This window comes from Pygocentrus nattereri, chromosome 24, assembly GCF_015220715.1.
Source record: "Pygocentrus nattereri isolate fPygNat1 chromosome 24, fPygNat1.pri, whole genome shotgun sequence".
NCBI classification, from domain to species: domain Eukaryota; kingdom Metazoa; phylum Chordata; class Actinopteri; order Characiformes; family Serrasalmidae; genus Pygocentrus; species Pygocentrus nattereri.
In genome coordinates, this window is record NC_051234.1 from 835,917 (window position 1) to 969,548 (window position 133,632).

A 133,632-nucleotide genomic window follows, 5' to 3' on the forward strand; every position below is an offset into this window, starting at 1 on the left:
CAAGTTCATATGAGTGTGAAGCCAGACGACCAAATACTTTTGGAAATATAGTGTGTGTCCATTTTTGATGTTTTTCACTTTTTGGAGTCTTACAAATGTAAAAAGTATGTAAATTTCATTTGAACAAGAAAAAGAAATTGAACAAAATTACTTGGAAAAAAATTTTGGTTCCACTGACTTACATTAAAAGTAAAGTACATTATTTCCTTATCTTGTAAAGTTCCCATTTTAGAGATGAGATTTTCTTCTGACAACGATATTTTATGTTTCATTCACCAATTATAAATGCAAGAGAAGTTATTTATCTTTATACGTCTTTATGTATTAAAAAGCGTCTTTGTCAGTGTGTTAGCCATCAGAATATGCCCAATTGGCCAAACCAATGAAAACAGCTGCTGAATGACCAGCGTGACGGTTTCATTTAATTGGCTGCTGTCAGTGAAAGATTCGGCTTTGGCTTTGACCCACTTTAGTTTAAACCATCCTGCTTGATTACAGCAGTGAATCCCCCCCCCCCATGATTATATGTCAGACTTACGTTTCCCCACAGGAAGCTCTGCAAATGTCAAGCTAAAAAGAACAATTATTTCAACAATGCAGTCGAGCCATTTTAACACCGGCGGATTAGCATTTTCCGTCAATTTGATATTCACGCCAGGTTTGGGATGTTTAGTAAAACTGCTATATTATTTCCTCTGAATTGGTGACATGGAACACGTTAGGAACATGAAATGATAATTGTTCTTGTTTTTTTTTCCTCTCCACATTAATAACTAATTTGATGTTTCCTCTAGGATTTTCTTTTCAGCAGCGGTGGCAGGCCCATGCTTTAGGCACCTCACCCCCAAGACCCCCAACCCCCCACCCCCACAAAACACAGTTCTCTGTGAACCCCCCCCAACCCATGATTCACTAAAGCCTAGTTCACTAATGTGAATGTTAGGTTAGCTGGATCATAATGCCACTATATATCTAACGTCATCTAGTTTAATCTGCCTTTCTCTCTTCACTCTTCCTTACTTCTCCCTCCCTCGTCAGATGCACAGACATAGGAAGACCAAGCTGAGTGCTGCCAAAGTCCTAATAAGAAAGTCTGTTCACTTGGTGGTCATTTTTTAACGCCACCGGGCAGTTATTTCCAGGCATTCGAGTCCAGACTCCTATCTCACTGAACAGGGACACACCTAAATACTTCAAACTGAAGGTGAAATTACTGTTTAAAAACATACAGAAATAGTTTGCAGCTTTTGGCTCGATAATGCACAAAATTCTTCACACACAATTCTTTTTTTCCAAATTGTTCTGGCTACTGCTCTCGAGGGCAGGGCACTCGTGGCATGCCCAGCAAGCTGATTGGCTCTTTTCTTGAGGGGTGGGACTTACTCTATAAACAGACACCATGTTAAGCATTAAACGTTTTCCCCTTCATATTTGAACCAGTGACCTGTCTCCTCATTTGTAATGTCTCTGGTGCCGTCACGTCTCCTTGTTTCTACATCTATCATTTCAAAATAAAAGCCGTCTGCAGAGTTTTGTAATTATGGTTTCATAACATCATAAAATTATGAAGCAGCAGCAGTAATTTAGCTGATCATTATAAGCTGATGCTATGCTCTGGTTCTGTCTGGCTCTGGTTCAACTTAGTGTACAAATAATGATAATTCAACAATTCTTATTATTATGGTACATAATAATCACTATGTGGGAACCACTGGCGCTTCCTGAGCAGCACCTGAAAAAATTCTAAGTCGTGTATCCTTTCAGACTTAACCGTTTTTAAAGATTGAGTGGAAGGTTTAGTGGCATCTAGTGGTGAGTTTGCAGATTGCAACCAACTGAATCCCCCTCCCTCACCGCTCCCTTTCCAAGCATGCAGTAGCACCTATGGCAGCTGTCCTGTTTTTTTGCCATCGCCTGTCCTGATTTTGTTCTGCTTCTTCATGTTTTTGCTTCTGTGATGATGAGGATTCACCCTCCATTGCTTTTCTTGTACTGAATAATAAGTCTGAACCTCCACTTGTCAGAATTTGGGTTTGTAGAATTGTTAGCCAGCACTGGCAGCAACTGCTGTTTCTTCTTCTTTCTGCATTTAAGAAGTTGCTTCAACATAAAGATGTGAATGGCACTCTGTAGAGCCAGTGTTCGGTTCGTCCATCCTGGGCTACAGTAGAAGCGGCCTTCGTTCCCAATGTACATATGAAGACCTCATGCTAAGCTAACGAATGCATTCTGATCCGTAGTTCCAGGTAATTAAACACTAAAGAAATCATAGACTTGATTTCTGCTAATGGATCCCTTTACATTTTACACACTGCACCTTTAAAGTGCAAGAATTCCTGAAAAAACTTCCTTCGTTTTTACAAAAAGGATAAAGGAAAATTCCAATATTTTTCTCTTTTTCCAGTTTGACTGTTAAAGTTCTCAGAGCAGCAGAAACACATCACTACCCTAATCATTCAAACAAGCTGTAAAATAGTCCCTGGTGGAAATATGAGATTACATGTGTTTTAATTTTTCGTTAAGTCTTACCATACACGGGGAATAATCACGCAACCATTGCAGGATGTTGCGTCACTGCAGTAATGTTGTACTGAAGATTCCAAAAGCAGTTTTCCAGTGTTTTTCTTTGCCCTGTGGAAGCCCATGTGATCTTACCTTGAAAGCACATCTCAAAATAAGACAAAAAAGCCCACCGGGGTCTCATTTATAAAACATACTCGATTGTCTGACTGAATTTTCTTATGAAAAGCTCCCTCCATTTGCATATGAATGATAAAAACAAGCATGCAGCTTAGTCGGGTAACTTGATTAATTCATTTTCAGTTTTTTTTACCTTTATTTATTACATCCCATTGTATCGAGAACAGACATTTTTTGGCTGTTTAAAATCTGTAAATGTAAAAACATTGATTATTTTAAGCTGTATTTCAAAGTGAAATTCTATGGAGCCCTCGAAGGAACTTTTAGGTAAAAATCAGGTGCGCACCTAACACTATGTGGTGAGAACTAGATACTATTAGATGCGCACTAGACAATATCAGCTGCGCACCAGATATTATGAGATGAGCATCTAATGCTATCAAATGAACACCAGATACATATAGCGTCTAGTGCACAGCAAACGCTGTCTGGTGCATGCCTGATAGTAGAGGGTGCTCACCACATAATATCTGGTGTGCACCTGATTTTTTACTTTTTAAAAAAAAAAAAAAAAAAAAAAAAAAAAAAAAAAGAAAAAACCTTCAGGGTCTCTGTATATTTAGGACATGATTTTGAACAAAATATATATTAATAAATATATAAATATAAATGAAAGGTACCCAGATGCCTTACTAAATATGGTGAAAATCAGAAGTCTAACATTAAAGGCTGGTCACATTTCAGAGCATAAAGCAGTTCATTTACATCACTTAAAAATGAGAGTGGGAGTAAAGTGTGCAGTTTCCCAGAGCTTTTGTCTTCTGAGAATTTCGGTCAATGACATTACAGTATGCACTTACCAAGACAGTCAATAAGCTAATCTGCCACCTACACTGTATTGCCAAAAGTATTCAGTCACCCATCCAGATCACTGAGTTCAGGTGTTCCAGTCACTTCCATGGCCACAGGTGTATAAAGCCGAGCCCCTAGGCCTGCAGACTGCTTCTACAGACATTAGTGAAAGAATGGGTCGCTCTCAGGAAAAGCAGGTCCATAAAGACACGGATGAGCCAGTTTGGTGTGGAAGAACTTGACTGGCCTGCACAGAGTCCTGACCTCAACCCCATAGAACACCTTTGGGATGAATTAGAGCGGAGACTGTGAGCCAGGCCTTCTCGCCCAACATCAGTGTCTGACCTCACAAATGTGCTTCTGGAAGAACGGTCAAAAATTCCCATAAACACTCCTAACACTTATGGAAAGCCTTCCCAGAAGAGTGGAAGCTGTTATAGCTGCAAAGGGTGGGCCGACATCATATTAAACCCTATGGATTAAGAATGGGACGTCACTCAAGTTCATGCGTGTGAAGCCAGATGACCGAATACTTTTGGCACTATAGTGTATGTAATGTATCTGATATAAAAGCATTAAGACACCGCCAACGCAAAAGGCTTCTGCTTTCCTTTTGATATGTCACAACAATTTCATACCATTTTAACACTTGCGGCTCTGTATCCTCAGGTGTTTACTATGGTAAGCATCAACAAAAACTAAATTTGACATCTGTAATATTTTTAGATTTTTAGAGCGTGAAACAAAAATCATTCCTTTTTTGTTTTCAAATCAAATGAATAAGCAACTGTCAAATAAGTGGGGGCCCGGTCTCATTGAGAACGGTCGCTTCTAGCAGATATTTAACCGTCCGGACCACTCCCAACCGGATACTCAGTCTGCACCTGACGCTAAGAACCAAGTAGAAACAAACAAACAAACAAACCAACAAACACACAAACCAACCAAACTCACACAAATCAGCATAATTTAAGGTGGAACAGAAAAAAAAAAAAAAAAAAAATCCAACAAAAGTCACGTGTTATTTCATGTGTTATATTTGCGGCAGCGATGTTTCTAGGGGTTAGGTGGGTGATGGGGAAGTGAACAGCAAGTTTGAAGTCCTTCCATTGTATTCGCCGTGCACTGTGGGCAAGACCATGTTGTACGTCACAAATGCCTCATGTTATTTCCAGGAATTTGCACAGAACCTTAATTGATTGCAAAAACTGATTAATTTGGATTTTCTTTTACCGACTTTCTGGAAATCCAGTTAAAATTGAGATGCGCTTGAACAAAAACCCAGCTTGCGTTTAAATATCGACCCAACACACCGTTAAAGGTGCAGTATACAACAATCCAATACACTCTCTGTCAAATGCCTCTCCTCAAGTCTGCCAGCTCTCGGTTCTGTGTGCGGACTGGATAAAAATCCGATGTTGGAGCAGCAGTGGGCGTTTGTGCACAGGATTGAGGGAAGGGGAGGGGCTATGGGCTGAATTCCACACATCAAGAAGGAGAGATGGCTGAGAAACAGCCAAAGAGGAGAAGATCTGAAGAACCAAGAGAAATAAGTTCTTAGATCAGGGCTTTGGTGAAGAGCTGTGTACAGTGGACAGACCTCTGACTGAGAGTCGGCTTCCTATTCACATTTTCCTGTTCCACCTTAAATGGTGCTGCAGATTGATTGTGTCACTGGAGCCACCTGATTGTAAGAACTTGGTGCTGGAATGGTGCTTATTGCATTACTTAAGGTGGAAAGGGAAAATTAGAACAAGCAGCTGAGGCGCTGGAATGTAACTGTTTTACCATTTAAGGTGGAACTGGAAAATCTGAACAAGAAGCTGAGGTGTCGGAATGTAACTGCTGCACAATTTAAGGTGGATCAGGAAAATGTGGTGGAAAAGAAGCTGACCTCAGCCTCATGGAAAATTGAAAAGGTATGAAAGAGCTCCGTTTCTGCGAGACAGGTGGGTAACCTTAAGTTATTTTTGCTGTTTCACAGAACCTAAAGCCTGCCAGAACCTAAGAACCTCTTTTGCCCTGCTAATGTTTGTCATAGCAACCGGTTAGCTTTACAACAGCAACTGTAGCAGGTTTTCTAACCCACAGTCTAGATGTTAGTTACGTCACTTATCACTGTTTTTCACTCTAGTGTCAGATCATGGTATTCGGATTTGTCTTGTTTGCTATTAAATTAGTCTTCACTGACTTTAAAAGGACAAGTAAACCAAAAGTGAAAAGATTTTGCGAAAGATTTTATGACAAAGATCTGAAATCTCAAGCCATCCTAGTGTCATTCATGCATGTCCATGAATTTGGAGGCGGAGCTTCTAAAACAGCAATGAAAAAAGGGGGCATTTGTTTTACTGTTGAGCTCAAATATCAACAGCAGTTCAGAATCATATGCTCTACCCTTAAGGCGCACCATATGGACACTGCAGATAAAAATACTGATGTATTGCTTTTGTTTGGTGCCTTTATGGCTACACAGTGTGAAATACTGCATCAGTAATTTTGGGAAACCCAGTGAAATTAATAAATGCCTCATTTACATGAAACTGCTTGGCTAGCATTTGCCAATTTGATTAATTTGGGGTAAAAATAAATGCTTTCAGACACTGTTGGTATTATGTGGCAAAAAAAGGGTTGCAAAGCTCTCGGCCTGTCACTTTCTTTGAAATGTACCCCAAAGTAGAGAGCACCTGCACAGGTACAGGAATAGCACCGTTGCAGCGTGTTCCTCTCTCCAGACTTGAAGTTAGCTGTTGGCACAGGTTTCTGGGAAGGGACTGCGAAGAATGCTGTCCAGTCTGAATCTCCGATCTTCCCCGGACTTCCAGACACATGGACTTGATATGCATGTTGAGTAGAAAGCCCACAGGGCTGACTGTCTAATTCTGACGTGAATCTAGGCTGTGAGGAAGATGTTGGAGGCTTTAGCAGATTTTGTGGAATTCACCCAGAATTTGTAGTGAAACGCATGTGACAATCAGAAACACTCAAACAAATGACTGTCTTCCCACTGTAAATAAAAACACCACTGATGTGCAAATGTGCACATTTAGTTGTCAGTGTGAACCGGAGTGGAAGTGAGTTCTCTTCTTTCTTTCTCTGCTTTTCTAGGCTTGCATCCTTACAGCCTTGTCAGTGATGCTGAGCACAGGTTGTAGATCCGAAGTCCATGAGATCAGAGTTCGAGAGACATTTGTCAAGCTAAATTTATCAAAAGTTATTTTTCAAATCATTACTTAAATGAGAATTCTTTCACTTTTCACATCTTTTCATCATCTTAACTTCAGAGAGAATGTTGCTTATTTTTTATAACTGAGGGAAAAAGTAAGGGTGGCAGGGTGGCACGGTGGGTAGTGCCGTCTCCTCACAGCGAGGAGGGCCTGGGTTCGATTCCCCGGCCGGGTGACCTGTGTGGAGTCTGCATGTTCTCCCCATGTCTGCGTCGGGTTCTCTGGTTTCTGCCCACAGTCTAAAGACAGGCAGTCAGGTTAATTGGACATGCTAAATTGTGAGTTAATGTGTCTGTCTGGCCTGCGATGGACTGGCGACCTGTCCAGGGTGTATCCTGCCTTCTGCCCAATGACAGCTGGGATAGGCTCCAGCCACCCCCCCTAACAACCAACATAACTTACCTGTCGCGCAATGAAAAGCCAGTTCAGCATCATTCCTGAGTCCCTTCAGGTCATGGAGCTGTCGCCACCTCTCATAAGTCAAGGCCGTGTTGATTCTGGTCTTCGCTCAAGCGCTGTCACTCTCCCTTACAGACGACTAGGTTTGGCTTGAAGCAGCGAAACAGTGAGCTTTCAGTGAATTTGTACTTGGATGTCTTTTTTTCCCCTAACAAACAGCATAATGTCATCGTAAGTCATAGTAAGTTTAGTTTCTGGGAGCCTCAGAATTTAAAATTGAGACACTTAGGGGACCCAAGATAAATAGGAAGTCCTGAACCCCTCAGGAACAAATTGAGGAGCTCCAGCAAAAGGTTTAGAGTCATCACAGTAAGACTAAAGTCTGGTGAAGACTTCTACTAATGGAAAATATGCTCAAGTCCTTTGGGTGGGCAAAGTGTATACAGTTTGAGGAAGTTATTCAGCAGAACTGACCATTAAAAATTCTCTGCGGTCGCTGCGTTTCACCTTCTGTGACCATTCAAATTCACAAAGTCTTGACAGATTTACTGGGGGGTCAAACTCATTTTTGAGGAGACTTCTCATGGCTAGCAGATCATGACCAGTAGAGTCTTTAGTGGTCAAGCGATCATAAATTATGGCATGCAAGCACTTCTATCAGAGTCTGTAAAACTTAATATAACATTAGCATAATTTATCTAGGGTTTTTTTCTACTCTGAAATTGAAGGGTTGCCTTGTGGTTTAATGGGATGAATGCCATAACATATCAAAAACACCACGAGTTCGACTGGAGATTTCTGTAACTCTTCTGCATCTCCACATTATTGGTGGTCAGATTGGTTAAATAGTTAAAGCTCTGCCTTGTGTGAACATTACTGTAAATGCAGACAGATTGATAAAGCAAGTTCAAGTTTTTAAGGAAATTAAGATCAGGGCTGTTCAAGGCAGCCTTCATATGCTTAAGAAACTACATGGACATTAGATTGTTAAACTCTCTGCAAGAGATTTTAGTGAGGGCAGAAAGTGTCTCATATGGCACCATAAACCTCCTCTATACCATAATTACAGTAACAGTACATACACCATTTCCAAAAGTATTCGCTCATCTGGCTTCACACACATGAATTTGAGTGAGATCCCATTCTTAATCCATAGGGTTTAATATGATGTCGGCCCACCCTTTGCAGCTATAACAGCTTCAGCTCTTCTGGGAAGGCTTTCCACAAGGGTTAGGAGTGTTTATGGGAATTTTTGACTGTTCTTCCAGAAGCGCATTTGTGAGGTCAGACGCTGATGTTGGACGAGAAGGCCTGGCTCACAGTCTCCACTCTAATTCATCCCAAAGGTGTTCTATGGGGTTGAGGTCAGGACTCTGAACAGGCCAGTCAAGTTTGGAGGTCTGTAGTGATTGACTCTGCAGAAAGTCGGTGACCTCTGCGCACTATGCCCCTCAGCATCCGCTGACCGCTCTGTCATTTTACGTGGCCGAGTTGCTGTCGTTCCCAATCGCTTCCACTTTGTTATAATCCCACTGACAGTGGACTGTGGAATATTTAGTAGTGAGGAAATTTCCCGACTGGACTTGCTGCACAGGTGGCGTCCGATCACGGTACCACGCTGGAATTCACTGAGCTCCTGAGAGCGACCCATTCTTTCACTAATGTCTGTAGAAGCAGTCTGCAGGCCTAGGGGCTCGGCTTTATACACCTGTGGCCATGGAAGAGACTGGAACACCTGAATTCAATGATTTGGATGGGCGACTGAATACTTATGGAAATAAGTGTATATAGTGTGGTGCCTTTGAACAGTTTAAGGAGCACTGTAGGAAAGGCCTGAAAGCCACAAAGTAAACAACTCCCTGTAAACAACTGGTGATGAACACTCGCAGGACGCCAGGGTAACAGTCCAAGCAAGAGAACACGGGTTCAGAGATCAGTCACATGGCACTAAAAGAGAGGGCAGAAGAAAATAGATAGGTGGTTAAGGTGAGGCAGCAGTGAATAAAGGCAGGGAACCTGAACCAGCAGGAGCTAAACGAGACAGAAGAGGAAGGACAGTGGAGAGGAAAGGTAGATGGATTAGAGGTGTAAATCTCTGACCTCTACATGATTTGATTCAATAAAGATTCTTTAGGAAACAATTTTTCAAACTCAGAGAAGGTTACACAGCACATTTTGTTGTAAAGGTAACTGTCCTTTCCTGAACACACCAGGTGTATAGTTAAAGGGGAATTACACCCATTTTTCAACAATTCTTTATAATTCAGTTGTTAAAAACAGTCATTGAGTAGTTTGATGTAAAATCCTCACTACTACAGAAACTTCCAGACTCAGATTTCTCTACAGCGTTGGTGGAACCAGGGGTCACCATGACTACAACACAAAGCCATTTTATTTACTATCCAAAACCACCAATGAACCTACGCAAGTCTTCTCAGCTTTTATATGTGGAAAGTTGATGATGGAAAATAGTGAGAAGTTTTGCATGTACCCCTCCACCATGAATGGATTATAACATTTAAGGCCAAAACCTTCTTTTCCCCCCCCACCACCACCTCTCTGGAGCTTGTCTTTGTTCTTTATTTTTAATATGTAGTTACATTAAAAAAAACAAAAAAAAACAAACTTGTGTTTTTGTAAGTGTAACATAGATGGCCAGAACCAAAAGTTACGGAACGGCTTGGAGGTGGACCCAAGTGCAGAACTGAAAGCCAGTAAAAAAAAAAAAAAAAAAAGGGGGGGGGGGGTAAGGAGATGTTTAGGGGCAACGGAGTGCGTGTTTGACATTGCAAATGCAGTGACCAGGACCCAGGTTCAAACTGCTGCTGTATTGATCGGCAGTCCGTGGAGTTTCCGCTGCGCCACTGGGACGCACAGGCAGCAACAGGTAAAGCACCTCAAAGAAGGTGGAAATGAAGAGGTGCGAAAAAAACAGAAAACAAAAGAAACACTAAAAGCAGCGTGCTCAAACAAAGGCTGAACTAGGGAGGTGAAATAAAAGAACGAGGGAACAAAATTCACTTCCCCTGTAAGTATGACAGGAAGGCAGACTTTGGTTTTGACTTCGCTTGTCAGCTCATAGAGCAAAGCCCTTTTGTATGGCTTGGATTCTTTTTTTTGTGAGTAATTTGGGAGCAGTTACTCTCTTTTGGTTTTTCTAGCCCTCTTCTTCTCCCTTTTTTTTTTTTTGAGGCATTTTCTTTTCTTTTCCTTGACTAAGTACCGTACCGGTCACCCCTCTACAAAGGTGTGACAAACGCTGCTGTTTGCCAGAGCCTTAAGTAGAGGAATCTGCAGGTGTACCGAATGAGCCCGATTAGTCCATGGCTCCTCAGCGCCGTCGCCCTCTGCTGGCAGCAGGCGGGGCTGGCTGGACCCTTACAAAAACCTTCTTAACGCTATCGTAAAAGAATGTCTCGGTACCAGGCAGTGTATTCTTAACTGTTTAATGTAATAACTTCCTGTGAGGGAGCTTTTATTAGAAGTATTAACCGGAAATTTTAACAATTGTTATTAACAATATAGTGTAAACAATAGAATCATACTTGGAAATGTATTAAGTATGTGTTATTATTATTAGTAGTATATTAGTAATATTAGCAACAAAAAAAAAGCAGAACCCATGGCAGAGATGACCCAACACTGTTTTAAAAACACTAACAACCCAGCACAGTGATTAAATAATGTAAACCAAGCGGTTGGGCTTAAAGAACCCAGCATACGTTCTGCCCAACATTAGCTTAAAGCTTGGATGCCGGATGCCAGATAACCCTGTTGAATTGTTGTGAGCCCAGCACTTTTAGTGTGCAAGACATGCAGCAAATGAAGAACTGAACCCCTCACAATCACAATATTTGATTCAATGATATTGATACAATTTATAATAATTTAAAAATATATATACAAATGTGACTGAAGGTCTGAGGGAGCTCATTCAGGAACAGAGTGGATGAGGGAGCTCATTCAGGAACAGAGTGGATGAGGGAGCTCATTCAGGAACAGAGTGGATGAGGGAGCTCATTCAGGAACAGAGTGGATGAGGGAGCTCATTCAGGAACAGAGTGGATGAGGGAGCTCATTTAGGAACAGCGTGGATGAGGGAGCTCATTTAGGAACAGCGTGGATGAGGGAGCTCATTTAGGAACAGCGTGGATGAGGGAGCTCATTTAGGAACAGTGTGGATGAGGGAGCTCATTCAGGAACAGAGTGGATGAGGGAGCTCATTTAGGAACAGCGTGGATGAGGGAGCTCAATTAGGAACAGCGTGGATGAGGGAGCTCATTTAGGAACAGCGTGGATGAGGGAGCTCATTTAGGAACAGAGTGGATGAGGGAGCTCATTCAGGAACAGAGTGGATGAGGGAGCTCATTTAGGAACAGCGTGGATGAGGGAGCTCATTTAGGAACAGCGTGGATGAGGGAGCTCATTTAGGAACAGCGTGGATGAGGGAGCTCAATTAGGAACAGCGTGGATGAGGGAGCTCATTTAGGAACAGCGTGGATGAGGGAGCTCATTTAGGAACAGCGTGGATGAGGGAGCTCATTTAGGAACAGCGTGGATGAGGGAGCTCATTTAGGAACAGAGTGGATGAGGGAGCTCATTTAGGAACAGCGTGGATGAGGGAGCTCATTTAGGAACAGCGTGGATGAGGGAGCTCATTTAGGAACAGCGTGGATGAGGGAGCTCATTTAGGAACAGCGTGGATGAGGGAGCTCATTTAGGAACAGAGTGGATGAGGGAGCTCATTCAGGAACAGAGTGGATGAGGGAGCTCATTTAGGAACAGAGTGGATGAGGGAGCTCATTCAGGAACAGAGTGGATGAGGGAGCTCATTTAGGAACAGTGTGGATGGAGGAGCTCATTCAGGAACAGAGTGGATGGGGGAGCTCATTTAGGAACAGTGTGGATGAGGGAGCTCATTTAGGAACAGAGTGGATGAGGGAGCTCATTTAGGAACAGCGTGGATGAGGGAGCTCATTTAGGAACAGCGTGGATGAGGGAGCTCATTTAGGAACAGCGTGGATGAGGGAGCTCATTCAGGAACAGCGTGGATGAGGGAGCTCATTTAGGAACAGAGTGGATGAGGGAGCTCATTTAGGAACAGCGTGGATGAGGGAGCTCATTTAGGAACAGCGTGGATGAGGGAGCTCATTTAGGAACAGCGTGGATGAGGGAGCTCATTTAGGAACAGCGTGGATGAGGGAGCTCATTCAGGAACAGCGTGGATGAGGGAGCTCATTCAGGAACAGCGTGGATGAGGGAGCTCATTTAGGAACAGTGTGGATGGAGGAGCTCATTCAGGAACAGAGTGGATGGGGGAGCTCATTTAGGAACAGCGTGGATGAGGGAGCTCATTTAGGAACAGAGTGGATGAGGGAGCTCATTTAGGAACAGCGTGGATGAGGGAGCTCATTTAGGAACAGCGTGGATGAGGGAGCTCATTCAGGAACAGCGTGGATGAGGGAGCTCATTCAGGAACAGCGTGGATGAGGGAGCTCATTTAGGAACAGCGTGGATGAGGGAGCTCATTTAGGAACAGAGTGGATGAGGGAGCTCATTCAGGAACAGAGTGGATGAGGGAGCTCATTTAGGAACAGTGTGGATGGAGGAGCTCATTCAGGAACAGAGTGGATGGGGGAGCTCATTTAGGAACAGCGTGGATGAGGGAGCTCATTTAGGAACAGCGTGGATGAGGGAGCTCATTTAGGAACAGCGTGGATGAGGGAGCTCATTTAGGAACAGAGTGGATGAGGGAGCTCATTTAGGAACAGCGTGGATGAGGGAGCTCATTTAGGAACAGCGTGGATGAGGGAGCTCATTTAGGAACAGCGTGGATGAGGGAGCTCATTTAGGAACAGCGTGGATGAGGGAGCTCATTTAGGAACAGAGTGGATGAGGGAGCTCATTCAGGAACAGAGTGGATGAGGGAGCTCATTTAGGAACAGAGTGGATGAGGGAGCTCATTCAGGAACAGAGTGGATGAGGGAGCTCATTTAGGAACAGTGTGGATGGAGGAGCTCATTCAGGAACAGAGTGGATGGGGGAGCTCATTTAGGAACAGTGTGGATGAGGGAGCTCATTTAGGAACAGAGTGGATGAGGGAGCTCATTTAGGAACAGCGTGGATGAGGGAGCTCATTTAGGAACAGCGTGGATGAGGGAGCTCATTTAGGAACAGCGTGGATGAGGGAGCTCATTCAGGAACAGCGTGGATGAGGGAGCTCATTTAGGAACAGAGTGGATGAGGGAGCTCATTTAGGAACAGCGTGGATGAGGGAGCTCATTTAGGAACAGCGTGGATGAGGGAGCTCATTTAGGAACAGCGTGGATGAGGGAGCTCATTTAGGAACAGCGTGGATGAGGGAGCTCATTCAGGAACAGCGTGGATGAGGGAGCTCATTCAGGAACAGCGTGGATGAGGGAGCTCATTTAGGAACAGTGTGGATGGAGGAGCTCATTCAGGAACAGAGTGGATGGGGGAGCTCATTTAGGAACAGCGTGGATGAGGGAGCTCATTTAGGAACAGAGTGGATGAGGGAGCTCATTTAGGAACAGCGTGGATGAGGGAGCTCATTTAGGAACAGCGTGGATGAGGGAGCTCATTCAGGAACAGCGTGGATGAGGGAGCTCATTCAGGAACAGCGTGGATGAGGGAGCTCATTTAGGAACAGCGTGGATGAGGGAGCTCATTTAGGAACAGAGTGGATGAGGGAGCTCATTCAGGAACAGAGTGGATGAGGGAGCTCATTTAGGAACAGTGTGGATGGAGGAGCTCATTCAGGAACAGAGTGGATGGGGGAGCTCATTCAGGAACAGCGTGGATGAGGGAGCTCATTCAGGAACAGCGTGGATGAGGGAGCTCATTTAGGAACAGCGTGGATGAGGGAGCTCATTTAGGAACAGAGTGGATGAGGGAGCTCATTCAGGAACAGCGTGGATGAGGGAGCTCATTTAGGAACAGTGTGGATGGAGGAGCTCATTCAGGAACAGAGTGGATGAGGGAGCTCATTTAGGAACAGAGTGGATGAGGGAGCTCATTTAGGAACAGAGTGGATGAGGGAGCTCATTTAGGAACAGCGTGGATGAGGGAGCTCATTTAGGAACGGCGTGGATGAGGGAGCTCATTTAGGAACGGCGTGGATGAGGGAGCTCATTTAGGAACGGTGTGGATGAGGGAGCTCATTTAGGAACAGAGTGGATGAGGGAGCTCATTTAGGAACAGAGTGGATGAGGGAGCTCATTTAGGAACAGTGTGGATGAGGGAGCTCATTTAGGAACAGCGTGGATGAGGGAGCTCATTTAGGAACAGAGTGGATGAGGGAGCTCATTTAGGAACAGTGTGGATGAGGGAGCTCATTTAGGAACAGAGTGGATGAGGGAGCTCATTTAGGAACAGTGTGGATGAGGGAGCTCATTTAGGAACAGCGTGGATGAGGGAGCTCATTTAGGAACAGAGTGGATGAGGGAGCTCATTTAGGAACAGTGTGGATGAGGGAGCTCATTTAGGAACAGAGTGGATGAGGGAGCTCATTTAGGAACAGTGTGGATGAGGGAGCTCATTCAGGAACAGCGTGGATGAGGGAGCTCATTTAGGAACAGAGAGGATGAGGGAGCTCATTTAGGAACAGCGTGGATGAGGGAGCTCATTCAGGAACAGAGTGGATGGGGGAGCTCATTTAGGAACAGAGTGGATGAGGGAGCTCATTTAGGAACAGAGTGGATGGGGGAGCTCATTTAGGAACAGAGTGGATGGGGGAGTTCATTATAATGTCAATGAGAGGGAGCATTCTAGAATGATGTGAAGAGAGAGAACCTTCTAAAAAAGTGTGAATTGAGGAGATCGTTCTAGAACAGTGTGAATAAGGAGAACCTTTTAGAACAGTGTGAATGGACAGAACCTTTTAGGGCAGTGGTAATGAGGGTGCACATTCTAGAATGGAGTTAATGAGGGTGTGCATTCTAGAACAGTGTGAATAGGGGGCTCGTTTTAGAACAGAGTGGACGAGGGAGATCATTCTAGAACAACGTTGACGGAGGAGTTCATTATAACATCAATGAGAGGGAACATTCTAGAATGATCTGAAGAGAGAGAACCTTCTAAAACAGGGGGAATAAGGAGAACATTTTAGAATAGTGTGAACAGAGAGCACATTCTACAAAAGTGAGCATATAGAGAACATTCTAGACCAGTGTGCTAAGGGAGAACATTCTAGAACAGTGTGCAAAGGGAGAACATTCTAGACCAGTGTGCAAAGGGAGAACATTCTAGACCAGTGTGCTAAGGGAGAACATTCTAGACCAGTGTGCAAAGGGAGAACATTCTAGACCAGTGTGCAAAGGGAGAACATTCTAGACCAGTGTGCTAAGGGAGAACATTCTAGACCAGTGTGGACAAAGGGAGAACTTTCTAGAACAGTGTGGACAAAGGGAGAACATTCTAGACCAGTGTGCTAAGGGAGAACATTCTAGACCAGTGTGCAAAGGGAGAACATTCTAGACCAGTGTGCTAAGGGAGAACAGTCTAGACCAGTGTGGACAAAGGGAGAACATTCTAGACCAGTGTGGACAAAGGGAGAACTTTCTAGAACAGTGTGGACAAAGGGAGAACATTCTAGACCAGTGTGCTAAGGGAGAACATTCTAGACCAGTGTGCTAAGGGAGAACATTCTATACCAGTGTGCTAAGGGAGAGCATTCTAGACCAGTGTGGACAAAGGGAGAACATTCTAGACCAGTGTGGACAAAGGGAGAACTTTCTAGACCAGTGTGGACAAAGGGAGAACTTTCTAGACCAGTGTGGACAAAGGGAGAACTTTCTAGACCAGTGTGGACAAAGGGCGAACATTCTAGACCAGTGTGGACAAAGGGAGAACATTCTAGAACAGTGTGGACAAAGGGAGAACATTGTGAAATATTGAGAATGTTTTAAAACGACATATTTAACAATAAGGTACTTTATTACTCATAACTGTTTTTATTAGCTTTTCACACAGCATTCGTGTACCTGTTGAACAGAAGGCGACAGCAACAGTGTTTGATAAAGATAGAAGATTCCACAATAACAGCAGCCTCAACAGGAGACAAGCGTGAGGGAACGTTATAATTCACAGCACAGAGGTGCAGCTCCTCGCGCATTACTGTAAATTTAAGGAACACAGAGTTCAGACACGCCACATTCAGAAACATCACAGCTCTAAAACGCTCCGTAGCGCGGCTCAGGAGTGCGATCACTGTCAGTTGCGCTGAAGAGGATCTACTGAAGCACCTCTGAAAGCATGTTATTAAAACTTAAAACAGATGCTTTGCATAGTTAGAACTGCACCAGCGCATGATCTCCTGCTGTGTTGTTCATCGTAACACCATCACTGCTGAGTCAAAGGCCAGCTGAGCACTTGGGAGAGCACCTTGTAAAAACAGATGAAAGATGTTAAATGTTAAAGTTTCACACCAACTGAATGCAGCAAAACCCTTCAGCGGTAAACACGGTTAGATGTGACAGAACAGATCGTACGTAAATAAAGTCATTAATGAAAAAGTACAATACAAAGCCACTAGCATGACAGAGCAATTCTACCTTTTGTGCACAGGTTCATGTTTTACAATCAACTCACTTTTCAGTTTTACTGACTTTACGTCTGTCTGTGTGTTTGGGTTTGTTTACCCATTTCCAGGCCTCTCCTCAAGGAAGCCTGCTACTGTTTGCAGTTACCATGCAACACCTGGTTTGGCTAATCAACACTTCATTATATAACATAAAGACAGCTGGTGAGTTTAACACGTGACGGCTGTGAGCGTCCAGGAGAAATCTGGACTCACTAGGCTAATGATATATGATGTATTAAAAATACAGTCACAGTTGATCAATGGCTTTAAACACTGTGCGTAGGTGCCTAATATTTTTCCACAGGACTGTATATATATATATAAAATTATCATTATTATTATTTTCAAATGCATCTCAAAATGAAAGGCTAAAGTCATATATTCTTATTGGCCAAATGGTAAATAGTGAACAACACCACAAGTGAAACGGCTCCTTGATGCAAAATGTAACACATACATAAGTCCAGTGTCGTCCAGTTTTGTCCAGTGTGCTCTGACAAAATCAGTCATTATGTGCTCAAGCAGAGACATTATACATGAGAAGCCGGTCGCTGGTCAAAATCTGAACAGGAAAGCTCTTAATGCTCAACATGCCGTCTGTTTGTGGAGTAAAGTCCCACATTTCAGCAAAAAGACCCAATCAGCCTGGCTGGTTAAGCCGCGAGTGGGGAGCCTGAGATCTTGTAGCCAGAACAACCCAGGAAAAACACATTTTGAGCCAAACGCTAAAAACTGAGGTTTTTGTCAGTTTTTAACCAGCAAACTCAAATTTGATTTTAAAATGGTAATTTGACCCTTGATTTCGAGTATGTTGGTCTCTCACTATTCAAACAGATAAAAGCCTGGTCTTGTATGGCTCAAAATAACTGCCCGGCGGCGCTGCAAAGGTGGTCGCTGAGTGGACAGACTTTCCTATAAGGATCAAGGCAACTGTAAACAAGAAACCACACAGGAAAACGCAGACAAAACAGATGCCTCAGCTTTGCTCTGCGTTTAGATATTCTCATCCACATTGGGGCCGAGCCCAACTCCTGAAAAACACCCCCACACCATGATCCCCCCTCCACCAAACTTTACACTTGGCACAATGCAGTCAGAAAAGTACCGTCTCCTGGCGACCGCCAAACCCAGACTCGTCCATCGGATTCCCAGACGGAGAAGCGTGATTGGTCACTCCAGAGAACTCGTCTCCACTGCTCTAGAGTCCAGTGGCGGCGCTTTACACCACTGCATTCCACGCTTTGCATTGCGCTTGGTGATGTAAGGCTTGGATGCAGCTGCTCGGCCATGGAATCCCATTCCATGAAGCTCTCTACGCTGTTCTTGAGCTGATCTGAAGGCCACATGAAGTCTGGAGGTCTGTAGTGATGGACTCTGCAGAAAGTCGGTGACCTCTGCGCACTATGCCCCTTAGCATCCGCTGATCCGCTAGATACAGGAAATGGATGAAGCTATAGCACCTACCATTTCGCTAACCTGCATCCAGAAATGTGACACATGGAACTGTGGAATCGATCGTTCCTGTGTGCGGACTCAAGTATTATGGGCAAGTCTGAGAACGCCCTGAGCTTGCCATCTAAAATTTAGATGAATAATTTAAGTCCTTTTTTGTTTACTGTATGTGACCATTACAGTACAACCTAATAAGGCTAACTCAGCTGATTAGCTGTCTTCCTAGCTATTGAGGCTTAAGTCCCAACTGATGAAAGGCACAGTCGCATGAAAACGTTTGGACATCCTCGGCCAAGTTACGTTTTTAAAAATAAGTGAACACGTCCTACAGAGATGCACAATTAAATGCACAATCACTGTTTATTTGCTTAATTTAACATACTAGTGCGAAAATGAAACCTTAACCTCTGGCATGTGCAAAGGTCACGGCAAATTTGACGGTTAACACCTCTTGATTGCCTCATTATGGTCATACAGACTGAGATTTGCACCTTGTGTGTTACTACAGCACTGAAAAAAAGCACTTTCTGGGGTGCAGTAGCTGTTACACATGAACTTGAGCCTATCACTGTCCAGCATGGTACAATATGCTAACGAGAAGATGACTTTAAATGCAAATACGTAGAAAATGTCGTAAAATTAGCAGAAAAATGCCATTACAAAACGTGGAACGTAACCGGGGTTGTTCAAATTTTTGGCACAGAACTGTATTTATATTTCCACTAGAGGGCGCTTGTTAGAGCCAAAAACAACAGAGCTTTATCATAAAAATGGTTTTTGTAGCATGAAACTTTTTCACTGACATAAAAGAATTGATATGGTCGTAGCATTTTAACATAAGCAGATCAGCAGTTTGCATCTGCCATGCTAGTGATGTAAACATATGGTTGAGAAAGATAACAACTGTGGAAAATAACCGAGGTCAGTTCATAATCGTGAGGCCTACACTCTTAAAAAAGACGCTCTTCAAGGGTTCCTCAGTAAAGTAGATGGTTTCATTTGGAAACATGAGTTCTATATATAGGGCCATTTCAAGCTTAAGTGGCTCTTCAGGTAGAACCTTCTTGAAAATGTGAATAAAGCAAAGAGGCCCAGGCCTCCCTCTCCTCCACCACCTCCTCCAGCTCTTGCAGAGGGATACCGAGGCGTTCCCAAGACAGTCCAGAGATATAATCCCTCCGTGTCCTGGGTCTTCCCCGGGGTCTCCTCCCCGTTGGACATGTCTGGAACACCTCCCTAGGGAGGCGTCCAGAGGCCATCCTTACCAGATGCCCGAACCACCTCAACTGGCATCTCTGAACGTGGAGGAGCAGCGGCTCTACTCCGAGCCTCTCCCGAATCGCCGATCTTCTCACCGTACGTCTAAGGGAGAGCCCGGCGACCCTGCGGAGAAAGCTCATTTCGGCCGCTTGTATCCGCTTTAATCTCCATTAATGTAAAGAGCCCTTCTCACCATGTTAAGAGAACCAAAGCATGAAATTGCTCTAAACGGAACCACTGTCTTGACTAGGCAACCCCTGAAGAACCATCTTGTTGAAGAGTGTATTTCAGGCTTTGAGCTGCTGCTACCAGTTTTCAGCTGTGCCATCTACTTTCATCCACGTTCATAGATGACAGACACAAGCAGGTCCATCAGAAAACCTCCGTAAGGTTTGCATGCAGTGAGCATAACGCTTATCAGCTTCCATTGCACGTTAGCTACATTAGCTTTGTACCTCCAGAGCGAAACTGAGCGACATTTCACTGAATTATTTATTCCTTTTCAATTTTGTTCTTGTACATTAGTCAGAAGTCAGAAGTCATCAGTGTGCAGTTTATTCTTGTGGAGTGCTTTTTCAAGGTGTGGAGCTTTCAGAGACAAATCAGCCTCTTTAGCCCATTAAGCTGAGAGCAGGAGTTTTATCGTCTTGCTTTGCGGGAGTCATAGGTGTCCTCTGAAGGTGAGCTGCGATAAGGCACTAATAATCACACGTAGAGCTCATTTTCTATCATCACAGCACCTTTCCAGATGGATACATGGGGGCGTTTTAGCTGTGTTTAACGCTAAATTTAGTTCTAAACACTAATGAGATTTCATTCAGCGCTTTTTTTCTTCCGCTTCTGTTATCTCCTGACTTCCTCAGTCTCGCCCCAGCTGGGTTTTCTTAAGGGGGGCATTGCATATGAAACGATGCATTAAATAAACAACCGATGCTAAACAGAAGCACAGATAGAAAAAAAAATGGAAATGAGGAAAAACAAGCTAAACATGATACAAACGCTTGTAGATTAGCGCCAGTAGTGAAGGAAGGAAAAACAACTAAAAACGAATAAAAAGTGCATGGAACATTACGTCCCGTTATCACAGTCCAAGCTGAGTAAACAGTGAAAAATGGTTTCCGGGGTCTGTAGACCGCTGTAGTGGAGATGGCTCGGTCTTTCAGCTCCCGTCCAATCGGCTGCCTGTGCCCTGCAGCGGTGTTCCACGGCCAGCCATTATACCAGGGTTTCTGGTCCAGTCCACAGGAGAAGCCTGAGAAACAGCACACTGGAAAAACAACACCTGTTGGTTTTGTGTGGCCGTAGGCTTCCTTGTCCTCCGGTTGAGGTGGGGGGGACATGTCCTGTTGTGAGACGCTACTGTTCAGCTCAGTGCAGTGGCTCACCACCTCCGCCCTGCTGCAGCTGCGCCCGCAGTAAAGCATTCTCGCTCTTCAGCTCGTCCACCTGAAACCAGCAGCAATAGACCACTGTAGTCACGCGTCGTTCTGTAGTCCTCGTTATGCCCATATTAGGAACTCCGGATCTGAGCTCATTTCTCTATGGGCCAGAATCAATAGTGTTTCTGAAAAATCACCTCCATCACACACTGTGGTAGATAAAAATATTCAGAACCGAGACGTTTTGTCCTGTGAACGTTCTTCTCTGGACGATGGCAGCGCTCTGACCATCTGAAATGTTCTAACATAGTGCATATTTACAGGTACACCCGTCAATAAAACCTCTACTAGGACATTTCGAGCCCTACAACACTTTATCAAAAATAGTACCCGTGTTTAAACTACTTCTTTAGCTTCTTTTTCGACAGATTTCTTGTTTGACTTTTCCCGTTCCGCCTTAAATCCTGCAGCAGGTGTGACTAGCAATCATGAACATTAGTAAATGGGACAAAACAACACTGACCTGTTAATGTAACTCGAACAGAAATAGAGAAACCTCTTCATATCACGCCTTTCAACCCTCCATTTTCCCGTTCCACCTTAAATGAAGCTGCAGTTGCTGCACCATTTAAGGTGGAACGGGAAAAGTCGAACAAAAACCTGCCAAATGTCCCGAGAAAATGTCCTCAGAAAATCTTACCAGCATTAAAATAATAATCAGGATATTCTGAGAGCCGAAATCAGTTCATCAGGGGTTCAGCAGTGATTATTACGCTGAGTCAGTACTGGATCAGCAGGTTCATTTGTAGATCTCTTCAAATCGAGCTAAAAGGAGAGATCTATGGTGTTTCGCTGAGCATCAGATGAAGAACAGAGAACTGCAGGGAAACCTGCTGATTTAATTCTGACTCTTTTCCATCTGCCCTCAGTCTGAACATGGAAATACGCTACCACACTGGCAAAGCCTGATTAAGGAGGCTGCCGGTATAATGAGGTGAATTCAGTGCGCAGTGGCTTTAGTTCACATGTAGCAAATATTCATATTTTGACTCTTTGATGACCTCATCAGTCGGAGGATCCAGTGGTATCCGGGAGAAAAATGTACACAGAACAAAACGTATCGGGTTCTGAACATTTTTATCAATCACACGGTGGCGCTAGAGGCGGTTTTCCGAAAACCCTATTCATTCATGGAGAAATGGAGCTTTGACCCGGAGTTCCTAACATGGGCATAAGAGCGCAGTTTTTACATGACAAAAACTAGGGACGTCCATCGTATTGGCAGCAGGTAGTTTATTTACTATTAACTAGGAAATGTCTTTCACGATTGGTTCAATATTGGAATTATAGCTAATAATTACAACCGATACTTGGCTAATTTGTGCTGAATGCACACACAAACACGCACCACCCAATACAAATGCTCTGGACTGCTAGTGTCTGCTAAATATGTAAATGTTTATAGTTTATATATAAATAACAGTCACATGATTTATCTATGCTATGGCCAAAACCAGACTAATTATTATGAAGACTTTTGCACAGTACTATCTAATAGTATATCTGACAGTTAAGAATGGGTGACTGGACAAGGCACTAACTGAACCGTAAGATGTTCAGTGAGGCTTAAAAAGAGGAAGTATCACAAATCTAGGCAGTAAATTGAACTTGTTTCTCGCTCATGAGATTAATTATTGTGCCTAGAACATCACAGATTATCCAGCCTATTTCCAGATGACTCCACTCCCTGTAGCTGGTCTTTTCTTGTGGAATTCTCTCAGGCCCCTGGTGGATCATTTTGCTTCCTTCAAGCACTCGTTTCTTAAAGCCTGTGTTCTCTGGGAGGTAGTCTTTTGGCAGAGATGAGCTAGTGGCAGGCGGCCTCTCCAGGCGGACGTACCTGCTGTCGAAGAATCTCGTTGTCCATCTGGACTCTCTTCACCTCTTTCAGGCTCTCCTGAAGCCTGTGGTTATGCTGCCGCAGCTCCTGGATGTAATCACATGCCTTGGACAGGATTCCTCCTTTACTCTGACAAAGAGAAAAACCGAGAGAGAAAAGTGCAATTGTCAACGGTGTGAAAGACGTAGTAAGTGATTTAGATAGTAATACCACATAATTTTGATAACGCGTAATAATTTGGCTAATAATAATAATGATAATAATAAGGCATTTAAATTCATGAGCAAGATCAGAAACCAATCCCTTGCAGCTGGTCTGGCAGCATTCTTACTATGAGAAAATTAGAATAATTTTTTTAATCCAATTTTGATTGCAGTTATTCAGTTTATTGAGCTTAATTCTATGCAAATATGTCATATGTACCAATATTGACTTGTTTTCCAGGTACTTGGATTTTGAGACCCCACATATGGTATAATTAGAGGGCATTCAATGTGCTTTGCCCACCATTTGTGTTCTGCTGGCTCCATAATAGCACCCTGTGCTTGGACCCCTAAGATTGCCACTCGTCTTTCATTAGTAGGTGGTAGCTAAGCCCTCATAGGAGTAACAGTCCAATGAAAATGTTCTAAACTCATTTCAGATGCATATTACACAAAAGTGGATCGTCTTGGTCACTAGAAGTGATCATTTACATGTTAAACTTTTACTGTCTGCTGTTTGAAAACTGTTACAGAAGAAATCTGAGGATGTGAAACTGAAACCAACTTCACAGCTCGTGAGACATGGCTCTCTTTTCACTGTTCAGCAGAGTCAGTTTTGGCCCTGTTTCGCATTTTTTCTCATGGTGAACCAACTATGACTCTGCAATCATGACTTTTGGTTGTCATGTCGTTTTGTTGGTTTAGTGTTTTTATGGAACACAGGACACTCACATATGGCAGAGTTGACTAGGCTGAATACCTACAGCTCATGGGGCCTATCAACTCTTAGATGGTGAGATTGTTGTTTGGCCTTCAACTTGCAAATACCTCCGTAATATGGATAAAAAAACAATTAGAGCTGCAAACATTAGGCAGCCACTAGCACTGTGGACGACCCCCTCCATCCCTCACACGGACTTTTTTCACTGCTGCCGTCTGGCAGAAGGTACCGGAACATCCGTGCCACCACTGCCAGACTCTGCAACAGCTTTATTCCTCAAGCAATGAGGTTCTTAAACTCACAAGGACTGAGCTAACAACCCACCCCCACCCTCCCTCACACACTCCACACACACTTCTCTTTTGATGCTCTACCTGCACTATCTGGTCATTGCTGCTACTCTGTGTTTTCACTGTTTACTCTGTTTTTTCTGCCTCAGCATCTGCTGTGTTTCTGTCTGTCGTCTGACTGTGTGACTCTCAGATCACAGCAGGTTCATATCTCTGCTCCTCATGTCCAGAATGAGCGCTGTGTCGCTGCTGCACTGTCCTGTCTGTTTACTGGGTCTAATGTCTGGTTAATATATCGTATTTATTGTTTATAGTTTAATTTTTTGTTTGCACACGATGTCTGCACGTTCACGCTTTGTACTCTGTGTTCCTTGTTGCTCCGTGATGTTCCTGGAGGAACGGAATTTCACTCCACTGTGGACTTGACCATCAGAGATGGCCTTGACCTTGACCTGACTATATTACATGTATCTAAGAGGAAACTACACCAAAGCCTCAACAACTAAATATAATGCAAACATTTTCAGTATTAAGTGTGTCTGCGTTTTTCCCTTCATCACAGCTTCCATTATTTTCTTGCAGGGATATTTTTCCACACCTCTGAAGTTCAGTCTTAGAAGTTGGTTGCATTCAGTGACGTTGAAGCAGCTTGTTTTTCTTAAGTACTGTTCATCTGAAGGGGACAGTCTGGTGGTCTACCAGTACTGTTGTTAGGCGCCCCATTTTCTCTGTGTCTCTTAATCATCTCCAGTTTTGGAAACTCCTGTACTTTTCCACTTACTTTCGCTTCCTTATGCAAGTGGATTATCTTTTATCTTAATCGCTTTAGGAATGTCTTCTGAAAAAAAGTGAATAACTTACACTTCATGATCATTTTTGACTGGACATTAGATAAACGAAACGGTGGTTTCAGACTTTTGCACAGTACTGTATATGTTAGCCCTACATAAGAAGAGTAATGAGGTGATGACCTTACTTCAGTGCATTAAATGTACAGCACCACCTACTGTTTGTTTCTGGCATCATTTGCAAGTGGGTATTTGAACGAAGAGCATCAGTCAGTCACTCAGTGACTAAGCAAGTGACAGCGACTTTGATAGGCTGCACAAAAATGAATTGCAACCTAAAGGCAATGCTTCAATCCACTTATTCCCTCAGTTAGCACACTGTATAAGTGATGAACTGCAATGCAGTTCCTGTGATCTCCCTCCTGAATTTTTCCCATTTTATTGTCGTTATATTACCATTAGCAAACTGTCTCTAAAGACTATATTTAGAACCACTCTCAAGCTCCAGTGCCTCAGATTATTTAATGCGGGTTTTTAACCGCTGCATGATCTCCTCTGCTTTGCTTTCTCTTAAACAATTCGTAACTTGCTCCATCGGCAACAATAGAAGCACTGACCTGTTTTACTATGGTATTAAAGAAAGCTATGTGTCTCATGTTCTATCACCCTTGGGGCAATCAGACCGCAACTGGGTGTGCTGAAAATACTTTGCGCTCGTTCACGGCGGGCTGTAATAACAAAATCAGTACAGGCCTGGTCTCACGAGGCCTATGAGCAGCTGAAAGGGTGCTTTGATTGCACCAACTTGGACTATTTTATGTGAAGGTAATAATACAGATAGTATATTCGAGTAGGAAGTTATATACATTTATGTTTATGCTACGATTCCTAGTAAAACTGCAAAACGTTTCTCTAATAATACACCATGGGTGACGAGAGATGTTGAGATTGCTATCAATAGGAAAAAGGCAGCGCTTGCCAGCAGGGATAAAGGGGGGATTAAAGCTGCACAGAAGGATCTGAAAAGGGCTATCAGGAAGGAAAAGGGGGGATTATAAACAGAAAGTAGAGGAGGAAACTATAAGTCAGTCATAGCAGAGCAGTGCCGCAGAGGCTGTGGAGGCACCAGCCCGGACCAACAGAGGGGGCAATTACCCCAAAATAAGGCCAATGAGTTCTCTGCCAGGTTTGATGAGCGGGATGTTTTGACAGAGCATGCACAGGTTTCCCTACTTCCGTTCACTGGCCACTTTATTAGAAACACCTCTCATACTTTCACTCACTGGCCACTTTATTAGAAACACCGCTCATACTTCCACTCACTGACCACTTTATTAGAAACACCTCTCATACTTCCACTCACTGGCCACTTTATTAGAAACACCTCTCATACTTCCACTCACTGGCCACTTTATTAGAAACACCTCTCATACTTCCACTCACTGGCCACTTTATTAGAAACACCGCTCATACTTCCACTCACTGGCCACTTTATTAGAAACACCTCTCATACTTCCACTCACTGACCGCTTTATTAGAAACACCTCTCATACTTCCACTCAGTGGCCACTTTATTAGAAACACCTCTCATACTTCCACTCACTGGCCACTTTATTAGAAACACCTCTCATACTTCCACTCACTGGCCGCTTTATTAGAAACACCTCCCTCATACTTCCACTCACTGACCGCTTTATTAGAAACACCTCTCATACTTCCACTCACTGGCCGCTTTATTAGAAACACCTCCCTCATACTTCCACTCACTGACCGCTTTATTAGAAACACCTCCCTCATACTTCCACTCACTGACCGCTTTATTAGAAACACCTCTCATACTTCCACTCACTGGCCACTTTATTAGAAACACCTCTCATACTTCCACTCACTGGCCACTTTATTAGAAACACCGCTCATACTTCCACTCACTGGCCACTTTATTAGAAACACCTCTCATACTTCCACTCACTGGCCACTTTATTAGAAACACCTCTCATACTTCCACTCACTGGCCACTTTATTAGAAACACCTCCCTCATACTTCCACTCACTGGCCACTTTATTAGAAACACCCACCTTGTACTTCCACTCACTGGCCACTTTATTAGAAACATCTCCCTCATACTTCCACTCACTGGCCACTTTATTAGAAACACCCCTCATACTTCCACTCACTGGCCACTTTATTAGAAACACCTCCCTCATACTTCCACTCACTGACCGCTTTATTAGAAACACCTCTCATACTTCCACTCACTGGCCACTTTATTAGAAACATCTCCCTCATACTTCCACTCACTGGCCACTTTATTAGAAACACCTCTCATACTTCCACTCACTGGCCACTTTATTAGAAACACCTCCCTCATACTTCCACTCACTGGCCACTTTATTAGAAACACCGCTCATACTTCCACTCACTGGCCACTTTATTAGAAACACCTCTCATACTTCCACTCACTGGCCACTTTATTAGAAACACCTCCCTCATACTTCCACTCACTGACCGCTTTATTAGAAACACCTCTCATACTTCCACTCACTGACCACTTTATTAGAAACACCTCCCTCATACTTCCACTCACTGACCACTTTATTAGAAACACCTCTCATACTTCCACTCACTGGCCACTTTATTAGAAACACCGCTCATAATTCCACTCACTGGCCACTTTATTAGAAACACCTCTCATACTTCCACTCACTGGCCACTTTATTAGAAACACCGCTCATACTTCCACTCACTGGCCACTTTATTAGAAACACCTCATACTTCCACTCACTGGCCACTTTATTAGAAACACCTCATACTTCCACTCACTGATCATTTTATTAGAAACACCCACCACCCGAAAACATCCAGACAAGAGTGGCTCTTGGTCAGAAACTAGCATGGTGCGGCTACAAAGGAGGGGTTTCTAATAAAGGTCAGTTAGAGCATGACCTTGACTTTGCGTATCATGGAAAGTGTTGAAATTGAGCCTCCAGCTCTGCAGGTTTATCCATTCCAGGATCTTTCAGTTTGCTTATAGAAACAGATGTCTGATGATGCACTGGTAGACAGTATCTGTCTGATTTGAAGAGCTAGTTCTGTTCGAATGGCATTTTCTGCTTCAAGCCTGTTAATACTGTTCACCTCCTGGCATTAAAATTGATGAAGCACAATCTCCAGTTCTACTACAGCTTGGGCTGAGGATTATCTTATTCCCATACTTCAGTATATTAGGCTTTTCCATAAGGTTTCCGATGGTATTCTTACACGCCGTGTTCCAGTGAACAGCCTCTGAGTATTTTAAGCATTGAGTATACAGCTGAGTGTAGTGCTATACACTGAAGGGCAAGGACCAGAGGAGCTGAAGTGGAGTGATTTGTCAGCTGGTGGTGGATAATCACCTGAATCTTAACAGAGGTGGAACCAAAGAGTTAGTCATAGACTTAGAAAACAGAAAGATGCAGCTAGAGAAGTTATTATTTAAAGGTTGCCGAGGTTCAGACTGTTTCCTTTCACCAATATAAGGGTGTCGTTATTGATATAGGCATGATCGGAAGCAAGAATACAAATGCTGTGCTTTAAAAAGCTCAATGCAGGTTGCCTTTCCTTAAGAAGTGTATGTGTCCTATTCTGGACAGGTTTGATGCCATTCTACTCTTGGACACTGTATACTGTAATAAAGCTGTACAAATTATTAATGAAGTGATAATCGGGATATGCACATCTCCAAAATAGGGCCATGACTCAGGGACGCGCGATCAGCAATCGCCAATTTATTCATATTTTGTATTAGTATCTGTGTTATTGTGAGATATATATACATACACATATACACGCACACACCCACCCAGGACACATCCTTCACATCCCTTCTTATCAGCTCCACTGACCGTATAGTTCCACTCTGTAGTTCTACAGTTACAGACTGTAGTCCATCTGTTTCTCTGATACTCTGTTACCCTGTTCTTCAGTGGTCAGGACCCCCATGGACCCTCACAGAGCAGGTACTGTTTGGGTGGTGGGTCATTCTCAGCACTGCAGTAATGCTGACGTGGTGGTGGTGTGTTAGTGTGTGTTGCACTGATACGAGTAGATCAGATACAGCAGTGCTGCTGGAGTTTTAAACACTGTGTCCACTCACTGTCCACTCTATTGGACACTCCTACCTTGTCAGACGTAAAGTCAGAGACGACAGCTCATCTGCTGCTGCACAGTTTGTGCTGGTCATCCTCTAGTCCTTCATCAGTGGTCAGTGGATGCTGCCCACAGGACGCTGTTAGCTGGATATTTTTGGTTGGTGGACGATTCTCAGTCCAGCAGCAACACTGAGGTGTTTAAAAACTCTAGTAGCACTGCTGTGTCTGATCCACTCAGACCGGCACAACACGCACTAACACACCACCACCATGTTGTGTACTTAGTGAAGCAGCCGGTGTGTGTGTGTGTGTGTGTGTGTGTGTGTGTGTGTGTGTGTGTGTGTAAATACAGTGAGGTATTGACTTATTCACCCCCAAAAAGCTAAAGACAGCCCAGCTGGAGAAAAGCTGTGGCAGTAAAACTGCAGAGAAGAGTCTGAAAGCAGTTGCTGTAGTGAAGCTGCGTGGAGCAGCAGGGATTTTAAGCTGGTTTTTTTCCCGTTGCAGGGCTGTCAGATTTGCGCTTTTCCCAACAAATACAGCTAATTTGAAAGTGCAGCGGCGGTGGATTTCATGTACTTGGGGTGCGTTTTTCTCAGTGTGGCTGTGGAAATGAATTTGGGTCTGAACTGTCTTATGAAAGTACAGTGACCCCTGTGCTGTACAGCTGGTAACCCAAGTACACACAGCCACTTATTTCAGAGTTGCTTCGCTTCGTAACGCTTGCGGCTCCTCGTCTGTAAACACCTCGTACGTTAGTGCTGGTCTGCGCACCATCTGTGTGAAATCTCGGACCTGTTAGCATTAGCGCTGAAAGGAAAAGCAACCTGCAAAGTTTATTCATTAAAAATATTTTCGCTCATTAACGACATGATCGTTACACATAACGACACTCTTCTGCACTTCTCCTCACTTTTCCAGTGCCAGAGTGAAAATGGTACAGTGGGTTACCATGCAGGGTTAACTGGAACAGGGGCTGGTATGCTAAACATTACAAGTCGTATGCAAAAGTTTGGGCGCTCCTGGTTTTGTTGATTTTCTATATTGTTGATATTTCTCCACTTTTTAATGCACGCTTACTTTGTTGAATTTAACATATTAGGCAAAATAAAACAAACTATGGCACATTTTATACATAATATACACAAACGTATTAGTACACATTGCTGAGTTCAGGTGTTTTAGCCACACCCTTTATTAAACACGAGGATAAAAACAAGCACATAGCCCTGTAGTCTCAATAGACAAACACTGGCAGTAGAGGGTCGTACTGATGAGCTCAGTGACTTTAAACATGGCACTGTCGTAGGATGCCACCTCTGCCACAAGTCAGTTAGTGATTTTTATCCTGTTAGATCTGCCCCAGACAACTGTAAGTGCTATTACTGTAAAATGGAAGTATCTCGGAGCAACAACAGCTCAGCCACAAAGCACAAACTCACAGAGTGGGGACGCAGAGTGCTTAAGTGCATAGTGCCTATCCTCTGTTGAATCACTCACTAAAGATTTCCAAATTGTCTCCGGAAGCAACATCGGCAAAAGAACTGTGAACTTCACAAAATGGGTTTCCACGGCTGAGCAGCTACACACAAACCTAAAATCAAAATACACAATGCAAAGTGTTAAATGCAGTGGTGTAAAGTGCTGCCGCTGGACTCTAGAGCAGTGGAAACGCTCTCTATCTGTCAGTTTGATGGACGAGTCTGGGTTTGGCGGTTGCCAGGAGACGGTACTTGTCTGACTGCATTGTGCCGAGTGTAAAGTTTGGTGGAGGGGGGATCATGGTGTGGGGGTGTGTTTCAGGAGTTGGGCTCGGCCCCTTAGTTCCAGTGAAAGGAACTCTTAAAGCTTCAGCACCAAGAGATTTTGGACAATTTCACGCTCCCAACTTTGTGGGAACAGTTTGGGGACGGCCCCTTCCTGTTCCAACATGACTGACCACCAGTGCACAAAGCAGGTCCATAAAGACGTGGATGAGCCAGTTTGGTGTGGAAGAACTTGACTGACCTCAACCCCATAGAACACCTTGAACTAGAATGGAAATTGTGAGCCAGACCCTCTCGTCCAGCATCAGTGTCTGACCTCACAAATGCTCTTCTGGATGAACGGGCTAAAATTTCCACACACACTCCAAAATCTTGTAGCAGCTTCCCAGAAGAGTGGAAGCTGTTAGAGCTGCAAAGGCAGGCCAACTCCATATTAATGCCTATGGATTTAGAGTGTGATGTCATACTTTTGTCCATATTGTGTACGTCAGGTTTTTATTTTCAGGTATATGAAAATCTGCAATTAAATAGAAATTGAGCACTAAATTCGGAGTATGCTCTCTATAGTGGATGTGTTTTAATTTACTTTTACTAAGAAAATCAATAAAACCTGTCATTTGACCAGGAGTGTTTGAACTTTTGCAGTCAACTGTCTTCATAAATCATCATATTTTACACATCAAGTTTTTATGTGTGCTCAATATAAAGAGCTGCTCACCGCTCCAGTCTTAGTGCTGTCCACGTTGCAGTCAGGGATGATTTTAGACAGAGTCACGATCCAGTTGTTGATTTTGTCTCGTCGTCTCCTCTCCACTGCAGTGGACAGCGTAAGAAGATAAGAGCATGTGGGTTTAAGCTCAATGTTTAACTGTAGAGTCAAAGACATGGCAAATGGCAAAGAATTCAAAGGCAATCCACGCCACCCTCTAGTGGCAGACTGACGACATTACAGTGAGACTTCAAAAGGCATTTTTCAGCCTTGATGTTTATGGAATGAACACATATTTGGAGTGACCTCATTGCTCAGATGTTGTGAGTATGAAATAAAAATGTGTCACAAGCGTGGCATCAAAACAACATCAGAACACGCTGACTTACCTTCGTTGTGCTGCGCCCTCCTCCTTTCATCTCTTGGGGTCCGCGGGCCCTCCATCTTTCTGCACGAAAAGAGGGATAGGAAAAGTCAGTCGTTCTTCATTGTGACCTTTCATCACGCAGCGATGTGTTTATATCACAAGAGCAGAACATGGAGAACGGCGCCGAGCTATTCACCCCTATTCACAGAGGCATTAAAACCGCACAGGTTTGGTTCTGATCCGCGGCTTTACAAAAGCCTGCAATCCGCTCCGGATCACCGGGGTGTTTATTTTAAAGGAGCGGCTGATCTGAGGGGTTTATGAAGCCACTCTCCGGACCATCAGGAGGCTCCATCCGTATGCGGTCCTGCCGCGCGGCCCAGGCGCCGCCAGACAAGGCTCAAGACAGGGCTCAAGTTCTGAACTGGCAGATTTCTCTCTCAGCGTCTCTGTGGAGCGCCTTCTGTGAAACTTGCCAGTGACGTGATCGTTTATGTTTTTCGTTGCGTTTTATTGATGCTGCCGTTCTGGAATCACTGCTGTCAGTGATATAAAATGAATCTAATGTAACATTTAATAGAAAACAAATAAAAAAAAATAAGGTAATGAACTTGATGAGCTTAATTTAGTTCATTTACATCATCGAGGTTACTGATTTTAATGATATGCAGAATGAGTTTGCAATAATGTAATAAAATTAATGAACATCTAATACAATCAATATTCAGAATGAAATTAAAATAAACATAATTTCCAATATGAATGGGGTCCAGTTCATATTAATGTTAATTTGACAGAAAATCATTTCAAACCATAACGATAAGTGATAACTTCAGCAGAATTTTCACTCATAAAACTATTTGTGTATTTTATACATATATTTTACATAACATACATTATAATACATACATTATAAATTAAAACGCGTCGTATTAAACGCATACGAACGAGATCTTAATGTGTGGCCCTGACTTAGTAAAATGTAGGAACAAGTCTCTTTCCTTTCTCTGCCGAGCTGATCAGCTGCCCATCCTGAGCGTCTGATGCCGTTGCCTCTTCTGCCTTGATCGGGCGCCGCTGCTCACCAGCCTTCTGGACCGGTTTGACCACCACTGAGCTTCTTGCTTTACAGAGCTGTGCAGTCCTCACCCTCAGATGCTCCTCACCCTCAGATGCTCCTCACCCTCAGATGCTCCTCACCCTCAGATCTTCTCTTTTCCCACTTCATACTAATAACGTTTGCTATCCGGTGTCGACCGTAGGAGGATGGGTTCCCCTTCTGAGTCGTGGTTCCTCTCAAGGTTTCCTCCTCTTTTAGGGAGTTTTTCCTCGCCACCGTCGCCGCTGGCGACGCTCGTGGGGCTCGGACCCGGATTCCCTTTTCTTTCCGTTCTGTAATACCGATTGTCCTGTAAAGCCACTTTGTGACAACATCTGCTGTAAAAAGCGCTACAGAAATCAATTTTGCTTTGCTTTAGTCTTGGCCACAGCTTAGTAAGGCATGGGAACAAGATAATTAAGGCATGGCCAGGGCTTAGTAAGGCGAGGGAATGAGAAAATTAAGTTGTGAGCATGCTTTACTAAGTCAAGGCCATGCATTATTATTATTTATACAGTATGTCACCAGCAGGGCTCCCTAATATTTATACGCACACGTGTAATAATTTAATTATTCCAAATAAATTGGACACTTTTCTACTACAGGTAGAGGATGATATGCATTATATATGATAATTGTTGTTTTCTTCAATATTCAGTATTTCAAGTTTTTGAAAACAGAAGCTACTAAACATCACGGCACCACGCTGGAACTCACTGAGCTCCTGAGAGCGACCCATTCTTTCACTAACGTCTGTAGAAGCAGTCTGCAGGCCTAGGGGCTCGGCTTCATACACCTGTGGCCGTGGAAGTGACTGGAACACCTGGATTCAATGATCTGGATGAGTGAGTGAACACTTTTGGAAATATAGTGTATATCCACGTCTTGACTGTGTATTTGGTGAAGATAACGCAGTTGTTAAAGATAGCACATACTGAAAATGACCCGTCCCCCCAGCGCTGGCTGAAGTCGTCCTGTTATAAACCGCAGCGCTCTGAGCCAGATGCTGTCCGAGATGAGGCCCAGATCTGCTCTAACGGTACCACTCTGCTGGCAGGGCGTCTCCCCCCAGGTCTACTTTAATTAAGCCGCCGCTCTGCCGGCCTCGTGAGGGGAGGACGGAGCCGGGCACGCTGCACTAAAACTACCAGAGGAGCGAAACCTCACTTCTGCTGCGCCCCGGCCAAAGACTTCAATAACGGCTTAGATATTAGAGATGCGCCCTGAAAGCGCTTGTATTTTGAAAAGTAAAGGGCAGGAAAATGGTCTGTCTGTGTCCTGTGGCCAGTTATATCAATGACAGAGAAGTCCAGGCCAGATAAAAACGAAAAACCGCCGAGTCTCAGAGCTCTAGAGTTATTATTGTCATAAATGTATAATAACATTTACAATTAATGACAAGGCTATCCATGCAGTGCAGCGGGGAATCTTCAGGGCTTTCAAGGCTCTCAGAGATGGCCTAATGATTTCAGTGGAACAGTACATAAATAAATAAATTCATGTCTGTTAAATTACCCAATCAGGATTCTCTTCTCTGGTGTACTTGGGTTGACAGCCAAGCAAGCCCTCCCATTGGTTAGGACTTCAGGAGCTGAACCAAAGGCCTCACTTATTAACTACCAACATAAGTGGAAAATGACAGTGAAATCAAACACATTTTGATGGACTCCAGGACCGATTCTGTGAAAAACATCATTCTAGTCCTCCTGGCAGTAATCGACAGGTCCCTGACTGGGACTTGTCGAACCGGGTTCCAGTTGGTTGTTAGGAATGGAAAACAGCGGCAGCAGCTCCATGCTAGGACCCTTTACTGATAAAGGGTCACTGTAAAACTGCTACGGGGTTAAAATATCTTAATATTTGTTATAATATTTGTTCATTTCTGGCTGGATTTAAACTTGTGGCATGTATTTTACAAGATTCAAATGTCAGTGAGCAAAACAAGTTTCTGCATATCACCATTAGCTTAGCATTAACATACCACTAGAATCCCACAGCGATGCTAATTTTGCAGTCGGCATTACTGAAGGTGTTTTTTTCTCGTTTTTAACTGAGTTTTAACATTTATGACTTGAACTGGAAGACCAGGATCGGTGCTGGACTTTGTGTTCATATCAAGAAAATACAAAAACATGAGAAAAACTAAAGAACATGTTATTTCTTTCTGCAAAACAAGACTCTGCATCCAAAGATAACTTCAAATTCAACATGTCGCTGTTGTCAGAAGAAAACCTTGTATCTCCATTTTTAACATATTCCAGTTTTTGACATAATATAAAAGCAAATGTTGTCCTTTACATTGTGTGTAAATTTCATGATGAACAGACTAAAAGAAATGACCCAAAAAGACTTGGAAAGATTTCTGGTTCCATTGACTTACATTGAAAGTAAAGTAGGTTTTTTCCTTCTTCTGTAAAGTCACCATTTTGGAGATACGAGGTTTTCTTCCGAACACAGTGATATGATAAAATGCATCTTCTTACACTTGCAAACACAGATGTGGTAAGAACTGAAGGTTTAGAATTTCTAAGCTAGCTTGTAAGATTAAAGAGTGAGAAATCACTCAACATGTTTTTTGGAGCAATACCTGTGATTTCCTTTGGTTAAAATGGGAATTTCAGAGATTTTCTTCAATTTATGCACAATTTTCCCAGTCTGCAGGCCTAGGGGCTCTGTTTTACACACCTGTGGCCATGGAAGCGACTGGAACACCTGAACTCAATGATCTGGATGGGTGAGTGGATACTTTTACAATGACTTGGTTGACTTGTTTACATCTTTGCCATTTATTATGCTGAAATAAAAAAACTAATCAGTGCAGTTCCCCTTTCACATTAATATGTATTAATAAATACTGTACACAGACAATGGTGGAAACCACAGTGTGAACCTATAGGGCAAACACTGTAATAAAGGTAGGAAGTGTGAAAGGAAACTTCACCTACGAGGCCAATTTTAATATCAAGTCTTCTCTATCTTGGTAAACAGTAGCAGTTGAGAGTAATTATGTCTCAGCACATCAGAGACAGACGAGGCAAATATAAAAGGATTTTCAGATGAAATGTTCTCTTCAGATGTTAGAGAGTAGGAGGTGGGTGTTCGCGCTAAAGAGCGACAAGCTCAATTGATTTATTGGACGTACGGAGGTGTGAACGTTCTCGCCGGTTTAAACCTTCATGCTGCTGTGCGCCAGAATCATTCCTGCATGCAAGAGGGGAAAACGGGATTTTAGATATTTTCAGCAAGATTACAATTAAATAATGAGCGTCTGATACCAAATTGAGTTAAATCAGCTGCTCAGCTATTAAAGAAGCATTACACAAATTTCCTGACATCGTAAATGTAACCGATGAGCCAAAGTTTGTTTCTTTACTTTTCCAAAGGCTAACACAGCAAGTGCTGGACGTTTGTGGACAGCAATGAACATTGTGCAAAGACTGAAGGACATGATGTGTCATTTATATATGATCAATTATTTTAATCAAGTATTTATCAGAAAAATGACAGTACAAGTTTGAACAAACCCTGTCAAATTAGACTTTTTGTTGATTTTCTGAATTCTAAGTTTTCCTCTACAGAGAAAACAGCAAATAAAAATATAAATTGTTCAGTAAAATTTGCAGTTTCACACATGACATATGCCTCCCGCCATGTTGAATTTAGCAAATAAACAGTAAATGTGCATTAAAATAGGTGCAGTAATGTGTTCCCCGTAGCGAATATGCATTTTTTCTACTTATTACATTTTTTTTTAAAATAAATTAAAAAAAAAAAAAAAAATCAATAAAAGGTAATTTGACTGGGTCATGCAAACTTTTGCATATGACTGTATATCACATTATTGTGCAATGATTCCTTCTTGTGAACACAGTTTTCAGTGCAAGCCAAAAATGTCATGCGGTGTGACCATCCAACCATGTATGTAGATTAAATAAATGATCAAAAAGGTTAAATAACTGTATAAAATTTGAAATATGTTTTTTTTATGTTTGAAACTTTTAAAAATCACAACATTTTGAAAAATGGGGCAAAAGTCTCACTGCAAAACCTCCGCGTGCAAGTTCAGTTTACCTCAAACGTTACATGGCACAACTGACAACAAAGGACTTTTATTCTGTCACGCCTTTAAGAAAGCATCGGCAGGGCATTGTACCATAAAGAAGACCCCAAGTGTCCTTCACAGTCCAAAGAACCAAAGTCGGTAGGCTTTTCACAAATATTGAAAAATGTGTAATTGTGGAGTTGAGGCTGTTTCAGTCTAGTCAGGTGGTGCGACCTGAGCAAAATGAACAAGTTATTATTACAATGTTTACTTATTTGAAATTAGTAACCTTGAGGTCAAGGACAAAGTTGTTCAAAGTACAAAGACTAGCTTTTACATGCATTTAGTCAAAAATTGCGTAAAATACTTTTATTGATGTTTAGTTGCACCACATGACATTTTCCAAGCACATTGTTACGTATAACCTTGAAAAAAGTACATCTAAAAACAACTGCAGCCACAAACCTTGACTGATTGTCTCCATTTGAGGAGTCTAAACTGTCAAAATGTGATTTTATTTTAAGGTTAAAGAAAAACATCTGCTAAACTGCTACGATGACACTAACAGGACAGCCTGTTTGGGTGAAGTATCCTTTTCATAAAAACCTCATTCTGGAGTAAATTCAGCACAAAGAGTATGAATAATTTAGACAGACATGAATAATTTTGTCTTGCATCTGCCGGTGGCTTTTAAGTATTTATTCTTCCATTAAACAAGCTGTAATTGAAAGAGTAGACAAACCAGTTGAAAAGCCACAGACTTGGACAAGAAACAAAGCACTGTTGAAACAGGAGTTCAAGATTTTTTCAATACTAAAATGAGGGAAACATTAGTATATATAACGTCGCCGTCATGCAAAAGCCTTGTATCCACGTTGGCTGTTTACTTTGTTGCAGAATCTGAAAAGTCGTTACGATGAATGGACCAACAGACAGTCACGGTTATTTGAAAATGACTTCCACTACAAGGTAAGAAAGCCCTTTCCTTCTCCTGTAAGGTTTACACTTTGGGGATTAGAGGTTTAGTTTTGACAGCGACGATATAAATCATACTTTATAATCCATTTATATTTGTTACAACCATAGCAGGTTTCTCATTGAGTAACTGGTGTTCCGTCACTCTTCAGGGACTCCGATCAACTGACCATCTGCGAAACTTTGACAGGTCCCACCTCCTTAATTACTGTTGCTGATTCTGACCAACTCTGAGCTCAAGCTACCTGGCAGCATCTGAATAACTTGTGCTAACAGAATAAATTAAGCAGCACAAAGGAAACTGAAAAGAACAGAGGAGCACGTTTGAAATATCTCCTTATTTGTGGGCTGGAGGTCAGGGAACCGGCCCTGTGACCAGAAGGTTGCCGGTTCGATCCCCAGGGCCGACAGTCCATGACTGAGGTGCCCTTGAGCAAGACACCTAAGCCCCAACTGCTCCCCGGGCACCGTGGATAGGGCTGCCCACCGCTCCGGGCAAGTGTGCTCACTGCCCCCTAGTGTGTGTGTGGTCACTAGTGTGTATGTGGTGTTTCACTTCACGGATGGGTTAAATGCGGAGGTGGAATTTCCCCGTTTGTGGGATCAAAAACGTATTCTGTTTGTAGCGCCCCCTTGTGGTGAATCTTCAGGCTGCTTACTTACAAAACCAGACCTAAATTCCTTAGCAAAGCAGAGATGAAACCGCAACCGCCATGACGTATTTAGTAACTACACTCTTAAAAAAAAGAACATTTTCAAGGGTTCTTTAGGGTAGAAAAAGGTTCTATTCTAAACTCAAAGAACCCTATGCATGATTAAATGGTTCTTTGCATTGTGGAATGGTTCTGGATGGAAATGTGCTGGAGACCATCAATCGGAAGAACCCCTTCACGAATGATTTTAGCAAGTACAGTAATCCCAATAAAGCTAGCCTTAGAGTCAGTGTAAGTATTAATAGCATCAACACTAATCTGGAGGTTTAATCCAAAACCTTTTCAGCTTCAGGAATGAAATGAAAAAAAAGCTCCACCTTCCAGATGATCATGATCGCACGGGTCAGGCATTCTATTCCTCAGTAACACCTGTCCAGCACTGGTTAACCCAACAATTCTGACTAATTTACTGCTGCTGCCGTTCTCACTGCAGCTTTGTTCTGATGAGTCTGTTCGTGTGACACAAGAAGGAACGTTTAGGGACTTTTCTGACTGGCTGAGGGACGTGTCAATCAATGTCGCAACTGGCTAAATTCTGACCGAACTTCTCCTTTAAAATCAACTGTTGCAATCAAAGACTCACATGATGAGATTTATTCTCAGCGCTTCTGCTTTCTGCGCTGTGAAGAATTAACTGCAAACCCAGTCTACCAATCACAGCTCATTCAGGTCACATGATGCAGCCGGCATGACCTACGGTCGCTCCACATGACACTTAGGTTGTGAACTTATGTTACCATGCAACGTATGAAAAACACACTGGAGGCGTGATGTGATTGAAGTCTGGTGTTATTTCCTAAAGGACTTGTTTGCTTGGATCACATGAACGCCTGACTGCCGCTCCGCAGAAGCAGGACTTCTCAGTTAAACGTCCAGCTTATTCATTAACATCAATGGACACCGTTAACGAACACATCACTTCTGAACGTGTAAAGCCAGGAATTCCCCTCAGAAACAAGCGTGATACTGCAGATATTCTCTTTAGCACCCCCTTGGGGCTGGTACTCACACTGCGTACGGATGAGCGCGTGGAGCTATGGAGCGTGGAGCGCCTGGCTGGAGAACATCAGGGGTGGTCATCATCACGTAATACTGGCCTGTGTGTGTGTGTGTGTGAGAGAGAGAGAGAGAGACAGAGAGAGAGAGAGAGAGAGAGAGAGAGAGAGAGAGAGAGAGAGAGAGACAGAGAGAGAGACAGAGGGAGAGACAGAGAGAGAGACAGAGAGAGAGAGAGAGAGAGAGAGAGAGAGAGACAGAGAGAGAGACAGAGGGAGAGACAGAGAGAGAGACAGAGAGAGAGAGAGAGAGAGAGAGAGAGAGAGAGAGAGAGAGAGAGAGAGAGACACAGAAAGAGAGAGAGAGAGAGAGAGGGAGAGACAGAGAGAGAGACAGAGAGAGAGAGATAGAGAGAGAGAGAGAGAGAGAGAGAGAGAGACACAGAAAGAGAGAGAGAGAGAGAGAGACAGAGGGAGAGACAGAGAGAGAGACAGAGAGAGAGAGAGACAGAGAGAGAGAGAGAGAGAGAGAGAGAGAGAGAGAGAGACAGAGAGAGAGACAGAGAGAGAGACAGAGGGAGAGACAGAGAGAGAGACAGAGAGAGAGAGAGAGAGAGAGAGACACAGAAAGAGAGAGAGAGAGAGAGAGATCATTAGCCCAAAGGGAAGATCACAGTGAAGCAGCCGTTAGGCCTAGAAAACAGATATAGATCCCAGAGCAGAGAAAAAAGCAGAAAATCCTTTCAGATCTTAAGATTCCAGTTTGCAGGTCTCCCTTCCCAGCCTTTCACAACGACAGGCTGGTGGGTGCCTTGGCTGACAACATTTGGAGGAAAGGGAAAACTGTAACATTTTGGCTGCATTATTCCTTTAAAAGTTCCCATATCCTTTGAATTTTGTTTATTTCCCTGAGGTCCAATTATAACCACTTATTTTCCCATCTCTCCTCATCCCTTACTGTGCGCTCACACCGGCACTGACTTTTCACCCCGCCATCCAAAGCGCTGACTGCCCATCGCCTGTGGGCGTTCCTGAGCTCAAACTGACCTGTATTTGCCATAGATTCACTAACGCCAACCACAAATCAGACGCGTTCCCGCTACAAATACAAATCCTGGTGAGAAACCGTGCACCAGAGGTGGGAACAAGCACGTCTCACGTCTTCACACTCAAGTCCCGAGTCAGTACAGGCGAGTCTCAAGTCAAGTCTAACGTCAATGGTCCTTCAGCTGATTCAAGGCAATAACACTGAATGACGGTAACGGTACTGTAGACTTTTAAATGACGGCACGTTAACGGCGTATGGCTGCGTATTCATTCCTAATCCAACTAAACTACAAAATCCATGGAACGCAGAACCATGACAGACATACTGGTACACAAGAGTAGTGCAGCTAAAAGCACCACAGAGATTAATTTAAAGCAAAAACGTCACATCTGAAGAGCGTTTTTGATCATTGTTGGGAAGGTTGGGTGCGCAGGATTAAAATAAAACCTAGCTCAGCCAGCTAGAAACAACTAGGAACGCTTTAGATGACCACAGAAACCAAAACGGGAGCTTCTTACTGGAACTTTCCGTTAAAAGGCGCAGAAGTCAGGGATGTTTCATCTTCAGAAGCTGCTCAAACAGACAGAGCTGTGTTTCCTTTGACTACCACAGGGGAAAATGGTCAGTTCGGCTGGGAAGTTTCTCCGGGAAGACTCGAGTCTAAGGGCTGAGCGAGGGTGCGTTGATAATGTTGATGCTTCACTTATTTCCAGCTTATGGAGGCGAACTTGAGCTCTTCTGAAGTAAAATGAACAGCATCAGCGCAGCAGACACCAGACAAGCTCGTTCACATGAAGAATAATCGACTGTGTGAGCCCCCCGTCTTCAGTCAGACGCCCTCCCCACCTCAGGAACTGCTGCGCTCACGTGTTCACAGCACGTTAAATAATCTCTGCACCTTATTCCACACCCCTGCCTCACGCGCAGAAATGAGGGCTGGGTCGGTGCTGCTTGACTTCACTTGACACTTCTTCCACGTTGAGTCTTGAGTCTTTCCGAGTCATGAGGTTCAAATCCAAAGTCCCAGTCATTGGTGTTGAAGCCAAAGTCAAGTTGCAAGTCTTACTCGATTTTCTCGAGTCAAGGCTAAAGTCATCAAATTTGTGACTCGAATCTGACTCGAGTCCAAGTCATATGACTCAAGTCCACATCTGGTGTGTGCTTCCTGTTAGTTAATCCCTGTGTCTGCACAGTCAGTGAGGGGAAAACAGTATTTGGTCTTTGTGACTGGACTATCTGCTATTCCATCTTTTATAGGAACAATTATCTAGGAACCAGAAAAGGGGAGTAGGGGTTTCACAGAGGCAGAGATAAAGCACAGACTTATGCATGTATGACAACTTTGTCATGTTGCCGACTCTTATAAGGGAATGACCTCTGGCTGCCTTGTCGCATCACAACGCTGCCCGTGTGGACACAGGCTTAGAAATGATTACTGCGACTTTAAGACTGCTGTATGTAAATAAGCCCGATTCTGATTGTCTTGTGCTTCATTCCAAAAGCTTTCAGAGTTAAAACAGTCCTCAGAACCTCAACATGAGCGGCCCTTCTGAAACGCCCCTGTCCGTTCAACACTGGATTCAAACGCTCATCTGGACACTCATCCTTTGTTTTCAAAAATTCATCAGTCGACCAGATGTAAACAAGCCATTCAGAGTGGTTTAACCTCTTATTTCCCAGGGGATATTTTGCTTTTTCCATCTGAATTTTCCTGAACAAACTTGCACATTTTCATTTTATTATTTATTTATAATAACATATTTTTAAAGTTCCCTTCAAATGAACAGAACATGTGTTTTATGATCTACACACATCACTATATGCTTACAAGTTACTGCTGAAAGCCAAAGATCTGCTGATTCCGCTCTGGGGTGTTTCAGTTTGTCCATCTGAATTTTCAGGACCAAATCGTGCGGCTAATTATTCAGCAACTGCATGAAATAAACAAATATTTTATTTATTTATTTATTGTTTTGTAAAAGCCCCTCAGATGAACAGAACATGTGTTTTATGATCTCCACACATCACTATACGCTCACAATTCACTGCTGAAGGCCAAAAATCTGCGCCGCTCTTTGTGTTGTTCTCTAAAAGTGATGTTTCCAGAGCAGATCACTGAAGAGACGCCGTCTGTTTATAGTTTAGAGCCCAGATTTGGGGAAAAACGGGTCGACTTTCAGTAGAAAAACAAACTGAGTTCAGCTTCTTTTATTATAAGGGTTTAAAATGACGTCACCGTCTATTAGACTGGAGAGAAGAGCTACAGCCTCACACGACGCCCAGCTTCTGAATGGAGCTTATGGAGTATGAATGTTATGAAGAACAGGATGAAGAGCGGTTTGGAGCCACCGGTGGTCCCGAGGAGCTGAAGAGGTTCATGTGAAATGGTTCAATGTAGAGAAACGTATTGACTCACCTTCCTTCACAGTGGTGGTGATGGGAACCAGGGGTCACCATGACTACAACACTAATACAGGCATTTTATTTACCATCCAGAACCACCAGAGAACCCACACGAGTTTACATATGCAACAATGGTAAAACAGTGGAACATCTCTTTGGGTACTATTTTTCTTTTCTTCCCTTCATTTGTTATAAAGAAATATTAGCTGGCCAAAATTATATCACAAAACTAAGACAGACCATTATCTTAGACATCAGGCCACGGATTCAAAACCATTTCATGTAATAATTATCGGTAATGAAGCTTTTAGAGGCATTAAACTCCACAGACGCCTGGTTCCTATCACCACCACTGTGGCTTGGTAAGTTTTTCCAGAACGAATGAATGAATGACTCACGCGGATAAACAATCTGTGGAACTGCCCGTCAAGTGATGGGGCAAAACATAGTTTTATTCCATATGACTGCAATTAATGATCTCATCTGATTTGCATAGTCTCTGTCTTGGGATTGCGCACCTCACAGTGCTGATGTACGTCGTGGCCCGTACGTATGAATTTCTGTGAAAATCTTTTCCCCACAGGGAAAGTTACTATTACTAACAGCAACACTTTCACTTTCAGAACCAAACAGCCCTGAAGAATCTTGCCCACAAGCCTGTGAGTGCATTTCCATTTACCAGGAATGTGAAGCTAAAGAACCTAAACAACCTTTTCCCTCCCAACAAAACTGCAAAGATCATCTGATGCTGGCATTTGCTTTAGCAGGCAAGAGGAGAGATGCAATGCTCTGGATGCCACGGCGCCCATTCCTGCATGCAGTAGGCCTGTAAATGACAAACAGGCCAAAATGCCAGGGGGCAGCAGAAAGCACCTTAAAAATGACCATCAGAGAAACTTCCTGCCTGGGAAGACCGGTTCCCGTTTCCAAAAGTGGTAACTAGAAGATTATTTATTAGTATTATTGCATTTTGGGAGAATAACACTTGTATTCATTATTATTAGTGGCACAATATTTGAAGTAGAACTGTTAAAGGAGAATATCACCAAATTTTCACAAATCCGGTTTGGTGTGAAATGCCCCATTCTAGTGAAACAGAGTCAGAACTGTCCACAATGGCGGTGATAGGAACCAGACGTCCGAAGAGCTTAAACCCTCTAAAAACGATCTCATAGCTGCCACATGAAATGGTTATGAATTCACCGCCTGATGTCTGAGACATTTTCTGATGCTTGAGACAGTTGAGAAGGTTTTGGCCTAAAACATTTTTAAAGATACATTCACATAGAGCCCTGGTTCCCATCACCACCACTATAAAGAACTCGGAGTCGATAAGTTTCTGTACAATTAAGCTTTTTAGTTCAAATTAAACCACTTTGCTTGCTGTCTGCAATTGAAATATGCAGAAATTTTAAAAGAATTGGTGGAATTCCCCTTTAATCCGGGGCACCTTTTCAGTGGTGTGGAAATTTTTCAGTTTCAATCAAGCAGAAGTGAACAGGCTTGCAGACCAGCCTTCTGCACTAAACGATCAGCCAGTCCACAGCGAGACTTTCAATGTCATCAGTCTAATTACCCTTTATTATTTCCCTAGTGATTAATATTGTGTAAAGCACTTTTTCCTCAAACTCGTCTTCCGGGAAGCTGCATTTTAGCTCTATTCCTCACAATTTACCTAACGCAAGCTATTAGGAGCAGTGAAAATCTGGTGCAGGAGTGCTGGGAGCAAAAACAATGCGCCCTGAGAACCGGATGAAGCACTGGCCTAAAGAATACGAGGCATACGAGCACCTTCAGAGCTTTAACCTGTCTAATGCTCGCTGTACTCCTCATACAGACTAGAATGTGAACACAATACTGTGTGATCATCAATCACCGGTATCAGACACAACAAGGTGTTAATAATCATTTCACCAAAAGCTCCATCCTGGTGCATTAGCAGGGTAAAGGTTGCCCTCTTGTGTCTGGTACTGGGAGGGAGGACTGTAGTACTGCAGGCCTGGATGTACTCATCAGTGTCACATTACAGACATCATCTCATTCACTGGGGTGAATTTGTTTGGGATGCAGTGTCCTAGTCACCAGTCAATGGTGTGTGTGTGTGTGTGTGTGTGTGTGTGTGTGGTTTTGTGCTCTGACTCACCTCCTGTGTGTGAGAGTGCAGGGTCACAGGGCTGCAGGGACACACCCGTGGCGGCCGCATCACTTACAGCAGCAGGGAGATAAGCAAAGCGAGGTTCACCCCCCATCGCCTCTGCTGCAGGACCACCTTCATTACTAAACGGGCTCTGAATCACAGCCTGTCATTCACACATACACACGTTTTTGTGATTACAGGAGTATGAGGTATAGGTCATATTATATATATATATATATATATATATATATATACACACATACACACACACCCCAACTGGCTGCTTCATTCCTTGTATCTACACTCACTGTCCACTTCATCAGCTCCACTGACCGTATAGCTGCACTGTAGTCCATCTGTTTCTCTGATACTCTGTTACCCTGTTCTTCAGTGGTCAGGACCCCCATGGACCCTCACAGAGCAGGTACTATTTGGGTGGTGGGTCATTCTCAGCACTGCAGTGACACTGACGTGAGAGTGGAGTATTAGTTTGTGTTGCACTGGTCTGAGTGGATTGATGGGTGGAGTGCTCCTATATAGTAAGTGGAGCTGATAAAATGGACAAACGTCACCCAGGCCATGAGCACTAATGCCCCCTAAACCATCATGAACACTGGCTTTAGAACTGAGCACTGATAACAAGCTGAGTGGTCTTCAGCCCGGAGGACACAGTGTCCATGATTTCCTAAAAGAATTTCAGATGTTGATTCGTCGGACCGCCGGACACTTTTCCACTTCCCCTCAGTCCATTTTAAATGAGCTCCGGCCCAGAGAAGGTGGCAGCGTTTCTGGATCCTGTTTATATTTGGGTTCTTCTTTGTGTTTTAGAGTTTAACAGCGTTTGTGGATGCAGTGATGAACTGTGTTCACAGACAGTGGTTTTCAGAAGTGTTTCTGAGCCCATGCAGTGATTTCACTACAGAATCATGTCTGTTTTTAATGCAGTGCTGCCTGAGGGCCCAAAGATCACGGCCAGCAGATACTGGTGTTCAGCCTCGTCCCTCACAGACAGAGATTTCTCCAGATTCTCTGAGTCTTTAATGATATTCTGCACCGTAGACGATGGAAAGCAGAAGCTCTTTGCTGTTTTACATTTAAAATGTGGTGACCTGATCCCCATCTTAACTTCTGAAAGATTCAGTCTCTCCGAGATGTTCGAGGTTTTTCTAATACATGCTGGAGCATCTGGACATCATTCTGCACTTAAAACCACCACAAAGGAGGCTAAGCTTTGCTTTTTCTGCACCTCAGCCAAAGAAGTTAAAGACTTTAATAACAGCTTGGATATTAAAGATGCAGCCAGAATGGGTTTGTATGTTGATAGATAAAGGGCAGGAAAATGGCCTGAGTCCAGTGGCCAACTTTATTAAGGGAAAAAAATACGATAAGATGGTCTAGAGACTAAAAGTCCCCACATTAACCCTTATAAGTCATTACTGTCATTTTGCTGTACTAAATGCTACGTTAGACGTAACACAAGCGCTTCCAGAATGAATTACATTCACAGTCTGCATCAGCAGGTGTTGAGCTTGCTCTTCTGACGTTTTCTGTTTCTCATGGAAAATAATGACAAGGAATAAAGTGAACGTACACGTCTGGTGAGTTTGGAACGTGTATTTATGACTTTATCAGCCATTTGTTTAAAACGTAATTGACTAAACCTGTGAATTCATGAGCTTACGAGTTTACAAACCGAATGCAGAATCAGTTGATATTGTACCTGCTGGGCTCCACTGAAAGCTGCAGTAGAGACCACGCCCCCTGCCCCACCCCCTGCCTCTCCGCCCACCAGGGGCTGATCGGTCACCTGGACGACTCGGTACGTCAGCTGAGGGAAACAGAGGGACACTTTCAGCACCTTGCGTCGAACAGTACAGGCAAGAAAGAGAAAACTTTTAGCACCAGCATAGATTAACATTTCAGATCAGCCGGTTTTCCAATTATAAAATATATATATATATACACCCATTTTGAATTTGATGCCAACAACACGTTCCAAAAAAGTTGGGACAGGGCCTGCAGGGCCTGTTTACCACCAAGTTTCATCTCCTCTTCTTTAACAGCTCTGTCAGTGTTTGGGAACTGAGGAGACGCTGCTGCAGCTCTGACAGTGAAGTGTTTTCTGTTCTTGTCTGATTCAGGATTTCAGCTGATCAGCAGTTTCAGGGGCTCCTTTGTGGTATTTTTTCATTTCATAACATGCCAAATGTTCTGAGTGGTGACCGGTCTGGACTGCAGGCAGGTCAGTTTAGCGCCCAGACTCTTAATACGGAGCAGTGCTGCTGTAATACATGACTGTCTTGCTGAAATAATCCAGGCCTTCCCTGAAAAAGACGTCGTCTGGACGGCAGCAGATGTTGATAAAACATGTTTATATCATTCAGCTTTAATGGAGCCTCCACAGATGAGCACGTCACCCAGGCCATGAGCACTAATGCCCCCTAAACCATCATGAATACTGGCTTTAGAACTGAGCACTGATAACAAGCTGAGTGGTCTTCAGCCCGGAGGACACAGTGTCCATGATTTCCTAAAGAATTTCAAATGTTGATCCGTCAGACCGCCGGACACTTTTCCACTTCCCCTCAGTCCATTTTAAATGAGCTCAGGCCCAGAGAAGGTGGCAGCATTTCTGGATCCTGTTTATATTTGGGTTCTTCTTTGTGTTTTAGAGTTTAACAGCGTTTGTGGATGCAGTGATGAACTGTGTTCACAGTCAGTGGTTTTCAGAAGTGTTTCTGAGCCCATGCAGTGATTTCCACTACAGAATCATGTCTGTTTTTAATGCAGTGCTGCCTGAGGGCCCAAAGATCACGGCCAGCAGATCCTGGTGTTCAGCCTCGTCCCTCACAGACAGAGATTTCTCCAGATTCTCTGAGTCTTTAATGATGTTCTGCACCGTAGACGATGGAAAGCAGAAGCTCTTTGCTGGTTTATGTTGAGAAACGTTCTTCTTGAATTGTTGCTCTATTTGAAGGTCCTTAAATTTGATTTGTGATCAAACTCTCCCTTTAGCCAAGGCCTTATAGATTGGACTTACTTTCAGTTTTCACTGGCAGCTAAATTCAACGAAGACACCAGCAAATAAGGGAGAACTTTCACATGACCAAGCCGCTCCTGTGAGCCAGACCAGCCAGCTCTCGGGACTGCGGGCACTTCGTATTGTTTGGCTCTGGCCGCGCAGGCTGGGCAAGATCTAATTTAAACCAGAGCTCAAGAAGAGCAGCAGCAGTTCACTCTAAAGAATAAGCATTTGTAAATGTCCCATAATAGTCCCTCCCCCTCCTCCCCTGTCCCATCATGTGACTGCCCGCCTGACTGACATGTGACACGGGCCTCGTGCCAATCCCAGTGAGGGAACTCAATCACATGACTGCCGCCACTAACAGCGCTGACGGTGGGTTATTGGCGCAAATGAGAAACAACAACTGCGTCCCTGTCTTCAGCATCTAATGGGCCTCGAATGTGCCAGCTACAGCACTTCGGACCATTAGCCCACATGAGCTGTGGCATTTCTGCTCCTGGATTCAACTGTTTTTTTCACAAGAAGGTCCAACAGAGCTTTTAGTATCGTTTGCAGCGGGAGGGTTCATCACATGAAGAAAAACCCAAATAATAACAACAATAACAACAATACGAAGAAAAAGAAGAAGTAGTAAATGTTGTTATTAATTTGCTGGATTTTTGTTAATACAACAAATAGGCTTCCTGCAAGTGAGTCTGGAGACCCTGTTGGGGTTGTTCATTCATTCACTTATTTATTATTTATTTATCTAAAGCGGCAGGATTTCTTTTAATGTCCATTTTAGAGAAAATCCGATTTTCCCTCCTTATAAGAGTTTGATGCTGTAAAAACCCACTGCTACGTTTGGAAACTAACATTCACTGTAATATGTCGCTGCTGTCTGAATAAAACCTCGTATGTCCATTTTGGTCTTTTTCCAGTTTTTGATATAATGTGAAAACGCCTGTTGTCCTTTACACCGTGTGCACGTTTCATGATGGATGGACCAAAAGAAACGACCCAAAACGACTTGGAAAAAATTCTGGTTCCATTGACTTCCGTTACAGGTAAAGAAGGTTTTTCCTTCTCCTGTGAAGTTCCGGTTCTGGAGAGACGAGGTTTTGCTCCGACAGCCGTGATGTGAACAAAATCTGAAAACCGGTTCTTTTTGAATTCACGATTTTTGTGATGTCATGGAAAAACTGCATATTCACACAAATCAGCCTGTTCAGCCTACGGCACGTCGGCCCCATCCAGGCGTGTTTCAGTCTGGACTGTGTTTTAAACAGGAAGCAGTCAGTCAATCAGTGCAGAGCTCATTTACATATCAGTCGTAAAGGCACTGTAACAAAAACCGCCATGCAAAAATTAGTTTAGGTGCAATTATATGTCCTGCTACTGAAACACTGCAATCACACCTATCTATCTATCTATCTCTCTATCTATCTATCTATCTATCATGAAATGTTCATTAAAAAGTTCTCTTTTCTTTTCTTTCTTTCATTCTTTTTCTTTTCTTTCTCTTTCATTCTTTTTCTTTTCTTTCTCTTTCATTCTTTCTTTCTTTTTCTTTTCTTTCTCTTTCATTCTTTCTTTCTTTTTCTTTCTCTTTTTCTTTCATTCTTTCTTTCTTTTCTTTCTCTTTTTCTTTCATTCTTTCTTTCTTTTCTTTCTCTTTTTCTTTCATTCTTTCTTTCTTTTCTTTCTCTTTTTCTTTCATTCTTTCTTTCTTTTCTTTCTCTTTTTCTTTCATTCTTTCTCTCTCTTTTTCTTTTTCTCTCTTTCTTTCTATCAGTAATATTGTACCACTCTTATTTACGAATTTTTCACCAAGTGTTCATAAAAGGTTCTTCCTTTTGGAAGACCAGCCCACCTGTGGAGCGCTGCTGTCGGGGCGAAACTGATACTGGATGTTCTGATCCACGAAAGCTGAAGAGTGTAGAGCGCTGGCTTCTCCTCCGGCTGACCGGCCTCCTTTAGGAGAGGTCACATTAGGAGAAAGTGACTTACACCTTCACAGCAGCTTCCCAAAAGCCCAGACCTAAAGCAGACATCATTTAAAGAACCTTCTCATAATCATACAGAATCACTCGACGAGCCACACCTGCAGGCACCTGTGCGCCGTCCTCCTCCTGTTCCTCGTGCCTGAAAGACAATGTAAACGTAGCTATAGTGAGGGACAGTGACCGCCGTCCAGGGACGAGCGCTTCACACCATCCGAAAACATAATCTGCCTTTTTCATTGTGTGAACGGTTTATGATGAATGGACCAATAAAAATGAAAAAAAAAAAAACATATATATATATATATATATATACACATATACACACATACACACACACACACATATATATGTATAATATATATATTATGAATATGAATGTTTATATGTAAAACATTCCTGCATAATTAAATGGTTATCATGCAAAAGGCCCTTCAGAGTGGTCCGATGTGAAAAGCTCCAGAAACAAGTCAAATCTGTTCACAGCCTCTAGAAGCTCCTTCACAGACGGTTATGGCGTGAAATCGTTATGAATATGTCGCTTCATGTCTGAGACACTGGTTCACTGCACACACAGCCGGCTGTCTGACACATGGCTTTATAACGGTTTGGCCTAAAATGTATTTAAATCCATTTAATTTATTCATATTTCAATCCATATTCGAATCCATTCATGGTGAAAGGGTGCCGGCAGGCTGCTGTGAGGAGAAACAGCCCCCCTGAAAACTTTAGATTTACACTGCGTAGGTTCTCTGGTGGTTCTGGATAGTAAATAAAATGACTATATTTGTGTTGTAGATCATTGTGACTCCTGGTTCCCATCACCACCACTGTAAAGACATAAGTCCCATAAGTTTCTCTACAAACGAGCCATTTCACGTTTAATCACTCTGAATGACTGTTTACATCTCAACGACAGATTTATTCGGAGATTTTAAAAATCGGTGGACTTCTCCTTTAAGTTCCAGCTAAAGTTGGCTTCTTATGCGAATTTTTCCGTTCCACCTTAAATGGTCCCAAGCAACATAATGTAACCGCTGTACCATTTAAGGTGGAACGGAAAAATTCGAACAAGAAGTTGGCGAATAAGAAGCCAAATTAAGCTGGAACTTAAAGGAGAAGTCCACCGATTTTTAAAATTTCCGAATAATTGTGTCGTTGAGATGTAAACAGCCATTCGGAATGATTCAGCGTGAAATGGCTCGTTTGCAGAGAAACTTAAAGGACTTGTATGCCTTCACAGCGGTGGTGATGGGAACCAGGAGTCACAGTGATCTACAACACGCTGGAACCTACAGGAGAAGTCCACCCATGTTTAAAATTCGAAGCTGGACCCATGTTTAAAATTCGAAGCTGGACCCATGTTTAAAATTCGATGAACGGACTTCGCTGTGGTCTCTCCTGCTCACCTCTTCGGACACTTCAAATCAACGACCAACACGAAGGACACGCTTTAAAGCGGCCACTCGCGTTCCTCCAGGCAGAACCGGTGAACTTCCTATCAGCTTATTCAAGCGCTGCCTCGCGCTGCGCAGCCCAGACCACAGGCGGGCGCTCCTCTACTAGCCTGACTCTGAGAGGCGCGACAGGTCGGAGGCTCGGGCGCTTACCTGGCAGAGGTGTCCGCACTCCGCTCCACCACCTCCATCTGCCTCCAGCTCGGCGGAGTGCGCGAGCTGCGAGCCGGTCACGGGAACAAACACTCGAGTCACGTGAGCGCGGTGGCTGGGGCCGAAGGGGGAGGGGCTATGCCGGCTCTTGACTTAAAGGGGAGATCCACTGATTTTCAAAATTCCTGCGTAGTCCAGTCGTTGGGATGGAAGTGATTAGGAGTGGTTTAAATTGAAACGCTGCACTGTGGAGAATCTTGCTGACAGTAGTGGTGATGGGAACCGGGGCCCCGATGTCTTTTACTGTCTTTTGTCTTTGCCCTGTTTACTATGCATCTTTTATTACTGCACAGGAAAAGTCGCCCCATAGTGTTTCGTCATACTGTACTATCCTGTATTGTATAATGACAATAAAGTTGAATTGAGGACGCAGGCATGAGCTGGAGGTCAGGGAACCAGCCCTGTGACCGGAAGGTCGCCGGTTCGATCCCCAGAGCCGACACTATATGACTGAGGTGCCCTTGAGCAGGACACCAACTGCTCCCCGGGTGCTGTGGATAGGGCTGCCCACCGCTCCGGGCAAGTGTGCTCACTGCCCCCTACTGTGTGTGTAAGTGGTGTTTCACTGCACGGATGGGTTTAAATGCGTAGGCGGGATTTCCCCGTTTGTGGGATCAATAAGGGTCTAATCTATTTTACTCTCCAAAACTAGCAGTGAACCTACACGAGTCTTCTGAGTAGATGTAACGTAGATGATGGTAAAATAGTGATAAATGTGAAAACACAAGTCTTCTCTGGGGACTGCTTTGCTTTGCACCACCCTGTGTTTGCAGCCATGAGCTTTCGCCCAAAACCTTCTAAGAACTATTTCAAAACAGCGTCTCGGGCATCGGGGAAAGCTTTTATATCAGTTTTACTAACTAACTTTCTGTGACGGAACCGTTAGAGGCATTAAACTCTTCAGACGTGTTTTTTTTGTTTGTTTGTTTTGTTTTCTGCTGTCTGTAAACCAGTTTTTATCAGTATAATTAATTTGTTTTTGATTGTTTTGTGTATTATTGTTTTGCTTAGTGCCACTGGGCACTGGACTGTAATTGCAATTGTAAGATGCGTAAATGTGGAATTTTAAATAAATAAATACAATAAAACACATACATACATAAATAGAGGAGAACATTTTGAACTAACTTTAATTTGTCCTTAAAGAATCATTGCTGGTATCCCTGGTGGTTGCTAATGTGGTGTTAGGCCATTGTAAATATGTCGTGGGCTGGAGGTCAGGGAACAAGCCCTGTGACCGGTAGGTCGCTGGTTCGATCCCCTTGGCTCCGGGCAAGTGTGCCAAGTGTGCTTACTGCCCCCTAGTGTGTGTGTGTGTTCACTAGTGTGTATGTAGGTGTTTCACTGCACAGATGGGTTAAATACAGAGCTCTAATTCCAGTGTGCTGGTTCTGAATTCAATGTCAGGTGGTTGCTGAGATGTTGCTGGGCCTTTACTGTGGTCTCCCAGGTGGTTGCTAAGTTGCTATTTATTTATTTACTTGTTTATGTGTGTGATCCTCCCTGGTACCATGTGGGAACTTACAACACACTGATAAATCGTAATGACTTTAGTGTTAAACTTTTTGGAGCTGCTCTGGTCTTCACAGGAGGACAAGATCTAGAATGACACTGGCCGATCATCCTGGCTTTGAATGTCAGCCACACTTTTATCACGTGGTCACAGATTTGTGCGTGTTCGTTTATGTTTAATGTTCAGTCTGGCTGTCTGGCTGTATTTCAGAGTCTGCGGCGTGGTTTGGTGAAGGAGAGTGTGGGGTGGTGGGGTTTTTATAGCTGGCTCGGGTTTGTGATCGTCCGCCTGAGATCGTCCGCCTGAGATCGTCCGGCTGAGCTTCACCTTTAACCCACTTTTCGCGCCCGGAACGCAGAATCAGCTCAGTTTCAGCCAGACTGTGACTGTGGGGGACGCGACCGCTCGTAGCTCGCCGGCTGATTGGCTCGTCTGGGAGGATTCTCGGATCCGATTGGCTGCAGCAGCTGGCGTGCTCCGCTTGTCCCGCCTACCCAGTATCACATCGATAAGGGTCCGTCTGTTGGCCGTTAGCCGTTAGCCGCTAGCCGCAGCGATGGCAGCCCGGGTGCTGGTCGGGGTGAAGCGGGTCATCGACTACGCCGTGAAGGTGCGTGTCACTCCAGGCTCGCGGTAAATACAGCCGGACAGCAGCGTCTTTCAGGAGCGCACGTAATAAGTTCTCTTTTCACCGGCGCTTGTTGTGAGGGCGGTTAGCGGCGGTGCTAAAGCAGCTAAAGCAGCTGCAGCAGCGGTAAACAGGCAGCCCAAGGTCAGCGCGCGCAGAGTTCACCGCCTCAGACTCTCTTAAACTCTTTATTTATCACTTTATTTATTCACACGCGTTTATTTGCTCGTATATTTGCTTTGCTGTCGTTTCTTTGCGGTCGGGTAGCTTACTCCATTCATTTCTGCTGACAGTTGACTTGCATGTGACTGAACTGACAGTCTTGCGTATAAACAACGTTTATTTTCATATTTCCAGTATTTACTGAGGTAATTTCTCAGTAATATGCAGGAATAATGATGAGAAGAAGTATATATTTTAAAGCATCTCCTGCTGGGGTCTCTTCAGCTCCTCGGGACCACCGGTGGCTCCAAACCACTCTTGGTCATGTTCTCCATAACGTTCATACTCCATAAGCTCCATTCAGAAGCTGGGCGTCGTGTGAGGCTGTAGCTCTTCTCTCCAGTCTAATAGACGGTGACGTCATTTTAAACCCTTATAATAAAAGAAGCTGAACTCAGTTTGTTTTTCTACTGAAAGTCGAGCCGTTTTTCCCCAAATCTGGGCTCTAAACTATAAACAGACGGCGTCTCTTCAGTGATCTGCTCTGGAAACATCACTTTTAGAGAACAACACAAAGAGCGGCCGAGATTTTTGGCTTTCAGCAGTGAATTGTGAGCGTATAGTGATGTGTGGAGATCAGAAAACACACGTTCTGTTCATTTGAGGGGCTTTTACAAAATAAATAAATAAACAAATTAAATATTTGTTTATTTCATGCAGTTGCTGAATAATTAGCCACACAATTTGATCCCGAAAAATTCAGATGGACAAACCGAAACACGCCGGAGCAGAATCAGAATACTTTATTGATCCCAGAGGGAAACTGCAGTTATTACAGTTGCAGTTAGATTTAAATACAGTAAAGTGGCAGTGACTGTGACATGAAACACACTGTATAAAGCAGTTCAAATTAGTGCACTTATAATTATTATTATTAATAATAATAATAATAATAATAATACACATATGAATAGTACAGTTTGGTATTGAAAGAGGTTAAAAGTCATGCAAATAGTACAAGCATAAGTTAAAGAACAAGAAGTCCAAAATGACTTGATGCGTAAGATTATTTAAATATCACAACTTACTTATTAAAGTTGTAAATACTCTTTTTAAAGGAATCGTTTGGCGAAAAATTGAATCTACGCAGTTTTCTCCGTACGCCAGTTGTATTCGATTTTTGTCTGAAACCTGAATTTTGCTTCTTTAGTTTAGAACTGTAGCGGCGAGGCTAACGTTGCTGTCGAACACTAGAACTCAATAGTGACCCAAATAGCCAGAATCATTTCTGTAAAAATACACCCACGAAACTTCTCTCAACCCCCTCAACCCACATCCAGGTCTTCACTGAGGTTGTGCAAGACCTGCCAGAGTGGTTTCAGGCACAGAATGGCTTGTTCTCGGGAGGACAGCTGATCTAGAGTAACAGCCCTGATGTGTAAAGTAGCTGCCCTGCGGTCAGGGTTTGATTATAGTGCTCAGTAAACCATGTTGTGTGACCATAATGAAGAACTGAGCAGGTTGAGGGAAGTGCTGGGGGTGGACTTAGAGAAAAGATTTGGGTGACTATTGAGTTCTTGTGTGAGCAGTGTTAGGATGAACAAGTCCAGTCGTGAAATTTCCTCACTACTAAATATTCCACAGTCCACTGTCAGTGGGATTATAACAAAGTGGAAGCGATTGGGAACGACAGCAACTCAGCCACGAAGTGGTCGGCCACGTAAAATGACAGAGCGGTCAGCGGATGCTGAGGGGCATAGTGCGCAGAGGTCACCAACTTTCTGCAGAGTCCATCACTACAGACCTCCAAACTTCATGTGGCCTTCAGATCAGCTCAAGAACAGCGTAGAGAGCTTCATGGAATGGGTTTCCATGGCCGAGCAGCTGCATCCAAGCCTTACATCACCAAGCGCAATGCAAAGCGTGGAATGCAGTCACTCAAGTTCATATGCGTGTGAAGCCAGACGACCGAATACTTTTGGAAATATAGTGTATATTGATGTTTTCAGGCCAGAGGCCGAGCTTGCTTGTTTGATTTGCATCCAACTGGCTTAGGAAGCATAATCTATTTATACCAGTTCTCCACAACTGGCCAGATTACTCATGAACCCTGCTCACTAAAGCAGGAGGATTGACAGCTGCTGGCAGAGCCAGTTCAGACTGCCTGTTTTGTATGTGTAGGCTGTCAATTGATCATCTGACCTGACTTTATTTGGGGGCAAAGACTCAGATTCACTTAATCGTCTATCTATTGCTATTGGACATTGCCTCTCCACTGGGTTGGAAGGTCATCAGATCTCCTCTCGCTGTTCATGTTGAAACAGCAGGTCAGCAATGAATTTCGTTGAAGGTTGTACAACAAAACGTGCCTTAATACTCGATTATTTTCAAATGTTCCGAGTTAGTAATTTCCAACAAAAGACAGAAATACAATTTTACAGTGTTTGACTAACAGACTACAAATTAAAGTTTGGCGGTTTGGAAAAATGTACAATCGCGATACGTCAGAGCGGCTTTACAAAACACGATGCGTCACAATATTTACTTTTTCTGACAGTAACAGGAAAAAAAAGACAAGCTAGTGGGATATTTTGGAAATGTTGTCAAATGCTGTGAATCTTTATTTGTATTCAGCATTTCACTGCACTACGTTCAGATAAACAGGACTAATTATGCTCTCTTTGTAATCAAGCCTGCAGGTGGGAGGTGTTTAAGGACTGATGATGAAGCACATTGTGGCATAGTGGGATGCAACTTATCATATTTCCCAGCCCTTGCCTGGCATGGGTGGCATCAGTGCTCCGCAGAGTTTTGTAGTTCACAAATATGTTGGGTTTAATTTCTATAGCTTCCCAGAATGATCGGCTGCTGTATCGTGTCCGTAAATGCTGAGCTGTAATGATGTTTCCACAGAAGTTCCATCTATTAACTGATGATTTGCTGCATTATTTAACTTTTTTCTATAGCAGGGGTCACAACCCATTCATGTTGTCCCTTCAACACAAATCAAGCCACTTTGGGAGCCACAGCGTTTAATGCTCGTTTGACTGTCTTGACTGTAAACAGGTTGTAGTGTGTGCTGATGTACTAGTGGAGACTAAAGATATAAAGGAAACACTCACTGTGCTCCGCTTTAAGCTTTGGCTCAGCTATAGCTGCTTTTCTCGCATCTCCAGCAGGAAACTTTTCCACAATGACTTTCAAAGCTTCACTTTTTACGAGGCTGGACGTCGCTATTCACCAGGTTCTCGTTCTAGTGTTCGATGTAACTGCTGCACCATTTAAGGTGGAACGGGACATTTCAAACAAGGAGTGACTTCAGCCTTGGGACTTTTTAGTGTTGGACAGTTTCCACATGAAGTCCATTCGTCTCAGTTATCGATGTCTGTCTTAAATCTCTCTCTTTGTCATTTGAGATTGTCTGCGTTGCTATGGTGACCAGCAGTCTGCAAGCCAGCCTTCAGGGTTAAAGGGTGAATTAGCAGTTATAGAGTGCGTCTCTCCTTCAAAACGCTTGCTGCGTTTAACGCTTCAGTTCTGGCTGAAGGTTTTTCTTTAATGAAAGGCTTGTTTAAATAAATTAAGGACCAAACTAAAATTCTGTCCTAAACACTCGGACTTGCGAGCAGCGATGGCTGTTTTTTCTTTTGCGTATTGTTTTTACGTTGCTCTGTGTTTTTACTGTAATTTTGTTGACCCAATGCACAGAGAGAAGTTCTTGTTCTTGGTGACTAGAATTCTGCTTTTGATCCACTGTCCTGTCACTCATTACGGCCCGCTATCCGTTTCTCTCTTAGATCCGAGTGAAGCCTGATAACACCGGAGTGGTCACGGATGGCGTGAAACACTCGATGAACCCCTTCTGTGAGATCGCGGTGGAGGAGGCAGTCCGGCTCAAAGAGAAAAAGCTGGTTAAGGAGGTTGTGGCGGTCAGCTGTGGGCCCCAGCAAGTGCAGGTAACAAGCAGTAGTCCAGCAGAGGGCGCTACTGCTCTGAGCGCTGTATTACTACATTAGGGTGCTTGTGGGCCGGTTGTGTACACCAGTTGGTTGAAGGGGAATTCCAATTTATTTTTCCTGAAAAATGTATTGATTACTGAGATGTAAACAGTCATTCAGAGTGGTTTGGTGCGAAATGTGCAGAATCTTACAGACTCGGATGTCTTTACAGTGGTGGTGATGGGAACCAGGGGTCACCATTATTACAACACACACACACACACACACACACACACACACACACAGCCCTCTAAAATACTACCCAGTCCACTAGTGATCTTGCTCCGCTTCTCAGTTTTTATGTACAATGTTAAAAGCGAAATAGCTGTAAAACTGAAAAGATTTGGTTTAATATGTCCTGCATGAATGGGCAGAGCTCACATCTACCTTGTATCTACACTCGTTGTCCAGTTTAGTCGATAGGTGCAGTTTGCAGGTCTAAATTTGCTTCATCAACGATCATGACCCCCAAAGAACTACCAGTGACTAGATATTATTTGGGTAGTGGTCGTTCTAAGCACCTTAAGCGCCGCTCTTTATAGGTCCCTCTTTATTCAGAACCTCCATGTGATTCAAGCCAAGCAAGCACCTCACGTTTGTTGAGAAAGCAGTTTTAAGTTAGTTCCGCTGTATGTTTGGGGTCATCATCTTGCCGAAATGCCCATCTTCTTCCTTTTCTGGCCGATGAGCAACACTGAAAGAACGGTTTCTGAATATCTTTACCCTATAATGAATTTTGCCAAAGGTCCATTTGCAGTGACCTAAAATGCAGTTTGCCTGTGGACGAAAGGCTAAAATCCATAGAAAAAGATCAGTCATTAAAATTACCCATGTACGTGTGGACAAGTCCTAAATTACGCTTGAAGGTCCCGGGACATCGCTCCAGGTCCTTTGCAGAAAAGCAGCCTCAAATCATGAAACCCTCCCCTTCATGCTTCCCTGTGTTTGGGATTATGTGCGCACACGTCTTTCCCCAAACATGACAAGTTAAATTATTTCCAGCGATTTCTCTTTTTATTCCGTCTGAGCAGAGCACACTGTCCCAGAGGAGTTATGATCAGAATGCTTGTTCGTAAGTTTTGATGCACCCAAAAGTTGGATATGAACTCATAACGTCTTGCAGTGAGATTGCTGACCTGGCCTTTGCCTTGTACACCCTAATGAGCCGGCTTAGAGGAGTGAGACCGTTCCTAGACCAGTTCTGTTACTCTGATTCTGCACAAAAGTATCTGATTCTGAACCAAAATGCCCAAATCATGTGACTTTTCAGCAAAGACGAGCAACACACCCTCTCTTTGTTTGCAGGAGACCATTCGTACAGCGCTGGCTATGGGAGCTGACCGCGGTATTCACGTGGAAGTTTCTGGAAAAGACTACGACTCTCTCGGACCTTTGCAGGTGTCCAAGATCCTGGCGGCTCTGGCCAAAAAGGAGGAGGCATCCCTCATCATCCTCGGGAAACAGGTAGCTTGGTTGAAGGTTTCTGGTCATGAGGGCATCTGTGCCGAGTAAAGGTATTCCAATTAAAGAAGACGGCTTATCATTGCATGGATACTCCATTCCACGGAAGCCTCATTTTAATACCTTATCGTCAGTATTGACTTGGAGACGTAAATTAAATTCTGTTTATAGAGGAAGGTAATGATGTGGCATTATTAAAACTAAACAGTCTCCTTTGTTAATATCCTTTAATAGTCTTTATGGTGCTAAAATGCATTTTATTTCCGGTATAAAGAAGGAAATTTCTGTGGAAATTGGCATTAATGTCAGGAATGAATGAATATCTTGGAAGTCCAGATGGACCTGTTGTGTTTTAGGTCATAAACTCTGTCAGCGTTAATTGAAGTCTGTTGTTTTCATTGTGTGTTTGCTGTCTGACAGGCTATTGACGATGACTGTAATCAGACTGGTCAGATGACAGCAGCCCTCTTGGACTGGCCCCAGGTTTGTCTGTGCTTTCAGCTGCTCACCACACGCGCAGCTTCTTCCACTTGCTTTGTGTGTTTTAGTGACGGTTGCTGCAGTTTTGTGAAGCATTAAAGATATTTACCAGCAGACGATCACAGCGGTGCTCATGTTCGTTGTTGTGTATCTGTGCTTATTTTATTTGAGTCACTGAGTTAGACACACACACACACACACACACACCCCTCAGTCTAACATTACAGCGTACTCTGATAAGCCAGTGATCGTTGAGCTTTTGTGTTGTCTCAGGCAGAGATTTGTAGTTTAAATCAAAGTCCAGTGTTCAGGTGCTCAGCAATCCACACTAAAGAATGCCAGTGGGTCAGGTTTTAATGCAGCCTGTCCACCAGAGGTCAGAGCAGAGCTTTACAAGTATTCTCTGGTCAAAGTGTTTCTCCACTGTTAGAACTGAAGGTCCTGTGCAGGTGCGATTTTCATTTATCAAGGTACAGACATTGCAAGTGCTCCCTGCAATTTAATTAAGCTTTATAAATTTTAGCCCTGTATTGCATGGCGTTGGCACATGGCAACAATTACTTTTTCTTTATTTTTTACTTCTAATGGACAATAGAAGTCCGTTTTTCATTTGAGAGTCTGAAGCCATGGTGTGCAATTCAATAATCCTTAAGAGAGAGAGAAAAAAAAAATTGATCTAAGAGTGATAAATAAAATGTGACATGGCAGCAGCATGTGACCATCTGCAGTGCTTACAATGGGAGTAAATGCACTGCCCTCATACTGGACGCTGCCATCTTCACAACATTATTACTTTCCTATTTGATGCGATTACTACTACAAATAGTTTCATATTCCTTTGTGCATGCTTAAAACATTTATGCATATGTGCATTGATGCCGTCATGTGATTTTCTCATTCCTAGATAATAATTAAGTGTCTATTGCTGATTGCTCTACCATTGTTACATGCTGTTACCATATGGCAACAAAATGTAAAGCCCCCCTGCCCCGCCCCCCCTTTTAAGGGTATATAATTCCCGAAGTCATAGCATTTTTTCATGCGTATTTTATTATTAAAACAGCAGCTGAATAAGTTGCCGTGGTGATGTAGAACTGTTACAGTGGTCCACCGAGGCCGAAGATCTGGGGTGTGTGTGTAAACGGAAGAACATTAGTGACGGCTGTTTGTTTTGGTTAACACAGGGGACCTTTGCCTCAGAGGTGGCAGTCGAGGGAGACAAACTGAAGGTGATCCGAGAGGTCGATGGGGGACTGGAGACCATAAAGATTAACCTGCCTGCGGTGGTGACTGCTGACCTTCGCCTCAATACCCCAAGATACGCCACACTGCCCAACATCATGGTACATTATCGTCACTGATCTGTCTATTTTATTGTGTTTGATGATTATGGACGACATTGGTTATGTTATTTATATTAGGCATGTAAATTCAAACCCTTTTCTTACCTTTTTAACCCACTCATGTCTAAACATCATCATTTAGTACGAAATAGAAAAATTGTTTTTCTGCTTAGTTTAAAGTAATGATATTTTGTACCGGTACATACACTATTTCCAAAACTATTTGGACGTCTGGCTTCACACGCATATGAACTTGAGTGACATCTCATTCTTAATCCATAGGGTTTAATATGATGTCGGCTCACCCTTTGCAGCTATAACAGCTTCAACTCTTCTGGGAAGCTATTACAAGATTTTGGAGTGTGTCTGTGGAAATTTTAGCCCATTCATCCAGAAGAGCATTTGTGAGGTCAGACACTGATGTTGGACGAGAAGGCCTGGCTCACAGTCTCCGCTCTAATTCATCCCAAAGGTGTTCTATGGGGTTGAGGTCAGGACTCTGTGCAGGCCAGTCAAGTTCTTCCACACCAAACTGGCTCATCCGTGTCTTTATGGACCTGCTTTGTGCACTGGTGGGCAGTCATGTTGGAACAGGAAGGGGCCGTCCCCAAACTGTTCCCACAAAGTTGGGAGCAGGAAATTGTCCAAAATCTCTTGGTGCTGAAGCTTTAAGAGTTCCTTTCACTGGAACTAAGGGGCCGAGCCCAACTCCTGAAAAACACCCCCACACCATGATCCCCCCTCCACCAAACTTTACACTCGGCACAATGCAGTCAGACAAGCACCGTCTCCTGGCAACCGCCAAACCCAGACTCATCCATCGGATTTCCAGACGGAGAAGCGTGATTGGTCACTCCAGAGAACACGTCTCCACTGCTCTAGAGTCCAGTGGCGGCGCTTTACTCCACTGCATTCCACGCTTTGCACTGCGCTTGGTGATGTAAGGCTTGGATGCAGCTGCTCGGCCATGGAAACCCATTCCATGAAGCTCTCTACGCTGTTCTTGAGCTGATCTGAAGGCCACATGAAGTTTGGAGGTCTGTAGTGATGGACTCTGCAGAAAGTCGGTGACCTCTGCGCACTATGCCCCTCAGCATCCGCTGACCGCTCTGTCATTTTACGTGGCCGACCACGACTGAATACTTTTGGAAATATAGTGTCTCTTATTTGGATCAATAAATATAAATCCTAGTAGCCCCACACACATATATGTTCATGCTTTCTTGCATATGGCAGCTCATTAACTAATTAGTTGCTTAATAGATCTGATCGGTAACTCCTTGTGGTCTGGGTCAGGTGTGTAGATCAGGGAAAACAAAAAAATGTGCAGAGCATGCGGTCGACTACGATTCGGAGTCTCTGCCCTGGATCATAGGTCAGGCTCCAGTCCTCACGGACCACACTACTGCAGACTTCAGTGCGCCGCCTCCTTAGACCTGATTCAGCTCATCAGCTAATTGGCGAAGCTTTCACAAACTGAGTTCAGAGCATTGGATGAGGGCAAGCTCCAAAATCCACAGCACTTTGGTCTGAAAGGTCCCGACTTGGACAGGCCTGCTTTAGGTGAACATCTAACCAGTTCTGTTCAGTTTTGTTTCCTGATTAATTATTTATTCCTGTGTGAAGCTTATACAAGAGGGGATCTCTGGTGAGATTATTTAGTAATTAGTGTGAAAATAATTGAACACGTCCACCACAGAGAACGCACTAAAGACTGTAGTACAACGTTTTTCATTTGCCAAGAATGTCAATGTTTCGTTTAACTTTATCACCATTTATGTTTGTTAAATACAGAAAACCAACATCAGTCGTGCTTTAAAACCAGCTGACCTACAGACGGATAACATGCACCGCACTGTTTCCATATACAGCTGTGCTTAGATTTGTCCATCTGACATGGCGCGGGATGCAGTGTTGTCCCCGCTTTCTCTCACATGGAGTCAGATTTTAATTGTTCCTCACTTTATTATTCCCAAAATGCATGTGCCTCATTTGAATGCTCAGTGAACAGACACTAGGACAAGTTTCTGTTTGTGGCCCTACAGAAAGCCAAAAAGAAGAAAATCACGAACGTAAAGCCTGGAGATCTGGGCGTGGACCTGACCTCTCGGCTGGAGGTCCTGCGGGTGGACGAGCCTCCGCAGAGACAGGCCGGAGTGAAGGTGGAGACGGTGGAGGATCTGGTCGGCAAACTGAAGGAGGCGGGGAGAATTTAGCGGCAGCTAGAGCAAAAGGAGCAGCGTGCACACATCCACTGGCGGTAACAAGCTGTTTAAAATACTCTGCTGAACAGATTTAGTGGAATCTTCTACTATAAGCTTATAGCATTGTGCTACCTGCATGACTAAATCATCACTTACTTGCATCAAGCTGTACAGTAATCTCAGATCTACCTCCTACTATGTGGTTTCTGATGCTGTATGTCAGTTGTTTATAACTGTTTATAGATAACGGTATGTCATGTCTAAACAGGACCTGCAGGGGGCAGACATGAGACATTATGGGCTAAATATGGGTGACCGCATAGACTTATTAGGGTGGGTCTAAAGAAACTCAAAATAAGCATGTAGATGTGTGTAGAACACAAAATACTTCATTACCTCCCGGGGCAGTCGTGGGCTGGAGGTCAGGGAACCAGCCCTGTGACTGGAAGGTCGCCGGTTCGATCCCCTCGGCTGACAGTCCATGACTGAGGTGCCCTTGAGCAAGACGCCTAACCACCAACTGCTCCCCGGGCGCCGTGGACAGGGCTGCCCACCGCTCCGGGCAAGTGTGCTCACTGCCCCCTAGTCTGTGGGTGTTTCACTGCACGGACGGGTTAAACGCAGAGGTCTAATTCCACAGTGTGCAAAACACAGAGACACATGGTTCTAAATTCTTCAAAACAGTTCCGTTAATTAAGCTATCTAGCTTGTTTTGTTTAGGTTATCCACTGACTGTAAGAGAACGGACGAGAGAAATTCGGCGGTGGAACCGTAGCCGTGTATTTCACTGCAGTCAAGCCAAGTGTTCAAGGTCACTTTTGGCCCTTCATGGAGCCTGAATTTGGCTCTACTTTGATTTATTTAAAATTGGTTGTGGTCAACTTTGTGGCCTTGCACTTAACTACGCTTATATCCTGTGATTGCTCACCATCCGCTACACAAGCTACAGCACACATTGGTGACATCAGAATATCGGCCTTATGAAATCTCAGATGACGAACATGATGCGTGTTTTTACTCTGAGACCTTCAGATCTGTTATTTCCTGTAATGATCTCACTCAAAGGAGATGCCTTGTATTTAATTTCATTCTTCTGTCAGCTCGTTTTTTTACATGTGACCTCCATACGTTGCTTTTGTCACCTTCGTGGCTGTGTGCTGTGAAGTCTGTTTCTCAATCAAACAGAAAGAAATGGAAAAAACCTCAAAGTGTGTCTCTAGCAAGTATTTCAAGTGTGAGCCCCCACATGTACTTGAACCCATTGCCCTAGATGTTTTACTTGGATATCATTTGTGTCGGAATCCTGATATAAACTTTGCTTGGATTTTCGTCCGGAACAAAAAGGCCTAGAGCGGCCGTCGCTGTGAGCTCAGCGGGGGAAGCGTCGTTTTAATACCCCACCCCTGCGTATCATCGGCAGTTCACACTGACTGTCAATCTGAGTCAAAAACAAACACGTCCATTCATACGATTATGCTGATTTTAGGCCGTGTGTCTCTGAGAACCTGCATCTCATTTATCTCCTGCACACACGGGATGAGAACAGCAGCAGGTCATAGTTTTTCATAACTTATTACTGTACAGTGCAGTATTAGTGTATAGTGTGTGTGTGTGTGTGTGTGTGTATATTCAGAGTTGGTGCATGTGGGGTTTTTTTTTATTTATTTTATTTAAATTCTTTAAAGGGCCTACGCACCTAAGATTTTCACTCACTTTCCACCACCTGTGTGAACGTGATGTGACGACACGATTTGATTTCAACCTTTTTTTTTAATGTTGTGCTTCTTGAATCTGCAGATCTGTTTATGGACATGGTGCCAACATCCAGCTCCACTCTTGCTGTGATCCCCTGTCTGCCCAGCTGCTCCTTCAGGCATTCTGACCCAGTCTACGTTGGTACAGCAGTGCTGAGAGACACCGGCCCAAATGAATCTGTCTGCTCAGAGTAATGGAGCTCATCTATGATCAGCTGATGGCTTCCATCCTATTGAGTACTACTGTACAAGCTAGTTCTACATACTGATTAATTACATATTTAAATAAGGTAGGATTAGCTTTGACTGTTAGTGGTTCTTATTGCTGCCAACACGCGTCTCTGATAGGAGCACGGAGGTAGTTAATGTTTTGATGATACCACACTTGATCTTACTATTGCTCTGAGCTGTTCTAATCAATATGTATTGTTGATCCATGAAGCACGTTGCCCATCCTGGTGAGAGGGACCTGTCTGTCATTAATTCCGACTGACCTGAGCTCATATACATGCGCCTAATGATATGAGGCGTCTTTGATATGTAGGGAAGACTGATATAAACCTTTAACTGCCGCTCTGTCGTGTCAGAAACTCTTGCAGCATCAGCTGAAGACGCTTTTCCCCCACAGGCAGACTTTACTGAGGGCCCTTGTCATTTGTTGTGAAATGACCGTCATATTCCACCTATTCCAGACACGGTCAACGTGTGCAGTCATTTTAAAGTTGTATAGTTCTTATAAATATCAGTGTTTAATGTAATCCTGTTCTGGACGGGTCGGTGTCTCTCAGCATGAACTGGAAAGGTAGAAATGAACATTTTCTATGCCACAAGCGCCTCCAATGAGTTGATTGTACAGTATCCTACTGTAAAAATAAAGATAGTCTGTCCTTTTCATTTGCATTGTTTTGCTTTTGTTACACAAGGTACCGTCTTGGTCATTTACCTTTTAATTCTGAGGAGTGTTCAAAGTCACCTTGGAAGCGGTCATGGCAGGCTCTGACCAGTGGTGGACAGTAACTGAGTAACTGAGTAAATGTAATTAGATTCTGTACTTTAGTATTTTTGGTGTATCTGTACTGAAGTTTCTCCGTTCTGGGCGACTTTTTCCTTTCACTCCACTACATTTCAGAGTCTAATATCCGACTTTTCCCTCCTACATTTTGAGAAATCTGTCGTTCCTTTTGGTTTCTGTGTGTATAAAAACGTAACATGTCAAAACGAAAGAAGCGCAAAGCCAGAGCACCAATCAGGGCCCAGCGGTCACTTTGTTTAGAGCTGGTTTTGACCTGTTGGTCATACCGACCCAGTGCAGCACGCGGTTCAACGTCAGCGCAGCAGCGTAAAACTTTGGGAGAGTCTGTTCAACATAAATGATGAACTAACCTAACTTTGTGTAAATAGAGCTCAATATAGAAATATGTCCACATATGCAGTTATTAAAAGTAAAATTCCTCTTTTAGTACTTTTACTTTATACTTAAGTACATTTGAAGGGAAATACTTTAGTACTTTTACTCAAGTGGAGGTCTAAAGGGAGGAACTTCTACTTTTACTGGAGGAATATTTTACCTTGGGGGTCTCGACTTTAACTTTACCTGATTTGTTTATTACATCCAGCACTTTCTCTGAGGGAGAAGTATGTTTATCAAAAACTGTCAGAGGTGGAAAAAGTAGAGAAATGGTACTTTTAAAGGGAAATTCCAAAGTCTAATCAAGTTACAAAATAATTCTGAGTGTTTTGATGTTAAACGCTCTGTGCTGGAGAAACTTTGAGTCACAGTGGAGGTGATGGGAACCAAACGTCTAAAGAGTTTAACGCCTTTAAAAAGCATCACTTACAGAATATGACGTGTTTAATGCCTGCAGAGCTGCTTTTTCTCAGTAGTTTTAAGGTTTTATTACTTTTAAAATCCATTCATGGTGGAGGGGCACATGCAGGGTGTGGAACACAAAATGGTCCCATAAGAAACTTTACTGGGCAGATTTACTGCTGTTACAGCAGGTTCACTGGTGGTTCTGGATGGTAAATAAAATGACTGTGACTCCTGGTTCCCATCACCACCACTGTAAGCTAGTAGTCAGTTTCTCTAGACGGAACCTTTTCACTATAAACAACATGTTTACATCTCAACCATTGATTTGTTTGTTTCTGACCCTAAATTTGCGGCTTTAACCCTGAAGATCTTATTTTCTGCAAGCAGCTACAGGAAATTGAGATGTTAATGAGTAATTGAATGCGAATGTAATTGAATAAAGTATTAGTAATACTTGCGTATACTGACTAAGTACAGGTACTCCAGTGTTGCCACTGGCAGGGAGATGTTCCCATTTTCCTCTGCTGCCTTGTGAAAAGCCAAACATATTGGCATGCTAATCATCATTTCAGGTTCCTGCCATTCCTGAAGCCTGAACTCCGGAGTGTTTCGGTGTGGATTCCTTATTGCTGGTTAGATAAATGAGATTCCATTTGAACAGGGTTCAGTAGAGACTGGCGGCACATACAGAATGAGCGATTAGCGTGAGGAGAATTTCAGATGTCGAGCATCTGAAGCCTGATATTCAGCGGAGGAGCGTTCCAGTGCTCTCTGAGGGGAGGATTTACTAACGTACCAGGCGAGGTTATGTCTCTCCACATCTGTTTCACAGCCTTGAAGCAGCTTCATTTTCTCTCATAAAGCTTGCATTATCATTTCAAGAGGAATTTCGTTTTACCTGCAGCAGCCCGCGGATAATTTCCTGTCCAGCGCTGATGGCTGAAAAACCGAGACGACAAAGACGGATCTGTTCCTCTGAATCTAATTTAGGAACCGTTGGTCCCTTTTCTATGTATATTTAATTAAAACCAAAAAGAGAAACTCCAGGGATTTTGTAGACTTCAGTGATGAAAGAAGACGTCCTGAAATCTTCAGTTGTACACAAGATCTCGGGAGACATGGGACACGTAACCAGGGTCGGGCTAAATACCTGAACACTGTCCTGAATATATTCAGTAACATATGCAGTCCACTACTGCCCCCACAGTCTCCCGAGCAGAGTACAGTGTCCGATCACATTGATTTATCAGTCTACTCAGGCTTTAGCAGAGCTCAGTAACACTGAGATTAATAACTGATCACATTGATTTATCAGTCTACTCAGGCTTTAGCAGAGCTCAGTAACGCTGAGATTAATAACCGATCACATTGATTTATCAGTCTACTCAGACTTTAGCAGAGCTCAGTAACACTGAGATTAATAACCGATCACATTGATTTATCAGTCTACTCAGACTTTAGCAGAGCTCAGTAACGCTGAGATTAATAACTGATCACATTGATTTATCAGTCTACTCAGACTTTAGCAGAGCTCAGTAACACTGAGATTAATAACTGATCACATTGATTTATCAGTCTACTCAGACTTTAGCAGAGCTCAGTAACGCTGAGATTAATAACCGATCACATTGATTTATCAGTCCACTCAGGCTTTAGCAGAGCTCAGTAACACTGAGATTAATAACTGATCACATTGATTTATCAGAGCTCAGTAACACTGAGATTAATAACTGATCACATTGATTTATCAGTCTACTCAGGCTTTAGCAGAGCTCAGTAACGCTGAGATTAATAACCGATCACATTGATTTATCAGTCTACTCAGGCTTTAGCAGAGCTCAGTAACGCTGAGATTAATAACCGATCACATTGATTTATCAGTCTACTCAGACTTTAGCAGAGCTCAGTAACACTGAGATTAATAACCGATCATATTGATTTATCAGTCTACTCAGGCTTTAGCAGAGCTCAGTAATGCTGAGATTAATAACCGATCACATTGATTTATCAGTCTACTCAGGCTTTAGCAGAGCTCAGTAACACTGAGATTAATAACCGATCACATTGATTTATCAGTCTACTCAGACTTTAGCAGAGCTCAGTAACGATGAGATTAATAACTGATCACATTGATTTATCAGTCTACTCAGGCTTTAGCAGAGCTCAGTAATGCTGAGATTAATAACCGATCACATTGATTTATCAGTCTACTCAGGCTTTAGCAGAGCTCAGTAACACTGAGATTAATAACCGATCATATTGATTTATCAGTCTACTCAGGCTTTAGCAGAGCTCAGTAACGCTGAGATTAATAACCGATCACATTGATTTATCAGTCTACTCAGACTTTAGCAGAGCTCAGTAACGCTGAGATTAATAACCGATCACATTGATTTATCAGTCTACTCAGGCTTTAGCAGAGCTCAGTAACACTGAGATTAATAACCGATCACATTGATTTATCAGTCTACTCAGGCTTTAGCAGAGCTCAGTAACGCTGAGATTAATAACCGATCACATTGATTTATCAGTCTACTCAGACTTTAGCAGAGCTCAGTAACGCTGAGATTAATAACCGATCACATTGATTTATCAGTCTACTCAGGCTTTAGCAGAGCTCAGTAACGCTGAGATTAATAACCGATCACATTGATTTATCAGTCTACTCAGGCTTTAGCAGAGCTCAGTAACGCTGAGATTAATAACCGATCACATTGATTTATCAGTCTACTCAGACTTTAGCAGAGCTCAGTAACGCTGAGATTAATAACCGATCGCATTGATTTATCAGTCTACTCAGGCTTTAGCAGAGCTCAGTAACACTGAGATTAATAACCGATCGCATTGATTTATCAGTCTACTCAGACTTTAGCAGAGCTCAGTAACGCTGAGATTAATAACTGATGACATTGATTTATCAGTCTACTCAGACTTTAGCAGAGCTCAGTAACGCTGAGATTAATAACCGATCACATTGATTTATCAGTCTACTCAGACTTTAGCAGAGCTCAGTAACACTGAGATTAATAACTGATCACATTGATTTATCAGTCTACTCAGACTTTAGCAGAGCTCAGTAACGCTGAGATTAATAACCGATCACATTGATTTATCAGTCTACTCAGGCTTTAGCAGAGCTCAGTAACGCTGAGATTAATAACTGATCACATTGATTTATCAGTCTACTCAGACTTTAGCAGAGCTCAGTAACGCTGAGATTAATAACCGATCGCATTGATTTATCAGTCTACTCAGACTTTAGCAGAGCTCAGTAACGCTGAGATTAATAACTGATCGCATTGATTTATCAGTCTACTCAGGCTTTAGCAGAGCTCAGTAACGCTGAGATTAATAACCGATCGCATTGATTTATCAGTCTACTCAGGCTTTAGCAGAGCTCAGTAACGCTGAGATTAATAACCGATCACATTGATTTATCAGTCTACTCAGGCTTTAGCAGAGCTCAGTAACGCTGAGATTAATAACTGATCACATTGATTTATCAGTCTACTCAGGCTTTAGCAGAGCTCAGTAACGCTGAGATTAATAACCGATCACATTGATTTATCAGTCTACTCAGGCTTTAGCAGAGCTCAGTAACGCTGAGATTAATAACCGATCACATTGATTTATCAGTCTACTCAGGCTTTAGCAGAGCTCAGTAACGCTGAGATTAATAACTGATCACATTGATTTATCAGTCTACTCAGGCTTTAGCAGAGCTCAGTAACGCTGAGATTAATAACTGATTAAGAGAATACACTGTCATGTCTTCTGGCTTTCTAAGACACTAGAGGGCGCTCCAGAGTGAATCCTTAAACATTTCTAATATTAAATTATACATTATATTTTGGTGTTTTTTTTTCTGTTCCCAGACTGTATTCCCTTAGGAACAGGTTGATGGCCATTTCGCTGGTACTTGTGACTAGTGACAATAAAGGTTCTTCTTCTTCATCATCATCATCATCATCATCATCATCATCATCATCATCATCATCATCATCATTTTCCAAACATATAATATTTTTAAGAGCTTCCAAACTCGAGTTGTAGATGTTTACAATGCCACCTTATTTTATGTCAGTAAGCATAAACAAACATTTTGCAGTCCTGTTTTGATATAACGGGTGAAATAGGAAGAGGCCAGGCTCCTAATAAACTGGCTCTGATAGAAACCAGAGTTTGTGTTGATCCACTTTGGTGCCTGTACTGCATGAGGTTTCGAGCTGAATGCTGGTTTTCCATGCAATATGATCCATTTCCACTGATTTAGTCCGAGTATTCGCTTTGACTGGGAGATGCCAGGCGAGCGTAAACCTGTCCAGCCTGTTGAACGAGGTCATGGTGTGAAAACCAAACGTCCTCGTGTCATCTTGCTTGCTTTGGTCCTAAACAGAGAGCAGAGGACAGCCAAAGCTTCATACTCTGGGTTTGTTATGCAACCTTACAAAGACTCTGTGATCCTTATCTGCTCTGCTCTCAGGTTGCTTCTGGTTCACTGCCAAACATGAGGCTGTTGTGAGGTTTTATGGTGAAGGAAGCTTTACAATGTGCCTTAGAGTTCTAAACGTGCAAACGGTATTAAGTATCTCAGTGAGCTGCTGCGCATGCACGGAGAAACAGGCACGTCAGAGATTCTCTGAGATAGGAAATTATTAAATAACATAACCTCATTATTGCTACACTGCAATACTGATAGAAACTAAAGCGAATAGTTCTGCGTGTATTTGCACTGCAAAGAAGTGTTTCTGCCACTGCTGTAGCTAAACTTAACAGCATTCAGAGATGCTAACAGATACACGACAGCAGCTCAGCCACGAAGTGGTCGGCCACGTAAAATGACAGAGCGGTCAGCGGATGCTGAGGGGCATAGAGCGCAGAGGTCACCGACTTTCTGCAGAGTCAATCACTACAGACCTCCAAACTTCATGTGGCCTTCAGATCAGCTCAAGAACAGCATAGAGAGCTTCATGGAATGGGTTTCCATGGCCGAGCAGCTGCATCCAAGCCTTACATCACCAAGCGCAATGCAAAGCATTGGAGAAGCATCTGGAAATCCGATGGACGAGTCTGGGTTTGGTGGTTGCCAGGAGACGGTACTTGTCTGACTGCATTTTGCCGAGTGTAAAGTTTGGTGGAGGGGGGATCATGGTGTGGGGGTGTTTTTCAGGACTTGGGCTCGGCCCCTTAGTTCCAGTGAAAGGAACTCTTAAAGCTTCAGCACCAAGAGATTTTGGACAATTTCATGCTCCCAACTTTGTGGGAACAGTTTGGGGACGGCCCCTTCCTGCTCCAACATGACTGCCCACCAGTGCACAAAGCAGGTCCATAAAGACACGGATGAGCCAGTTTGGTGTGGAAGAACTTGACTGGCCTGCACAGAGTTCTCCTCTGCTGCTACACCTCCTCTCTCTTTTTGTCATATTAGCCGCTACAGTTCGGTACATATCATAGAGAACATGTTGGGGTCGAGCGCTAGAACAGTCTAATGGTTATACTACGATCACAAAATGACGGAGCCCCGCTGGTGACATCCTGTATAAATGGCCACGTCTTATTAACGTGTGGGAACGAGATCCTAATGCGTGGCCACAACTTAGTAAGGCGTGGGAATGAGATCACGGCTTACCAAGTCGTGGCCACGCATTATTTTTATTCATACAGGATGTCACCGGCGGGGCTCTGTACTCGGGCGTTTCCTCCCATTCACTCACTCAGTCTCTGCACCCTCTGCCCCAGAGGGAGGGAGGGAGGGTCTCTGGCCACGTGTGCTCATTTCACCGAGCATGAAAACAATGTACCCGTCATTAATCCGTGAAACTGATGATTCATGAGTTACCTGATGAACAACTCAAGTGAAACAGGACCTGAGCAGTCATGCTAGAACTGACCAATGAGAGCAAAGGGGCGGGGCTTGTTTCTCATTGCCAAAAGTTTTCAGAACTGCGGAAAGCTGAGAGGGCTTGGGTCGACGTCCTCTCACTTTGTAAGGTGGACTAGCAGCGCTCTCGTCATGTATCGCAGTCCCTGTAAGTGGACCAGACTGGCTGTTGTCCTCATTTGCTGCATAACAGGTAAGAGTTTCACCTGCTCCGTTTAAAGCTTTGTTAGCTAGAACCTCTTATATCTGCACCCTCCTTGAAGCTCTGTGCCAGTGTATTTAAGGGGTTAGATGTAATAGAACTTTATGTACCTTCCAAATGAATCTGCACTTCATGCCATGTAACAGTTGCTCATTTAAAAGGGGAATTTCACAGATTTTCCAAAAAAAGTGTCAGTCAGTGGCTGAGCTGGAAAAAGTCTTTCAGAGGGGTTTGATGTGAAATGTTCCGCTGCAGAGAAACCAGGTTGGGTTTATTAACAATGGAAGTGATGGGAAGCAGGAGACGTATACAATGCCAATTTTTAGCTTGAACAATGGTCAATGAACCTACTTGTGTCATTTCATACACACACACACACACACACACACACACACACACACACACACACACACAGACTTTCTAGAGAAACTTGCCAGTGGTGGTGAGTGGAACCAGACGTCTGAGGAGTTAAATGCCTAAAAGTTCCCTCTCAAAGATTTACTTGAAATGATGCTGAATACTGAGGAGACCCCGCGCTGTGCTGAAAGGGTTGGTGAGGACCACCTCGTATTGGCCCGTGTCAATGAGACACTGTTTTTGAGAAAGTTTTGACCTAAAACATGTTTTGATTAAATCCATGTTTGGCAGAGAGGCAGATGATGGTCCTCTGGTGGTTCTGGATGGTAAATAAAATACCTATATCTGTGTTGTAGTCATGGAGACCCCTGGTTCCCATCACCACCTCCACTTTAAAGACATCTGAGATGGTTCCTTCAATGAACCATTTCACATCAAACCACTCTGAATGACTTTAGAGTTCAACCACTGTATTTGGGATTCAGTGGAATTCCCCGTCAGTAACAGTGACATTGACCCCGTGAAGATACTCTATACAGGCTGCTGTACTGTATTAGTTGTTATGTACAGAAAACCAGTTAGTCTTGTACGGACTCTGATCCTACATGCAGGAAATGTGGGAAACAGTAAAAATACACTGATGCATCCGGAGGTGGTGATTCAGCTGCATCAGTTCTAATATTCCAATCCATTAAAATTAGGGAAACAGTGATGTCGTTATTGGCAGATTGCTTTTAGTTTAGTTTGACATTTTAAATCGATACAGTTTGATGTATTTATTGCGCTACAGAGGAGCAGGATGTTTAGGTGACGCTGGGTTTTTGAGCGGTGGTGTGGTGGGTGGCGCTGTCGCCTCACAGCGAGGAGGGCCTGGGTTCGATTCCCCGGCCAGGTGACCGGGGTCCTCTCTGTGTGGAGTCTGCATGTTCTCTCCGTGTCTGCGTGGGTTTCCTCCGGGCTCTCCGGTTTCCTCCCACAGTCCAAAGACATGCTGTCAGGCCAACTGGACGTGCTAAATTGCCCCTGGGTGTGAGTTTGTGAGTGACTGTCTGTGTCTGTCTGTCTGCCCTGCGATGGACTGGCGACCTGTCCAGGGTGTATCCTGCCTTCCGCCCAATGACTGCTGGGATAGGCTCCAGCACCCCCCGTGCCCCAGAAGGAGAAGCGGGTTAGAAGATGTGTGTGAGGGTTTTTGAGCTAAAATCTCTGCATTTTATTAATTCTACTACATTTCTATTGTAAGGCTAATCCAGGCAGCCCCGTGTCCTGTACTGGGTTCATGTTTATGCATCAGGGTCCGAATGTAAAAAAAGGAAAAAAAAAAAAAAAAAAAAAAAAAAAAAGATGAACTTTTTGTAAGTGAAGATGAGTTAACTCATTTACTACAAAGGGACAAACTTAAATACATCATCATTCTGCAGTTCGCACACTGCACAATGTATTTGCGTTTTGCTTTTTTCACTAATACAGTTAAACATGAAGTAGTTTAACATATTGTGGGGGGGGGTGTCATCTATAAAATATGCCCCGTTTTTTCCCCAATAAAGAATAATTCTGCAGTACAGTGAGTTCTGTGTAGAGGATGTTTTCACTTATTTTCACTTAGAAAATTCCACCAAACGTCATTTCACCAGGGGTGTGCAAACATTTGCATACAACTGTATCCCTAATTACCATAACACTGCATAAATTATGGGCTGTTTTCAGACAAAAATTCCAAATTTAAAAGCTTGGTTTGTTGCTTGCTATTATTGTACTACTGTACATCAAACATCATAGGCTGCTCTTCTTTTCTGTCCACAGGCCGTGATTGCGCTCTGGTCGTCTTGCCCACTGGACCGACGCTGATCAACGCTTTTGTCGGCCAAAACGTGACACTCGGTGTGTCCATCAGCGGAGTTAGTGCACCCCTTGTATCATGGGCCAACGGGGCGCTAACCTTAGCCACGTGGATTTTGGGCTCTACCACTCCTCCTGTCGTGGCTTCTGCATCCCAGGGGGTTTTATCAGTAGACCAGAGCGGTTCTCTTGTGTTCTGGGACGTTCCACTCAGCTACAACGGAACTTACACCGTGATGGTGACGAAGGTCGGGGCCCGTGGGGCCTCAGTGGACTTCACGCTTTTGGTGTACGGTGAGTGAAAATTTTGGAAAATTGTGTAGTAGCTGGAGCCAGGATTCAGACACAGTATACACTCTTCAGAAGAGGGTTCTTCAAGGGTTCTATAAAATAGGGTATATATTTTTTATATCGAAAAATTTTCAAACTGCTTTATTGACCCAGTGAGCTGGACAGCTGACCAGCGAAGCAGCACTGCTTGTGTCCTAATGCCCAAAACCTGTTTTTTTACTAATAAAAAAAGAGACTGGAGAGATTTCTTGTAACACACTGCAGGGCCAAACCCAAAAGGGTGAAATATTAAGCCTTCAAATGTTCTTAACAACAAATCATTAAGCAAATAGGTGAAGTCACTTTATATGGGATAGTTTTCCTTTGCTTGTGCGATTGTGGAGCCAGTCGAGCAAAATGATGCGCAAAGTTTTTAGCTTGGCCTTTATTTACAATAATTGTTGAAGAAAAGCCTGAAAAGAAAAGGTCTGGCGATTTTCATTCACCTTGATACTGTAAGCAGCAGTTTTATTGGACGTGACTTGCAGTTGTTGAACTAAGTAATTGTACAGTAATTGCTCCTGTATTTCGGTCTCAGAATACACCAGAATTTCATCACTACCTTTTTCCTAATAGGAACGATGCCACTGAACCTTCTACAGGGGATTGGTAACCTGTTTCCGTCTCCTCAACATCGTCGCCGACTAAATCAACATTGGCAGCCAATCATTTACAGAGCTTGAAGCACAGAGGCCTATAGATTTTGATGTTCAGTGGTGTCTGTCTGAGATATCCAGTAAAATGGCCAATTCACTGACCCTTAGGTCTAATGCCGACTTCCTTTCATCCTCTGCCTTCACAGAGAGCATCATGGACGTTTCTTTAAACACGGGTCTGCAGGATGCTGTTGAGGGAGGACCACCATTTACCCTGTCTTACAGCTCCAAGCAAGGACAGGCCACAGCATCACAGTGGTACTTTAACAGCTTGGCAGTGGTGCAAGGCCCTCAGTACTCAATAACAGAGAAGAGTCTGACCATCCAGAAACCGAGCCGCAACGACACAGGCCAATACGAGGTGGTCCTCACCAACCCTTTCAGCACAGCAACACAGCAGAGAAACATCACAGTGCTGTGTAAGTGTCCGTTTGGTCATTTTTGACTTCACATCAGGGGTCTCCAGCTTTAGCCTTGGAAAGCTACCACACTACACTACACACTGTTTGGACATAATTACTCCAGTTATACCTCAAATGTATTTGATCAGCACACTAGCCACGTTTACATGCAGCCTGATATTCATTATGTGGGCAGTCGTCGGCTGGAGGTCAGAAAACCAGCCTTGTGACCGGAAGGTCGCCGGTTTGATCCCCTTGGCTGACAGTACATGATGAAGTGCCCTTGAGAAAGATACCTAACCCCCAACTGCTCCCCCACCGCTCTGGGCAAGTGTGCTTTCTGCCCCTCTAGTGTGTGTGTGTGTGTGTGTGTGTGTGTTCACTAGTGTGCGTGTTTGTGAGTGGTTCACGGCACGGATGGGTTAAAAGCAAAAAGGTCCAATTCCACTGTGTACAAATGCTGTAAGCTAATGTTTCCGAATTCTAATTAATAATCCGACTGCTCAGTCAATTGGAATAGAATATGTCCATGTAAACACCTCAGTCGGGGGCTAGTCTGATTGAGGCAGTTCAGAATACAATTTCCATCTGTATTGAACAAGTAAATAATCAGTTAAATAGAAGAATAATATCCGTGTAAACGCCGGTATCCGATTACATTCCCTATCGGAAAGTTTAAGTCCGTTCTGCATGAGCGTCGCATCACAGTGAGAGTTTATACCGTTCGACACGGCGGAGCAGAAACTGGTCTGCAGAGGAGACGAAGTTCATGCTCTGATCTTTAAAAGACGGCGGTGGGACGGACGTCCAGCTTATGCGTCTCAGAGCACGACGTCTTCCTCTCGGCCTTCTTTAATAAGGACGTGTGAAGGACGTTTTCCTGAGTCTGACGTCATTTTAAAGCAGTTAAAACACAATCACTGCTCACTGCTGCTCATCTCACTCTGACTGGACTCACGGGATGCTGGTTGTCATGGTAACATCTACACTAAGGGGTTCTCTACACATGCACATAATTTTGGATCAGATTCCTCGTAGTGAGCACAAACGAAGATTTTCCACCAGATTGTTGAATAGAGTGAGAATAAACACCTCAGTGTGAATCTGTAATCCGACTGTATTCAATCAGATTGGCAAGTCGTTGCACGTAACCACAGACACTGCTGTAGTCTTTGAAAAGTTCCTCCCTCCAACGCACACCAGGCAGGTTCATATGAGTATCATCGGTTGTGTAATGCTTATAATACTCCAAATACCTCACCATGTGACTTTTACCTTGTTTTAAGACCAATTCTCTTTCACCTGTTGACACATAGCATATGTTCAAAGGAATACGTTCACCAGGAGGGGACATTGAAGAGAGTCCAGTAGGGACCACTTGATATTAGCTTAATGCTAACAACCCCTACTAGTGTTCATTCATCTTTAGCCACTCTAGCATGTCCTGGTAAAAGTACTCTTTTCAACAGTAAGTCATTCCAGGTGCTCTCATTGCCTTCCCCTTTGGCTGCTTTTAGATGGGCCAGATCAGCCGGTTCTGGAGGCCAGTCCAACAAAAGTGGCCTTTGTTTCCGGAGAGACTCTTTCGCTGTCCTGCCGAGCTGAAGGGGTACCTGCCCCCTCGGCCTCCTGGGTTTTTAATGGACATGCTCTTCCTACCTCCTCTACTGGAATGCTCCATCTGACTGATGTGCAGCCAAGCCAAGGTGGGATTTACACGTGTGTGTTAGTTAATAAGAAGACCAACAACCGTCTTGAGAGGAACATCACCATAGACGTTCGAGGTAGGACTGGGTAAAAATTGAAACGGATTGCCCAAATATTGAAAATATACAAAAAATACAATTATTTGTATTTCACAATATTTGCTTGTTCTGAAATTGATGCCTGTTCACATTCCAAAAATGTTTTTTAAATAAACATTTAAAAAACCATTTTAAACAGGTGATGCAGTCATGCGTCGGTATAAGCATAAGCATCCAAAAATACTCCAGCAGTTCAGGAACGTTGGGCCTCATTCACTAAAACTTTGAGTTTTTTCTGTAGAATAAATCCTAAAAAATAAGAAAAAATACTTGTCAGGATCAGGATCTTCGCAAAAAACAGTGCAAGTGGGTTTTAAGAAGAAATTTCACCAACACTTTCTATGAACACCATGTCTATGAGCATCTGTCAACATTCATTAGATGTTATAATGCATTATAAATGTGTAGCCCTTGAGAATTTGAATGGCAGTGTATATAAATCAGCTTTCAGTGATATTTTCTGATCATAGTCGTGAAATGCTAGATGGTGCTGCCCTGTTTCTCACTGTTGATGTGCTGAGGCAGCGGAGATGATGCCGTTTCTGTTGTGCTTGTAAACACCGAGCTGGTTGAGGTCTTTTCAGTGCTGATTCAGACAGTAAATGGAGAGGCGTCATGTTTTTATTCAGGTGTTTTTGTGGCGTCACCTGTTCTGTAACTTAAAGCTGGCCTTTTTATTAGAAACACGTTTAGAAGGTTTAGAATACTTGTATAGCCCATCTGTTGGTTTAACCATTTCCAAACCTTTCCAGTATAATTTGTAGTTATCATCCAATACCTGGTTCATCTCATATGCCAAACTCAAGGCCTGCAGGCCCAATTAGGCCCATGGTACGATCCTTTGCGGCTCTATAAGGATCTATTAATATTGGCCCAGTTCACCATGAGATGCGCCGCAGTTCTCAGCAGGCACTGCAACGTAATGTGTGCTCCCACCCCCTAACTAACAATGATCTATGGCTCAGCACCACAAAAAAAGGTTCCAGGTGTCTAGATCAAGTGAATGGACAGTTTTAAAAAACCTACTGTACACTGGGGACAGCAGGTAACAGGGGTTTAACATTTATCTTCACCTAATTTAGTCTGTTGTAGTTTTGGCAAATTTTGGCCCAGTCCTATTTCTTGTTTTTGCTCCTACCCCTTGTTTGAGTGTCACCTGGCCCCTTGTTCCTGAGCTACAGGGCAGTGGTTGAGATCTTCCCTCTGAAATGAGACCCTCTAATAAAAGAGCATCACTTCATTAACAGCTACTAGCGCCGCTCTGTAGGCGACCCTGCCCGTCTGCAGGGACAGCAGAGGAGGGGAAAGTTCAGCTCCTCACTGCTGGGCTTTAGTTACATTTAGGGATCAGACGCCTTCAAAGAGGGGGGCAGTTATTTATTATCACCCCCCCTAATTCTTCAGTGATATGAAGCTGAAGTCAGAGATTCTCCAGATTCTCGTTCTAATTTTCCCATTCCACCTTAAACGGAGCCGCAGTTACATTCTGGCACTTTGGGCATCAGAACTGCTGGACTATTTAAGGTGGACTAGTGCTTTTTATGAAGGAAAAGAGCGTAAAAAACATTTACAGCATTTGGCGACTTACACTTGGATCATTTTACACAGGGAGGTGAAGACAGTGTTGGGAGTCTTGCCCAAGGACTCTTGGTACAGTGGAGGGTGTTTTTTTGCACTCTTAGCAGCACGGTGGCGTGGTGGGTAGCGCTGTCGCCTCACAGTGAGGAGGGCCTGGGTTCGATTCCCCGCCCGGGCGACCGGGGTCCTCTCTGTGTGAAGTCTGCATGTTCTCCCCGTGTCTGTGTGGGTTCCTCCGGGTTCTCCGGTTTCCTCCCACAGTCCAAAAGACATGCAGTCAGACCAATTGTGTAAAATGATCAAATTGTAAGTCGCTCTGGATAAAAGCGTCAGCCAAAATGCCGGTAAATTAAATAAAAAAAATTCTATCTAAAGGGGTTCTATCTATATAAATAAAACCAAAAAAGGTTCTTCTATTATTAGAAGCATGAAGTGGTTCTGTACAGAACTCAGTTCTAAATAGAACCTCTGGCTTTATTACACTCTTGAAAAAAGGTGGTTCTTTAGTAAAGAAAATGGTTCTATATAGCGCTATAAAACACTCAAAGAACCCTTTGCATGATTAAAGGGTTCACTGCATCATGAAGGAGTTCTTCAGATTGATGGAGAAAGTGCTGGAGAAATGTTCTACATAGAACCACTCTTTAAAAATGCGCTTCAGGGGGTTCTTTAGTAAAGAAAGTGGTTCTAGAGAAGGAGTTGATAAAGACAATGCCCTTATAAATAGGGCTTTAATGTAAATGTACAGTTTTCTGATCACAAGAGCTGCACAACTTTAATTCTATCCTATATTATTCTGAGTCGTCTCAAACGTGGTGAGTGGAGAAGCGTATCCTACGGCCAGCAGAGCTTGTGAGCTAGAAATAAAGTATATAGTATATAACTAACGCTCTGTGTATTTGTCTGTTCTATAGGCTTGAGCGGATCCGCTATTGCAGGTTTAGCTGCTGGAATTCCCTGCGGCTTCCTGCTGCTGATCTTTCTCCTGGGCCTCATCGCTCTGTGTTACTTCTGTCATAAAAAGAAAGGTATGCAGTGTCTCTTACCCACCTTACCCATCAAATCTCTACTCATAGGAAGAAAACCCTTCTGTTTTTCAGATTTTAGCACAATAGTGAACTCAGAACCATCAAAGTCACACACACACACACACACACACACACAAATAAATAGATAATACAGCTTTACACACACTTGATTGTTCTCTCAGGCAGCTTCATGAGGAGCCAGTGGAGAAATTACACCCATTTCCAGAAGTATTCGGTTGACTGGCTTCTCACGCATATGAACTTGAGTGACGTCCCATTCTTAATCCATAGGGTTTAATGTGATGTTGGCCCACCCTTTGCAGCTATAACAGCTTCACCTCTTCTGGGAAGGCTTTCCACAAGGGTTAGGAGTGTTTATGGGAATTTTTGACCATACTTCCAGCATTTGTGAGGTCAGACGCTGATGTTGGACGAGAAGGTCTGGCTCACAGTCTCCACTCTAATTCATCCCAAAGGTGTTCTATGGGGTTGAGGTCAGGACTCTGTGCAGGCCAGTCAAGTTCTTCCACACCAAACTGGCTCATCCACGTCTTTATGGACCTGCTTTGTGCACTGGTGGTCAGTCATGTTGGAGCAGGAAGGGGCCGTCCCCAAACTGTTCCCACAAAGTTGGGAGCATGAAATTGTCCAAAATCTCTTGGTGCTGAAGCTTTAAGAGTTCCTTTCACTGGAACTAAGGGGTCGAGCCCAACTCCTGAAAAACACCCCCACACCATGATCCCCCCTCCACCAAACTTTACACTCGGCACAATGCAGTCAGACAAGTACCGTCTCCTGGCAACCGCCAAACCCAGACTCTTCCATCGGATTTCCAGATGGAGAAGTGTGATTGGACCTGTCCAGGGTGTATCCTGCCTTCCGCCCAAAGACTGCTGGGATAGGCTCCAGCTCCCCCCCGCGACCCTGACGGAGAAGCGGCTTAGAAAATGGATGGATGGATGGATGGAAGTGTGATTGGTCACTCCAGAGAACACGTCTCCACTGCTCTAGAGTCCAGTGGCGGTGCTTTACACCACTGCATTCCACGCTTTGCACTGCGCTTGGTGATGTAAGGCTTGGATGCAGCTGCTCGGCCATGGAAACCCATTCCATGAAGCTCTCTACGCTGTTCTTGAGCTGATCTGAAGGCCACATGAAGTTTGGAGGTCTGTAGTGATTGACTCTGCAGAAAGTCGGTGACCTCTGCGCACTATGCCCCTCAGCATCCGCTGACCACTGTCATTTTACGTGGCCGACCACTTCGTGGCTGAGTTGCTGTCGTTCCCAGTCGCTTCCACTTTGTTATAATCCCACTGACAGTTGACTGTGGAATATTTAGTAGTGAGGAAATTTCACGACTGGACTTGCTGCACAGGTGGCGTCCGATCACGGCAGCACGCTGGAACTCACTGAGCTCCTGAGAGCGACCCATTCTTTCACTAATGTCTGTAGAAGCAGTCTGCAGGCCGAGGGGCTCGGCTTTATACACCTGTGGCCATGGAAGTGACTAGAACACCTGAATTAATTTGTCTCATTTTTAGTCCATCCATCATGAAATTTTCACACAACGTAAAAGAGTAACTGGCATTTTGAAATGGTCAAAAATCAAAAATTGAGGTTCTCTTCCTACAGCATCCATCCATCCATCCATCCATCCATCCATCCATCCATCCATCCATCTCTGTGTGCGCGCTTTTTACAAGTTTGTCTCATCTTTCTACAGATCGAAATCCCAGGTATCCTGTATCTAGAGCAGGGGAAAAAGTGAGTAATTTTTTTGCACAAAAATGCTAATTAAATAATGAAAGCTAACTCAGCTTTTCTTAGGCCTAATTAACACCGTCTACCTCTGGGTGGCGTGACTGATGCAGCAGCGTGAGCGCTACAGCTCGAACGCACTGGCCCTTCATACATACAGTGCATGTGCAGCAAGAAAGTCAGACAGACGTTCCTTTATCCTGATGGATATATGGTCACAGTCACTCTGCTCTATAGAAATATCACTTATTAATGTACACGGTATGTTTGTTTATCCTCAGCAGCATTCTGACTTGTGATCATATCAAAACACTTCAAGACTGGTAGACCAATCTGGGAAATCTGTTTACAGCAGAATGTTTAACTAGTATTTGATCATAATTTGAAATAAAATTTAAATTTTGAAGATGAAATTCACTCAGAAAATGTGGCCTGTGCAAAGATCTATTTTATGTAGTAGTGGGCGATATACCAGTTCATCTGCTTGAAATTGTTTAAAGGAATTAGTTGTCAATACCGTTATCAGTTTGCAAGTAAAGGCAAATAATTGCAATATACAAACAGTGCAAAACATGTCGATTCCCTTCACCTCTTACGCAACAAGTTGCATCCTGAGATAATGTAATCCAGTATTTTCAAATGAGTGACAGATTATAATGAATTAATTAGTTACCTGGGGAAAAGCGTGCAAGGAAAAGCCAGTCTCTTGGGGTTAACTGTTAGCCGTTAGCCTTTACATGTGCACCACATATGCAGATGCCGTTTCAGGTGACGCCCTGGTCTCACTGCAAGTCGAGAGGCTCCACAGTTTTCAGCTAAAACCGTTCCAGTGGATTTTGCTGTGTGCATGTTGCACGGAAATTTGGTGAAGGCTCTATTCTCTAAAATACTGCGCTAGACGAGACGCACTGCGACTTCGCATGTGCAGTCTGAGTGAAAGCGCTGACCAATTAACATGAGCGCCGCAATGAAAAGCAAGACTTTCTCACCTCAGTGAAACGTACAGTATGAGTGAATCAGGCCTTAAAGGGGATGCCAACCTGGTTTGCTAATGTTTTTAGCTATAGCATCATACATTAATGTATTATTGACTGCCAAATAAAGAAATGCTGCTCAGCTGGAGAGGTTTAACACTCCTGTGTTTTTGGTTGGATTTGTGTTGGGTGGGATCATATTGGACAATGCTGATGTTGAGAATTCATAGTGGCACCTTGGCTCCGCCCACCTAAACCAAATCTCTAAGCCTGATCCACTAGTTATTAGCAATATAATGGAGTTAGAATTAAAAACACAGCTAAACTGCAGTAAAGTCACTAACACACCGCTTGATTTAAAAAAAAAAAAAATAAAATAAATAAATAAATAAAAATATCTTAGCTGGGCTTAGAAATGCTCACCTTGAGTGATGCGTCACTCATAGCCATCTAGCCACTTTAGCAAAAGCTAAGGCTGTTTGGCCAGGTTCCTACCACGTCTCCTACTCCCACTCACCACCTCCATTACTGCTCAGTCTACTGAGCTTAATCTCCATAATCTGAGATCTTAGACTCAAAATCCGATTTCTGCCAGAAAATAAAAGCTTAATAAAGCAGGAGTTGCTAATGTTGGTGTGGCTACGCCACTGATCTGAAACCACCACACGGTCCTGATCAGGCAGAGAAGTAGATTCGTTTTAACGTTAAAATGTTTTTAAAAAATGGTTTAGGATTTTTACAAATCTGTCTCTGGGTGGGTTCAGTGGTCCTCACTCTCCCCCACTCACTCCATGCAATGCTAGTCTGTTAGCTGGCATAAGAGAAATAGCATTTAGCGCTCTTCTCCATGCAACCCAAGGTGCCCAGCGATGCTTTGCATGTGGCAGTTTGAAGAGATGTGGTGACCCTTCATGTGTCCTGTGTATGGTTTAAGTATTGGCTGTCATTTGCTCTCCCAACAGGCTGTGAACAAACAGCCAGATCTGACCACACCAAACAAACTACTGCTCCACGGGCTTAAACTGCCGCCCGACTACGATCTCCACCAGCTCCAGGTTTTGTATTTCAGCCTTTTCCCTCATTTGGCTTCCTTTATGACTGCTTGTGTATTTTAAGCACCGTGCTGAACTGTGAATGTTTAGGTGCTCCTGTGTAGTAGTGGGTGATTTACAGATTCATCTGCTTGGTGGGATCTTTGGGACTCTGTCAATGTTTACCAAGATAAAAAAAAAATATGATTAATATTTTAACCTCAGATTCTTGGCCTTTGCTCATTTTCTGTAAAGAACATAAAATAACATAAAATTTCACTCCGTTCACCTCCTATACGTTTATATTGCCCATGTGGTGTTGGGGTGAACCCACGGTGTCCCTTCACCCTGTTCTCCTCCTCCTACATGGCCTACTGCACTACTAGTTCATGCAATGTATTATAAAATTATATAAAAATGTATGAGGGAGGACAACATGGACAGGCTGCTGACTGGCTACAGCTGCTAAAGTAGGACCCACACTGGCCAATTGTGATTTAATAAACACCTGATATTTTTACATGCATTATGGCTGTATTGACTTAAAATACTACTACTACTACTACTACTACTACCACCACCACTACTACCAAAAGGTTGAGGTATTAGTTTTGTTATTTCTGGTATCAGTATGCAAGTAAATGTAAAAGAATGCAACATGCAAAACACTGTAGAGGAAAGAAGGTTAAGCCAGTCTCTTGGGGTTAACAGTTAGCAAGCAACATCTGTGTGTGCCTCCCTGCAAACCCCCCCCCCCCCCCCCCCCCCCCCCCCCCCCCCCCCATATTTGAATATGTATTCAATGCTTATTTTGCTTTTGCAGTTTTGGCATATTTAAAATAAACAAAAAGCAAAATGCCAAGTAAAAATGAAATAAAAGCACATCTGGCCCAAACACTTGCTGAGATCTTTTAATATGGCCCTTTCCAGCCCTGCTGTGGATTTTGTGGTTTTCACCGAGATAAATATCAATAAAACATGATATTTACATTTTTTTAAACACTTGTTAACTTTTGAAATGTTTGTTTTTCAGACTTTGTCAGAGCGAGCTGGAACATTGCCATTAGGGACCGTCCCCGTGAGAATGGCCACTACCGTATAACAGTGATGTGGATGCTTATGTGCCCAAGACCAGATTCCAGAAAGGAGTAGATCTACCTCACCCGCCTTGTTTGCCAGACACTGAATGACGTCTAATAGCCTGGCGTTAGAGTGAGATTGAGATTTATGAACAAACATGATCTACATTACCACACAGCCCATCTGGACACATGCTGGATCAAACATTTGAGATGTTGGCGACTGTAAAGTCCTAATGATGGCACAACTCCCAGTAGCACAACTACAGCCGGTCATTAAGCCAGTGAGGTTTAAACTTGCTTTGTTGTCCTGTTGAGGTCAGTGACATGCAATGTTTAATTTATTTTTTAGTAAATTAATATAAGCTGAGAGTCAAAAAGCCTTTTAATGTGCACTTTTATCTGTTGATGTAATTTATACGAGGCTCCTTTTACTGTGTATTCTAAATAAATGACGTGCATGGATGTCTCGAGTGGGGTGGTGCTCTTTCAGCAGGGGGTTACCCCGGTGTGTTACTCTTCATGCGTGCTTTAAAGAACTTTTGGGAGATTTAAAGACGGACCGTTTCAGATCCCCTGTTCAGGGTTATTTGTGGTTATTTTTGTGTTGATCTTTTTCCTCCACACCACGAGACCAGAGACTTCTGCTTTCATTTCATCTGCAGACATATGCTCCCTCTCTTTACTCGTAAACCGAAACCTGGCTTATGGCTTCATCACTCCTGCCCGTTTTCTCTCCCTCTCTTTAAAGGAATGGTCCTGTTTTTGTCAGTCTAACATCCATCAGACTCCTCTGTGATGTATGATCAATCATCACTGACCGTTTTCATGTGTCCCTGCGCTTAGCAAAAATCCGAAGATACACCGACTTGAAGCACATGTAATAGAGGTCAGTGGGCGCATGCCGTCTGCCCAGTTCTGTTCAGCTTCTGTCATGTTTTCTGTCCTGCATTAAAATGATTGCTCATAGTAATCGGCTGTGGCCGCGGTGGAGAAATTAGGTGGAAAACAGATGGAGCACTGCAGCTGTAGCACTGCAAACACCGGTGACTGACTGAGGGAAGCTCTGAGGCTTGTGAGAGAAGACACCACTCTTATGAAACCCTGAAAGTGACAGTGACGTTTCCTCCAGCTTATTCCTTCTGGTTTCCGGAGTAAATGCTTAAGTTGCACTAATATGGCATATAAGTGTAGCGAAGCCCCTGGTTTGGTCACTCAGGCTGGATTGGTGTGAGAGAAAAGGCCACAGGTATTCATTTGAATTTAAATGTGTTTACCTGCCATGTTCATACTGAACCTTCTCCATCATGGTAGGTGTAGTGGTTTCAGAGTGCTTTGTGAACTGTGTTTGAAACCGTGTTCTTCATGCGTTGTCAGGATTTAGACGTCATGGGACGATGGTGGGTGCTCCTCTGCTTTGTTTTGCGAGGTAAGTGTTGAGTAAGTGGGGGGGGTATGATCATGTGTTTATTCTTCATCACTCAGACTCTGTAGGACTTGATGGCTCATTATTAACAAGATGTAGTTTAGATACTTTGGAGCCATGAAAAGCTGTTTGCTATGACCACTCGGTGACGAAGGCATTTCAAATCCATGGAAGCGAATTCCTGTCAGATATTCGAGCCTCCCATAGATGTGAACGTTCATTTCGTTTTTGATTTTAATTACAGTTTTCTGGTTCTGGCAGAAGAAAATCAAGTTATTGACAAACTCAAAATAATGACTTTATTTTGGATCATAAGTCATTATTGAGATACTAGGTAGTTAATAACATTATACACACACACACACACACCTCACATCTATGTCATACTCTTGCCTCAGTACGTGTGGAGTTGTTAAGTAATCATGCTGAGTTGCTTATGTGGTTTCTGACACTGTACGGTGTAAAAATGGGCTAAAACAGCATCAGCTGCCGTCTTGAAACCCAGAGTTCAGTCTGTACTTTAGTCCATGTTTATAGATAGCAGTGCGTCATACGGTGTGATGGTTCAGGCTTGTGTTTGCCTGATGCCAACCTGACTAAAGCTACTTTATCTTCGTAGCTGCGATGCTAAACTAAAGAAACTTGGCAGCAAATTCTGATTTTAAGTGTAAAAATGAGTAAATTAGATGTTTTTGGTCAAGTCTGACTTTAAAACTCCATAAATCCATAGGGACATGGTTTATGAATGTGCTTTAGACTCCCAGTGAACAAACGTCTCGTTCTGTCCTCGCTGCCCAGTGCTTCAGTGGGCGCTTACCGAGGCCAAGGAGTGGAGCGTGACCATACCATCAGAGATCAATGTTCTGACCAGATCGTGTGTGGTCATTCCCTGCACTTTCACCCACCCTCCGTCACATGACCCGTCCCACATCATCTGGTACAGCTACTCCGGCACCAAGTACCCAATAGTCTACAGTAAAAGGCCTCAGGACGTCATCGAGCCATTCCGTGGCAAAACGGAGTTCGTTGGAGATGTGAAGTCTGGAAACTGCAGCCTGAAGATCAGCCACGCTCTACCAGCAATGAATGAGTATCAGCTTTATCCTTGGATCGATCCAGATACAGTCAAGCACAAGTTCTACCACAAAACCGTGAAGCTGAAAGTCCAAGGTGAGTCCACTGCTGACCAACATTTCTGTCCGCTCTCAGAAGAGAAGGTTCTTTCAGGGTTTTGTAGTCAAAGGATTCTTTAGTAAAAGAAGTTGTTCTATTTAGAACCATGACTCCTCACTCCGTTACGGGACGGTAGTGAGGCGGGCCCAAGTGCAGAACTGAAATCTGGCCAAAAAAGGGGAGTAAGGGGTTTACTGGGGCAACGGAGAACGTGTTCGTGAAAAAACAGGGTAACCCCACCGAGCCGGGTTCAAACTACCGCCGTACAGATCAGTGGTCTGTGGCATTACCGCTGCACCACTGGGACACGCAGTTAACCCATGTTGAAGCCTTCAGGGCAGGAATGTTAAAGGAACCAGAGCCAGTGTGCTCAAACAAAGGCCGAGGCAGAAAGGTGAGAAACGATAATGAGAACACAGACGCTGCGCCGTGGTTCTCTTAGAGCAGACGCCTTTCGAATGGCTTGGATTCTTTTTTTGTTTTGTTTTTGTCTTTTGTGAGTAATTTGGGGGCAGTTACTCGTTACTTGTTTTTTTTCCAGCCCTCTTCTCTCTTTTTGGGGCAATTCCTTTTCTCAGTCCTCTTTTGGTTTTGGGGCAGTTTATTTAGTTTATTTTATTTTCTTCTCTAAGACTAAGTGCCGTACCGGTCACTCCTCTACAAAGGTGTGACCAGCACTGCTTAAGCCGCAGCCTTAAGTAGGGGAGTCCACAGGTGTGTCAGTTTAGCCTAATTAGTCTGTGGCTCCTCACCGCTGTCGCCCTCTGCTGGCAGCAGGCGGGACCAGCTGGACCCTTACACACTCTTAACAAGTGACGCTACAAGGGTTCTTTAGTAAGACGAATGGATCTATTTTGAACCTTGAGTCCCCACTCTTTAAAAAATATGGTTCTTCAAGGGTTCTTTAGTAGGGAAAATGGGTAGTAGGAGAAACCTTGAACACCCAGAGAACGCTGTGTGATTAATGGGTTCTTTCACTGGAGAATGTGCTGTGGATGATTCTATATAGAACCAGTTCATTTACTAAAGAACCCTTGAAGAACTGTAGTTGTGTTACCTTCTCAAAATGGGTGTAACCCTAACAGAGAAGTTGTTTAAGCATTGCTGTGGATATTGATGTAGATGAAACCAGATGATCCATCTATCAGCACTGTCGTTTTACTTCATTTGGTCTTTATTTAGCACATTTCTTAAAGCTCGATAAATTATCTGCTACTATAGTGAGAGATTTCCCTTAAAACAAGTAAACAAATGTGTAGACGTAGTTAAATCCTCATCTAATATTCTTACAACTGCCTCAAAATGAGAAATACGAGATACATCAGTTAGACTCAAGGCTATTTCACAGAGTCAAGACATTTTCTCCACATAGACGGACGTGCCACTCAGAAGCCCAGGGCTTTTTACTACCCAGGCCCTGTTCCTGCATTTTGCCTGGAGCCCCAGAATCGCTATACGAGTCGTTTATCTCAAGCTCATTTTGAAAGTGTGGACACAGGGATTTTGATGGTTCATTGAAACACCCAAGCAAAGGCTTAAATTAAGCCAATAACTCACAAACTATATTAAATTATATATATATATATATATATATATATATATATATATATATATATATATATATATATATAAAATTGTGCAGCATTCATGCGCACAAGGTTTCCCAGAATTAGGCCCAGTCCCATTTCACCTCTCACCCCTACCACTGAGCCCTTAGCCCTCTGTTTGGTGCACTCACATCTAGGGTTGGGGTGTCCCAAGTTTTTTTGAGATGGAGGGGTCGGGTGAAGTGTTGGGGCTACATGACCCTCCAAACAGAGGTTTTCCAGAGGCTCCTTCCAAACAGAGTGTTACGAGAAAAAGGAAAACCCAGCAAGACGGCTGGACAAGTGACCAAAGAAACCCAAAAATGTGAGAATTTTCTCCATTAATAAACTACACTAATCATAACATTAAAGTAAGATAATGCAGTTTCAATGTATTATGATCATTTTCATCATATTCACTAATAGAACGCCAATGTTAAGTAGTCCAGCACCACTGACACCTGAAGCACCAACATGTGGGTAGTTAGCTGCTGAGAATTTGAAGGAGAAGCTGGTGATCAGCTGACTTCAGCTTCGTATCACCGAGAATGAGTGGTGGGCGATAATAACCGATTTATACCACCTCTTTGAAAGCGCACGATGCCCTAAATGTCACTAAAGTCCAGCAGCGAGGTTCCCTTCTCTGCTGAAGACGGACCGGGTCACCTACTGAGGGTTGTCCCATTTTGTAGGGCAAGATTTCAACCACTACTCCTTATAACTCAGTTCCACGGGGTTAGGGTGACACTTGAAAACAAGGGGTAGGGGTAAAAAGAAGAAATGAGACTGGGCCCTATGGTCAGTCTACACAAAATCACCTACAACCGTGCAGCTGGGTGTTTGCAGCTGCACCACACTGCCATCTGCTGGTCTTTTGGACTCTTTCCTGTGATTGGGCATGAACCCTTTATACTGGAGAGTCATTATCCAGTACTAATTAATCAGCAACCAGTATAAAGTATAGAAGTTGTGTGGTTCTGAGAGAGAGGAACTGAAGGCTTCCCATGCAGTTTGGGGGCTTAAAGAGGGCACAAGTGAAGAGTGTGAATGAGTGAATGCTGCACATGTGGCTCATCCCTGGCTAACGTTCAGTATTTATTGCTTTTTATAACAGACACCATACCGGCGGTGCAACTTATTGTTGATGGAAATCCAAAAGAAGGTGAGACTGTTCACATTTCCTGCATGGTGGTGCACACTTGTATCTCATCTCCCCCCACCCTTTCCTTTGGGGACACCAGTGGGGACGTCCAGAATAACCAAACGGACCTGGGCCAGGGCTACTGGCGAACGGAGAGCACCATCTCCTTCCCTGCCAGAGCCAGTGACCAGGGCAGGGCAGTGGGCTGCTGGGTCCGTCATCCAGGCAGGCAGGTGGCTCCAACTTGGGTGGAAGTTAGCGTGCACTGTGAGTCGATAAAACCATCTCCATCTCATAAAATGCGTCAGATGTATTGTGGTGGGATGCCAATAGTAATGCAGTGAAGCAAAAGAGAAGGTCTGCTGTGTTCATGATGGATGTGGAGCAAGTTTATAGCTGTGTTTTTCATGTGCTGGCATTGTATAATGGAACTGAATGGGATCTATTTAATGGAAAACCCAGTTTCAAATTGAGACGTCCCTTCAGTCCGCTTAGGAAAATAAGGCCCAATCCCATTTCACCCCTCTCCCCTACCACTGAGCCCTAACCCCTTCATTTTGTGCATTCAAAGAAACCCACAAATGTGAGTATTCTGGCCCTGAAAAAGTACAATAACCACTGAATTGTCTAAAAAATCGCTGGCAGTGTGCTGATGTCTCAGCAGCTAGCCAGCTGGATCTCCTGGTCCACCTTAAATGGTGTAAACTTTGCAGCTATAAAAGCTTCACCTCTTCTGGGAAGGCTTTCCACAAGGGCACAACTTGCTGCACAGGTGGCGTCCGATCACGGCACCACGCTGGAACTCACTGAGCTCCTGAGAGCGACCCATTCTTTCACTAATGTCTGTAGAAGCAGTCTGCAGGCCGAGGGGCTCGGCTTTATACACCTGTGGCCATGGAAGTGACTGGAACCCCTGAATTCAATGATCTGGATGGGGGAGTGAAAACTTTTGGCAATATAGTTTATTATATTGATGTTTGATGTATCATATCTATATATCCATCAACAGAGCTGATGGAATGTACAACGCAGGGGGGATATATACCCCCGGAGAAAACAGGCATGGGTGTAAACTTCCATTACTTGTTAGGTGCATTAGCCTCGTAGCTCCAGAGCAGAACTTTTCTGATCAACTACAATTCAAGGAAAATGTAATAATATGTTGTTCCACTGATTTTTAAGGCCTACAGTTTCTCCTCCCATGTTTCTTTAGATGCTCCTCGATCAGTTCATGTCTCCGCTGAGAACAGCACAACTCTTTTGGGTGAGAGTGTGACACTGGAGTGCCGCAGTGATGCTAACCCATCCTCCTCCACATTCCTGTGGTACCTTCAGAGGGACGGATCTGTGCGTACACTGACCGCTCGAGAGGACAGCATCACGGTCACTGACCTGCTGCACGGCCAGAACAGCTTTTACTGCATGGCCCAGAACGTTCTCGGAATGGCCAACTCTTCCTCACCCTTTATCATCACTGTGGAGTGTGAGTCAGAGCTCTGGGGCTTTTCGGCCTCTTGTATACAGAGTGTCAGTGGTATGCAGTGAGCTCAGTGTGGACAAGTACACTGCCAAACAGGGGCTACAAAGCTGAAAACATTATAGAGGACCTTCATTCATAGTAGTGCTCATAGTAATATACGGTCATCTTACTGTTAAGACCAGACTCACTGTACACTTTTTCCACCATGCATGTGTTGATGTAGTTTGTGTTGGTCATCCTCTAGACTTTCCTCAGTGGTCAGTTTCTCATCACAGAGCTGCTCTTGACTGGATATTTAGGCTATATTTAGGTTTTCTCAAGGTGTTGGGTGTTTCTAATAAAGTGGCCAGTGAGTGGAAGCACAGGGTGGGTGTTTCTAATAAAGTGGCCAGTGAGAGGAAGCACAGGGTGGGTGTTTCTAATAAAGTGGCCAGTGAGTAGAAGCACAGGGTGGGTGTTTCTAATAAAGCGGCCAGTGAGTGGAAGTACAGGGTGCGTGTTTCTAATAAAGTGGCCAGTGAGTGGAAGCACAGGGTGGGTGTTTCTAATAAAGTGGCCAGTGAGTGGAAGTACAGGGTGCGTGTTTCTAATAAAGTGGCCAGTGAGTGGAAGCACAAGGTGGGTGTTTCTAATAAAGTGGCCAGTGAGTGGAAGCACAAGGTGGGTGTTTCTAATAAAGTGGCCAGTGAGTGGAAGCACAGGGTGGGTGTTTCTAATAAAGTGGCCAGTGAGTGGAAGCACAAGGTGGGTGTTTCTAATAAAGTGGTCAGTTAATGGAAGCACAAGGTGGGTGTTTCTAATAAAGTGACCGGTTAGTGGAAGCACAAGGTGGGTGTTTCTAATAAAGTGGCCGGTTAGTGGAAGCACAAGGTGGGTGTTTCTAATAAAGTGGCCAGTGAGTGGAAGCACAAGGTGGGTGTTTCTAATAAAGTGGCCAGTGAGTGGAAGTACAGGGTGGGTGTTTCTAATTAAGCGGCCAGTGAGTGGAAGCACAGGGTGGGTGTTTCTAATTAAGTGGCCAGTGAGTGGAAGCACAGGGTGGGTGTTTCTAATTAAGTGGCCAGTGAGTGGAAGTACAAGGTGGATGTTTCTAATTAAGTGGCCAGTGAGTGGAAGCACAGGGTGGGTGTTTCTAATTAAGTGGCCAGTGAGTGGAAGCACAGGGTGGGTGTTTCTAATAAAGTGGCCAGTGAGTGGAAGCACAGGGTGGGTGTTTCTAATAAAGTGGCCAGTGAGTGGAAGCACAGGGTGGGTGTTTCTAATAAAGTGGCCAGTGAGTGTAATATATTTAGATTTTATGTGATTGTAGCTAAAGTTGTCGTTGCAGGTACATGGTTGTTTACGGCTTTTTAAAATGATATTTCCAGACAAGCCCTCCATCTCTCCTGAATCCAGCTGTGTTATCCAAGGCCATGCGTTGCGATGCTGGTGTAAGGTCCGATCCCTGCCTAGTGCCTCCGTGGAGTGGACGGTGGACGGCACAGACGCTCACGCTGCCCTCAGCCATGTTGAGATGTTCAGTGTTCGACAGAACCACACACTCAGCGGGGAGCTGCTGTTTAACAAGACCGTCCAGCACAGAACTGTGACTTGCAGGGCCTTCAACGGTCACGGCCAGCAGGAGCACGCCCTGCTCATTAAGGGTACAGCAGTGATTCTCTAGTTTTATTATAGTTCTTAAATATGAGGGTGAAAGTGCAAGTAATTGAAATTTAAAGATTCAATTGTGGGAATGTTGGCTAACTGCTAATTCTGGTACCAGAGGGGTAAAACTTCCCCATTTGCATCCACTTAAAACATCAAGCATTTAACTACACGTTATTTAATCATGGAAGGTAAATATCAGGGTATTTTCATTTTAATACTCTATATATACTCTATATATACTCTACCCCACAAATTCTCACGCATACGTTGACTAAAAGCGCTTTTTCCACTGCATACAGTCCCAGAACCTGTGGTGCCAGAAAACTGGCCACTGTTCTAGTACCAAAAGTCTCAGTTTTATGGTACCAACAGGACCTAATGGTGCTCCAGGTGTCCTCCTACGTCTCCTATGCCATCAATTATTTAGTGAATTCTTTGCTTTTCTAGGTGAAGATGAAGTCAAAACACCATAAGATCACCAGGATGTTAACTAGAACCGCGTGTTGATGCGTTGCTTTCTATTCAGAAAGAGTTTTCAAGGGTGACATAAGCCAGAAGCTAATGCCAACTCTACTGGCTGTTCCTCAAGTAGGTGGAAACTTAATGAGATCTAGAACTCTATGGGTCCCATTTGAGTTAGTATTGCCACCTGTCCAGGATTCTGTCGTTACAGTCTGGGTTGCCTGTCTAGGTAAAAATGATTCCATTCCAGGTCACAAAATGTCCAGTGTGATAACCGAGCTGACCTGATGTTTATGTGCCTTAGATGGAACTGCGAGCATCCCATCCGTTGAATTCAGCCCAAAAAAAGGTCCAAGAATTTTACAAGACTGAGGTGGCAGTGCTAGTTTGGGTCAGTGGGCCAGTCGTGGGCTGGAGGTCAAGGAACCAGCCCTGTGACTGGAAGGGCGTCTTTTCGACCCCCTCGGCTGACGGTCCATGAGCAAGACCCCTAACCCCCAACTGCTCCCCGGGCGCCGTGGATAGGTCTGCCCACTGTGCTCACTGCCCCCTAGTGTGTGTGTTCACTGAAGACATGGTTTACTTACGCCAACAATTAGCATTTTGAATGTGTCGTTATGCTGATTGTAGCTACCAGCTTCCGTTCGCCGTGAGCAACATGAGCGGCTGCCACTTTGTTTTCAGTGAACATTAACAGACAGCGCGCCTTAAGGCCTCAGCCCATCGATTAAAGCCGTGAGCCAGGACTATTACAGCTAGGCCTTCAGCTCAGACCACAAACTGAAAACACAGTTGAAACAAGCAAGAACTAGACGCTAACTTCTGCTAGCATGCCTATGGGATTGTAATAGTTTGTTAGCGCTAGGCTAACGGCGATTAAACACAGATATTTGAAGCTTCTAGAAGACGTCCTTGGCTTTACGTGAAGGTTGTGAATGACACATTAGCACGTTTTACCTTAAGTGGTTTCACAGTGACTCCTACAATGACGTGTCTAGAACGTGTCTAGAAGGCCTAGAATAAGTTTTTTATTCATTTTTATCTTAAAAATGATTCCTCTGTCACTGTAATTATGCTGACGGTTAATCTAATGCGATAGCATTTCTCTTCAGGTCTAACCAGTAGCAGAGTTCGCTTAGCTGTTTACCATTTATCAGGTCTGCAATTTCCCCTCGAGATCAATCAAGTTCTGTCTATATATCTATTTATCTATTTATCTATATATCTATTTATCTATATATCTATATATCTATATATCTATATATCTATTTATCTATATATCTATATATCTATATATCTATATATCTATTTATCTATATATCTATATATCTATTTATCTATATATCTATTTATCTATATATCTATATATCTATATATCTATTTATCTATTTATCTATATATCTATTTATCTGTTTATCTATATCTAACTAGATACCACAGCGTCTTCAGTGGTGCTGTAACACTCACAGAGTTTAAATACAAGCATGAATCTGTTGAATAAACAGAAAAATGACAGACGTGTATTTTTAGTTCTTGATTATTTGGTATGTTCTAAAGGCCTAGAACACTGTGAGGGTTCCTCTCTGCTGAAAAAATGCCTGTCTGTTTCAGCGCCGCCGCAGAACGTGTCCATAAGCCAGCGGCCGCTGCGTGTCCTAGAAGGCCAGTCTCTCACGCTGTCCTGTTCGAGTCACGCTTTTCCAGAAGTGCTGTCCTACAGCTGGTACCAGGTGTATCAGGACAGAGAGGTCCAGCTCAGCGAGGGGTCAGACAGACTCCACCTGCAGGTCGTGGGCAGGCACATGGGGCCGTACCGCTGTTCAGCTCGCAATGAGATCGGCCAGAGTCGCTCCCCCAGCACGCTGGTTTGTGTGGACTGTGAGTGTCTAAGTGCTTGGGGCTTGAGGGCTGTTTTCCAGAGGTAGCCCTTGTAGATTCACTGTAAAAATGGTTTGTCAGTTCAACCTAAAAAAAAGATCTGTGGCAGCAAGTAAACAAACTACTTTTATTCAAACGAAATAATTTCACCGAATGAAAGATTCTTTCATTGGTTGTTGCTTTGCTTGTCCAGTCATTCTATGGAAACATCCACCCCCAGTGTTTACAGATATACTACACTTAACATGTTAAGGTTACAATTTATTTATATTCAAAAATAAAACAATTAAAGTAGTTATGACAATTAAATCTTCTTGAGCCTCAATTTAGCAGCATTGGTTTTTAAATTAGTTCTATACATTTCCAAGCACCACAGAAGAGCTCGTCCTCACAGGGTGAGGCCATAGTTTAGAGGTAAATAAACAGGTTTTTCTGCAATTTTAACTACAATAATCTACACACGGCTATGAAATAGGTTAAAAAGACAAAGAAAACTAAAGCCAGATAAATATTATAAAATATGGAATGAAAGTCCCCCAGGAGTCGAGTCTCTGGTGTTACTGCGTCTCTTATTCTGTAATAAAAGTCACGCTGATGACGTCACTCGACCTCCTCTGACCTGTTCACTGAGGATCTATGGAGAAAAGCTCATGGTGAGTCCACTGTGTCTCTCAGTTCTCAGAGATCTTCTCATTCAGCTCATGATCTCATATGAAGCTTCTAGCTGACGTCACCGGTGTGACCGACTTTATTCTGAGGTCACTGTGAAACAATAGAAACACAAATGGATTAAATTCCATATTTTAGTGGACGTTCCCTGATGGACAGCGTGTGGTTTGATGTTCTGTAAAATGCATTGATCATTAAAAACGTCTCTGTTGTTTCCTTTAATATGAGGAACACCGATGACGGTCAGTAACACCAGTGACTCCTATAGAGAGATGAAAGAAAGTGGGCGTTTCTGTAGAATGACCAGCTACTACATGAAGTAGTTTTTTGACTGACAGACCATTTTTATCGAGTAGTTTTAAAGTAGGGTGGGCAATATGGCAAAATGTAAAAATTATGATACTTCAGAAAGTCACAATATGTCATAATATTTCTTGTTTTCTGACATCTTATAAGTCAGAAAAGACAAAATAGAGTCATATTTAATAAATAATACCACAAAAGTATGAAATAACTGACATGTATTCATGATTTCACATGCTACATGCTTAGTCAGACCTCTGTCAAACCACTGGTGTGCATGTAAATACAGTGATGTTTATAGTGTTTTACAACTCAGCGTAGTTTAAAGTAAGTGTTGCGCAATGCCACCAGGCGGTCAGACGCTTCCTTTTAGAGGGGGGGAACAGGTGGTTGGCACAGTTTCCTCCCTCTCTCTGTATGTTTCAGGCCGTACTTTGGAAAACCCAACTTGCAGCACATCTTTGCTGAAAACAGACACTGTGTTGTCCTGGGATTAAATCCACTACGCACCTTTTTCATCTGTAAACATTTACAGCCATGTTGAGGCGCTTTAAATAAAAATTGAACACAACTTTTTCATTGTTTTCTCATTCCCAGTCGCTCCAGTCATTTCTCCAGCCTCCTCCTGCACACTGGAAAACGAACAGGTCAGGTGTGAGTGCGTGGTTGAGTCTTATCCACTGGCAGCTGTGACCTGGACTGCCCCTGGTGTTCAAACCAATCGAATGGTCAGCATGGAGCTCAGTGGGAGTCTGAAGTCTACTCTGACCGGGCACATGTGGAACGGACATGATCATCTGATCACCTGCCATGCTGCCAACAAATATGGACAGATTTCTCTGCAGCTCACACACAAAGGTCTGTCCACTCTCCTCTACTGAATCCTGTGGTTTCCATTCTTAGAAGTAATGACCAAAGGCAGTGAACATCATCGCTGATGTAAATGATTTAAGGCACCTGAGTGCATAAAAGGCAGGAACTTGCTGCTACTGATGGAGCAACTCTAACATATAACTCAGTACTGCTAATACATCAGGGTCTTGTTTTCGTTGCAGGCTCTTCTGACACGTCCACGTCTTCGCTCGCCGCTGCAGGATGCGGAGCCGCTGCTTTAGTCCTCCTGATCGCTGCGATTCTCTACTGCACGCAACGGAGGTATGGACCCAGATTAAAGAAGAGCTCACCCAAAAACTCTAATGTTGCATTACAAGTTAGTGCTTGTATACGTGTGTGAGAATTTACTTCCCCCTCATTTTATATAGGTAGCTATAGAGTGGCTACCTATAGAAACACTTAATAACACTACAGTATAGATGGACGTGAGGGTGTTCTTTTATTAGGCCTCATCAAGCCAGTAGTTGGTAAGTAGTAGTCTGGCTGCTCACTTCATTAAGCAGTAACTACGATGAATTAAACTTTTCTTTATATATTGTGTTTTATTTACAGCCAAACGGTGATTTACTATTGAAATATTGGTACTAAAAAGCCCAACTAGCGCTTTTTAAAGAAGCACATTATAGACCCAATGCTCAGGAAAGTGTTTTGCAAAAGATTATGATCAATAATACACACTTAAAAGTGCTGAGCAATGTGATTAATTAACCTCTATATTTCCAAAAGTCACCCATCCAAATCACTGAATTCAGGTGTTCCAGTCACTTCCATGGCCACAGGTGTATAAAGCCGAGCCCCTCGGCCTGCAGACTGCTTCTACAGACATTAGTGAAAGAATGGGTCGCTCTCAGGAGCTCAGTGAATTCCAGCGTGGTGCCGTGATCGGACGCCACCTGTGCAGCAAGTCCAGTCGTGAAATTTCCTCACTACTAAATATTCCACAGTCCACTGTCAGTGGGATTATAACAAAGTGGAAGCGATTGGGAACGACAGCAACTCAGCCACGAAGTGGTCAGCCACGTAAAATGACAGAGCGGTCAGCGGATGCTGAGGGGCATAGTGCGCAGAGGTCGCCGACTTTCTGCAGAGTCCATCACTACAGACCTCCAAACTTCATGTGGCCTTCAGATCAGCTCAAAAACAGCGTAGAGAGCTTCATGGAATGGGTTTCCATGGCCGAGCAGCTGCATCCAAGCCTTTCATCACCAAGCGCAGTGCAAAGCGTGGAATGCAGTGGTGTAAAGCGCCGCCACTGGACTCTAGAGCAGTGGACACGAGTTCTCTGGAGTGACCAATCACGCTTCTCCATCTGAAAATCCGATGGACGAGTCTGGGTTTGCCAGACCACTAAGGCAAAAATGTAGGCACCCTGCCCTGTATGGAATGTTACAAAACATTCCCTGAGTCAAAAATTCCCTGAGTCAAAAATTCCCCAGATACAGTTAAATGCAGAAACACTCACAGCTCAAATGACCTGGTTTGTGTATATTCAAAGTTTAAAGCGAGCCAGTAGATCATCTACAGTGACGACTTTTAGGCCCAGTCCCATTTCTTATTTTTACCCCACCCCTCGTTTTCGAGTGTAACCCTCCCCCTTGAAACTGAGTTACAGGGCAGTGGTTGAAATCTCCCCCCTATGAAATGTGATGACCCTTCAAGGTCACATCATCAAACGGACGAGACGAGGTTTTCAGCCATTTCCAATACGCCGCCGTGGCTGTGGTGATCCCACTTGTGTGTCACATGACAGGACGGGTGAATCAGATTTAAAATAGCCTGGAAAAATAATCAGGACCTGTTTTCCTGTTTTGCCTCCAGGCTAGAGCAATAATGGTATCTCACACTGACATTTGCCGTTTACCCAAAGGAGAATGAAAAGCATCAGCGCTGGCGATTCGTTCACAACTTCCGTTTTACACGTCAATCAATCAAACAAGCCACCGAATAAAAAAGAGCACAAACAAAAAACTACATCACTTCATTAACGGCTACTGGTGCTGCTCTGTAGGCGACCCTGCCGGCCTGCAGTGACCGCTGAGGGGAAAGTCCAGCTCCTCACTGCTTAAATACATTTAGGGCATCATACGCCTTGAAAGAGGGGGCAATTATTTATTATCGCCACCATGAATTCTTCGGTGATATGAAGCTGAACTTGGCTTTTTAATAGATTTCCAGTTCCACCTTAAACAGTGCAGCAACCACAGGTACCAGAACGTAACTGCTGCACCATTTAAGGTGGATCGGACATTTCACCAGGTAGCGAACGAGACATCAGCGTATTACTGCCGATTTTTATGCGTGTTATGAAGAATAAATGACCATAAAACACTGTTACAGTGGTTCTTACAGCTCAGCGGCTTTTAAACAGAGAAATACTCACATTATAATCTCTTTGGTCACTTGTGCAGCCACCTTGCCAATGATTCACAGGGCATCTCTGAAAAGCCTCCGTTTGAAGGGCCATGTGTTGTATTTGTATTAAATCATGGTTTACTGTATTGTTCAACCTTATCTGTGTTACACTGTGATGCATCACATTCACTCTCATCAGCTACTGCATCCGCGCTTCGTCATGCAAATGTGCCCTGTGGTAACAGTATTATGAAAATGTCATTTGATAGCAGCGATTTCATCAGAAGACAAATAATGCAGTAATAATAAAATGTGTTACTGGTCATAACACGGCACATTTCTGAGCATCACAGTTCTAGGATCATCCTTTCAGAACTTTACGATCTAAAGCAAGGGTCATGGTTTATTAAGGTCCAGCTTCCCTTGAGGAGAACAGTTCCATGCATAAATCATGCCAGAGACGAGGAATCTGTGCTGGAAAACTGACTGGTTAAGTACGGCCCTGTGTCTTTACACCCAGTGCGTTTGTGTTGTGCACAGCAGGGAGAACATCAGCCCACTGGTGGAAGTTGAGCTGAAGGGCGATGAACAGGAAAAAGGAGGTAAATACTGAGGTCAGATATTAAGGCCTGATATTAAGCCGTTATATAGAGTCATATGCAAACGTTTCATCGCCCCAGATTGTTCAGAAATGTTATGTTTTGTTGCTTTTCTCAGCGAAAATAAGTAAACACATTATCCTACAGAGGACAACATTTTAGGGCACACATTTTTTGCTGAGTTTGACGCATTGGGAGAAACATAAATCATAAAATGTGCCATAACTTTCCCACAGGCCACATTTGATGATGTTTTTTTCTCCCCAGTATGTTAAATTCAGCAAATAAACAGTACTTGTGCACAAAAACGTGCAGAAGTGTGCTCTCTGTAGAGGATGTGTTCACTTATTTTAACTTATTTTAAAAAATGTCAATAGAAACATATGATCGGGGGGGGGGGTGCCAAAACTTTTTCACATCATTGTATATGCAGGGAGTTTAAAGGAATAGATCATAGATCAGCTGGCATGATATAATTCATTTAATGCTAACTGGTGGCCATCTGCTTTCATTCACTGTGAGCTTTTTACCGAGGCCAGCGCATTATAAGCAGCGAGGCTTGTTCCTCTAGACGTGCAACATCCTGACAGGATGATGTGACACTAATGGACACAGATTAAAGGGCAATTTCTACGGTGGCCAACGCGACCCCACACTCCCAGTACAATGAAAAATGCATTGCAAACTCATGTGATACAAATTCAAAAATCATGACAACATCTGAGCTTCATTTTACAAACGTGCTGCAAATCAAATCAAATCAAATTTATTTGTGGCGCTTTTTACAACGGATGTTGTCACAAAGCAGCTTGACAGAATTCCAGCAAAGACAAAGTTTCAACAGGACTGTAAGAATGTACAGAAACCCCCCTCAGTGGGCAAACCAGGGGCAACAGTGGCCAGGAGAACCTCCCTCAGAACTGAGGAAGAAACCTTGGGAGGAACCAGGCTCACCAGGGGGGACCCGTCCTCCTCTGGTCAGACTACAGAGTTATTATACTACTAATATTAATAGCAGTAATATTGGTATTAGGAATAACTAGGAGTCCATGAGAACATCAGTGTAGGGTGGGCAGCTAGTCTAAGGCAGGTGGTGGCAGCTGGGCGTGGGCAGCTGGTCTGAAGTGGGCAGCAGATACAGTCAGAAAAACGGGAAGACTCTGAGAGAGGATGGAATATCTGTGGGTGGAAAAGCTTCCAGCGAGTTTAGGGTTAACTTGGCTGGCTGCACTGTAAAAAAAAATGACAGTAAAATTTAAAGTAATTTACAGGCAGCCAGTAAAATGCTGTAGATTTACAGTAAATAACTATATAACATATATACGAAGTATTGTAAAATATAAATATTTACACTGTAAAATTTACAGTAATATGCATATTCATAGTTGTTCTGTTCATATCCATGTCCAGTTCTGCTGCCAGTAAAATACTGTCCGTTGCAGTGTCTGGTATGTTGCTGTAAACCAGCGCATCGCTCTGAATGCCCAGTCTGTTACAGCATAGTCCTGTAAAATAACAGCACTTTACTGTGAATTAGCAGACAGGGTGTATAATAAACACCTGTAAATATTTACAGTGTTTTACTGTGTTGAAGTGTACGGGGTGCACAGTGGAAGCCTAGATAGCTCAAGTTCATACCCACGACCAAGGTTCATTTACAACTTATACAGCAGCTGAGTGAAAGACGGGAAAATCACTCTTAACCCGTTTAAACCTCTACATCCTGCTGGAGGTGAATCAGGACACGTGGCAGCTCACGCTCTCAATCTCAAACCAGCAGAGCTGCTCTAAAGTTCACTGACCTCTAGTCAGCATCACATACTTAAACCTGCGACCCAAAATCTTGAATCACTGTTCTAAGAAGTAAATACAGCCCAGCTCAGCATGCTCTGACTCTGCTTTACGGTTATTTACTGTACATTTACAGTACTTTATTGGCTCTCCTGACAGTTAATTACTGTACCCTGCATTGTCTGATATGTTGTTGTAAGCAAATGCTCTGAAAGCTCCTTGTTTTCCAGCATGAGCCTCTAAATAAAATACATACAATATAAATTTAAAGCATACATCAATCAGGCATTTCTCTGCATACTTTCTTAGCCCCCTCTTACCCTGCTCGTCAGTGGTCAGGACCCCCTTGGACCCTCACAGGACCCTCAGCACTGTAGTAGTGGAGTTTTTAAACACTGTGTCCACTCACTGTCCACTCTATTACAGACTCCTTCCTTGTACATGTAAAGTCAGAGACGGCAGGACGTCTATGGCTGGATATTTTTGGTTGGTGGACGATTCTCAGTCCAGCAGCAACACTGAGATGAAACTCCAGCAGCACTGCTGTGTCTGATCCACTCTGACCAGCGCAACACACACTAACACACCACCACCACCTCAGTGTTACTGCAGTGCTGAGAATGACCCATCACCCAAACAGTACCTGCTCTGTGAGGGTCCATGGGGGTCCTGACCACTGAAGAACAGGGTAACAGAGTATCAGAGAAACAGATGGACTACAGTCTGTAACTGTAGAACTACAGAGTGCAGCTATACGGTCAGTGGAGCTGATAAAGTGGACAGTGAGCGGAGAAACGAGGAGGTGGTCAGAACGTTCTGCCTGATGAGTGTACATGCTGTTATATAGTTACACCCTACAGCGACTTCCCATTATGACGCGGTGATATTAGTAATAAGTTAACTTGCTTTTACCTGGGAATGTTTATACTGCACAGAGTTTAAAAGTTTGAAAAGCTCCTCCGGCTTTCAGTGTCCTGGACTTTCCGTCGTGTCCTGACTGCATGTTTTCCAGTGCTGTCGTTTTGATGAAAGTGTTTTCCGAGTTTGCAAAGTTTCCACAGATGTACAGCGCCTTTTACCTGGAAGATGTTGTCCTCATTTGCAGTGTTGAGTTTTATTGGCCACTGTAAAAATTTTACCAATTTTTCAAATGTGATCACCGACCATCAGTCAGAGTGGTGTGATGTGAAATGTTCCATTCTCACCCAATCAGCATTGTTCACTGTGGTGCTGATAGGAACATGATGTCTACAACACAGCTATAGACGTTTACCTTCCAGAACCACCAGAGAACCGACACGAGTCTTCTGAGTTTATATGGAATGTTGATGATGGAAAACTTAGATTTTCCACTATTTTCCTTTTTTTAGCAACTTGCCTTAAATGCCCTGCTGACCCCACCACCACGAAATATATATAAGAACAAGTTTAAAGCCAAAATTTCTGTGAAGGAGCTTTTAGGCGTTTAGGGAGCTTTTAGGCTCCCATCGCCACCAGTGCTGTTTCTCTAGAACGGATCATTTCACATCAAAGTTTGTTCACATCTTAACCGTTTAATTACGCAGAAATTCTGAAAAGTTGGTGGAATTCCCCTTTAAACCTAGTCCTGGGTTTACATCAGTGATATGCCGTCAAAGAAAACTGACCTTTCCTTTCTTTTTTCTTCAGATACCAAGTACTCCAGAACAATGTGGTTCTGATGACTGCCAGACTGAAGGCATTCCAGTATTTCTTGCCTATTGTTTTAGTTTTTAAATATTACAGGACCACAAGCATCATGTCCATTATGTTGAATTCCAGCTGATGACTCCTTATGATAGCTTCTTTTTGAGCTGGTTTCAGATCACCTGATATAACTGTACCTGTATTTAATGGAAGTAACCATTTACAGCGTTCGGCTGACGCTCTTATCCAGAGCGACTCACAGTTTGATCATTTTACACAGCAAGGCGAAGGTGGTGTTGGGAGTCTTGCCCAAGGACTCCTATTGGTATAGTGTTGAGTGTTTACTCAGGTGACGATTGAACCCCAGTCTATGGCGAAGAAGGCAGAGGTGTTACCCACTACACCAACCAACCAACCATAACCCAATATAAGAAATATAACTAATGGTCCTAAAACAGTAACCGTTATTATTTTCTTATGAAATAAACTGTCATGTTAAACGATTCGTTTGCAAACGTGTAACTTTGTATGAGAAGGACTTTTGTTTTTACTTTAGAGTATGACATCAGGTTTCATTCCAAATAGTACTGGACGATTTTCCATTGGTCCATTCAGTATGAAATGTTTGTGTAAAGTGATTTTGAATTAAATAAATAATATACGATAATATATATTCAGACTGGTTTGATGTGACATGGTTAATTGTAGAGGAACTTACTGAGTCAGATGTCTTCACAGTGGTGGTGATAGGAACCAGGGGTCCTCATGTCTTAGAATCAAATATAGCCAATTCTTTTCTAAACACAGAGACTAGTGAGCCTAGACATGTCTTCTGAGTTTCATATGCCATGTTAATGATGGTCAAATAGTGGTCAGTTTGGGTAAATATGCTTTTTTTGGGGAACCGGGTTGCCTTATAACACTCTACATGTTCCTCTCTACCATGAATAGATTTAAAAACATAGATTTTAGGCCAAAAATTTCTCTAAACTATCATCAGTGTCTTAGACACCAGACAGTGAATTCATAACCATTTCATATGATAGCTTTCAGTGAGGGGAGCTCTTAGAGCTGGACGTCTGGTTCCTATCACCACTACTTTGAACATTTCTCTGTGAAGTTTTTCCAAAACAGCCTTTTGTGCCAAACCTCTCTGAATGACTCTGCTCACATTAGAATGATTGCATTATGCAGAAATTTTGAAAAACTGCTTGAGTTCCCCTTCTTGCTCCAGTGTAACCTGTGAGGTTAATAGAAAGGCCTAACATTCATCATCTTCCAGTCATAAGCTTTCCCGGCCAGGTAGCGCTGTAGCTGAGTGTATATGTGTGCGGGTATTGGAGCGGTCATGTGTTTGCTCCGAGTGCGTCCCCCATGGGCTCCGAACAGCATGGCTGGCCGTGGCTTGAAAGAAAGTGTGCACTTCAGCATGTTGCATTGACTACCAGGCACTGTTACTGCAAACCTCTGCACATCCACAGTTCTAGAACGGCCAATACAACAACAAAAAAAAAGCGCCCACACATACCCACATGCACACCCACCCTTCCCCCCATACCGTGACCCCACTCCCAACGCTGACCGTGGGCCAGGCCTGAAAGGGTCACGTGGAGCTGGCACCGGCAAGCTCAAGTGCATTTGTTCTGTGCGGACAAACCTGTGTGTTTAAAGGATTTTGCCACCATCGACAGAAAAGCAAGAGGGATAACTTTTTGGAATTCGGCCTAGGGGGTCCTCTTTGACGTTACGCTCACTGCAGGCTCCCCGCTCTCCTGTCTTGCTCTCTCTCCCTGCGGAAAGGTTCACACTTGAGAGTGTTTCTTTATCCTGAAGGACTCGGGTAAGACGCCCTCGTGCTGTGGTGAATTTGCTGAATTGAGTTTAGAAGTAACGTGTGGAATCGGGGTCCATCAAGAGTTCAAGTGGCCCTATGTGTATACAGTCGTGTGCAAAAGTTTGAACGCCCCTGGTCAGTTTTTTTTTTTTTTTTTGAGTGAACTCAACGTCTGCAGAGACTTAAATTGGGCATTTTCTGCAAATTCTAGTCCGCAATTTCTATCCGTTTGCTGCATTTAACGTACGGGAAAAAATATAAAATGCAAAATACGATGGGGGCCTTTTGCACAGGCCTCATTTCATCTTTACTTCATGTTTTTATTCGTTTTTCCGACAAAATGTCATTCGAGCAGGGGTGCCTAAACTTTTGCACAGGGTTGTATGTATACATGACGCCATCATTGTTATTTAATGTAACATAACAAAACAAAAAATTGAAGACCTGCCTTGTGATTGTTTTCATAAAATACACGCTTTAATGTCAATTTATTTGTTTTGCATATCCATGAGCTGCTTGCACTGACGTGTTCATGTGTTTGCATATGTATGAGTGGAGCTGGTATTTAGTGTAATTATAGTTGACAGCACACGTTTCAACACCCACGGTCAAATTATGGTTTATTATGTTTGACCGGGGCGCACAGACTTTTGCATATGACGTAACTAAAGTCAGAGGTCGACATTCAAATGGTCACAGACGTGTGAATGTGGAGTTTAGGAGAAATAACAAACAACAGCAAATTCATCTTAATTGAATGGTTTAAATGGTCATTTTTGTAAAGTACTGCATGCACATGAGATCAAATATCCAATACAACTTTGTATTAAATCTTAAGTATAAACAGTATATAGGGGTCTATAGAGGCCACTGCAAGGCAATGATGTGAAACCCAGTTTCTTATTTCACAGCTAAATAGATTAATTTCTACTGACAGCACAGCTGCCTAAATATAAATACTGCCTCTTGGTCATTTGGCTGTAATTTGGCTGAACCAATAGCCGAAGTTGTAACCAGTTTTTACTGGTTTCCTGGTTTAGTACCATTACATCTCATTGCCTTTGCCTGCGCCACCATGCAAATAGTATTACTAGCTACTATCGCAATGATTTACATCACACTTAGTTTCAGTGGCTGGATCATGAGATCAGGGCTTTTCTTGTGAAAGAATGTTTGACTTTGCATTTCCAGAGGAAAAAAAAAACATGCTGGTGGTAGTTTCGGTCGAGGCAACTTTCTCAGGATGTGTGTTATGAGGTAAATTCACACATCTAGAGAATCAAATTTGAATCAAATGAAATAAAATGGACTGACCACAAGTTTCTGAACGTTTCGGCGCCTCAAGCTTGATCCTACTTGGGGGGTGTGGGGCTACCCTACCCACCCCTATCCTGGTCCACACAGAGCTGGAAACGACCCTGCTCAGAGATTGTGGGTCTAAGACTCTAAAACCTTCAGGCAGTTTAGAGCCTTTTAATGCTATCGTCCTCATCTCCTTGTTATTTTTAACTGACCCTAAAAGGCCCTTTTTTCGGTTTTACTCATTGCGGTCAGTGGTAACCGATGATATAACATGAGTGTCACTTACTCACTGGCATCAGTGCCACTTAGCGGTCATTTATCACAGTTTGTTTCTAAAAATGACCTGAAATGAATGCAGTTCTTATCCCATTCTTAGTCATTCCTTTATCCATGTCCACTGTGTGACTGTACATATTGTCCACTGTGTGACTGCGTTTGCCAGTATTAGCCCTGTGATTTTACCCTTTATTAGAAACCAGTGACCAGTAAAGCCACATTATATAATATTTTACACACTTTGTTGTGGTACAGCGTCCTGTGGTCAGACTAATATGGCTGAAGGACTACTTGAAATCAGGCTAGCGAATGCTATATTCTGCTGAATTACATGCTGAACTATAAAACAGAACAAATTCAAAATATCGCTCCACGTGGCTCCAAGCCGTGACCCTTCGTACTAAGTGTTTGGTGGCAGACAGAGAGGCGCGCTGTGCACTAACGCTGCCGTGTGATCTGATCCTCTCTGGCCACGTTGAATGCAGTGTGTTGAGCTTTGCAGCCTCCGCAGCATCCATCAAGATGTACAGCTTTATGGGAGGGGGCCTATTCTGCGCCATCGTGGGGAACATCCTCCTGGTGGTCTCCACGGCCACCGACTACTGGATGCAGTACCGCCTGTCCGGCAGCTTCGCTCACCAGGGCCTGTGGCGCTACTGTATGTCCGGCAAGTGCTACATGCAGACAGATAGTATCGGTAAGTCACGTGCCAAGCAGGTCAAAGCAAACAAAGTTATTTCTGTGATATTTGGTTAAAATTTGTACCCCTGTTGAAAAAAACAGCACAGGCCACAGCATGAAATCCAGTGCTGGTTCTGTTGGTCACCCAGCGTGATCACACTAGCATCCAAAACACAGCATAAGCTGTGCTATGCTGCGCTGGTCTGTGCTGGTGTTTTTAGCAGGAGGGCTAATATCAGGATGGACTGGCTGATTGTAAGCTCATGTTGGCTAACAGCTGACAAATCAGACCAAAGCACCATTAATGTAATACATTTCTGATCATTTATTCACCAATTTCAACATATTTGCTCATTTCCAACATGCCTATTTGATAAAACCACAAATAGCCAAACATAGACGTGTCTGCTAGATGCCTCAAATGTAAAACCTATAGTGGTTGGTTGGTGTAGTGGATAGCACATCTGCCTTCTATGCTGTAGACCTGGGTTCAATCCCACATCTGGTTAAGCCCCCTACACTATACCAATATGAGTCCTTGGGCAAGACTCCCAACACCGCCTTCGCCTCCCTGTGTAAAATAATCCGATTGTAAGTCGCTCTGGATAAGAGCGTCAGCCAAATGTAAAAATGTAGTTCTCAGTTGTGTAACTGGCGTCTTTGCCAATCTACCGTCTTCTCTTTCTCTCAGCATACTGGAACGCCACAAGGGCCTTCATGATTCTATCCGCGATGTCGTGTTTCGCGGGAATCATCGCCGGCATCCTCTCCTTCGCTCACTTCTCTGCTTTCGAGAGGTTCAACCGCTCCTTTGCCGCAGGGATCATGTTTTTCGTTTCAAGTGAGTTCCTAGCCTGCTGTGTGCTAAATTATCCAAAGGGCTACAGCTGCTAATACTGAGGCCCTCAGAACTTGCGCAGCTCATTGGTAGCGCATGTTTTGAGTGCATTTTGGGTGAAGGAGGCATTGAACCCACTTAAGTGCTTCAGCCTTGCACTTTAACTCCTTCTAGAAAAACTAAAACTGGATGATAAATGGAGAAATGATTTGCAGCGGGTAGCGCTGTCACCTCACAGCGAGAAGGGCCTCGGTTCGATTCCCCAGCCAGGTAACCAGGGTCTGTGTGTGGGGTTCCTCCGGGTTCTCCGGTTTCCTCCCACAGTCCAAAGACATGCAGTCAGGCCAACTGGACGTGCCAAACTGCCCCTTGGTCTGAGTGTGTGTGTGCGCTGTGATGGACTGGCGGCCTGTCCAGGGTGTATCCTGCCTTCAGCCCAATGTCAGCTGGGATAGGCTCCAGCACCCCCCACGACCCAGAAGGAGAAGCGGCTTAGTGTGTATTTTGGGGCATTTTTATTGGTCCATAAATTTTGACACAGTGCAAAGAGGCCAATCTCAAATCATGTCAAAACATGAAGAATGAAAGTGAAAACGGAGATAAAAGGTTTTGACCTGACAGCATTGATAAGTTGTGTTTTGGATGCTGGTTCTTAGGAGTGACCGACTCATTTATAGTAGTAAGCTAACCTAGATGCTATTCTCGGCAGCTCTCTTTGTTCTGCTTGCGATGGCTATCTACACCGGGGTGACGGTGAACTTCTTGGGAAAGCGTTTTGGTGACTGGCGTTTCTCCTGGTCCTACATACTAGGCTGGGTCGCCCTGCTCATGACCTTCTTTGCAGGTGGGTAAAAAGACGACGATAGCCATTTTCCTTGTAGCCTCAACAGGTGATCTCTACGGCATCGTGCTCAGTCAGACGTCAGTCTCAGTGTGACCTGATTTGCTTTGCAGGTATATTTTACATGTGCGCCTACAGGATGCATGAGTGCAGGCGAGTGGCCGGCCCGCGCTAGAGGGATTAAGAAAAAGGAACAGAAACTACGATGACAAGAATAAGGACGAGTACGAGTCTGCAGGCCTGTTCACCGCAAAATCAGGGCTTCAATCAGTGACGTCAGGGCTGCATCGCAGCCGAGTCAAAGTAAACGCAGGGAAAGCAGCTGAAAAATAAAGGTGCCTCAAGTTCTCTGCCTCTGCGGTTCTTCTTCACTCTTACACAGTCCATACTACGGTCAGTAGCAGTTAGATCATTACACTAAATGTATGGCTATGATGGGAAATGAAAGTGATAGAATTTTAAGTTCAGATGAAAATGTTCTGTTCATGCTGGTTAGATTTTGAAATAAATTTCAGACCATTGAAAAAAAACAATATTGTTTATTGCTTTTGTTTATTTAATATTTTGAATTATAACCACATTTTGTGGTCATTTACATTTACATTCATATTCATGTTCAATCAGCAGATGCTAGCTGGCTTTCCGTCCACATATTTCATGTTTTTTGACATATTAAAAAAGAAACGGTGTATATGCAGAAACTCCCCTGGAACCCCTGGAACCCCTGGCACCCCTGGAACCCCTGGAACCCCTGGAACCCCTGGCACCCCTGGCACCCCTGGCACCCCTGGTCAAATGACATTTTGTAATTAACAAATATTTTTCCATGTATTTGTGGTTAATATAAACATAGGTGAAAAATATATTGTTATGGCAGGCATCATACTTTATGTTATTTATTTTCTGTTGTCTGAAGAAAACCTCGTATCTCCAAAACGGTAGCTGTACAGGAGATTGGTGGATTTAAGTAAAAAAATACAATCAGGTTGTTTTTTTCACTGATTTTTATGACAAACTGACAAAGTCTAGAAAACCCACGTTCTTGCATCTTGAAGATGAGAGTTACTTGAAACTTGAAAAACCTGTGGGTGAATTTTTGGGCCTGTTTTGAATGCAAGCCAGATGCTAATGCTACTGCTAGGAAGCCAAACATCCTGCTGCTGCTGTATTAGCTGTCCTGAAATTGTCTTTACAGTGGGGAGAGCTACGCTAATGCTGCTTAGCTGTATTCATTAGCCCACAGATCACTGGCTAGACCAGCATTCAGGACTTGGAGACACCACAGGGATTCCCAATGGTTGTATGATGTGTTTGTGCAATGCATTTTGGGTATTGTGGTGAAAAATTCTCTCTGACTTATGAAGATGATTGACATAATGCTGCTCTGCAAAACACTGCATGACACAGCAAACAAAGTACTAAACTCTTCTTTTAGGTCAGTGCGAAACTGACCCAATGTGAAGGTTTTAGCTACGGTTTTATTTGTCCTTCCATTTCCCCTTTTCAACTGGCTCCGCTGTAGGCTCACTGCTGTAGACCAGAACCGGATGCAACTAAAGGGCTCAAATCCTAGATAATTCCTAAATTTTATTTTTCCCCTCGACATTCACTTCATAATGTTCGCTGGAGTGTTGGGGTGGGATTCCCTGGTGGAAATGTACTGATGCATACTGCTTTATTTATTTATTTATTTATTTATTTTTACCCCTCTACTTCTTTCACAACTACTCGACAGGAGTCTTTAAACTTCCCATTAAACTTTATCAATATAAGCAATCGTTACTGCCCTGTCTCGGCTCCACAGCTGAATCAGATCAGCAGGTAATAATAAAATAATCCTCCTCTACAGTAAAATAAAGCTCTGCTGATCCTTCAACACAGTCTAACAGTAAATGGTCTTAAACGCTGGAGTTAATGTAGAACTGCTGATTCACCCTTTAACCCTGAAGATCAGCGCAGACGGCTGGTCACCATAGCAACACAGACGACAGCCTCGCCCAGCTAGTAGCTACGAAACGGCAAAGAGAGAGATTTAAGACAGACGTCGATAATTTGGAGACGAATGGACTGATTTGTTTTTTTTAAGCGGCTGGTTTCCTGACACGTTTAATCTGCAACAAAAAACAGTCAAACATTTCAAAGCCATGAAGCTGAAGTCGCTTCTCGTTCACCAGATTCTTGTTTGAGTTTTCCCATTCCAACTTAAATGGTGCAGCAGTTCCTTTCTGGTGCCTCAGGCATCATTTAAGGTAGAACAGGAAAATTAGGACAAGAAGCTGGTGGATGAGAAGCTGACGCAAAAAGTCAAATGTCAGACATTTAACAAGAAACATTTTCACTTTTGAGGAAAAGTTTCCTGCCAGAGATGCGAGAAAAGTGGCTACAGCTGAGCTGAAGATTAAAGCAGAGCAAGGTAAGCATATTATATTATATTATTAGTCTATATTAGGGCATTTTTTGTTGTATTGTTAAGGCTGATGAATGGAAATGAGCGCTCTTCTAATTGGCTACGGCATTTTAAAAACCAGTCCAGGTTGAAATCCTCCTTATAACTTCATGAGTGCGTGGTACTAAACTGCTGTGGGTTGAAAAAGTGTAAATCCATTGCTTTTTTGACATCAACTTAGTTTGATGTCTGGGCTGAGAGGTCAATTTTAAAACTTTACAAATGTTAATATATCAAAGAAATATGGAAAATGTGGTTGTGACATGTTAATGACACCTATGACATGTTAAATAATGGCTCGTGTGCTTTGAAGTTAGGCCTGATAAGCCCCAGAACAGGATGTTCTGTAACCAAGCCTTCAGTGATAACACAATTCAGTCCAGCATTACATTCGAGTCCAATGCTGAAAGCAAACACCTACAGTCTATGGTGTTGCTCTCTGTATCCTACAACATAACATTCTGGGAATCTACTTCTGGTCCGTTTGAGGCTTTAGGATTTGTGTCTTTGTTGCAACCGAAGGACAAGAGTTTCCAGAAGGAGATCTTGGTGGTGTTTTGATAGGTGGTGGAGGAAAAGTAGAAGATGATGGGGTCCAGGCAGGTGTTCAAGGTGCTTAGCAGCAAAGTGTAGTATCTCCACGGTGGGCTCTTGTTGGAGCTGTAGCCCACCACGTGGGAGAGGTTATAGGGCAGGAAACACACCAGGAAGACGGTCAAGGTTCCCAATGCCATCCCGATGGCCCGCTGCTTCTTCTCCTTGGCTATGCGAGGCCTGCTGTAGAGGATCCAGATGCAGTTGAGGTAGCAGAACACGCACACCAAGAGGGGCAACAAACAGAGGACCACGAAGAACTCCAGGCGCATAGGGAGGACGATTTTGCTCTGGCTTTCGGTGAAGTTCTCGTAGCACGTCGTCTTGGGAATGGTGCTGTTTTCGTTCATATGCACCACCACAAACACGATGGTGCAGTGGGCTCCACTGAACAGCCAGATGAAGACGCTGCCGACGACGGCGTAGAGGAGCTTGCGAAACCTCCGGTAGGCGATAGGGAAGGCCACTCCCAGGTAGCGGTCGACGCTGATGGCCATCAGCAGCAGCGCACTGGTGTATATGGTGGTAAAGAAGACGAATGACGTGATGGAGCAAAGTATCTGGGATAAGTGCCATTGCAGGCCAGATGCTGCCTCATACATCTTCAAGGGCAGGAAGAGGAGGAAGAGGATGTCAGAGGCGGTCAGGTTCAGTAGCAGGATGTCAGTAGGAGTGGGATTGTCAATCAGCTTCCTAATGAAGGCATAAATGGCCAGAATATTGGCTGGCAGGCCGATTAAGAAGGTTATGATGTAGGTGGAGAGAAGCACCCATTGGTTTATCATCGTGTAAACTGTAGGACACTGGAAGAACAAGGTTGAGATGCTGTTATTACAAAATTATGGAGCTTCTGAAGGAAATTAACCAAATTAAAGCACATCATACAACCCATGGAAGCGGCTCTGCAGTAAAGGGGAATGCAGATGTTGCACAATTTGTGATTTAAGCAAAGTCATTCAGAGTGGCTCGATGCCAGACACTCCTTTAGAGAAACTTACTGTGTCCTCCACAGTGGTGACAGGAACCAGACGTGGTTCGATCTGAAGCATTAAAGGCCTTTAAAGGCTCCTTCACAGTTATTACAATCACAGTATTACAATAAATCTAAAGGGGAACGCCACCAATTTTTTATTTCCACATAACTGAATGGTTAGGATTTAAACAAAGCCATTCAGAGCAGTTTGGTGTGAAATGCTCCATTCTAGAGAAACTCACTGAACCAGACATCCACCTCTAAAAGCTTCCTCACAGGAAATGATTACACAAAATGGTAATAAATAAGCTGCCCGATGCCTGACGCAGTGTTTTACAGTAGTTTTGTGATAAAGTTTTGGCCTAAAATGTCTTGTTAATCCATTTATTTTAACCTATGAATGGAGGAGAAGTCCATGCAGGACACTTTAAGGCAAAATAATCCCCCAAATATGTATTTCTTTCAGATTTTATCTATTCTATTCAAATCTATTCTAATTAATGGCACTTTGACACGTTCACGCTGCAGCAGAAGACATTACCTGACCAAAACTAATATACTGAGGCTCAGAAGGACAGTGTGAAGGTTTAAAGCCAGTGAAACATGATTCACCACGCATGGGAAATACTACCTCATCATTTTTATCAGTAGGCGTGATGACTGCATGCTGCTGCAGTTTCCTGTCAACTTTCCCTCAGTTGAAGGCACTTCAGAATTCTCCAAAAAGCTGTCAATATCAAAATATCAATATCAAGACCCATCGTCACTGTCCAAAAAATAACCCAGCGCACGGTAGTATAGTGGGCAAAAGTGCACTACAATGAGCAAAAGTCCACTATAGTGGGCAAAATAATCCCCCAAATATGTATTTCTTTCAGATTTTGACTAATTTGCATATATAATCTGCATATAAAAAAGACTTGTGTAGGCTCACTGCTGGTTTGGATAGTAAATAAAATGGCTATATTTGTGTTGTAGACACGGCGACCCCTGGTTCCCATCACCTCCACTGTAATGAAATCTGAGTCTGTAAGTTTCACTATAACAAACCGTTTTACAAAAAACACTGAATGACTTTGTTAATACTGCAGTGACAGAATTATGTCCAAAAAAATGAAACATCAGTGGAATATATATAAATAAAAAAAAAAAAAAAAAAAAAAAAATATATATATATATATATATATATATATATATATATATATATGCACTCTCACGCATTAAATCACTCTGAATAACTTTGTTTACATAATGATTTAATTATGCAGAACTTTTGAGAATTTACCCTTCAAGTGTGTAAGTACTATACGGCAAATATGTAGTAACAGCAATGCAGTATTTAGCCATTTTTGGACAAGTATTTAGTTTTCTTACTCAGACTTAGTCTAAAGTGAAGATAAAATATTCTTTTAATAAGTATTAGGACAGCACAACCGTCACTTTTCTTGTATTTTCCGTGTGGGACCCTCTATTTTAGAAAAGTGTAATGTATCTAAGAGATAAAGACAGACTGGAATCAAATACCTTTAGTTGAGTTTCACTCATACTATGAGTCATATGTATCCGCCCTGACCGTGCGCCTCTTAATCATTTACCAAATATGTCCTTAGTTTTTTGATTATGAATAACCACATTGCAAATAAAGAGATTCGTTGGTAGTGTACAGACATGCGCATGGACTAGAAAAGCCACCTGTTTACATTTCCTGGGTTGATGGTTGACCTTTTTTCAGTTCTGTGTGCTGGAACAATGTCGGTCATTAGAAAACTGGATTAAAACATGCTCAGAACCGGCTGGAAACGGGGCAGCTTGGTTATTTTGGCTATTCCACCCATGAAAACCTCAGCCCACGTGTGAAGCAGTGAGGTTTTAATGGTGTAAATATTATTGCTGGTCCGTCTGTCACTGCTCAGGACATTAAACCAAAACATTCTGTTTATTAACATCAACATTAATGAGAAGATGAAACAACAGAAAGCCAAGCAGAGATCGATTCAGCATCACTGAAATAGAGTTGATTAAAAGGAAAAAGGCAAAAACAAGCAAAAAAACTTACCCTGACAGCGACGTCCAGTGTTACAATAAACTAATTCCCTCTCCTGACAACCCACGCGCAGGGTTCACCATTAAATAACGCCGTCTAACAGCGCAGCACCTGAGTGGTTCAGGAATCTGTGGGTCCAGATGACTCTGTAATCAGCACATACTGCATGAAACAAGCCACAGCCTTCAGAGAGCTCAGGAAGTCCATGCAAATCTATTCTAATTAATGGCACTTTGACACGTTCGCGCTGCAGCAGAAGACACTACCTGACCAAAACTAATATACTGAGGCTCAGAAGGACAGTGTGAAGGTTTAAAGCCAGTGAAACATGATTCACCACGCATGGGAAATACTACCTCATCATTTTTATCAGTAGGCGTGATGACTGCATGCTGCTGCAGTTTCCTGTCAACTTTCCCTCAGTTGAAGGCACTTCAGAATTCTCCAAAAAGCTGTCAATATCAAAACAGGAGCCAGAATAAGGACATCGCCACTGTCCAAAAATAACCCAGCGCACGGTAGTATAGTGGGCAAAAGTCCACTATAGTGGGCAAAAGTGCACTATAGTGGGCAAAAGTGCACTATAGTGGGCAAAAGTGCACTACAGTGGGAAAAAGTGCACTATAGTGGGCAAAAGTGCACTACAGTGGGCAAAAGTGCACTATAGTGGGCAAAAGTGCACTACAATGGGCAAAAGTGCACTATAGTGGGCAAAAGTGCACTATAGTGGGCAAAGGTGCACTACAATGGGCAAAAGTGCACTATAGTGAGCAAAAATGCACTATAGTGGGCAAAAGTGCACTACAGTGGGCAAAAGTGCATTACAGTGTGCAAAAGTGCACTATAGTGGGCAAAAGTGCACCACAGTGGGCAAAAGTGCACTACAGTGGGCAAAAGTGCATTACAGTGGGCAAAAGTGCACTACAGTGGGCAAAAGTGCATTACAGTGGGAAAAAGTGCATTACAGTGGGCAAAAGTGCACTATAGTGGGCAAAAGTCTTAGCAGTCAAATTACATTTTCGGTTGGTTTTCCAAAAAGTAAGTTATTAATAAGTTAACGGTAACTCTGTCTATGAATGTCATGTTTAGAAGCATCTATAAGCACATTTATAACATGTTATAATGCATTCATAAGACATTATAAACATTATAAATCTTTGAATTACACTGCATTACACTTTATAGCCATGTTTAATATGCATTATGGATTGTTAGTATTATGCATTATAAGTAGTGTTAATAACATGTTATACTGTCAGTGCCAGGGAAGTAAGTCCCAGCTTGGAGAGCGTGAAGACAAACACAGAGTTTATTCACTGAGATCTCCAGTGTTTTATTCCTCAGCGCTGGAGCTGTTAGAGCTGCATCTTCAGGGCTTCAGTCCTGAATATTCAGATGCTCCAAACTGGCCGCCAAGCCTAGAATCACTGCTACAGTGAGCTTTTCTGACCCAGCGTCCCACTTTAAATGCTACACTACATTAAATCACAGCAAACCAAGTACCCATCAGCCCCTCCCCTGAACCCCCTCTGACATCACACAGAGTGTAGAGTGAAGGCCTGGAGAGGGAGGGGTGAGATAGTCAAGTGCTATCATTGTAATTTGTTCCCTCACTGGTTCTAAAGTCAAGCTCTAGAACCCTTCACTCTGTAACACTACACTTCAGTACAGTAGTGCTGGTTTCTGCTGTCAACAAAACATCAACAAAACATGCAATCTGACCACCACGTTTGCACAAGCAAAAGCATCTTCCCCAAAACAAGGGAGTAGAAATACAAAAGAAGCAGGTCAAAAATCGATTTTAGTACTGAGGTGGACAAGTGGCGCCACCCCAGATGACAGGAACCAGACGTCTGCAGAGTTTAATACTATACAATATCACCCTCAGTCATAAATAAAACCCCTGGTTCCAATCACCACCACTATAAAGACGTTAGAGTCAGCAAGTTTCTCTACAGAGAATCATTTCACATCAGACCTCTCTGAAAGACTTTGTTTACATCTCAATGATTAATCCTGCTGAAATTTTTAAGAATTGGAATTCCCCTCAAACACCACACCATGAAAGCCTAACAAATAATAAAACATTATAACATACATAACAGCATAAAGCGTTTGCACAGCAAATTACTTTATTACCCAGAGCCTAAACTGTGTAATCTAAAGGCGAGGCTTTGCCTCAAACAGGTTCAGGGCAGTCAGGATATTAGCCTGGACAGATTTTTTTCCCCATGCAAGCATAACATCCTGCATTAGTCCATTTTTGGTTAGCAGCATGGCTGCATTCTGGAAACATCCATAAAACCTGTTTACAACAACTGGACTAACAGTAATTTTAGACAGGTCCATCTGCGTCCCTCTTGAAACATCACACGAGATCTTTCAGTGAAGATCTGTCAGAATGTTCTGGGAACTGGGAAAAGCCTGATGGTCACTGGGCCCCTGCTCAAACACACAGTAATGCTAAATAGACAAAGTGGTACCTATTCAAAGTAGAAAAGCAGAGGCCTCACAAAGTATCTGGCGGATCATTTTAAAGTGAAGTCAGAGTCAGGGTCTTCAGTCAATGGGGTGTGAGTGACCAGCCTGTTTTATTTAAAGAACAGGGAGCTATCACAGTCTGATCTTCACAGCACACGCTTGTGGAACTGTATCATGGCCCGAACAGAGGAGATTTATAAGGACCCCAGAATGAGAGTTGATGGAAAAGGTTACAAAGCCATCGCTGAAGAGTTTGGAGTCCACCATGGAAGACCATTGTTACGTTCCCTGGGAGTGGTTGACCAACAAAGATCGTACCAAGAGCAAGACGTTTCATGGTCTGTGAAGTCACAAAGGAACCCAGGGTAGCTTCTAATCACCTGTCTCACAGTGTCCACCATTAGGAGAACACTGACCAACAGTGGTGTGCATGGCAGGCTTGTAAAGACGAAGCTGCTGCTCTCCAAAGAGAACATTGCACTTTCCTGAAGATCACATGGACTAGCCAGAACGCTAGTCGAACAGTCTTTTGTGAAGGAAAGAAGCCAAAATAGATCTTTTTGGCTTAAATGAGAAACATTGTGTTTGGAAAAAAAAATACTGTATTATAGCATAAAAACCATATCGCATCTGTGAAACATGGTGGTGGTAGTATCATGGTTTGGGCCTGTTTTGCTGCATCTGGGCCAGGACAGCTTGCCACCATGGATTGAACAATGAACTCTTACTATACCAGCAAATTCTAGAGGAAAATGTATGGGCTTCTGCCCATGAGCTGAACGTGGTTCACACAGCTAAAGTTAAAAAAAGTTCTTAAAAAGTTAATATTTTAAAAATGGCCAAGTCAAAGTCCAAAAAGTTGAAGCTGAACTGGAAATGTGTAGTTTCAGTTATTACTGCACGTCTATGTCAATGCCAATTACAGCTAGCACCTCTATGGGACTGTAGTAGTATATTATACTATAAGATATGAGTGATTCCCCTGAATATTTTTTGGCCATTCTAGATTAAATATGATGATTTTTCTCTCAAAGTTGTTCACCCAAAGTGTTTGATTTTACTGCAAATTTTATGTTTGTAGTTCATCAATAATTAAAACCTTCAGTTCAGCTTCTGATATCCTGAGAAATGGGAGGCCCCATTTTTACTTTGAGTGTAGTATAATTATGATGATATATTAGATCCTTGCAATCAATAAAATTATGACTGATAAGAAGCAGAAGATCTTGCTGTTATGTTATTGATGGTTGTTAATTTCTGGACACAAACACAAGTTCTGCTCCATCTATGATCTTTATTAATAAACACAAAGTACATAACTGGACATTTTGGGAAAAAGGTGGACACAATAATGTAAACACCCAAGAACACATTAATATCAAGTCTCAGAAAAAAGACATATGTGGCCAGGATCATCCTGGAAAATGAAAAGATTATGAGTGAATGTTGTTAGTAACACAGGGATGACCTGGTCCTGTAGGCTTCAGACTTGGCTGTTATACAACTTTGCAGAGCAAACATTGGACTTAATAACGCCCATAAAACTGCAGCCTGTACAATCATGAATTCTCCACTATGTTGACAATAAAGGTTTCCTTTGACTTTCTCTTCTCATGTAAACAAGTCCAGATGTAGGGAAAACAAGCTGAATCACAAATATGCAGACCATGTTTTTGTTGCTCCAGAGTCCATAGGTCTCAGGTTTTATACCCATTATAACAGGGACCTGTCTCCCAAAGCAGGCCAGAGCTTGATCAAACCCTACATTTTCTCGCTCATGATGATTTATCACTTTTTATCGGACTACATCACAAACTTATGCACGTCTTACCCACTCCAGGCCTGTTAAGGTTCCGGATTTTGGATCATAAACAGCTCTTGGAACAATCAGGGACAGCTTTCTGATGGAGGTGGACCTTTCCAGTCCCATCTCACTTTGGGTGCACTGTTGTGTGTGACTCCATGTATGAGCAGCATTTTCACTTTTGCTATTCAAAAGCTCCAGCAAACATTGCATCATATCATACGTCCACCCATAAAGCAGTGAGCCAGTACAGGTGAATGGAGCGCCTCCTGTTTTCCTTCATGTTGTTTGTAGCATCCATCATATGAAAAATGGCCAAAGATTCACCAGTTTCAGTATTTAGAACAGTATTTATGTTATGTTTTTATTTAAAATAAAACACATTTAGATGTTTAAAGCTGCACTGTGCAAGCTTTGGGGATTTGGAGACCTCTATGGTGGAAATGTGTAGTTGCATATCCCATGTGTAACAATATTTTGTAACGTGGGTTGTGCTTCAAACCTCTTCCCCAAGTGAATCTGATGATTAACAGTAATATGTTGTTAGGATGTCTGACAATTGTAGCTCCAGCAGGCACTAACACTGTAGCAGTGGTGACAGGGCCTGGGTTTCCCGGATTTCCCGGGATTCCCGGATTCCCCGGCCGGGCAACTAAAAACCTTTCTGTGTGGGGTTTTCATATTCTCGCTGTGTCTACATGGGTTTCCTCCCACAGTCCAAAGACATGAAGTCAGAGGAGCTGCAGATGCTAAATTGCCCCTACGTGTGAATGTGTGTGTCTGCCCAGCGGTGGACTGGCGGCCTGTCCAGGGTGTTTCCTGCCAACTGCCCAATGACCACTGAAATAGACAATGACCCAGGTGGATAAGCAGCTTAGATTGTGTGTGTGTCTATAGTTGTACATTTTGATGTAGTATCACTTCCTTCTATGAAAAATAGGCCATGATAGGCCGTTTCCTCAGAAACCTAAGCCTGAGGTTTATTATGAAGAGCCAATTTTGTGAAACATGAGGAAGAGCTGCTTGTTTTTCAAAGATGATTAACCACAGCCTTAATGTTGTAAAACTTCATCATAAAACAAACTACACACAGTTGTATTTGACGCTGTTATGCACTTGGGACTGTATTACGGAGACTTTACAGAATATTTTGTTTTAAGTGAAGATCTTACAGGTCAAGAAAAGATTTTTCGCAAATTTGAACAGTATTACAGAAGCAAATCTGATCTTAATTTAGGAATTTTATCTTATCTTGCTGCATCTTGTCTCAAGTTAGGAAATCTTACCCTACTTAATTGAAGTCGACAATTAAGTGTCATGTCCATTACCTAGCAATCGATGATACACACACAGCTAAAATGTAAACACAATCAAAATAACATTAAAATGTTAGTGTGCCTGATAGCTACTGTTATAGGTATGAAAATGTCAAAACAAAACTAAAGTGCAATAAACTAAAAGTTATGAATATAGTGAAACAGCCAGCTGCTCTTTCTCAGAGCGTTCCTGATCACCAGTTTCAGTTTCCATTTCCAAAATGCTTCAGCTGACTGTGTTAACATTGTTCACACGTTCAGCTCTGTCTCCTCATCGTTCACCATCACTGTAATATTTCTTGATGAACCTAATCAAAATAAGATTTTTACAAATTTGTTTTACAGAAACAAATCTGATCTTAATTTAAGAATTTTATCTCATCTTACAGCACCTTGAGTTAGGAAATTTTAACCTATTCAATCAAAGTTGATAATCAACTGTCATGCCTGTTACCAAGCAACCAATAATATGCACACAGCTGAAACATAAACATGTAATCAAAATAATGGTAAAAGTTAGTTTGCCAAACAGCTACCATTACAAATGTAAAAGGTCAAAACTAAACCAAAACTAAAGGGCAGTAAACTGGACGTTAAGAATATGCTGGTCAACCAGCATGGTTATTCTGGTAGACCAGCATACCAGGATCCAAACCACAACGTATGCTGATTTTGCTGGTCACCAGCCATGCAGGTGTATGCTGGCTTTATTAGCGGTGCGCTCCAGAGTTGCAGTTTCCATTTCCCAAATGCTTTATCTGGTCTGCATGTCACGCTACACTATATTGCCAAAATTATTCAGTCACACATCCAAATCATTGAATCCAGGTGTTCCAATCACTTCCATGGCCACGGGAATCTGTGCAATCCAATGGATGAGTCTGCCTTTGGCGGTTGCCAGGAGACGGTACTTGTCTGACTGCATTGTGCCGAGTGTAAAGTTTGGTGGAGGGGGGATCATGATATGGGGGTGTTTTTCAGGAGTTGGGCTCGGCCCCTTAGTTCCAGTGAAAGGAACTCTTAAAGCTTCAGCACCAAGAGATTCTGGACAATTTCATGCTCCCAACTTTGTGGGAACAGTTTGGGGACGGCCCCTTCCTGTTCCAACATGACTGCCCACCAGTGCACAAAGCAGGTCCATAAAGACGTGGATGAGCCAGTTTGGTGTGGAAGAACTTGACTGGCCTGCACAGAGTCCTGACCTCAACCCCATAGAACACCTTTGGGATGAATTAGAGCGGAGACTGTGAGCCAGGCCTTCTCGTCCAACATCAGTGTCTGACCTCATAAATGCGCTTCTGGAAGAGCAGCCAAAAATTCCCATAAACACTCCTAACCCTTGTGGAAAGCCTTCCCAGAAGAGCTGAAGCTGTTATAGCTGCAAAGGGTGAGCCGCCATCATATTAAACCCTATGGATTAAGAATGGGACGACACTCAAGTTCATATGCGTGAGAAGCCAGACGACCGAATACTTTTGGCAATACAATGTATGTTATTTCTTTTAATATACAGTCACATATTCAGCTCAGTCTCCTTTTTATTCATCACCACTATCAATGCAATATTTTATCTGATGAGATTTCATCAACATGAACACACAAAGATATTAAGAAGGTGCAGAGGAGATCATGTCTGCAGTCCAGTGTCTGGGATTTTTTAAAAGTCAAACCTCTGTTTTGCAATATAGATAAATATAACATCATTATATTAGTAGTGAACTATGCTGCCTGTAAACAATAGAGACTAATGCTTAAAACAAGTTCTAGCACCACTTTGGAAATGTAGTCATATTTTGCCTCGTATGGATTTAGGTTAAGATAATGAAGTGAGGAGCGGTCATTCTGTAACAGCTACTGTCCTAAATTCAGCCCTAACTGAAGTCGTCATGGTAACTAAACAGACAAGATTTCAGAGTGAAGATGTTTCTGTAAAACTGGCCTTAGATCTGATAAATTACCACTTTGTGAAGCTTTTGATGAGACTGGGTTTTGGATTTGTCGTCTGCAGTTTGTGTTGATTAGCGCTGTGGCGTCTCTCCCCATCAGTGACCGCTGGTTCGCTTCGCTGATAGTTTGTGTTTGATTAGCATTTGTTCTTCTGGATTTTAGGACTCGTCGCCCTCACAACAGGAAACGCTGCACCTCCCTGACTAACAGTGAGCAGTGATTTTCTCATGCTAATTGTAGTTTTATCAGTACAGGTGACGAGTCGTTTGTAAGGATGCATCACAACTTTCCAGACGGTCTCTCTTAACCCTTTAAACGAGCTCAGGTTTTGTCACTGATGCACATGCAGATCAGATCTAGCACCAGCTACCTGACCTCCTGACCTCTTTGGGCCTCTTTCTGAGTGTGTTTGCATATTATTCTATTTATTAAATGAATGCTAAGTGATCCTGAAAGACAGCCAGGTGTAACTGACCTGTGTTGGCAGTACAGGTGAGCTCAGTTTTCTGGCTGTGCTGTAAAACCCTGTGTCTCTTAGTCCTTTGAAAATGCCTGTTGTCCTTTACATTGTGTGCACAGCCACAACAACATGTTACGCTGCACTGTGTCCCTCATCGGTATGACAGTGTTCTGTCACTACACGGTGGTTGGTTAGTGTAGTGGGTAACACCTCCGCCTTCTACGCTGTAGACTCGGGTTCATTCCCCCACCAGGGCAACCACCCTACACTATACCAATAAGAGTCCCTGGGCAAGACTCCTAACACCACCTTCCCCCACCTGTGTAAAGTGATTGAATTGTAAGTCGCTCTGCATAAGAGCGTCAGCCAAATGCAGTAAATGTAAACTACAATACCCAGAATGCATTGTGCATATACATCATACAGTCAATGGGAATCCCTTTAAAGCAACAAAGAAATCCTGACTGTTGGAGTAGCCACTGATGTAGAGATCAATAAACACAAATGTGATTGTTATCATGACATCACAACTTAAATATCTTGTGATCTCAAGATAACAACCTGTCTTGTCAAATCATGACTTATTTTGTGATCTCATGATAAAAAAAGTTATCATGAGATCACAACCTAATTATTTTGAGATGTTGAGATAACAAAGCTGTTATCTTGATAGCACAACTTAATTATATTGAGATGTCTATATAACAAAGCTGTTATCTTCAGATCAACACTTAATTATCTTGTAATTTTGAGATAACAAAAGCTGTTATCTTGAGATCACAAGATAACTAAGTCATGATCATGATCTCAAAATAGCTGTCTTGTGCTCTCAAGATAACAGCTTCGTTATAACAACTTTATTATGTTGAGATCATTATGGCTTAAAAGTTGTTATCGTGACATCACAAGATAAGTACATTGGGATCTTCAATATAACAACCTGTCTTGCGATCTCAAGATCTTGTGATCATTGTTGTTATCTTGAGTAACTAAGTAGTGATGTCAAGATAACAATCCAGAAAATTGTACCCACCACAGCTCATGGCCTCCCAGACTTCCATAGACTTTCGGCTTCCAAGCTTTACCTCCAAATTTTCTCCACCTTCGAGATACATCATCAAAAGGGGGTCCTCCTCATCTTTCCACCCAAAAATCCTGCTCTGTAGACCACCGTGGCGCTGCTGAAGGAGGCAAGCTGGGATGTTTACAACATGCTTGGTCATGTTTGTATGTTTTCTTTGGGGAGAGTGACCCTTCAAAACTGATACTGTTGCTCTGGACATCATCTTTGACTGTGCCAGTCGCTCACAGGCTAATGTTGAAGAATTGCTTTGTTCAATGTGATTATTATTAATGAATTGTTTGTTAATGAGGTCATTTCTTCACCACAGTTAACGCTTTGCATCGTTTATGATTTGACGTATTAAGCAGTGGAAGCTTAGCTGTGTGTGTATGATACATTTTGGGTTCTTTAACAGTATCAGCCGGATTTGTTTATCAACTGCACCACAAACTGAACCACAAATGACCATTTCTGACCATTTCTGGGGGCTTACCACCCTAATCATGTTACTGAAATATATTCATTTATGTTAAACTTGGAGTCCAGCGTGTGAGACCCTCATTTAAAATGCAATTCGCTCATTTTGATTAAATGTCACAAAAACTTTTCCAGCTTAGGTAACACTCATTTTTATTTTTTCTGCAAAAAGTGAAGGAATCTGTACTTTCACGTAAAAGAAAATGATTAAATTAGCATTTAAATGCTCATTAAAATGCTTAAAATGTTTGTATCCACCTTTAAAACGGGCTGTCACACCTCACTGACATCTGTATGAGAAATATCCATTAAAATCTTCCAATTTTCATTTAAAATAACAACGTTTTATACACACACACACACACACACACACACACACACACACACACACACACACACACGTGTGTGTATAACCTTCAGTTATTTGAAATGAAAATGAATAATATAAATATTTTGAACAAATCAATTTTTAAACTTTCTTTTCTGCTCTGTGTTATAAGCTTCATATGTTTTTACTGCTTTAAAATCAGCTTCATCTGGAATCTGATCTCTGCGCTTCACCCTGTTCCTCACTTTAACCCTGTTATTGAGTCATTTATGGTGACAGCAGCTCATACAGTGTAGGACATATGATGCATACTTAGTTTATGAGTCTCTGAACATTTTCTGATGGTTAAGCACTTTTTGCGAAAAACACCGAAGGAACAAGTCAAGGCATAAAATGATCTCTATTCACAGAAAGTGCTGAGTGATGTAATAAACCAGTCACAGGAGGCGTGGACGATTTGAAGAATATACAACATTTACATTTAACATTTACATTGGCATTTATATTTCTTATTTACAATTTGTTTAATTTTTCCATCATGATTTTTAATAAAGCACTACACTGAATGCTAACACTGTCTAAATGGGTGGAAACCTTGGGCGTCGCACAGTGTACCATTTATTAACCCTGCAAAAATCCATTAGGTCATTAGGTTTTACACCTAAAGGCTTTTCAATCTGTGGTCTTTCAGATAAGCATCTGTTTTCACTCCAGCTAACTTTACTACACTAGTAACATCATAGCTTAGGCCTACTTAACCGTGTAACCTGTTACCTTTTGCTGGAAAACAGCGAGTTTGTGAAGAGTTAGTTATCCGGTACAAAACATGGTAAACGATTTTACTCACTAAACGATTTTGAAACTTTTATACCATTATAACTGCATGACAAGAGTATAAAATGGGATTTCAGTGGAAGTTCATCACCCCTGTCACTGCAGTGCCTCCTATTGGTTGCTTAACTGGAAGCTGGAGCTTCAGCCTAGACTGACTAAACTTGGATGGTAGGTGAGTCCAATAATATACCGGGTCATGTTATCACTGGATGATTCAGGTCCTATAACAAGAAGTGGTCTGTGTTCAATTTGTTTATGGATCCATTTAGCAGAGTCTGGGTTTGTTTGCCTTATTTTCTTTGGCATGAGATGGCCATGATGGGAGGACATTCTCAGGTACTTCCTTCAGTAATTTTATATGCCATTTTATTGTCCTTCCCCTGTAGTGGTCTTAAAATGAACCATAATGTAAAACATAACAGCTTTGAAGAAGATCAGCCACCTGTGTCAAATGGCCTGACGAGGCCAGTCCCCTGTCTGTTGCCATTGCGATGCACCTGCGTGATGGTTCTGCGCGTTTCCAGTGTGCTCACCTTGCCTCACTGTATTCTGAATAGTGCTGACGTTAGTTATCCCAATCCCGGGGTAACTGGTCTTAGGCTTGTGGATCAGAAGCCCCTTCAGATTTCCTTGGAAAGAGGCTGAGGAGAAATAAAAAGTGATGGGGTCAAAGATTGTGTTGACTGTGGCAAGGAGCAAGGCCTCAGATCTCCAGGACACGTCTTCCTGGATGATGAATCCCTGAATGTGCGTGATGTTGTAGGGCAGGAAGCACAGCACAAAGACCAGCAGCGTGCCCACGGCCATGCCCACCGCCCTCCGCCGCTTCCCCTCGTTAAGACTGGAGGTTCTCTGTAGGATGAGGATGAACCTTGTGTAACAGAAGATGCAGACGAAGAGCGGAAGGACGTACAGGACCAGGCACAGTTCCAGCCGCATGGGCAGCACCACATCCAGCTGAGATTGGGTGAAATTGTTGTAGCAGTCCTGGATGTGGCTTTCCCCCCTGGTGAGGTGGTCCACGATGTAGATGAAGCAGAGATGGGTGGACGTGGTGATCCAGATGATGCCACTGCAGATGATACCATAGAGAGCCTTGCGGTGGATCTTGTACTGGACGGGATACGCCACGCACAGATAGCGGTCAACACTCACGGCCATCAGCAGGACAGAGCTGGTGTAGATGGTGGAGAAGAAGAAGAAGGTGGTGATGGGGCACAGGTAGCCTGGGAGAAACCAGTGCATATCTGATGCCGCCTCATACATCTTCAGGGGCAAAAAGAACAGGAACAGGAGATCAGAGATGGTCAGGTTCAGCAGGAGGATGTCAGTAGGGGTGGGTTTCTCTCGAAGCTTCTTGACGAAGGCATAGAAGGCTAGTGCATTTGCTGGCAGGCCAATCAAGAAGGTGACGATGTAGACAGAGAGGATCACCTGCCCTGACACCATAGCTCTGAGAAAGGTAAGAAAAACAGAATTCTCATTATATTGGAATTTAATGACCCATAGCCAGTCCCTGCCTTTCTCTATTAACCTGAACTTAAACCAAAAGTATTTATAAGATAGATACTTTCTTAAAAAGTTAAGGTGGCAAAAAGGTTGTTTACCTAATGCCATAGAAGAACCAGAAAACTTTAACCAGAAAAATTTAATTGGGTGGTTTCGCAAAGTGATTCCATAAAAGAACCAGTTTTGGTTCCCTTAGAGCTTCCAAAGGGTGGCTCTTCTAAAATAAGGTGACACAGAGTTCCTTTAGCAATGTCATGGAAAAACTAGTTTTCGTTCTTTAAAAAATTCCAGTGGATAACTTCAAAATAAGGTCCCACAGACAGTTTCTTTAGCAGTGCCGAGGAAGAACCACTTCTAGTTCTGTAAAAAAACATGTTTGAAAAAACATTTTGTGAGCATGAAGAACCTTTAAGAGGTTTGAAGAACCGTTACAAGATGTAAAGGTTCTGTATCAACTGAATTGTTCTTTGAACCTTTTAAATGTTCATCATACTCACAGAGCTCTGTTTTAAACACGGTTCCTCAGGGAACCAAAAGTGGCTTGTCCATGGCGTCACTAAGGAAACCCATTATGGCACCTTATTTTGAATCATCGATGGGAAGTTTTTAAGAAACAAAACCTGGTTCTTCGACAACATTGCTAAAGGAACCCTATGTATCCCTTCATTTTGGTTCTCCAAAGAACCATCCATTGGAACTCATGTTCAAAGTCACTGTAAAATATTTAATATATTGACATCTGACTGCACAAACTGAATTCTGTGTCAATAAAGCAGTTATTAAAAAAACACTGGGGTGATCGTGGAATAATATTTGGCCCTTATGCTGCTTGGCAACACTAACCCACTGTTAACACTCTGTGTCTCTTGATGGAAGAGTTCACAACTGCAAATATTATTAATAATAAATTAAATGCTTTATTGAACATTGATGCATTTTATTATATTATGTTTTGTCAGCTAATTATAAAAGCAATAAGCTCCAGGAAGTCAATTGTGGCTTATTGCTTTATTAGAAAGCTGATTACTTGATTCAGATCAAACAAACTAAATGTTTAGACTAATTGAGGCTATTCTAGTGCTAAAACCCTTGGAGTGGAAAATACTTATAAAATTGTTGCTATACTTAAGTATATTTTGCATATTTGGAAAATTTGTACTTGAATTTGTTTCCTTTAATTTTACTCAATTATATTTTCAAGAGAAACTCAACTTTTCTTCTTACATTATCATTTAGCCCTTCAATAATACAAAAAAAATGTTTTAATGCATTTTATGTATATTTACTATTAAAACACCCAACCACATTCATATGAGTAAAATGATACACTGTTTAGAAGCAGAACAACAGAATATGCCTATTCACATTGCTTGTGGTTTATGAAAGATGTTTGCAGACGGCCAGGATCTGCGGTTCTAAAATCACATGTTGGGATATAGACAGACGTGCTGTGAAATCTGAGCGTAGAGCTTTCAAAATTCATAGCATAACTTCAAAATCTATCCAGATATGCCATAAGATACAGGCAGTCAGTGCAGTACCAGTGGGGCTGATATGAACTTTATTTTGTTCTTATTTACATTAAAATTTACAGGATTTAGCAGATGCTCTTATCCAGAGCAATCCTCTGTTGTTCTAGAGGATGAATTGTTTCCTCTAGTAAGAAGAGCATTACAGTAATTAACGCTGCTTGTAACAAATGCATAAACAGAAAAGGCAGAATTCATCGATATTTCTCTAATGACAAACAGCTCAGAGTCTAAGATTACACACAGGTTTCCTGCTTCAAGTTTTGTATATGAAATAAAAGATCCAATCTGCTCACAAAGCAGCTTTCTCTGGGTTTTACTAACAAGGATCAGAATTGCCGTATCTTCTTGGTTTTGTTGTGGCATTCACTGAGATATATCTGGCAAAGCTGGAAAGCTCATCAACAGTCTTGATTTTGAAGATACAGAAATGTACAATTGCATCAGCATAGCTATAAAAATTGATAATGTTTCTTAATGACATTGAAAAAAGAAAGAGAAAAGCAACAAATGCACAGGCCCTAAAATTGGACCTTGTGGGACTCCACAAAAAAAATTTTTTTTTATGAATGATTTCCCAGTGAAAGTAACAGCTTTCTGTTCATTAGATGTGGTTCAAGTTCTTCTAAAACCATACCTAAGAGCCCTACTGTACTGAAAGCTGCACCAAGATCCATTAACACCAAAATAAAAGGAACAGGGTCAAGAAGACACTCGCAGGAAAAACTGAATATGTTTCTAATGTTTGTGAGCTCCTCATAATAGATAACAGAAAGAAGTCATAACTGATTCAGGTGCCTTATCAAGCATTTCAGAGGACTTATTTCAGCAGTTATAATGCTGCTTTATGACAGCTGCCGTGTTTAGTCTTTCACCCACGGTTTTTATTGAGTAAGCAAGTTTTTCCTCCATTTGACTGGTGCAAGAATGTCAACAGTTTCCCTTAGTCTAGCATTTACAGCACAGATCAGATATCACTACTGTAAACATTTTAAACATCCTAAAAAAAAAAGACAAAAATGTAAGACTTTGCAGACGTCACCTGAAAAAGATCGCCTGATCCTGCGTGCATTTCCGATTAGGCCATTTTCGGTATGGAGTCTTATGTGTGACAACAAAATACTAATCTAATTATTGGAGCAAATCCGATTCTTTACAATGGTATTAAAGTACGGCGGCAGATTAGAAGACACTGGCAGAGAAGTGGGGTATAATTTTGCTGGTTCCCATATGTGGGAATCCATATTTCTTCCCTGTTGTGCTGTTTTAGGTGTTTGCAGTTTTATAAAGCAATAAAACACTTGAGGTCATGAGTTACAGTGATTTCATCACAGATACGAAGGGTTTAGTCTGAAATAAACACTTAAGAGCAAATGAGCATGAATGATGCATGAATTTATCACCTAAATTTACATCTACTTAGCGTCCTATTTTGAAAGTTCTAGGTGTTGTTAAGTTAGATTCTAGATGTTTAATCATATAATAACTTAATATTTTGATAGAATTTTTATATATGGCAATTCAATTTGTCTTTTTGGCTACCAAAAAAAATGCAGCCAAAGATACTCTAATAATATGATAAATAGTGTGAATGTGAATTTAGGTGAGTAATTCATGCTGAGCAATTAGCATAATTCATGCATAATAAGGTCTTAAAGGCGGGTTTGTGGTTTACTTTTACACCTAATAATGCAATGGTTAATGTCAAATAACAGACGTCCAATTATTAATGCAAGTTTAATGCAGAGTGATTCATTCATTTACAGTAATAAACCTTAATAAGGTCCCAAAATGTTTCCCTGAAAAGAAAGTGATACTTTTTAATCTTATGCACTTGGGTATATTTAAATGTAGGCACTTTTTATTTTCACTGAAATGTATTTGTGGCTACTTTCAGATTATTTCAACTGCGTAGCTTAGAACTATCACTTTAGTACAGTTTGTCTGGTGAGAATGAACAGAGGTATTGACAATCATGTTTCCTAAGCCTTTACTCCAGCATGCCTGTATTGACATATTATGTGCGCATGATAAAGTAATAAGCAGTAATAAGCATAACCTGCTGTACATTGACTTGGCTATAGTGTCCCATGTTACGTCCTCTTTGTGTGTCTTACCCCTAGGAGACGTAACACCCATCACAATCCAATATTACAAATATCTTATCATGAAATAAACATTATTGTTGACTATATTCCCTCTACTGTTAATATTCTTACTATTATAAAAGAGGATGTACTTACACGAACGCCAGGAATATGAAATGCCAGAAAGAAGCCGTTCCAGTCTTTACTATTCTATCACTGCTGCCCTGCCTACATCACTCGACATTCAGCAAAAGAAGTCCATTAACACATCCATCCACTGCAGCTATGGCACGTCTTTGTTTTGTTTGTAAGTTATTCATTCACGCTGCTTCTCCTCTTGAGTAGGAAGTCGTTCGCGGTCAGAACAGCGTCTTGGTCAGACCTTCGGTCTTGATGCGGTAGTTCCTTCTGCCTAAGTAATGAACACCAATAAATGAGGGCCATAAACTCTGAGCGACCTTATGAGCAAGCAAGGCCATATGTTTTTACACGGCTTTATGTGGAGTGGCTGCTTTTCAGAGTCTTCCCTGACCACATGATGCCCTGTGCCTATAGTAGGAGCTACATTTAAGATTAAACAAGGAAAGGCTCAGCCTTTCCCATTGACTCCGTGAGCTCACAAAAGAGAGTTCGTGAAAACAGGATCATCCCTGCCTTCATCACTCTTAAAACTGATTTTCCATCACAGCTGGGTTTAAACACAACTGGATGGCACATGTTGCTTAATGATGCACATGTAATGTAAATGATGATATGTGAAGATTGTACTGTGGCTTTTTAAAATTACATTTAAGTGTACATGCAATTGATTTGTGAAGACCTTTTTCACAGTAGCCATAAAATGCAATATCCGCCTGTT

The 133,632-nt window shown here is 42.9% G+C and overlaps 7 protein-coding genes across 11 annotated transcripts; 4 read left to right on the plus strand and 3 right to left on the minus strand.

The window, feature by feature from the left end:
* Positions 1-19,902: 19,902 nt before the first annotated feature.
* On the minus strand, positions 19,903-51,826 carry LOC108442740 (upstream stimulatory factor 2). 3 transcript variants are annotated; one of them, XM_037534224.1, is made up of 10 exons: positions 51,709-51,826; positions 50,200-50,240; positions 49,969-50,069; positions 46,812-46,919; positions 45,098-45,254; positions 39,518-39,605; positions 31,702-31,760; positions 31,322-31,416; positions 22,708-22,836; positions 19,903-20,874 (listed from the first exon to the last, which is right to left on the minus strand). In XM_037534224.1, the coding sequence occupies exons 1-10, from the start codon at positions 51,744-51,746 to the stop codon at positions 20,797-20,799; spliced, it is 894 nt and encodes a 297-aa protein (XP_037390121.1). In that variant the 5' UTR covers positions 51,747-51,826; the 3' UTR covers positions 19,903-20,796. The 3 variants fall into 3 exon arrangements, with proteins under 3 accessions (XP_037390121.1, XP_037390120.1, XP_037390122.1); XM_037534223.1 differs by having other exon boundaries at positions 46,812-46,949; XM_037534225.1 differs by lacking the exon at positions 46,812-46,919.
* Positions 51,827-53,738: 1,912 nt separating this feature from the next.
* On the plus strand, positions 53,739-66,205 carry etfb (electron transfer flavoprotein subunit beta). The gene is made up of 7 exons (XM_037533776.1): positions 53,739-53,891; positions 57,869-58,027; positions 59,375-59,533; positions 59,951-60,013; positions 61,195-61,353; positions 63,399-63,613; positions 65,355-66,205. The coding sequence occupies exons 1-6, from the start codon at positions 53,838-53,840 to the stop codon at positions 63,567-63,569; spliced, it is 765 nt and encodes a 254-aa protein (XP_037389673.1). The 5' UTR covers positions 53,739-53,837; the 3' UTR covers positions 63,570-63,613; positions 65,355-66,205.
* Positions 66,206-73,072: 6,867 nt separating this feature from the next.
* vsig10l (V-set and immunoglobulin domain containing 10 like) lies at positions 73,073-86,508 on the plus strand. Its single transcript, XM_037534204.1, has 8 exons — positions 73,073-73,198; positions 75,368-75,697; positions 76,536-76,808; positions 78,308-78,574; positions 81,088-81,201; positions 82,925-82,965; positions 84,896-84,988; positions 85,998-86,508. Exons 1-8 carry the CDS (start codon positions 73,138-73,140, stop codon positions 86,064-86,066), a joined length of 1,248 nt encoding a protein of 415 aa, XP_037390101.1. The 5' UTR covers positions 73,073-73,137; the 3' UTR covers positions 86,067-86,508.
* Positions 86,509-87,203: 695 nt separating this feature from the next.
* LOC108410978 (Schwann cell myelin protein-like) lies at positions 87,204-105,612 on the plus strand. Of its 3 annotated transcripts, none has more exons than XM_017682323.2 (11): positions 87,204-87,292; positions 87,421-87,472; positions 88,268-88,639; positions 91,343-91,636; positions 92,583-92,852; positions 94,217-94,492; positions 96,570-96,836; positions 98,406-98,666; positions 98,864-98,963; positions 101,595-101,668; positions 105,113-105,612. In XM_017682323.2, the coding sequence occupies exons 2-10, from the start codon at positions 87,433-87,435 to the stop codon at positions 101,665-101,667; spliced, it is 1,953 nt and encodes a 650-aa protein (XP_017537812.1). In that variant the 5' UTR covers positions 87,204-87,292; positions 87,421-87,432; the 3' UTR covers position 101,668; positions 105,113-105,612. The 3 variants fall into 3 exon arrangements, with proteins under 3 accessions (XP_017537812.1, XP_017537810.1, XP_017537811.1); XM_017682321.2 differs by having other exon boundaries at positions 101,595-101,656; XM_017682322.2 differs by having other exon boundaries at positions 101,598-101,656.
* Positions 105,613-105,791: 179 nt separating this feature from the next.
* Positions 105,792-111,411, plus strand: lim2.5 (lens intrinsic membrane protein 2.5). Its single transcript, XM_017682324.2, has 5 exons — positions 105,792-106,949; positions 109,007-109,218; positions 109,894-110,043; positions 110,750-110,884; positions 110,995-111,411. Exons 2-5 carry the CDS (start codon positions 109,044-109,046, stop codon positions 111,054-111,056), a joined length of 522 nt encoding a protein of 173 aa, XP_017537813.1. The 5' UTR covers positions 105,792-106,949; positions 109,007-109,043; the 3' UTR covers positions 111,057-111,411.
* Positions 111,412-113,107: 1,696 nt separating this feature from the next.
* si:ch211-231m23.4 (free fatty acid receptor 2) lies at positions 113,108-117,193 on the minus strand. The gene is made up of 2 exons (XM_017682317.2): positions 116,951-117,193; positions 113,108-114,724 (listed from the first exon to the last, which is right to left on the minus strand). The coding sequence occupies exon 2, from the start codon at positions 114,704-114,706 to the stop codon at positions 113,774-113,776; it is 933 nt and encodes a 310-aa protein (XP_017537806.1). The 5' UTR covers positions 114,707-114,724; positions 116,951-117,193; the 3' UTR covers positions 113,108-113,773.
* A 10,902-nt stretch (positions 117,194-128,095) lies between these two features.
* On the minus strand, positions 128,096-132,998 carry LOC108410972 (free fatty acid receptor 2-like). The gene is made up of 2 exons (XM_017682316.2): positions 132,930-132,998; positions 128,096-129,101 (listed from the first exon to the last, which is right to left on the minus strand). Exon 2 carries the CDS (start codon positions 129,095-129,097, stop codon positions 128,096-128,098), a length of 1,002 nt encoding a protein of 333 aa, XP_017537805.1. The 5' UTR covers positions 129,098-129,101; positions 132,930-132,998.
* Positions 132,999-133,632: the final 634 nt, after the last annotated feature.

Bases quoted from the DNA above. Each gene is read 5' to 3' on its own strand.
- LOC108442740 (XM_037534223.1), bottom strand. From the start codon at position 51,746: ATGGAGGTGGTGGAGCGGAGTGCGGACACCTCTGCCAG. The intron at 22,837-31,321 runs GTGAGCAGCTCT...TCTCTTTGTCAG, and splicing joins ACAGCACTAAGACTGGAGCG to AGTAAAGGAGGAATCCTGTC. The intron at 20,875-22,707 runs GTACGTCCGCCT...TGCTGGTTTCAG, and splicing joins ACGAGATTCTTCGACAGCAG to GTGGACGAGCTGAAGAGCGA.
- etfb (XM_037533776.1), top strand. From the start codon at position 53,838: ATGGCAGCCCGGGTGCTGGTCGGGGTGAAGCGGGTCATCGACTACGCC. The intron at 58,028-59,374 runs GTAACAAGCAGT...CTTTGTTTGCAG, and splicing joins GTGGGCCCCAGCAAGTGCAG to GAGACCATTCGTACAGCGCT. The intron at 60,014-61,194 runs GTTTGTCTGTGC...TGGTTAACACAG, and splicing joins CCCTCTTGGACTGGCCCCAG to GGGACCTTTGCCTCAGAGGT.
- vsig10l (XM_037534204.1), top strand. From the start codon at position 73,138: ATGTATCGCAGTCCCTGTAAGTGGACCAGACTGGCTGTTGTCCTCATT. The intron at 73,199-75,367 runs GTAAGAGTTTCA...TTCTGTCCACAG, and splicing joins CCTCATTTGCTGCATAACAG to GCCGTGATTGCGCTCTGGTC. The intron at 81,202-82,924 runs GTATGCAGTGTC...ATCTTTCTACAG, and splicing joins CTTCTGTCATAAAAAGAAAG to ATCGAAATCCCAGGTATCCT.
- LOC108410978 (XM_017682321.2), top strand. From the start codon at position 87,433: ATGGGACGATGGTGGGTGCTCCTCTGCTTTGTTTTGCGAG. The intron at 92,853-94,216 runs GTGAGTCAGAGC...TGATATTTCCAG, and splicing joins CTTTATCATCACTGTGGAGT to ACAAGCCCTCCATCTCTCCT. The intron at 98,667-98,863 runs GTCTGTCCACTC...TTTTCGTTGCAG, and splicing joins TCTGCAGCTCACACACAAAG to GCTCTTCTGACACGTCCACG.
- lim2.5 (XM_017682324.2), top strand. From the start codon at position 109,044: ATGTACAGCTTTATGGGAGGGGGCCTATTCTGCGCCATCGTGGGGAAC. The intron at 110,044-110,749 runs GTGAGTTCCTAG...TATTCTCGGCAG, and splicing joins GATCATGTTTTTCGTTTCAA to CTCTCTTTGTTCTGCTTGCG. The intron at 110,885-110,994 runs GTGGGTAAAAAG...TTTGCTTTGCAG, and splicing joins GCTCATGACCTTCTTTGCAG to GTATATTTTACATGTGCGCC.
- si:ch211-231m23.4 (XM_017682317.2), bottom strand. From the start codon at position 114,706: ATGATAAACCAATGGGTGCTTCTCTCCACCTACATCATAACCTTCTTA.
- LOC108410972 (XM_017682316.2), bottom strand. From the start codon at position 129,097: ATGGTGTCAGGGCAGGTGATCCTCTCTGTCTACATCGTCACCTTCTTG.